The sequence below is a fragment of the Rattus norvegicus genome, chromosome 1, assembly GCF_036323735.1.
Source record: "Rattus norvegicus strain BN/NHsdMcwi chromosome 1, GRCr8, whole genome shotgun sequence".
NCBI classification, from domain to species: Eukaryota; Metazoa; Chordata; class Mammalia; order Rodentia; family Muridae; genus Rattus; species Rattus norvegicus.
This window is the reverse complement of record NC_086019.1, coordinates 103,723,325-103,833,990: the sequence shown is the minus strand read 5'-3', so window position 1 is coordinate 103,833,990 and position 110,666 is coordinate 103,723,325. Positions and strand designations below refer to the sequence as shown.

The 110,666-nt window shown below is 49.5% G+C and overlaps 4 protein-coding genes, 1 long non-coding RNA gene and 4 pseudogenes across 6 annotated transcripts; 1 reads left to right on the top strand and 8 right to left on the bottom strand.

Moving 5' to 3' along the window:
* Positions 1–11,885: 11,885 nt before the first annotated feature.
* LOC103691133 (prostate-specific antigen-like) lies at positions 11,886–19,062 on the bottom strand (annotated as a pseudogene).
* A 2,997-nt stretch (positions 19,063–22,059) lies between these two features.
* On the bottom strand, positions 22,060–25,841 carry Klk1c3 (kallikrein 1-related peptidase C3). Its single transcript, NM_001271315.1, has 5 exons — positions 25,796–25,841; positions 23,997–24,150; positions 22,861–23,135; positions 22,628–22,764; positions 22,060–22,264 (listed from the first exon to the last, which is right to left on the bottom strand). The coding sequence occupies exons 1-5, from the start codon at positions 25,839–25,841 to the stop codon at positions 22,109–22,111; spliced, it is 768 nt and encodes a 255-aa protein (NP_001258244.1). The 3' UTR covers positions 22,060–22,108.
* A 2,082-nt stretch (positions 25,842–27,923) lies between these two features.
* On the bottom strand, positions 27,924–45,128 carry Klk5l2 (kallikrein related-peptidase 5 like 2; the record flags this gene model as incomplete). The annotated part of the gene is made up of 6 exons (XM_063280700.1): positions 27,924–28,468; positions 42,190–42,266; positions 42,432–42,693; positions 42,772–43,173; positions 44,453–44,480; positions 44,863–45,128. Coding segments are annotated over 6 exons (1,146 nt in total), but the record flags the coding sequence as incomplete, so codon positions are not given.
* Positions 45,129–45,238: 110 nt separating this feature from the next.
* On the top strand, positions 45,239–50,720 carry LOC134485118 (uncharacterized). Of its 2 annotated transcripts, XR_010063006.1 has the most exons (3): positions 45,240–45,401; positions 49,609–49,932; positions 50,455–50,720. It is a non-coding gene; the product is annotated as an uncharacterized LOC134485118 (long non-coding RNA). The 2 variants fall into 2 exon arrangements; XR_010063007.1 differs by lacking the exon at positions 50,455–50,720 and having other exon boundaries at positions 45,239–45,401; positions 49,609–50,357.
* Klk1 (kallikrein 1) lies at positions 50,721–54,839 on the bottom strand. The gene is made up of 5 exons (NM_012593.2): positions 54,716–54,839; positions 52,711–52,870; positions 51,516–51,802; positions 51,283–51,419; positions 50,721–50,922 (listed from the first exon to the last, which is right to left on the bottom strand). Exons 1-5 carry the CDS (start codon positions 54,759–54,761, stop codon positions 50,767–50,769), a joined length of 786 nt encoding a protein of 261 aa, NP_036725.2. The 5' UTR covers positions 54,762–54,839; the 3' UTR covers positions 50,721–50,766.
* A 3,633-nt stretch (positions 54,840–58,472) lies between these two features.
* On the bottom strand, positions 58,473–65,301 carry LOC134485117 (kallikrein-15-like; annotated as a pseudogene).
* A 19,701-nt stretch (positions 65,302–85,002) lies between these two features.
* Klk5l-ps2 (kallikrein related-peptidase 5 like, pseudogene 2) lies at positions 85,003–92,072 on the bottom strand (annotated as a pseudogene).
* A 4,162-nt stretch (positions 92,073–96,234) lies between these two features.
* Positions 96,235–100,121, bottom strand: Klk1c9 (kallikrein 1-related peptidase C9). The gene is made up of 5 exons (NM_175759.2): positions 100,040–100,121; positions 98,178–98,331; positions 97,031–97,317; positions 96,798–96,934; positions 96,235–96,433 (listed from the first exon to the last, which is right to left on the bottom strand). Exons 1-5 carry the CDS (start codon positions 100,083–100,085, stop codon positions 96,278–96,280), a joined length of 780 nt encoding a protein of 259 aa, NP_786935.1. The 5' UTR covers positions 100,086–100,121; the 3' UTR covers positions 96,235–96,277.
* Positions 100,122–102,917: 2,796 nt separating this feature from the next.
* On the bottom strand, positions 102,918–109,460 carry Klk15-ps2 (kallikrein-related peptidase 15, pseudogene 2; annotated as a pseudogene).
* Between the last annotated feature and the right edge of the window lie 1,206 nt (positions 109,461–110,666).

The following is a 110,666-nucleotide window of genomic DNA, read 5'->3' as shown; positions in this document are numbered from 1 at the left end:
AGAGGGAGGGGACAGAGAAAGAGCAGAAACCAGAGGACAGTGTAGCACAGAGCCAGAGCTTCTGGGTAGCTGTGGAAACTGACTGTTAAAGTCGTGCTTCTCAGACCCGGGAGAGACTTCTGGAGCTTTGGTTCTTCCTGTTGTCATGAGACGGGGTCTTGCTCATCTGAGTCTGGACTTGAGATCCATCTGCCTCAGCCTCCCAAGGGCTGGGATGACAGGTGTGTGCCACCATGCCACCTTGCATGAGGATTTATGTTAGCAAATGGACTGGGAAGGTCTTGGATCTGGTTGTCATGACCTGAAGTCTTGAGTGTGAGTTTAATTCTTTGGTTTTGTTTTCAAGACGGAGTTTCTCTGTGTTGCTCCCCTGGAACTCACTCTTTTCAACAGGCTGGCCTTAGACTCAGAGATCTCCCTGCCTCTGCCTCTCAGGAACTGGGATTAAAGGTGGGCACCACCACCACCTGGTTGACTAATTTTAGTTTTATAAGTTAAAATATATTAAATTTGCACACACATGCCCATGTGCACGTGGAGGCCAGATATCAACTTTGGGTGTCTCCCAAAAGTGACTTAGGGAGTTTTATTTATTTCATTTTCATTTTTTATGTGTGTGCTTACATATGTGGACTTATGTACCAGTGCAGGTGTCCCTGTGGCTAGAGACATGGGATCCCCAGGAATTAGAGTTACAGAAGGTTGTGCTGGTTGCTACCTGGCATGGGTGCTGGGAACCAGACTTGGGTTCCCTAAAAGATCAGCTTGTATTCATAACTACTGAGCTTTCTCTCCTGCTTCTCTTTTGAGCAGTCTCTCTCTCTCTCTCTCTCTCTCTCTCTCTCTCTCTCTCTCCCTCTCTCTCTCTCAGTTGGTCTTGGAGCTTCCTGATAGACCCAGGCTATCTGGGCAGTTAGCCCCAGAGACCCACCTGTCCCATCTTCCCAGTTCTGGATGACACTGACCTCAGGTCCTCAGGTCTGCATGACAGGCACTTTGTTCGCTGAGCCTTGTCCCTATGATGGTTTACTTTTGAAGTTTGAGGTCCAGTGCCTTCAGTCAGCTGCATCCTGGGCTCAGAACTGTGAATAACTTCTGTGGTCCCAGGCTTGTATTCTGGACCTTTTCCTTCTTCTGGCGTAATCTGCATGATTTTCCTCCTTTCCTTCCTACTTCCCCCTCATTCCCCTCTTTCCCCTCCTCCTCCTCCCCATCTTCCCTATCCTCCCCATTTTCCCCCTCTTCCCCATCCTACTCTACTCCCCCTTCTCCCCCTCCTCTCCCTCTTCCACTTGATTCCCTAGCACCACATAAACCAGAGAGAATAGGGCAATCAAAGCTCTTGAGGGGGTGAGGCAGGAGGATCAGGAGTTCAGGACATGTTTGCTTACTTACATGAGCTTGAAGCTAGCCTGGGATACCTGAGGTTTGTTTCAAATATCAACAGTAAAACAAAACAAAGCAAAATGAAACATGCCCCCTTCCAAAAAAACAAAAAACAAAACAAAACACCCCCCCCCCAAAGAACAGAGTTTGCATGATCCAGGCCTGGTATCACAAGTCTTTTTACTGTAATCCCAGCACTTAGGAAGTAGGGATGGGAAGGGATGGAAGTTTTGGGCCAGCCTGGACTGTCCAGGCTGAGGAATGTAGAAATGCTATCTCAACAGACAAATAGTCAGGACTCAAGTCAGCTTGGCTTCTGACTGTGGATCACTGCAGTGTAGGCTGTGGCGCACACACTGAACACCTAGGTTGCAGGGTCTTGTCTTTTGGATTCTGAGGTGGTCCTGGGATCTGGAGCTTGGCCTCTAGACTGTCTATTGGGGCCAGGAGACATCATACAGATGATCCAAAGCTTCTGGTATTTGTGGCTGGCTCCTGGTATCTCGGAACCCCCAGAGGGCCTTGAACAATTGCCTAGAACCTCCATAATGAGAAGGTCCCTTGGACAGGAGGGACTGAGCTGAGGTCACACAGCCAAGCATGACATCAGTTACAAGCTCCGTCCCTCCCTAGGTCTGGGAAGCTGTTGGCTTTATGGGACAAACCTGAAGGACTGGCTCAGTCCCCCTGGATATACATGACACATACCTTTAGAACATGGGATTTCAGACTCTAGGATACTTTTTCTACCCGTGTCCTCAGAAACCCGAGAGCCCAAGGTGTTAGAATTGTCTGGAATCATAGGTCTCCAGGCCCTCTGGAACCCTGGTCCTCAGATCCCCTAGAACCACCATTTCAGGTCTCCCTCCTAGACCTATAGATACCCTGGACCCCCTAGGGTAAGGCATTCTAGAAGTCTTTCATGTCCACTTGTCTCTTTGTTGCCTAGCTTCACTCTGAGATGAGCTTCATCTGTGTCATTTTTCTGTGGGACAGCATTTTCAGGCTGCTGCTCACTGCTTTCTGCCCTCAGAGCCCTGTGTCCTCTTGGGAGATGGTGCCTGGGCTTCCTTAGTAGAGAGAAAATGAAGCTCCAATAGGGCAAAAGCTAAGCAGAAGGACAAGGGGAGGGGAGTCCAAAGTTCACACTCCCAGCTATCAGCCACTTCTTTGGAACACCCTGGTGGCCAGGGGGAAAGGAATCGTGACAGGGGTTATACTGTAGGCTCCTGATGGGCCTGTGGGAGGAGCTTGAACTAAGCTTTCCAGTAGGACACATTACTGTGAACTGCCCAGGCACATACTGCCTCTAAGACACACAAAGGGACAACCTAGGAGATCTCACACCTTGTCAACTACAGTCCAGGGTATGGGTTTTGGGAGTGTGCTTGCCCCACCCCCCTAGCAGGGACCTCATCAGCACATCCTCCTGCTTGCCCCAAGCTGGTTGCAGCTATCCTCTTGGGGATCTTGGCCAAACCAGAAGTCCTTGAGCCGAAGGCTGGGTGTGTTGTTTTTCCTCTTCCCCTGGCTCTCACTGTGTGCACCTCCTGTGCCTCCTCCCCAGAGCCTCCTCTGCCTCCCCTTCCCCCTTTTCTCCTTTCCACCCCACCTCCCAGTTTTCTTTATATTTCTTTATCCTGCCTCCATCTTCCTCCTCTCTACCCTTCTTCCCCTTTTCTTCCTCTCCCTCCTCCTCCTCTCCTCTCTTCCCCTCCCCCTTTCTCTCTTCCCTTTGTCCCCTCTTTTCTCCTCTTCCCGTTCTTACTTTCCCTTTCACCTCTTGAGGAGTCTTTCTTGGATCAGCTCCCATGGATCGGTTATGAAAAACCCAGGACTTCTATCTAAAGCAGCCACCAGCTTCCTAGTACTCCCTTCCCTGACTCTCTTTCCCACTGAAACTCTCTTTAGCTTGCCCTGCATTCACCTGCTGTCCTCACAGTTAGTTAGGTCTCAAACCTGGAGTGAGAATTAATGTCTCCAAGCTGATGCTGGCTGTCAGGTTTTCCTCACGTGTCTCTCAGTTCCTGCCTGTTATAGGGTCCTCAAAGCTGGGGTACCCTGCCCTTCCTCCCTATATAACCTCAGCCATTCTGGCCCCCATTTTTCGCCCATTTGGCCTCTTGGCTCCTGGCTCTCTCCTCTCTCCTTCTCCCTCTCCTCTCATGATCTAGCTCAGTCTGCCAGCTCTGTACTCTCTGAATCTATGATCCCTCATATCTACAATAAACCTTCTCCTCCACTACACCTAGGATCAGTTATGTCCTCCTTTTATTTCCTTTTTTCTTTCACTAACCTCTTCCCTCTTGTGGTTCACCCAGCCCAGCCTGTTAGCCTCTCCCTTGGCCAGGTCCCCACATTTCTGCTCTCTCCATCTGGCTTCACATTCTAATCTTTTACTGCTCTGTCACTGTGCCCTCCTCCCTGCCTTCTCACCCTGCAGTCTGTCCACTCTGTTCATCACCACTTGATCACCACACCCTCCTGGGCTCACAGCCCTTCTGTGATGTTTCTATCAACCCTGAACAAGGGCCCTGACTTATCGTCTGGAGGTGCAGGCTTTGGAGGAGTCTTTGCCTGTGAGACAATACCTGTGAGTCCTGGTGCTCAGGGAAAGCAGATGTCTCAGTTGAGGGAACCTGACCTCCCAATCCCCGCTCTTTGCCCGTTCAGTCAAGGGTGCATTCAGAAACTCTAACTGGATTCACAGAGCCCAGTTCAGACTCCATCCTGTTAACTTAGTTAGTTTCCAGTATCAGTGGTGTGTATGTATTGCAGGATATTTTATTGCATTGTGAACCCCAAGTTGTATTAGTTACTGAAAAGTCCTGTTTCTAGTTGTGGTGTGGCTTAGCCCTCTGGCTGGAATTTAGACACACCCTTAATGCAAACTTGTAATCTCAAACAATGAAAGTCAAGTAGATTTGTAGAAGGAAACACACATGTTTGAAAGGATGTCTAATTGAGTGGCAGACAAAGTGATCAGTCAGAGAAAGATTTGACAGAATAGGACTTCTCCAACTCTCAGAAGAAGAGAGAGTATAGGAAAGCTAATTAAGAGAACACACACACACACACACACACACACACAGAGAGAGATAGAGATAGAGATAGATAGATAGATAGATAGATAGAGAGAGAGAGAGAGAGAGAGAGAGAGAGAGAGAGAGAGAGAGAGAGAGATAGCAGATTGTTTAGTATGGAGAGGAATTTTGAGTCAGAACAGCTGAGTTGAACCAGGCAGTCAGAGTGCAGAGCAAACAGGAAAGAGTGAGCGTTTTCAGCAGGAAGTCTCAGAGGCTGAAAACTTTCTAGACCTCGGTAACATTGTATGGAGGTTAGAATCCTTCAGGACTAGGGCTAGGTTAGGAGACTGAGGCAATAAACGTCAGTGACAACCGTTACAACAGGAGAAGAAAAGATTTATTTACACATGTGTGTGTCTATATGCATGTGTGAGAGTCTGTGTATGGGGGGGAGTCTGTGTGTATGTTCGTGTGAGTGCATTCATTTTTCCCTCCCTCCCTCCCTGTCTTTCTCCTACCCCTCTGTGTGTGTGTGTGTGTGTGTGTGTGTGTGTGTGTGTGTGCGCGCGAGCATGCCTGTGCTTTGTGTGTGCACAATCACAGAGACTAGAGGTTGGCCTCGGATGTCTTTATCCTTCTCCACCTTATTGTCTGAGACAGGGTGTTTCATTGAACCCAGCGTTTGCCTGTCCATTTAGCCTGACTGGCCCTCAGAGTTCCTCCTGATAGATGATCTCAGTACATACATTCCACGTGTGCCCCACTTTTATGTGGGTGATGCGGATGATATTCGGGGCTTTATGTTTGTGCATAAGTATTTTATCAATAATTCTTCTCCCCTTTTAATCAAAGGGTCTTATGTAGTCCAGGCTGGACTTGCACTTGCTACATAGCCAAGAATGGCCATGAGCTTTTTTCTCATTCTCTTGCTGCTACTCTCCCGAGTGTATCACCATGCCTGGTTTATGTCTAATGGAGATTGCATAGGGCTTTGTGCACGCAACGTGAGATCCTACTGCCTAAGCTACATCCTCACCTTTTGTTTGTTAGTGAGTAATGTGAAGACCCTGGCGTACTTTCCTCTCCTCTTTTAAGACACACCCATAAGGACAATGCTTCTGCTGCCTCCCACATGAAGTTTTTTTTTCTGAAATGCTAAAATAATATTTAGTTTGCATAGCCAGTGACAGTGTTAGACTCATCATGCACAAACAGGCAGATCAGGAGAAGACTGGTCCAGTCTCCAAGCTATAGACAGAGGCTAAGATATTAGTTCCAGGGTTGCTCCTTGGGTGTGAAGCAGTCTTCCTTGGCTGTGAGAGTCTTACGTTGGGCTGATGGGAAGGTTCAGAACTCACTTGGGTACAGTGAGGTAATGTCTGTGAAGTATGTGTGCAAATCAGGCTAATGGTTAAAAACCAGCTAGCATATGTGATTCAGGCATTTGCTCTGGAGCAAGGAGGGCTTAGTTTAAATCCTGCCCAGACACATAATACTTAGTGCCTTTGGGCATATCACTCAGTCTTTCTGTGCTGTGTTTTCCTCATTTAAGAGGCAGGAACAATAAGTCCCCTCTCCAGCAACACTGGTGGCTGGGGTTCCTCCTTGCTGGGAGTCAGTGCTGAGTTACAATATCTGGGCACAGAGCTCATGGGAGTGGATAGAGTCAGTGGAAGAAGACATTTGGTTTTTGATTCTTACTTTCTTTTTGTTTTTCTGCACAAGGATTTTCTGTGTAGCCCTGGCTGTCCTGGAACTCAGTCTGTAGACCAGGCTGACCCAAACTTAGAAATCTACCTCCCTCTCCCTGCCTCCCAAGTGCTGGGATTAAAGATGCTCACCACCATCCCTGGCTGTTTCTTTTTAATCTGACAGACATGACATCCTGTTCTGTATCCCTAAAGCCCCTTGATCACAACCCTGTTTACAGTTCAGGGACTGGAGGGATGGGAGAGGTGAGTGAGTGTGGGAGGCCCCAGTGTGAAGCAGCACCACAGAGCCAAGAACAGGGGTTCTGTTGCGCTATGCAAAGTGTAAGAAAAGTCGGTTTTATACTTAGAGGGATTAGCCGCTAGGTGGCACCAGGAAGTCTTTTTCTCTGTCTGAGGGAAGAGGGAGCTGCCTTGACCCTTGTGTCAGAGGAACAAGTGCTGGAAATTGTCCTGTGTCTGAGGGAATAGGCTGAAGTCTGGGCCCATGGTTCTCTGTAGGAGAGCTGGGTCTAGGTCTCTGAGTCTAAGGGATAAGGGCTTGTGTGTGGACCCCTGGGATTGAGAGAGAGGATCCTAGGCCTGGAGCTTTGGGTCTGAGGGATTGAGGTCTGGGGTCTGCACTCCAGGGTTGCTGAAAGAAGGATAATCTTGTGCAAAAATGCGAAGAGCATTTGAAGGTGTAGGCTGGGTACAAGCGCCTGTCTGCCCCAGGATCCAGGACTGTGGGCTTTTGTCTTCCCCAATGCTTCCCCAGCAGTGAGGACTTCCTGCTTTGAGAGCCTTATGCCAGGATGTGGAGCTTAACTTTCTACTGCAGGAACTGCAGTCCCCAGAGAGCATTCAGGAGGGGACATGTTTGAGGTGAGTGTGGGATTTAATCTACCAAGGTCCTGGAGGTCACCTTCTAGGCTGGGCATGGGACCCAGTGGCTACAGTCCTCAGAAGTGTGTCACCATCCATGAGAGCAGGGTCGTCCTCAACATTTCCCTTCTCCATTGTCTGTCCTACAGGCATTGATGGTTTCTGTTCCCTCCTCTTTGTGTTGATTAGTTTTAACTTGACACAAGCTAGAGTCATTTGAGAGGTTTGGTGGTGGTCTTTCACACAGCCATATTAACCCTAACCAGGACAGCATGGCTGTGAGCATGTCGTGGATCCATGGGCATAGCTAGCGTACCACTGTGGATGACAGCTGTGCCTTGCAGTGTATCTTCAATAACCAAAACACGTATGTTCATATGCATATATTAATACGCAACATTGAGACATCTTTGAATGTAAAATTCGATCTAATTCAATCTCTTGTATAAACTTGGATGTCTCATGTCCCATAAGCAAATATTTGCACATAGAGTCTGGATGTGCAGGGAGGGAGTCTCTAAAAGTTTGCACGTGAAGTGGGGGGAAGATGCTGACATATACTGAGGCCCCAAATCTTTATCTCAGAGCTGGTTGGAATGTGATCTAATGTGTCCTTAGATGTTGAATCTCTGGGGCCGAGTCTGCAATTCCAAATCTCCACGAAAGGGCTTTGTGGGCCCAAAGAGCTTTGTGGGTGAGAGACAGAATTCCTCATCCCAGGCATGTGGGTCTGCCACACATCAAGTCCATGCCAATCTGACCCTCTGGCACTCAACAGGTCATTTCTCAGTCTTTGAAGAATTTCTTTGTCCACACTGTTCTATTTAATCTGTGAGACATCCATTGTTTTTAAGGGTACAGGGAAGTTCTGTGTTTGTGTGTGAATGATAATGCCCAAAATACAGGACCTCCTTTGTGAAAGTGATTATTTTCATCAAGGGAACATGGTATATTTAAGATTCATAGGGTTAGTCACCGTGTGTGTGTGTGTGTGTGTGTGTGTGTGTGTGTGTGTGTGTATGTTTGTGTGTGTGTGCATAAGTGTGTGTCCAGGGTCATCTTCATCCACCCCCTATCAAAAAAAACACACCAAAAACCCTCCACTGTAGAGATTCAGAATTGCAGACCCAGACCGTAGAGACCCAATATTCATACACCAACCTGCTAGATCAGATTCCAGGAACCCTCAGTGTCCTTAGAAGGTGAGAGCTGGAGAAGATGTAAGACACGAGTCAGGTGGAGGCTGAGACTCTCACTCACAGGACTGAACCTTAGAGACTGTGGCAGACAGTGATGGAGACAAGGGGCCTGGCAGAGAGGATCGGAGAGAAGGTTAAACTGTGTTCAGTGGGATCCTGGTAGGTCCACCACAGAGCCCCACCCCAGACACCATTATGTTCATCTTCATTGGAGAGGGCCTTCCTGTCTCCCTGTGTCTCTGGACACCCTGCATAGCCTCACAGCTCCTCTTACCCCCTTTACCCCAGACTCCCATGTTTCTGCTGCTCTGTCTTGATGGTTCACAGTCCTGGGTCACTGCACACTGTCCTCATTGCTGTGAAGACCACGCCACTGTCTGTGCTGTTCTCCTGGGATGAACATTCTGGAAGATTCCTGTTTGCTTCAGGTATGACCCTTGTCATAGGATTTTCATGAAAATATGTCTCTGTGGAGTGGAGACTGTAATGGATGCTGACAGCCTGTGCCTGGTCAGTGTAACAAGTCAAGTATTTTCCAGGGAGGGGGCCAGCTCACACATGGAGTGCCCTGGAGAGCCTTCTGATCTGAAATCAGACAGTTGACATCCTACCTAGTCCATTGCAAATAACTAATTGTGTGATATTTCTCCTTTTCTCTTCCCTCTTTTCTTCCTCTCCCTCCTGCTCTCCCTCTTCCTCTCCCTCTTCCTTTCTCTCTGCTTTCTTCTCCTCCTCCTCCCCCTCCTCTTCTCCCTCTTCTTTTGTGTGTGTTTTGTGCAAAGTCTCTCACTGATTCAGCTAGACTGGCTCACAAGCACCAGGAATCTGTCTCCCATCTCCAGGAGACAGACACTGTCCTAGCTGGCTTTTATGTGCATGCTGGGGAATCCTACTCGGGTCCTCGTACTTGCACACTGATCACTTTATTGACCAAGTCATTGATCTCACCTAGATCCTCTCATCTTTACAATTTTCCTTTTTAAGTATATTCAAATCTTCCTCCCTAGTTTTTTTCCGGCCTTGCTTTATGCTTTCAGAGCCGATATTGTTGATATCTTGCCTTATCTCTTTCAGTGTGTGTGTGTGTGTGTGTGTGTGTGTGTGTGTGTGTGTATGTGTGTGTGTATGTATATATATATATATAGACATTTAAAAAAGATTTTTAAAAATGATTTATTTATTATTGTTTTAGGTGCATTGATGTTTTTCCTGTATGTGTGTGAAATCTCCTGGAACTGGAATTCTAGGCAGTTGTGAGCCACCATGTAGGTGCTGGGAATTGAACCTAGGTCCTCTGGAAGAGCAGCCAGTGGTCTTTTTTTTCCTTTTTCTTTTTTTTCGGAGCTGGGGACCGAACCCAGGGCCTTGCGCTTGCTAGGCAAGCGCTCTACCACTGAGCTAAATCCCCAACCCCACAGCCAGTGGTCTTAATGGCTAAGCCATCTCTCCAGCACCTTATTAGAACATTTATAACTCATCCTGTAATTCAACTTAAATATTTTAGTCACCAAATGACCCTTCACATACTTATGGTACAGTCACCAAGATCTGGTGCTGGTTTCCCCCTGGCTCCCCATGCCTGTGATCTCCATCAAAAAGAATTCATCTGAGGTGCAGAGAGCTTTGTTTAGAAGATGGGAATTTATTGCAGAGCAAGACACTCAAGGGTGAGCATGGACTATGTCCTGGTCTACGCTATAGGCAGGCTTCACCCTATTCCCAAAGCCTCTAGAACATGCAGCTTTTCCTGTGGGACTTAGTTTTGTCGGTGTGACTAACAGGCCCAGCTGGATGGGAGAGTGGAGCATTCATGTTGTTTCTCAGCCTCCTTGTAGGGTATGATCTCACCGGACTTCAGCTCCTGGAGTAGCTCAGGCACCACCTCCTCTCCCAGGGCCATAGCCGTGACTCAGACCCTGTCCTCCTGACCAGTAATTAAAGTCCTGAAGCCCATGCACTGGGTTCCATAGGTTGCTGACTGTGAGGGAGGGATCCAGCCACACCCAGTGTCCTCACCAGCAGCTTCTGTCTCAAAGTCTGTCACCAGGAGGCCTCAGAGGCCTCAGAGGAAGGCCACCCTGAGGAAGGCTCTCAACCTAGCTTCTTTCTCCATCAGTGGGACCACCAGCAGTATCTCACAAAGTCCTCATATCCTGCCAGCCTTCGGGATGTTGATGCCACAATTCCATTCTCCCTAGGAGAAATGGAGTTCACTAAGCTGTGTCACTCCTTAGCCTGGTTCTGCTTACAGTGGTGTGGTCCCATGTGCCCAGCCATGCTCTATTCCTCAGCTATGGTCTCTCTATGTCCCTATGACACACTCTATGGTCTCTCATATCCAATATGGAAGGCTGGGTATCTCTTTACCCTGCGGACCTAGGGTGAGATTAGGTTGGGAAGAAAAAGCATTAGAGTGGCCACCATGTCCCCAGTGAGTATGAATCTATCTCCATACCTGCAATTTCTTCTGCATGCCCCCTTTCTGGTCAACAGATCACAGGATGTCACCAGGGCTGCTGTTTTCCTAAACCCTCCCCCTTCTTTTCCTCCCCATTCCTTTCTTTCCTCTCTCCTCCCCATCCCCCCTTTCCTCTCTCCTCCTCTTCCTCAGTCTTTCTTCCTTCATCTTCTGAATGGGAGAAGATTCCCTAGAGGCAAAGGCACTCAACCTTGAGAAAACGCTGACTTGAGTGCCTCCTGGGACAATTCTGCATGCCTGAGACTTTCCTGTCTGGGTAGGGTCTCAGTCCACTGGAGCCCTGGAGATCAGTAGCAGTTTGTGCTGACAGCGAGACTCAAAGTGTGAATGTGGATTTGGGTATCTGGGGTCCTGAGCTATGCCCTGCAGACCCTGGAGCTGGACAGTGTGTCAGTCATGTTACCCCTTTGAGTACAGAGTACAGGAGACAGAGCACAGTGATCCCCCTGCACACCAGGCTTGCTGAGCTGCTGTCGATGGAAGCCCTCTGGACATGGCCTCACACACCGCTGCCCATCGGAGCCACTGACAGGGTGTGGGAGTGGTAAGGTTTGTCTCTCCACCCCACAGGTCACCTGCGAGTTTGCCTCTGAATCCCTCTCTGCTCCCTGTCATGGTCACCCATGGCACACCCTAGCTCCACATCTGTGACTGAGAGTCCCTCTGTTAATTGCGGCTTGTTGTCACCAACACCCACAAAGTGAATGAGCTTCCTGACTCTGTGGTCACCCTCCTTTTCCCCAGCCTTGTGACATGGAGTGACCTCCTTCCTCTGCTCAGAAATTCCTTAGTCACCCTGTCATCTCCAGGAAAAACGAGGGTGACATTTTAGCACCACCCCACCATATACCCAGGTGCATGTGGCTTGGATCTTGCTCAGGGATCCATGGACTTGTCACTGTGTGCCTGTGTCCTGTCTTCCCGGGTGACACCCTTCCTTCATCTCTGCAACACACACATGCCAAGGCCACCACCACCTCCTTCTGCTTGAGCAGTTTGCAGACCTGCCATGCTCTTAAGTTGGGAGAGGCATAGGGAACCCCTCTGAGACCTCCAGGACCAAGTGTCTCTGCTCGTTCTTCCTGCTAAGCACCAGAGTTGGAAGCGTCAGGAGATTTTGGATTCTGTCAGCTGAATCGTGGGCCCCCAGATGCCTAGAACCCATACAAAGGGATGGCGTGGACCATGAAATTGATGGTTGTCAGTTTACTAGGGAAGGCTCAGGACATCATGGGGTGATCTGCAGGTTGGCCTTGATCCAGTTCATGCATTTTGACACTTTGGTGAATATGCTAGGCTTCTTAGGATAGGCACAGGGGTTACCACCCCATGATGTAATCCCTTGGAGCATCCTATCACAGAGGAGTGTGGTTCCAGAGTCACCCTGAGAGAAGAAGGCACGGAGGTAGAGCGAGAGAACATCCCATTTTCTGTCTGGGTGCCCCACCTCTCATCCTTAGCCACCAACAGATTACTGATCGAAACTTTGCAGTTTGCCTCCCAGGAAAATGCAGGATAGCATCCCAAAGGGAATATAGCCTGAAGCCCTGGGCAGAGGGGAAGGCAAACAGATGCAGCTCCTGTACTGAAGGCAGTGTCTCCGTGTCAGTGTGGGGAACAGAAGGCAGGGTCCCCAGGTCAGCAGTAGGGGAACAGAGGTGACACTGCCTGTGAGGTCATCTCCTGGCCCCATTCCCACGAACATTTTCTAGGGCAGACACCTCATAGTCAAGGGTGAGCAGGGGCTTGGAGAGGCCAGCTCTGACATTACAAGGGTAGTTTGGTCATAATGCAGCAGGAGAGACTGTGGCAAACACCTGCGAGGGAGGGGGTGGGGTGAGACCAGATGAGGATAAAGATCTGGTTGGAGTCCTCACCCAGCTCAAGCCCTAGACAAGCCCTCCCGCTTCAGCCTTCCTGCAGCCTCATCTCATGAACACCAGAGGGCGCCTGAGAGCAGAGTCAGCTTGTCCCTGCTCAGTCCAGCACCACCCACAGCCCCCTTCCAGCACACCAGAGAGTAAAGTATCTCACAGTGGCCCAGCTGAGGCCCTGCAGAAAGCAACCCCTCGTGTGCTCTGAGCCCCGTTCACACTCTGTCTGTTGACACTTATTTAGTCACAAGCTCCTTGGTTCCCCCGAAGCCCTCTGGCCCCTCCCCTGGGGACCTGGTACCTGCCTCCTCCTCTTCTCCCCCAGTTCTAAGTACCCTGCACCCCTGTGTCAAGTGCTGCCTCTTCTAACCTTGCACACAACATCCCCTCCTACCACAGTGACCCTCCCAGTCTCAGGCCTCTTGTCTGCCCCGTGACCCCATCACCTTATGACATTCTACCCCATCTCGCCTGAGTTGTGCTTAGTGCTTATGGCTGCCGCCTTTTCTGGATCTGTGTTCTCCACATCCAAATCCCCCTCCTGGCATAAGCATGGGGCTTCAGGAGGCCCCTCAGGACAGGAGAGTCTTGAGGGGAACGGCTTGAGTTGTGCAGGAGACTCAGGAGGTGCAGCTTTCCTAAGTGCTATCCTGGGGCAGGCTCTTTGATGATGCAGTTGCCTTCTGTGCTCCTGAGGCTAATCTAACAACTCATGAGCTCGCCAAGATGGATGACCTGGTGTGTTGTCTTCTCTGTCTGTGGAATAGAAATGCTGACCCAGGAAGAACAATGCTGCATCCACACCCCCCCCCCCCATACACACACAATGGTGCTCTGGGTGGTCCGGGCTGCACTCGGCTCACTGTTGGCTGCCCAGGGTCTAGGATGGTCATAGGCACCATGGAGATCCATAAGAAAAGGCGTTCACAGGTTGAGAAGCCTGGATGTGGAAGAGTGAGAGACATAGGGTGGCTTGGGAAGAGAGGGGACAGGACTGGAGTAGAGGAGGCTGTGACACACTGCAGGGCAGGGTGCTGAAGGGCTATGGTGTCTAAGCATCTGAGGAGATGCTGCTGGGCCTCAGGTAAAATCAGTTTCCTTCACTCTGGTTGTCTCCATGTCTCGTCTTATTGACCTGGGGTTGGGGCTGCTCACCATGCAGGTGTCTCTGTCTAGCACACAGAATGAATTCTGTCGCCCTCTGTAGATAAGAGTCCTTACAGACATCACTGGACATGAGGGTGAGGTCCACACACTGCAGCATCTTTGCACTTAGAGCTGTGGGCCGAGAGAACACAACCATGACAGGAATACAGGAGCTCAGTTGCCCGGCCTGTTCCTCCAGAACCAAACTTCCTGCTCCAGGTTACAGGGTCTGACCCAGGCATACACTTATCTGGCCTGGTGCTGCCCCAGCCGGATGCCAGGCAGCCGCTCCCCAGCTTAGCCTCCTCAGTGGGCTCCTCAGTCACCCTCACAGCCTCTGTGGTGTTGGCTGGCTCCCTCAGCTGACAGAGCATCAGGTCCTGGCTGTTGTCAGCATCCGGGCTGAGAAACGTGGGCATTCGGAGGCTCCTGTTACAGAGTGGGTGTGGGATGGAATGTCGGACAGGGACATCCTGGCCAGTGTCTCCATCAGCATCCAGGCTGTGCTGACCCAGCCTCACCTTGTTATGCGAGGGAGAAGCAGAGACGAAGGAGAAGGAGCATGCAGGGGATCTGGACAAAAGGGAGAATGAGAGGAGAAATGGATGAGGAAAGAGAGAATGGACAGCAGAGAGAGCAGGAAAGTACTGGCAGGATCAGGAGGAAAGCAGGTGGGGACACATGGGAGCAGTAAGTACATGAGAGAGAAGAAGGGACTGGGGACAGATGAGAGGCAGAGACAAACAGAGGAAGTGGGCAGTGAGGCAGGAAGTAAAGAGAGAAGGGGAAATGGAACAGGGAAGGGGCAGGCCTGAGAGCCACTCAGGTGCACTGGGCTAGCCTGAGCTTGCCTGGCAACTGCAATATGGTCACAGCCCAAGCTCTGAGCCCACTTCCTCCCAGTACCCTGCCCTGTCTCTGTGCTCATCCAGCTGTATTGACACAGCTCTGTCCTGCCTCTCCCTTGGTGTCCCCCAGCGTGGACATGATCCTAGAGTGCCAGGTTGGTCTGGAGAAGCTGAGGACTTCCCTCACATTGGCATATGGGTCCCCCCATTCCAGCCTTGTAGGGCGCAGTGAATCCTGTTCTTCAGTGTGGTCAGTAGTGATGGGGATGGAGAGTGAGACCCAGACCCAGAGATAGTTGGACATAGATCTAGAAGGGGGGACCAATAGTGACAGATGGTCACAGAGGCACCCAGAGGAGGACAGAGATAGGACAGAGCAGAGGCATAGAGTCAGGAAAAGAGGAGAGACAAAAATGGGAGACATGAGGAGAGACTCAGGTGCTCATGGCCCATCTAACCCTCTGTCCCTCTGATCCAGCACCAACCTTCGTCCCTCAGACCTCTACCTCCCATGAGGTCCTCCAAGGAAGAGGCTGTCATGTTCTTCCTTGAAGGAGAGGAGCTTCCTTCACCCCAATTTTCTTCCTACTAATGTGTTTGGGAGGTGGATCCCAGGGATCCTTGCTTGTCGGGTAAGTGCTCCTGCCACAGCCACACCTGAACCCATCCTACCTGGGATGCAGTGGGCAGCTGTGAGTTCCCACTGGGGTTGGACCAGGACACTCCCCCACCCCCACCCCACGAGGCTGCGTGAGAATGACAGATACGTTGTGGTTTGGCTAACGATTTTGGAAAGCTGAGATATGTCCTCCATTGAAGAATTAGGAACCCCACCAGATGACACAGGATCTGCCCCTGAGGTAAAGTGGCTGGAGGCAGGGAGTGGACTAGAAGAGATCTTCTATGACATCATGGCAGAAGAAAAGTAGAGGGAAGGTCTATTCAGCATGGAAGGGCTGAGACAGGTGTCAGGGTGGCAGCACAAGAAATAAGAACCCCAGTCCCTGGTCCTAGGCTGGAGAATGAAGCTGGGCTTCTGTGAGAGGGAAGAGTTACAGGAAAGAAGGGAGGAGTCTGGTTCCCTTTTCTTTCTGTGGAACCCTCAACTTCTTACCATATTCCCCCAGAGACAGCATGAGGCACAGAACCAGGAACCGCATGGCAGCAGGGGGTGGGCTTGGAGCTCTGGTCTCTTGGTCTCTCTGCAAGGCCTTAGAAAGCATTCACCCCTCCAAACTCCCAGCTGGCCCTGCTGGCACATGGGAGATGTCTGAGCCACACCTCTAACTCTGTGAGCTGTACACTTGCACCAAGGAGAGTGGTTGAGCTTGAGAATCTGTATCTCCTAGTTCTGTGGATTCTGGACGGATTGCTGTGGTCTGAGACCTAACGGGGAAAGGACGCATGAGCAGGGCTGCTTGATCAAAGAAGCTGAAAGTTCGGGAAAGGGTGACAAGAACAGGGGTTTGACTGGCCCTCAATCAAAGTCTCCTTGCCTAGACACCAAGAAAATCCTTGCTGCCAAGTCTCAGTGGTCAGAACAATCTATGCCAACTAACCCACTGCCGCTCTGAGGCCAAATCTAACTCTCCAACGCCTCTGAATATTTACATGTTTTTATAGCGCTCTCGCGTGTGTGTGTGTGTGTGTGTGTGTGTGTGTGTGTGTGTGTGTGTGTGTGTGACTGTATTTGCTGGTACAGGCATCTGTGTCAGGCATGGAGGCCAGGGGAGGACAGGATGTCCCCCACTGTCAGTGTCCCCCTTACTCTTTTGAGACAAGGTCTCTCTGAATCAGGAGCTCAGATGGTGGTCAGCAAACCTAAGCAACCATGCTGTCCTCACACCACTCATCAATGGGGAACTCAGGTGTGTGTGTGTGTCAGGTGGAGTTCTTAGGATTGGGACTCAGATCTTCCTGCTTGTGTCCCCAGCACTTTCCTCACAGCCCGAGTCCAGGCTCTAATGAAGCTGAAACGGTCTCAGCACTCAGAACCTCTGACTCCACCCTCACACGTGCAGATGTGCACTCCCTTGTCACAGGGCTGCTCCTCATGGCTCACAGATGCTCCTGTCCACCACCCTCCCATCAGGAGAAGGACCCTCCATGACTGAGCCTGTAGCATGTGAGAGTGCAGCTCCTGTGGAGGATGTGGGGTTCACTGACTTCTCTAAGCACCCTCCGTTCCCATGCATTCTCCACAGATGCCATATTCTCTCAGGCCAAGAGAGAATACCAAATGTCAGAAACCCCGTGTCTTCTCAAAGACCTGGAGCTCATATTTGGTTGGATTGAAAATTGCATTGATGTCTCACAGGAGAATCAGAGCGAAAGCCTGGCCACTGACCGGGTGAGCTCTCCCCAACTGTGCCCTAGTCCTCCATTCTCTCTGATCTCCATCCTCTGTACTCAGTATTTGAACTGCTCAGAGGAACGCCAAACCAGCATATCCTGATGCTCAAATGGACCCCACATTTGTCACCCGAGTCCCTCTCAGTTAGGACTGCAGAAGAGTCCCCACCCCCAACTCCACTCTGACACATAAGTTCCTGTGTGCCAAGCACCCTGACTAGTCCTTGTTCTAGACATGGCTGAGATCCTTGGTTATCAGCACAGTCCAACATCTCTCAGAGACCTGGAAGGCCAGTGGAAGGAGATGATGCCCCTAAAGGCAGGCTCTTCCTGCTTCCACCCAATAGCCATCACTGAAAGTCTGGCCTACCTCATCCTCCTTTCAACCAGCTTCCCTTGCCTCACAGGATGCTGGTCTGACCCAGGTTCCAGGGAGCATCACACAAGCTGTCCCTAGAAATGGACATGAGTGAGCTCACAGTGTGACCCTGGCCTGGGAACTGGGTGAAGGTCATGGCATGGCAGATCATGGCAGTTGACTTCAGATCCTGGTTTCTGGGTGAGGTGAGATAACCCCGCAAACCCCTAGGGCTTCTCACAAGGCTCACTGTGCTATCTCTGGAGCACCCTTGCAGAGGCATGGGAAGAAGAAGAGACCATGGCAGGGGCAGAACATCTTTCTCCATCTCTTTGGAAACCTGGAGGTCCCATGCTCTTCCCTGACAACCTGGACCAATTGTCCCTGCCTCTAAGGGACATGTTGCTCCCAGACACACAACTGGAACTCAGCCTCTTGGCTTCCAGATCTTCCTCCAAGGATGGAGGAATCCTGGACACCATGTGACATTCCCATCTCAGTATTGATGAGATGGTGTCTCTCCAGTCTGCCCCTCAGGAGCCTCAGGGGCCCAATCTACACTCTCCTCACCCAAGTCTGAACTCAGCCTCTTCCTCTTCCAGAACCCAGCCTTCCCGCCCTTCCCCTCCCACCCCGAGTCCTCCACTCAGCCAAGTCGCACAGACTCTAACCCTGCCTTTCTTCTCTACTGACAGCAGGCTGCTGAAGACAGTGTGAGGACCTGGACCTGCAGCGTTGGCTGCCAAGGAGATGAGGAATGTAGCTGACAGTATTTCACGACACACTGCTGAGGTGCCCTGCAGCTGGGAGAGGCCAGAGCAACACTGTGAGGAGACACGAGTCTGCTGTGTCTCTTCCAGCCAGGCCCTCTCTCCTGTCCCTTCCCAGGCTGCCTCTGAAGGATGCTTGCCCAGCAGGCAGCCTGGGGAGATGGCGTCTCTGGAGATCTGCTTTGCTTGCTGTCCTAGCAGTGAATGTACTGTCCCTCTTGCAACCAACTTTTTTACTGTTTAGGACAGTAAATAAAAAGTCTGTGGTTGTGGCCTAGTCTAATGAAGATAACATGGCCATGGAAACAAAGACTGACTGTTCTTCCACAGGACCCCTATGTGTACTTAGGAATATTGTTTTTATTTTAGGGTTTAGAGTGGGAGAGTTCATTCAGCATGGGTTGTTACAGAGAAGAAGAAATACTTAGCCTTTGACACCTAGCTGCTGTTGCAAGTTTCAGACTGACACCTCTCGTTGATCATCTAGACTATTTCAACTCTCATGGCAATGATCCCATTTGACCTGGGTGTGTGCATGTGTGCACTATAGGCTCAAAGAAGATCAGTGCAGCCCCAATCCAGGTCAACTGAGGAGATGATCAGTTAACCTCCTCTGCGTCCTAGGCCTCTGTGCCTAAGTTGTTCTGGAAACTACACTGTTCTTTGCTCTAAAGGGTGAGACAGGAAGCATGCATTCGTGCACTCGTGAGTTCATTCATGTACTCATCCATTCATGCATTCATCATCAGTCAGCTGGAGTTTGAGATAGGTGTACTGCGTCACAGGAGGCCAGTGGGAATGGGAAGAGTTGACCTGGTGTTGGAGATGAGCTGCAGACACTTCCCCAGGGAACTGGCTGTAGATGAGAGGGTGGAATGGAAATGAGGATGAGGATGAAGGTTGGCAGTGAGAGCTTGGAGAGAAGACCCAGGTTCCCAGAACGTTCTCCCTCCCCAGCTGACCTGCTGTGTTCCTGGGAGGAGGACCGAAAGTTGGTCCTACGTGGCTGGTCCCTCGTCTTCATCTTCCTCACAACTTTGTTGGTGTTCATAGTGGTGATGGTCAGATGGCCTATGTGTATTGTCCATTCACTGGCTTCATCAGCCAGAGGCTGATTGACTGCGAGAGGCATAAGTGTGCCAACGTGGGCCAATTCACTGCTCAGTGTATACATAGACTGTGGGTCCTGATAATGGGTAGGAGAGGTGACTCTGGGGTGGGCCATGTTCTCTCCCAGGAGTCTCTGTGGGGAAGTAGGTAAGGGCTCACAGTGGGGCATCATTGTTGGTGGTGGGTAACTCTGTGAGTGGTGGTAGAATTATTTTAGACTTTCTAGGTAGTGATTTTGTTAATGGTAGTGAGGAAGGCTGGGTTCTGGAAGAGGAAGAGTCTGAGGTCAGGCTTGGGTGAGGAGGGAGGGTGTAGGTGACTTTTCTTGTTTTTTTTTTTTTTTTTTTTAGGGGGGGCGGTGTTTGCTGAAGTTAGAACCCAGAGCCTTACACTCCACAGTCGTTCTACCACTGAGCCATGTCCTCAGAACAACCTCATTAGAGGATTCTAGGCAGGCGCTCTACCTCTGAAGTAAGCCCCAGACCCTCACTGGGGGATTCTAGACAGGTGCTGAGCTATATTCCCATCCTCTGCCTTGTTTGGGACAGGGTCTCATGTAGCCCAGGCTGGCCTCCAGGCCAATGAGTAGCTGTGGCTAACCTTGAATTTCTGATCCTCCTTCCAAGGGCGGGGATCCCCTGAGTGTGCTACCACCTCAGTTCAGCACAGTGCTGAGGCTGGAGTGTAGGACTTCACACATGCTAGGCAAGCATTCCACCAATGAAGCCACAACCCCAGGACCCCTGGACTGTTTATATTTTATATTGTGAGACAGATAAGGTCTAGGTGTTTCTAAACTGCTCAGGCAGGCCTTGAGATGGTACTCCTCCCAGCTGTTGGATTAATTAGGTTGGAGAGAGAGAGAGAGGGAGAGAGAGAGAGGAAGAGAGAGAGAGAGAGAGAGAGAGAGAGAGAGAGAGAGAGAGAGAGAGAGAGAGAGGGGTGGGGAGGTAACTGTAGTCATCCCTCTGACTCTCCTCCCCAGTTTACACTCACATGAGCAAGGGCTTCATATTTCTGGCCCTGGCATTATGCCTCATCCTCCTGCCCACCATGTTCCTCTCCTTCTGACCAGTCTGCCGACGCTTGAACAAGATAGACTTCATCTTCAGTTTCCTCAGCATTGGCATTGGTAAGTGTTGGCAAGGACAGGGGTGACTGAAGATTTCCCCACCCAAGGCCAGAGCTACTCCTACTCAGAGGTGTGGCTAGATTTCCAATTCTGCTGCTCTGAGGGAGAGGGGTGTCTCTGTGTCTTTCTAGGGCTTTCTCTGTGGCTCACACTGGCTGTGGTCTCACTCTAGTCCATGCTGGCTTTGACTATGCCATTCTCTTGCCTCAGTATCATAAGTAGCTGGGATTAAAGTCTATGCCCATCAGTGGTGACTGATGGCTTTGATTCCCATTTTCATTTCCCCTCTGAGTATGTATCCATTTGTTCTCTCTCTCTCTCTCTCTCTCTCTCTCTCTCTCTCTCTCTCTCTCTCTCTCTCTCTCTCTCTCTCATTCTGTGTGTGTGTGTGTATGTGTCTAATTGTGTCAGGTCAGGGTGGTTGTCTCTATTTCTCTCCTTTTGGGGTGTGGGGTGGTGTTCCCTGTCTAGCCTTCTGTCCTTCTCTGGTCCCACCCCAGTGCAGGGCTCCTGATTCTCCTCAGCCTGACGCTCTTTGCCATCGACTGCAACAGGCTGCGCCCCGAGGCCACAGGTATCCTGTGCTGGTGGGCCTGAGTTTTGATGGTATGGGCCGGTGAGGGCGGGGCCTCGGAGGGAAGGGCGGGGCCTGGGCAGGGCAGGGGTGGAGCCCAGGAAAGGGGATCAAGTCTGGAGGAGTGAGTTGGGGCTTAGGGTGGGGCTCTGAGTCAAGTGCCCATGGGGTCCCTTCCCACAGGGACTTTGTCCTTCCTCAACCAAGTGCGGATGTGGAGCTACAGTACACCTTTCATGGAGAGGAGGCTCAGCTACTACCGTTGGGCCTCGAGACACCACTCTTTACACTTGCAGCAGCTGTCTATTTCGGCCAGAAGCTTGGAGTTGACCCAGAAGCTGTCTACTGCAAGCAGCTTTGTGAACTACCTGGAGCCTCCCCAACAGAGGGACGACGCAACTTCTCAGGACACTGATGAGTCCCCGCAGCCTGATGCCTCTACCTCGGTCCCTGTGGCTCAGTTTCCATCAGACCTCCCCTGAGGTCCCATACTTCCCCTGAGAGCAGGTAGCACCCTGGGGACACAGGTGGCAAGCCCCACTCCCCACTTTAAGGCCCAGTCTTTACTGCCTGAGTCGGACCCTCCTCTGAAAGTCCTCCAGTACTCTCACCTGTGGTTATGTCTTTCTGAGCACACATTGGTTTGTGGTCCCAAGCAGTGGGAGCAAGGTGGCCCTTTTCCCAAGCTGGGCACTGCTCTGCCCCACAGGGCATGCCCCTAAGCCTCCCTTCATCTTTGGTCCAGCCCTACCAGAGATATACCCTCCAGGGGGTCCAGGGGGATACTCTGCAGCCTAGCCTTGGGGGCAGTCCCTACCCTTCTGTGGACAGACAACTCTCCAGGAAGAAAAGGCTTAATTTATGTAACATGCCCATCCCCCTCCTGTTTCTCCGAATCAATAAAACCAGGCCAGCAATCTAAATTCTCAGTGTCCGAGTGCCTGTCATCCCTCCTGTTTCTGGTGTAGGGTCTGGCCTAGCTGGAATCGACATTTCAGATGTGTCTAACTTTTCTAAACTTTGAGATCTGCATGTGTTCTTTTCCAGAGGAGAACCCTGTGCCATCCCTGACTTGGTCTGAGCCTTTTGTCTGCCTTTTTCTCAACCCCATCCCTTTATCCAACCATACATGGACCCCTATCCCTTGCTGATCTGCTTTGGAAGTCCTGACCTTAGCTGGGTGGACTCCCAGCTTGAGCCTCCAGAAGGCGAGAGAGAATCAGAACTTGAACATGTGTGCTGCATGGTGGGTTTTATTGAGATCAGGGTACAGTGTGACACTCAGGGGTTTTTCTTCATAACTTCTTTTATCCAGGAGGTGAACTTAATAAGTTTGGTGTAGATGCCTGGCTTATTGGGTTCACCGCATGGGACAGAGCCCCATGATGTGATGCCCTGGAGCACACCATCACAGATGAGGGGGCCTCCTGAGTCACCCTGAAAGAAGGAGAGGGACAGGAGTAAGGAAGGAGTTGGAAGTCAGGTTCTACTTCACAACCTGGAACTGACCTCATGGGAGGAAGAAAGGGAGACTCTAAGAGGCAGCCCTGGCTAGTAGGGGAGAGAACACAGCTCCTGGGAGACCAGGTCATACAGGGAGTGAGGGGTGGACAGGCCAGTCCCTGAAGCCACTCAAAGAGGACTAATAGTACCAGATACAGGATCCTCCCCTCCCAGCTCACATCACTTCCATAAGGAAGGACGGGAAGCATCTGCTTAGACAGGGTGAGGAAGTGGGAATGGAGAACCTCAGTTCCCTCTCTCAGCCCTTCACCTCTCTGCAGGGAGATGCTGTCTCACCCTGCAAGTGTCTTTGCCTCCTTCCAACTCTCCTGCACACAGCATCAGATCTGTCACCTTTTCTTTGTAGGCTTTGATGCACTTCTCATTAGACAGTAGGTGGATGTTCACACACTGGAGATCATCAGGGAATTCCCCTGTGGACCAGGAGGCAAGAGGGTGGTGAGCAGACCCCAGCCATGTCCTCTCTGCCTCTCCCTCACACGCAGCTGTGTTTCCTGGCTCAGACTTACACTCAGAGGGGTTGGTGCTGCCCCAGCCTGAGACAAGGCAGGTGCTCCCCACCTTGGGCTCCTTCGTGGGCAGATCGATGACCTTCACCCCATCTGTGATGTCCGCAGGCTCGCTGAGGTGGAGCAGCATCAGGTCATTGCTGTAGTCCTTAGGTTTTCGGGTGTGGTTCCTCATGAGGAATGGTTTGTAGTCAGGGTGTCGGAAGCTTTGGCTGACAAGCCGGTGCTGAACATCTTCAGATAGGTTATTTTGACCCAGCAAAACATGGTAATTGCTGAGGGCAGGGAAGGAGATGGAGTAAATGAGAAGAGGCAACCAGGGAGATTGGGCAGAGTACAGGGAAAGGGAGGGAAGACAGCGGGAGGAAGGAAGAGAGTCAGACAGAAACACACACACACACATACACACACACACACACACTCAGAGAGACAGAGACAGAGACAGAGAGACAGATACAGAAGACAAGGGAAGAGGGCAGCGAGGAGGGGGAGGGACTGAGAGCTGTTCAGGTGCAGCGGGAACTGGGCTGAACTTCTCCAGTGGAGAAGGCCTGGCTCACAGCCCAAGTCTGAGCTCCCCTCCCTAACTCCCCTCCCCCACAGCCAGCATCCTGCTCTCCCTCTGTACTCAGTTACCTCACCCAGATCCAGCTCTGACCAGCCCTTCTCTGTGTCCTGTGAGTGGACAGAAGGTCCTAAAGGCCGAGCTGGTCTGAGGAGAGCGAGGAATTCTCTCATACCCTACATTCAGGCTCACCCTACATTCAGTGACATGACTTTGTATACTCAGGGGCCTTTAGGCCTGTTCTCCAGTATTGTCAGTAGTAATAAAAGAGGACACATGAGACCCAGACCCAGACTGAGATGAGCCGAGACCAGAATAGGAGACACAGAGTGACAGATGGCCACAGAGACACTCAGATGTGAATACAGGCAGGAGACATATGAACAATAAGGCAGAAAAAAAAGAACCAGGACTTGAACACAAGCCTGGAGAGAGGAGCAAACACAGACCCAAGAGGTCATGGACCTCTTCAGCCCAGCTGGAACTCTTTTGACTTTGAGCCAGTCCCACCCTCCTGGCCTTCAGTAACCCAGCCCGTCCTGGAGTCATTCCTGTCCCCTCCCTTACTCACTCACTATAGCAGTGGGCAGCTGTGATCACCCAGCTGGGGTCTATCAGGACACCCCCGCATAGGTCTTCATTGATGACAGCCACTTGCCAGGGTTGGGAATTCTTCTCACATTTAAATCCTCCAACAACTCGAGACTGGCCAGGAGGTGCAGCATCTGTAAGGAGCAAACGGGGGTGGGGGTATGGTTGGAACAGATAGGGGTTATGGATGTAGTGTTGGGGTACACAGTTAGGCAGGGCTAGGACATGGCCAGAGGATGTGGGGAAGGGACTCAAGTGTGGCTGGTCCTATGTAGGGAGATCAATGCTGTGGGGACAGAGATAACTCCTGACGCAGAAATCAGGTATGAGTTAAGGAATGGCAGGCTATGACAGAGAGAGAGAGAGAGAGAGAGAGAGAGAGAGAGAGAGAGAGAGAGAGAGAGAGAGAATTTCAGTCCATATTAAGTCCAGTGAGAGTGAGGAGGCCAAGAGGCTTTGAATTTAAAGTCTCCAGGGATTGAGAAGACATCAGGGCCTTGGTTGGGTTTTGAGAATTCTGGAAAGGGTGAGACCCCCGATAAGTAGATTTGAGTGAATAAATGAATCCAGAAATGGGAGCTTAGGGATGACTTGGGGTTTCCTGGATTGGGCACTAAGTGGCCAGGTGAGATGGGAGAGAATGAGGGGTTTCCAGATCAAAGGAGCAGGGTCAAGGCTTGGGTGTGGGCTCCTGTTATGGTCTGTGGTGGAGATGATACCTAAGAGGGTGGGGTTCCCTAAGAACATAGTTTGAGCCTGGACAAGCAGTGGGAGAAGGAGACTCTGGGGGATGCGAGGGAACGGTTTTGCTTCCCACGGAGTGGGCAGGGGCAAATGGTCAGGGTGTTGGTGAGGTTCAGGGTTCTCTTGGACGCAGCCTCAAGACAGCACAGGGGTGGAAAAGGAGTCAAAGCAAGTCAGACCACTGTGAGGCAGAGAGGAGGACCCAGTTGGTGTGGGGTGCTAGGGTTAGGTGTTGGGGTCTTGGGATGTCCTGCACAGAATGGGAACTAGAGCTGTGCAGTGGGGTTCCAGTGAGGTAGGACAGGAGCTGGTGGGGCTAGAAAGAACAAGAGGCCTGTGGCTGAGGGTGGGCAGCACGGGAGGGAAGAGTCAGCCAAAGCAGAGTTAGGAAACAGGGAATCTTGGCAATCATATATCTGTAATCCCAGTACACAGAAGGCTGAGGCAGGAGGATTGTCATGGGCCAGAGACACTAGCTCAGCGCTTATTCCCAAGAGCTGTGCAGAGATGGTTTGGTTGCTGCAGTATTAGGACCTGAGCTGAGCTCCCCAGAACCCAGGTAAGAGGTCAGGTGTGGCAGTGTGCACCTGTAACACCAAGGTGGAAAGAGTAGACGTCCCCTGAGGCCTTCCGGACAGCCAATTTACCTAAAAGGAAAATCCTCATAGTGTGGGATTTGGGCAAGCTCTTGACTCAGGGGTTGATTATTAGGCTCTAGGGAAAAGAACAAAATAGAGGTACAACCGAGGTCCTAATGTTCATCAGGGGTTGGAAAGATTCTTTGGAAAGACTGGAGAAGTCCAGAGATGATCATTTGGCTAAGGAAGAGGAGAAAGTTCTGGAAAATTGGATGGAACAGGGGCCTGGTATGAGAAAGAGGAGTGTGAGGGACTTGGCAGTGTGCAGGGGGAGAGAGGGAGGAGCAGGTGGTGCTTTAGAATGTAGATGGGGATTGGGGAGAGGGGAGAGGGGAAAGGGCCAAAGGCAGCATGAGAGTCAGGGCTCTGACCCCTCCAGCTTCTCCCCCTGTCTCACCAATCTGTCCCAGGGACAGGGCAAGGAACAGGATCAGGAACCACATGGTATCAGGTGTCCAGGGGCAGCAGGTGGTGATCTTGGAGCTGAGTAGCTTCCTTGGGGAGCCTTTAAAAACTCCTAGTTCTCCCCCAGCCCCGCCCCTGCCCTGTTGGCACCCAGATGCTGGCCAAGGCCCTGCCCTTGCTGACTGAGGTGGATTCTGTGCTCCCACCCTCATGGCTGTGGGAGGGGAGGGCCCTGTTGTACCTGCTGCCCAGTAGACCCTGGGTCACCGTGGATACCTTCCCAGGGTGGAGATTGGGTGGGGCAGGGCCTGCTGCTCTTGGGGCTGTTTAAGTTCTGGGGATCATAGCCAGATGGCAAGGTTAGGGGTGACAGTGAAGCGGTGCAATAGGTGGGTTGAGGAGCAAGTGACCCCCAACACACAGCTCTAAGGAAGGTCCTGCACTTCAAGACCAAGGAGATCCTCAGAAACCAGCCATTAGAACAAATTCTTTGCACCAGTGACAGCCAAGAAGGCTGCAAACTCCCCTCAGATACAAGTCTTTTTGTTGAGAATGCCAAAAATATTTCCTTTTTGGACTTAGACTCTGGATCACTGATTTTATTGTTCCTATTAGAAGTTTGGGAGCTGGTTATACTGGTGAACACCTTTAATCCCAGCAATTTGAAGCCAGAGGAAGGCAGATCTCTGTGATTTTTGGCTCTAATAATCTGTGATGTAGACCAACCTTGTCTACATAGTGAGTTTCTGGACAGCCAAGGTTTTATAAAGAGCTGTCTCAAAACAAACCAATAAAATAAAATAAGATAAATAGAAGTTATGGTGCACATTACCACGCCTGACCACTCTTTGGTTCTAGAATAGGAGAATTCAGGTTATTCCTGGGTAGTGTCACACGCCCTGAACAGTGTTGGAGTCACAATGACTTTTTCTTGTTTCCTAGGTAAGGCTACCCAAGGTCCCGTCCTTCAAAAGCCCAAAGATCTGGACTAATCCCCTTCTCTCGGCAAGATTTTCCCCACAGGGCCTGCATGGTGGTCACACCTGTAACTTCAGCACTTGGGAAGTGGAGGCAGGAGGATCAGAAATTCAAGGTCAGGCTGTATGAGACTTTGTCTTCCAAAAGAAGTATGTGTGGGGATGGGTGGGATTGGGATGCAGGCCAAGTGGTGGACTCATTGCCTAGTATGCACGAGGCCCTGGGTTTGAGCCACAGTGCTGAGGTGAGGTGGTGCATGTATTGTAGAACCAGCATGTGTGATATGGAGGCAGGAGGATCAGAAGTTCAAGGTCATCCTTGACTGACAGGAGGGAATAAATATATAAGTAAATATTTAGAGGCTGTCAAGATGGCTCAGTGGGTAAGGTGTCTGCTACCAAGCCTGATGTCCTTTAAATTCAATCCTGAGTGGTTGAAGGAAACCAACTCTCGAAACATGTCCTGTGACAGCCACTCTCACCCACACAATAAAGACCTGCAATAAAAACAATATTATCAGAAGTTGAATGAGCATCTTTCACTCAAGCTAATCTGTTGATTTCAATCATCAAAATGAAGGGTTTCAACATTCAGTGATCCTAAGAATCACAGGTTGGGGTCTCTGAGGAGAATCAGAAACTGGACTCCTGTATCCTTGATGGTAAAGCCACAGGCTTCAACCCTGAGACCTGGATGCAATCAGCAAGGCAGCTCACCGTGTCCAAGCCTGTATTGTGTGTCACCAACGCAGCCAAGGCAAAGAGAGTGTTTCCCTTACTGGCTTGGCCACCGGGAATCCTAGAACTAATGGTGGATCTTGGAAATCTAGATTTAGGTCCTCTTACTGGGGTGCACAGCTCATGAGTGTGGACAAAGTGCCAGACACAGTTCTGATCCGCTAAGATGCACAGCTCATTTAATCCTCACAGACACCCTAGGAGACATGTGCTCTGGTCACTTAGTTCACAGATGGGAAAACCAAGGATGAGTGAGGTCACACCCCTGATCCCTGATTCCACATCTAATTCAAATGAGCAAAGCCATACCTGAAGTCGTGTACTCTCTCCCAGGGAAGGGGTTCTGGGTGACATGCAACAGGAGACTTTGTATCCTAGTCCTCCACACGTTTCCCATTATGCCCTGTATGGGGTTGGTCTAGTGCTGCTTATATTCAATGCTAAATTCTGTACCCCAAGATCTGGTTGATTGAAGACCAATAGATCCTAATGTAACAGCTTTTGTTGTACAAACTCTGCCCCCAAGTTATCCTTGATAGGTTAATAAAGATGCCTACAGCCTGTAGGCAGAAGAGAGATAGGCAGGCCTGGAAGTTCCTGGGCTTGGGGTTTCAGGCAGAGACCATGAGAAGAAAAGGACATGGGAGAAGGAAGATGTAGTCATTGGTTAGGTGGTTCATGAGCGCATGTCCAAGACGGCCAGCCCCTTGCAGTAGGAAGTAGGAGAGGACTACTACTGGGGATTCTTAGTCAGAGTCTGAGGTGGTCCTTGAGGGTGTAAATGGTGGGCCAATGATTCAGTTCCTTCTCATATTTTTCCAGATCCACTCCATGTAGCTTCAGACTTTTGTGTGGACTCCAGGCTTGGTGGTAGTATCACAAGGGACATCACCCCAGGATACAATGCCCTGCAGGGCACCCCCGCAGACCAAGGGTCCTCCAGAGTCACCCTGTGGACATAGGAAGGGGTTTCCTCAATATTTCATTCCATGTGGTGAGTCAATGTACTGCTGCTCCTCCTGTCTCAGCCTCCTGAGTGCTGGGGCGACAGGTGTGCACCGTCCTGCCTGTTGTCTGTGGTGCTGGAGATGGAGGCCAGGTAACTCTACCAACCAACTGAGTTACAGCCAACCCACTGTCGCCCTTACTCTAACCAACCACTGCTTTTCATCAATGAAATTCCTAGCCAACCGCACTCTATGAAACTCCAACAACAACCCAAACCAATCCAAGCCTCCTCTGATTCAACACAAACCAAGAGAACTCGGTCCTCCATGTTCAGTACCCAGCCCCACTCAGTTCAAGTCAGATGCCCTCTGAATTCCATGTATCATCCTGATCGAAAGCCAGTCTAAACCTGTGCTTTGTAAACACAACCCAACTCCCACCTTTGCTTATTCTTTACCCCTCCCACAAACCCACGCCATCCAATGCCAACCACAATATCCTCCACATCCTGAGTCAAAACAAACTCCCTCCCTCCATGCCTTCCCAGACCATATAATCTATCCCATGCCCACGTCGCTATCCCACTTTCAACCTCACCATGATTCTAACTGATCCTGGAACTTCATCCACACTCACACACAGAATTGTCTCTGCCCCAAAGCAAAGAAAATTCAAGGAGCCCTACTTTTCCTTTTCTATCTGAATTTAGCTCCCAACTTGACACAGCCTAGGATCGTCTGAGGCGTCTCAATTGAGAGGTTGCCCTGTGCATGTCTGTGGGAAGTTGTCTTGATTGCTGGTGCAATAGGATCCAGCCCACTGTGGGCACCATCCCTAGGCAAATTTGTCTTGGCTGTGTAAGAAATAGAGAGATGTCTCACTGATTAAGAGCCCTGACCATTCTTGAATGGGACCCGGGTTTGATTCCCAGCACTAACAAGGTGGTTCAGAACCATCTGTAATTTCAATTCCAAGGCCATATTCTGACTTTCATGTGCACTACACACATGTGATACTAAGTCATACATGCATCCAGGGTAAACACCCACACCCACATAAAAAGTCAGGTGTGGAGCACATGCCTTCAAACCCTAGTGCTGGAGCCTGGGGCAGGGGAGACAGTTAGATCCCAGGGGCTGGCTGACCAGCTAGTGCAAAGGTCTGTGAGAGACCCTGTCTCAAACAAAAGAAAGGAAAATAAAAAAGAAAAGAAAAAAATGGAGGGCTAAAGATATGGCACACAATGAAAAAATGTGTTTTACCCACAGCCATTTTGTAGAGCTTAGGGACCCAGACACTCACCTATAGGGTGAATACTCAGATAGGGACAGTTCTCCACCAACCCAGAACACATTCAGATACAGAGCTGAGATATCAAGATGAAGGACGCCTGGCAGGAGAGCACAGACGGGGGTTGGGAGACAGGACAACAAAAGTTTAAGGACACTCTTTGAAGTTCACAAGGGGTGGGGGGATTTGTTCCTGCCTGTGGAGAGCAAAACACACACACACACACACACACACACACACACACACACACACACACACACACACAGACATACATATATATATATATATAGAGAGAGAGACAGAGAGACAGAGAGAGACAGAGAGACAGAGAGACAGAGAGGGACAGAGAGACAGAGAGGGACAGAGAGACAGAGAGACAGAGAGGGACAGAGAAACAGAGAGACAGAGAGGGACAGAGAGACAGAGAGACAGAGACAGACAGACAGACACACACACAGACATACAGACACACACACTCACACGCACACACACAGACATATATATATAGAGAGAGACAGACAGAGAGGAACAGAGAGAGACAGAGAGACAGAGAGACAGAGACAGAGAGACAGAGACAGAGAGACAGAGACAGACAGACAGACAGACAGACAGACACACACACACACACTATCAGACACTTGAGCAATGTTCTTGCCGGACTCCTCCAAGGTCAAGTCTACACTCTGTCCTCTACCTTCCAAGGTCAGGAATAGAGCCAAATGACTTGAGAGGCTGTGGGAGTACTGATGTGGCAGTTGAGGGGCTTAACAGAAGAAGGGTGAGGTCGCCCTGTGGAGGAGGGCACTGGCTGAACAGCTGGGCATTGAGCTGCACCCAGCCCGTCCCAGCTGGAGGAGGGTGGAAGCTCTGGCTGGGTGCAGCACACAGCTGAGGCAGAGCCCAGGGAGAGCCCAAGGGGAGGCTTGGCCACCATGGGGGAAGGCTGAGGCCCTGGGCAGAGGTCATGTTGGGAACAGGAGGATCGTTAATGGACACCCCTCCAGATTTCTGCAGGGCAGAAAGCGTCAGGTTACACTGAAAATTTCCACAAGATGTGTGACAGAGGTTGGTCTGTGGTTGGCCTGTCACTCAGCGTGACCTTGGTTTATGTGCCATCCCTGATTCCAACCTGCTCCTTAGTAAATGACGGCAATAGTGGTCATTCTTCCACAGTGTGGGTCCCATTATTCAGGCCTGACAGAAGGTACCATTTGTGTCATCTCAAAGTTCTGACCTTATTTTGGGGGACAGGTTTTCTCACTAAACATGGAGCTTAGAGACTGGCTGGACTGGATGTCCAGCAAACCCCAGAGATCCCCCTGTCTCCACATTCCAGCTCTGTTTCACAGGCATGCAGCTGGGCTTTCCATGTGGGTATTGGGGATGTAAACTCAGACATTCATGCTTACACAGCAAGTGATGTTTCCACTGGACTTTCCCACACCCTCTGCCTCACATGGTCCCTGTGTGGGAATAACTGTGCGTAGAGTGTCCCAATTGTCCCATCATGCTCACACACCTCATAGAGAACCACACTGGATTCTTAGGGAGGATACTTGGCTCCTTCCTAGGGTTGGGAAACTAGACTTGCAGTGTTGGGGAACTGGTAGCCACAGGATTCAGACCTAAGTCCTGAGCTCTTGGTGTCTCAACCACCCTCATTGTTTATCACATGTGTCACCTACATGATGTGGTTGAGAATTCACCATGACTGTCATAGCTATAAAGCTCTCAAGGCCCAGAGAGGGAAAATAGTTTCCCCAAGGTTACAGGGCAAGAAAGATCATCCTGGGAACTCAGATTCAAGGGCTCAGGTGGCCTAGAACTTCTGGTGACTCAGGATTGAGGATTTAGGGGCATTTAGCTGGTGGCTCAGATGGAAATGGGAATAGGGGTCTTGGGGAAAGTGTGAGCTGGAAAGTTCCAGGGTGCAGATACTTTGGGGAAAGTGGCACCCTCTTTGATCAGACCAGTACCTGACTTTAGTGCCCCTCACTTGCAGACACCAGCAAGACGAAAGCAAAGAGAACTCACAGAGTAGAGGAAGGTCCAGGTCTTAGTGATCTGAGGATCATGACAAAAACTGGGGAAAGGCTGGATCCATCTGTCCCCATCACCCTTCTGTAGACAGAAGTGCATCCCCTGTGTAGGACACTTTTCTTTTGTCTTTTGTCACAGTGTTTTTCTATATGTCCCAGGCAGGCCTCAAACTCATGATCCTCCAGCCTCAGCCTCCTGACTATTGGGAGGACAGTTACACAGCATGATGCTTGACTGAGAGATCTACTTTTACTGATCTGCCTTCTGTCTCCCGCGGCCTCCACCTCTGTTCCTTCCTGTTCCCTGGAGGGTCCTCTGTGCCTTCCAGAATTGGCAGACCCCAGTGTTATTCAATAGCCTCTGGGTCTCTCTCATTCCCATGGACCTGTATAAGGATTCTATCCAGCTTCCCATGATTCCCATTTAGTCTAGTATTCTGTAGTCTGCCCCATACTCAAATCCTTAGAGAGCTTACCTCCCTCCTTCCCTTCTTTCTTTCCTCTCTTCTGCTCTAAGCTGGATAACTGCACTGAGCCACACACACCCCTTGCTTCTTACTGGTGGATTCTAGAATAGCCATCTACTCCCAAGTTAAATCCTCAGCCCTCTTTTTACAATTCATTTTGTTCCAGGTCTCACTAATTACCCAGGTTAGCCTTGAACTCTCCACCTTCATGCCTTAGGCTCTCAGGTGTTGAATGACAGGCTTTCACTACCCCATCTGCCTTCTCCAGGGTCTTTCTAGAGCAGAGATGAGCACTCCTTTCTCCTGTCAAGCCTCCCATGGACTTCTGATAGCCCCTAAATAAAGTCCCATGTCCTCAGCAGGAGTTAGAAAGGCTGAACTTCCTTCTCCTCTTCCAACCTGCCCAGCTGGGTCTCTGTGACCTTGCCCTAGGCATAGCCAGTGCTGGACTTCAGCCTGCAGTTTCACTCCCAGACTGCACAGCTTGTCCCAACTCTTGACCTTCTCTGTCACCTCTTCCCTCCCCAGACTCTCTGTGGTGTCTCCTCATCAGACTGAGAACTCCTTCTAAACAGATCCCACCAGACTGACCCTACATTCCCAGGTTCCACACAGTGTTAGAGTCTGGCCCATGAAGAGACCTCAGGAAGTTTGGGGGAGTGAATTCAAGTCCATCTCATCTTGCTATTTCCTCTTTCAACTCATCCTGAAAGACTATGCAAGCCTTGGAAGACCAAGACATGGTAATCCAGAGGCGATGTCATCAAGATTCTATGGCGTCTGTCCTGCCCTGCATGGTAGCAGTGACTGCAGATACTGAGACCTGGCTGCTCCCCACTCCTTATCCTCCAGGGAGATGCAGTCAGGTCAGACCCTCCTGTCCGCAGTCTGCCCAGAGTGGGACACATTAGGGAGGTGGTTCTGAACTGACTTGACCTGGATAACTGCTGACCATGTTCTTGGCTCCATGACAAATATTTTCAGGGAAGTCCTCCCAGTTCAGCCTGTCCCTTCCTCCCCCCTCAGCCTAGGCTCTTTCTAGAAGCTTCAAGACATTTTCTTGGTTCCAATTCAACTTGAAGAGACAGGAAAAGGACACAGAAGACCCAAATCCCTTGACAACTGATCATCCAGGGTAGTATTTGCCTCCTGGACACCAAAGCATTTGTAGGGTCCCCTCTCCCCTCCCACCCACTTTCCCAAGTTCTCTCTTAAAGATCTCACCCCCTCCAGGTCCTCCAGTGACAACATCCAGGGCAGCTGAGATACCAGAAGGGGAGCAGTCACCCGAAAGCCTGAATTCATAAGCTCCTAGCCCAGCCCAAGTCTCGGGGTAGGGCTGGGTAGAGTGGAAAGAGAGGCAGTGGATGGTCAGGTTTACAGGCTGGACGCCATGGTGACTGGTGGGATGTGAGACTAGGTCCTTCTAATGAGCATTTATTAGTCTGAAGGCATTGTCTGAGTCTGCAAGGAGAAATTCCACCAAGGGGCAGATCCCTCAGAGGGAGGGTACAGGAGAGAAAGAGCAGAAACCAGAGGACAGTGTAGCACAGAGCCAGAGCTTCTGGGTAGCTGTGGAAACTGACTGTTAAAGTTGTGCTTCTCAGACCCGGGAGAGACTTCTGGAGCTTTGGTTCTTTCTGTTGTTATGAGACGGGGTCTTGCTGATCTGAGTATGGACTTGAGATCCTTCTGCCTCAGCCTCCCAAAGACTGGGGTGACAGGTATGTGCCACCATGCCACCTTGCATGTGGATTGATGTTAGCAAATGGACTGGGAAGGTCTTGGATCTGGTTGTCATGACCTGAAGTCTAGAGAGTGAGTTTAATTCTTTTGTTTTGTTTTCAAGTCAGGGTTTCTCTGTGTAGCCCTGGCTACCCTGGAACTTACTCGTTAGAATAGGCTGGGCTTAGACTCAGAGATCTGCCTGCCTCTGCCTCCCACGTGCTGGGATTAAAGGTGTGCATTACTACCATCTGCTTGACTAATTTTAGTTTTATTCATTAAAATATATTAAACTTGAACACACATGCCCATGTACACATGGAGACCAGATATCAAGTCTGCATATCTCCCCAAAGTGACTTAGGGAGTTTCATTTATTTTATTTTAATTTTTGTGTGTGTGCTTTCGTATGTGAACTTGTGTACCAGTGCAGGTGCCCGTGAGGCTAGAGACATGGGATCACCAGGCACTAGAGTAACAGAAAGTTGTGTGTCAGAACCCCCAGAGGGCCTTGAACAATTCCCTAGAACCACCATAATGAGAAGGTCCCTAGAGCAGGAGGGACTAAGCTGAGGTCACACAGCCAAGCGTGACATCAGTTACAAGCTCCGTCCCTCCCTAGGTCTGGGAAGCTGTTGGCTCTATGGGACAAACCTGAAGGACTGGCTCAGTCCCCCTGTACATACAGGAAACATATCTTTAGAACATGGGATTTCAGACTCTAGAGTATTTTGTCTACTTGCATCCTCAGAAACTCCGGAGCCCAAAGTGTTAGAGTTGTCTGGAATCATCTGACTCCAGGCACTTTGGAACCCTGGTGCTTCAGATCCTCCAGAATCCCCATTTCAGGTCTCCATGCTAGACCTACAGACACTCTGGACCCCCTAGGTTAAGCTGTTCTAGAAGTCTCCCATGTCCACTTGTCTCTTTACCACGTTCTCACTCAGCGGTGCCCAGCTTCACTCTGAGATGAGCTTCATCTGTGTCATTTTTCTGTGGGACTCGGGCTGCTGCTCACTGCTGTCTGACCTCAGATTTCTGTGTCCTCTTGGGAGATGGTGCCTGGGCTTCCTTAATAGAGAGAAAATGAAGCTCCGATAGGGCAAAAACTATGCAGAAGGCCAATGGGAGGGGAGTCCACAGTTCACATTCCCAGCTTCCAGCCACTTCTTCGGAACACCCTGGTGGCTATACTGAGGGCTCCTGATGGATCTGGAGGAGGAGCTTGAACTAAGCTTTCCAGAAGACACATAACTGTGAGCTGCCCAGGCACATACTGCCTCTAAGACACACAAAGGACAACTTAGGACATCCTACGTCTTCTCAACTACAGTTCAGTGTGTGGGCTTTGGGAGTGTGTTTGCTCTGCCCCTCCCAGTGACCTCATCAGCATGTCCTCCTGCCTGCCCCAAGCTGGTTGCAGCTATCCTATTGGGGATCTTGGCCAACACAGAAGTCCTTGAGCCTTAGGCTGGAGTGTTGTCTTTCCTTCTACCCTGGCTCCCACTGTGTGCACCTCCTGTGCCTCCTCCCCAGAGCCTCCTCTGCCTCCCCTTCCCCCTTTTCTCCTTTCCACCCCACCTCCCAGTTTTCTTTATATTTCTTTATCCTGCCTCCATCTTCCTCCTCTCTACCCTTCTTCCTCTTTTCTTCCTCTCCCTCCTCCTCTTCTCCTCTCTTCCATTTGTCCCCTCTTTCCTTCTCTTCCCGTTCTTACTTTCCCTTTCACCTCTTGAGGAGTCTTTCTTTGATCAGCTCCCATGGATCAGTTATGAAAAACTCAGGACTTCTATCTAACTCAGACCTTTGGTCTTCTGCAGCCACCAGCTTCCTAGTACTCCCTTCCCTGACTCATTTCTCCTCCTGAAACTCTCTTTAGCTTGCTCTGCATCCTCCTGCTGTCCTCACAGTTAGTTAGGTTTCAAACCTGGAGTGAGAATTAATGTCTCCAAGCTGATGCTGGCTGTCAGGTTTTCCTCAGGTGCCTCTCAGGTCCTGCCTGTTATAGGGTCCTCAAAGCTGGGGTACCCTGCCCTTCTTCCCTATATAACCTCAGTCGTTCTGACTCCCATTTTTTCGCCCATTGGGTCTCTTGGAACCTGGCTCTCATCTCCTCCTCCCTCTCCTCTCATGATCTAGCTCAGTCTGCCAGCTCTGTCCTCTCTGAATCTTATGGTTTCTCATATCTACAATAAACCTTCTCCTCCACCACACAAAGGATCAATCATGCCTTCCTTTTATTTCTTTTTTCATTCACTAACTTCTTCCCCTTTGTGGTTCCCCCACCACAACCACTTACTGTTAGCTTCTCCCTCGGACAGGTCCCCACATTTCTGCTTTCTCCATCTGGCTTCACATTCTAATCTTTTACTGCTCTGTAAAGATTCACCCCAGCCTTCTCTCTGCCTTCTCGCCCTGCAGTCTGTCCACTCCGTTCATCCCCACTTGGTCACCACACCCCCCTGGGCTCACAGCCCTTCTGTGATGTTTCTATCATCCCTGAACAAGGGCCTGACTTATAGTCTGGAGGTGCAGGCTTTGGAGGAGTCTCTGCTGGAGACAATGCCTGTGAGTCCTGGTGCTCAGGGAAAGCAGATGTCTCAACTGAGGGAACCTGACCTCCCAACCCCCGCTCTTCGCCCGTTCAGTCAAGGGTGCATTCAGAGACTCTAACTGGATTCACAGAGCCCAGTTCAGACTCCTTCCTATTAACTTAGTTAGTTTCTAATATCATGGTGTGTATGTATTGCAGGATATTTGATTACACTGTGAACCCCACGATTTTATTTTTTATTGAAAATCCCTGTTTCTAGTTGTGGTGCAGCTCGGCCCTCTGGCTGGAACTTAGACACATCCTTAATGCAAACTTTTAATTCCAAATGATGATGGTCAAGTTAGTTTGTAGAAGGAAACACACATGTTTGAAAGGATGTCTAATTGAGTGGCAGACAAAGTGACCAGTCAGAGAAAGATTTGACAGAATAGGACTTCTCCAACTCTCACAAGAAGAGAGACTGTCGGAAAGCTAATTAAGAGGACACACACACACACACACACACACACACACACACACACACAGAGAGACATATATATATATATATATATATATATATATATATATATATATATATATATATATATATATAGAGAGAGAGAGAGAGAGAGAGATAGCAGATTGTTTAGTATGGAGAGGAATTTTGAGTCAGAACAGCTGAGTTGAACCAGGCAGTCAGAGTGCAGAGCAAACAGGAAAGAGTGAGCGTTTTCAGCAGGAAGTCTCAGAGGCTGAAAACTTTCTAGACCTCGGTAACATTGTATGGAGGTTAGAATCCTTCAGGACTAGGGCTAGGTTAGGAGACTGAGGCAATAAACGTCAGTGACAACCGTTTCAACAGGAGAAGAAAAGATTTATTTACACATGTGTGTGTCTATATGCATGTGTGAGAGTCTGTGTATGGGGGGGAGTCTGTGTGTATGTTCGTGTGAGTGCATTCATCTTTCCCTCCCTCCCTCCCTGTCTTTCTCCTACCCCTCTGTGTGTGTGTGTGTGTGTGTGTGTGTGTGTGTGTGCGAGCATGCCTGTGCTTTGTGTGTGCACAATCACAGAGACTAGAGGTTGGCCTCGGATGTCTTTATCCTTCTCCACCTTATTGTCTGAGACAGGGTGTTTCATTGAACCCAGCGTTTGCCTGTCCATTTAGCCTGACTGGCCCTCAGAGTTCCTCCTGATAGATGATCTCAGTACATACATTCCACGTGTGCCCCACTTTTATGTGGGTGATGCGGATGATATTCGGGGCTTTATGTTTGTGCATAAGTATTTTATCAATAATTCTTCTCCCCTTTTAATCAAAGGGTCTTATGTAGTCCAGGCTGGACTTGCACTTGCTACATAGCCAAGAATGGCCATGAGCTTTTTTCTCATTCTCTTGCTGCTACTCTCCCGAGTGTATCACCATGCCTGGTTTATGTCTAATGGAGATTGCATAGGGCTTTGTGCATGCAACGTGAGATCCTACTGCCTAAGCTACATCCTCACCTTTTGTTTGTTAGTGAGTAATGTGAAGACCCTGGCGTACTTTCCTCTCCTCTTTTAAGACATACCCATAAGGACAATGCTTCTGCTGCCTCCCACATGAAGGTTTCTTCTGAAACTCTAAATTAACATTTAGTTTGCATAGCAAGGGACAGTGTTGGGCTCCTCACCCACAAACGGGCTGCTCAGGAGAAGACTGGTCCAGTCTCCAAGCTATAGACAGAGGCTAAGATTTTGGTTCCAGGGTTGCTCCTTGGGTGTGAAGCAGTCTTGCTTGGCTGTCAGAGTCTTACGTTGGGCTGATGGGAAGGTACAGAACTCACTTGGGTACAGTGAGGTAATGTCTGTGAACTATGTGTACAAATCATAAAATCAGGCTAGTGGTTAAAAACCAGCTAGCATATGTGATTCAGGCATTTGATCTGGATGAAGGTACTGAGTTTAAATCCTGCCCAGATACATAATACTTAGTGCCTTTGGGCATATCACTCAGTCTTTCTGTGCCGTGTTTTCCTCATTTAAGAGGCAGGAACAATAAGTCCCCTCTCCAGCAACATTGGTGGCTGGGTTCCTGCTGGCTGGGAGTCAGTGCTGAGTTACAGTATCTGGGCACAGAGCTCATGGGAGTGGATAGAGTCAGTGGAAGAAGACATTTTGTTTTGGATTCTTACTTTCTTTTTGTTTTTCTGCACAAGGATTTTCTGTGTAGTCCTGGCTGTCCTGGAACTCAGTCTCTAGACCAGGCTGAGCTCAAACTCAGAAATCTACCTCCCTCTCCCTGCCTCCCAAGTACTGGGATTAAAGATGCTCACCACCATCCCTGGCTGTTTCTTTTTAATCTGACAGACATGACATCCTGTTCTGTATCCCTAAAGCCCCTCGACCACAACCCTGTTTACAGTTGAGGGACTGGAGGGATGGGAGAGGTGAGTGAGTGTGGGAGGCCCCAGTGTGAAGCAGCACCACAGAGCCAAGAACAGGGGTTCTGTTGTGCTGTGCAAAGTGAATAAAAGTCGGTTTTGCACTTAGAGGAATTAGCCACTAGGTGGCACCAGGAAGTCTTTTCTTCTATCAGAGGGAAGAGGGAGCTGCCTTGACCCTTGTGTCAGAGGAACAAGTGCTGGAAATTGTCCTGTGTCTGAGGGAATAGGCTGAAGTCTGGGCCCGTGGTTCTCTGTAGGAAAGCTGGGGTCTAGGTCCCTGGGTCTAAGGGATGAGGGCTTGTGTGTGGACCCCTGGGATTGAGAGAGAGGATCCTGGGCCTGGAACTTTGGGTCTGAGGGATTGAGGTCTGGGGTCTGCACTCCAGGGTTGCTGAAAGAAGGATAATCTTGTGCAAAAATGCGAAGAGCATTTGAAGGTGTAGGCTGGGTACAAGCGCCTGTCTGCCCCAGGATCCAGGATTGTGGGCTCTTGTCTTCCCCAATGCTTCCCCAGCAGTGAGGACTTCCTGCTCTGAGTGCCTTATGCTAGGATGCAGAGCCTAACTTTCTATTGCAGGAACTGCAGTCCCCAGAGAGCATTCGGTAGGGGGACATGTTTGAGGTGAGCGTGAGGTTCAAGCTGACAATGTCCTCGGGATCACCTTCAGTTTGGGTTGAGACCCAGGGGCTACAGTCCTCAGAAGTGTGTCACCATCCATGAGAGCAGGGTCCTCCTCAGCATTTCCCTTCTCCATGGTCTGTCCTATGGGCATTGATGGCTTCTGTCCCCTCCTCTTTGTGCTGACTAGTTTTAACTTGACACAAGCTAGAGTCATTTGAGAGGTTTGGTGGTGGTCTTTCATCACAGTCATAGTAACCCTAACCAGGACAGCATGGCTGTGACCATAGCAGCTGAGGATCCATGGGCACAGCTAGCATATCACTGTGGATGACAGCTGTGCTCACAGTGTAGCTTCAGTAACTATAACACGCATGTTCATATGTACATATTAATATGCAACACTGAGACATCTTTGGATGTAAAGTTAGATCTAACTCAGTCTCCAGTATAAATTTGGATGTCTCATGTCCCATAAGCAAATACTGGGCACATAGAGTCTGGATGTGCAAGGAGAGAGTCTCAAAAGTTTGCACAGGGTGGGGCAGGTATCCTGACATATACTGAGGCCACAACTCTGTGTCTCAGAGTTGGTTGGAATGTGATCTAATGTGTCCTTAGATGTTGGATCTCTGGGGCTGAGTCTGCAATTCCAAATCTCCACGAAAGGGCTTTGTGGTTCCAAAGAGCTTTGTGGGTGAGAGACAGAATTCCTCATTCCAGGCACGTGGGTCTGCGGCACATCAAGTCCATGCCAATCTGACCCTCTGGCATTCAACAGGTCATTTCTCACTCTTCGAAGAATTACTTTGTCCACACTGTTCTACTTAATCTGTGAGATGCCCATTGTTTTTAAGGGTAAAGTGAAATTCTGTGTTTGTTTGTGAATGATAATCCCCAAAATACAGGACCTGCTCTGTGAAAGTGATTATTTTCATCAAGGGAACATGGTATATTTAAGATTCATAGGATTAGTGACTGTGTGTGTGTGTGTGTGTGTGTGTGTGTGTGTGTGTGTGTGTGTGTGCGTGCATGCGAATGTGTGTGTGTATTCAGACAAATTCACAGTGCTAGATAAAGAGAGCCCAGGATCATCCCTTCCTCCGCCAAAAAACCCCTTTCATTATAGAGTTTCAGAATTGCAGACCCAGACACTAAAAGCCCAATATTCATACACCAACCTGCTAGATCAGATTCCAGGAACCCTCAGTGTCCTTAGAAGGTGAGAGCTGGAGAAGATGTAAGACAAAGGTCAGGTGGAGATGAGACTCTCACTCACAGGACTGAACCTTAGAGACTGTGGCAGACAGTGATGGAGACAAGGGGCCGTGCAAAGAGTAGAGGATCAGAGAAGGTTAATCTGTGTTCAGTGGGATCCCGGTAGGGCCAGCACAGAGCCCCACCCCAGACACCTTGATTTTCATCTTCATTGGAGAGGGCCTTCCTGTCTCCCTGTGTCTCTGGACACCCTGTATGGCTTCACAGCTCCTTTTACCCCCTTTACCCCCAGACTCCCATGTTTCTGCTGCTCTGTCTTGATGGTTCACAGTCCTGGGTCACTGTACACTGTCCTCATTGCTGTGAAGACCACGCCACTGTCTGTGCTGTTCTCCTGGGATGAACATTCTGGAAGATTCCTGTTTCCTGCAGGTATGACCCCTGTCACAGGATTTTCATGAAAATATGTCTCTGTGGAGTGGAGACTGTAATGGATGCTGACAGCCTGTGCCTGGTCAAGTATTTTCCAGGCATGAGGTCATCTCACACATGGAGCGCCCTGGGGATCCTTCTGATCTGAAATCAGACAGTTGACATCCTGCTTAGACCATGGCAAATAACGAATTGTGTGGTATTTCTCCTTTTCTCTTCTTCCCTCTTTTCTGCTTTTCCCTCCTCCTCTCCCTCCACTTGTTCCTTCTCCTGTCCCATGTGGCTCAGCTGAGGCCCTGCAGACAGGGCCATCCCCTGTGCTCTGAGCCCCGTTCACACTCTGTCTGCTGACACTTATTTAGTCACAAGAGCCTTGGTTCCCCCGAAGCCCTCTGACCCCTCCCCTGAGGACCTGGTACCTGCCTCCCCCTCTGCTTCCCACCTAGTTCCAAGTATCCTGCATCCCTGTGTCAGGTGCTGCCTCTTCTGACCTTGCACACAACATCCCCTCCTACCACAGTGACCCTCCCAGCATCTCAGGCCTCTTGTCTGCCCCGTGACTCCACCACCTTATGACATTCTACCCCATCACGCCTGAGTTGTGCTTAGTGCTTATGGCTGCCCCTTTTTCTGGATCTGTGTTTTCCACATCCAAATCCCCCTCCTGGTGTGAGCATGGGGTTCAGGAGGCCCCTCAGGACAGGAGAGTCTTGAGGGGAACGGCTTGAGTTGTGCAGGAGACTCAGGAGACACAGCTTTCCTAAGTGCTGTCCTGGGGCAGGCTCTTTGATGATGCAGTTGCCTTCTGTGCTCCTGAGGCTAATCTAACAACTCGTGAGCTCGCCACGATGGATGAACTGGTGTGTTGTCTTCTCTGTCTGTGGTGAGTAGAAATGTTGGCCCAGGAAACGCCATGCATCATTCCCTGTCACTCATATTGGTTCTCTGGGTGGGTGGGGCTACACTAGGCTCACTGTTGGCTGCTCAGGGTCTAGGATGGTCATAGGTACCATGAAGATACATAAGAAAAGGTGTCCACATGTTGAGAAGCCTGGATGTGGAAGAGTGAGAGACATAGGGTTTCTTGGGAAGAGAGGGGACAGGACTGGAGTAGAGGAGGCTGTGACACACTGCAGGGCAGGGTGCTGATGGGCTATGGTGTCTAAGCATCTGAGGAGATGCTGCTGGGCCTCAGGCAAGAATCAGTTTCCTTCACTCTGGTTGTCTCCGTGTCTTGTCTCAGCGACCTGGGGTTGGGGCTGCTCACCATGCAGGTATCTCTGTCTAGCACACAGAATGAATTCTGTCACCCTCTGTGAATAAGAGTCCGTACAGACATCAATGGACATGAGGGTGAGGTCCACACACTGCAGCATCTTTGCACTTAGAGCTGTGGGCCGAGAGAACACAACCATGACAGGAATACAGGAGCTCAGTTGCCTGGCCTGTTCCTCCAGAACCGCACTTCCTGGTCCAGGTTACTGGGTCTGACCCAGGCATACACTTATCTGGCCTGGTTTGATGCCAGGCAGCAGCTCCCCAGCTTAGCCTCCTCAGTGGGCTGGCTTGTCACACACAGCCTCTGTGGTGTTGGCTGGTTCCCTCAGCTGAAGCAGCATTAGGTCCTGGCTGTTGTCAGCATCCGGGCTGAGAAACGTGGGTATTCGGAGGCTCCTGTTACAGAGTGGGTGTGGGATGGAATGTCGGACAGGGACATCCTGGCCAGTGTCTCCATCAGTGTCCAGGCTGTGCTGACCCAGCCTCACCTTGTTATGTGAGGGACGAAGCAGTGATGAGGGGGAGGAGCATGCAGGGAATCTGGACAAAAGGGAGAATGAGAGGAGAAATGGATGGGGAAAGAGAGAATGGACAGCAGAGAGAGCAGGAAAGTACTGGCAGGAGAGGGAGGGAGACGGAGACACAGAATGGGAAAAGCAGGGACACCAGGGTGTGAGAGGCTCAGCGGATTACCAAGCTTACTGCACTAGTGTGAGCACCTGACTTTGACCTTAGGAACTGAGATGCCAATCAGGTTGAGTGGCACGTGCCTGCAATTTCCGGGCTGAGGACACAGGGACATGATGATCTCTAGTGCTGCCTGGGACCCTGCTATGCTGAATATATGAGCTCCTGTCTCAAAAATAGGGGCAGAAGATGGCTAGACAGATGGTGGCTCAGTGGTTAAGAGCACTGACTGCTTTTTCAGAGGACCTGGGTTCATTCCCAGCACAAACCTGCTGGCTCACAAGTGTCTGTAACTCTAGTTCACAGTGCACAGACACACACATAAGCAAAACACTCATATACAGGATTATTTTATTAAGATGATTAAAGAAAAAAGATGCAGGCAGTGAAGCATCTCAGTTGGTAGGGGCTCTTGCAGTCAAGCATCGTGATCTGAGTTCAATCCCATGATCTATATGGTGGAGGGAGTGAACTGACACCTGCAGTCTTTGTCCTGACCTCCGAGCTCATGCAGTGTCATACATGCTTGCACATACACACACTCACACACTCACACATATAAAACAAATAAACTTGGTCAATCAAGTTATAAAACACAAGCTCGAGAGCGAGAGAGGAAGACAGCTCACGTGTGTTCCTGGCCTCCATATACACACGTACTCTCACACACACTCACAAACAGTACACATACATGCTCCACACACACATGATTAAAATGAGAGAACTGTAAATGTAACGGAGGGAAGGGGCAGTTTGGACCACGGTTAAGCATGTGGGATCACGTGGGAGCAGCAAGTACAAGGGAGAGAAGGCACTGGGGACAGACGAGAGGCAGAGACAAACAGAGGAAAAGGACAATGAGGCAGGAAGTAAAGAGAGAAGGGGAAATGGAACAGGGAAGGTGCAGGCCTGAGAGCTACTCAGGTGCACTGGGCTAACCTGAGCTTGCCTGGCCCCTACGACGTAGTCACAGCCCAAGGTTTGAGCACCCTTCCTCCCAGTACCCTGCCCTCTCTCTGTGCTCATGTAGCTGCCCTGTCACAGCCCAGCCCAGCCTCTCCCTGTGTGTTCCAAGAGTGGACATGATCCTACAATGCCAGGTTGATCTGGAGAAGCTGAGGACTTCCCTCACATGTGCATATGCCCCCCCACACCTTCCTGCTTACTAGGGCTCAGAGAATCCTGTTCTTCAGTGTGGTCTGCAGTGATGGTGGATGGAGAGAGAGACCCAGTCCTCAGAGAGAGTTGGGCAGAGACCTAGAGGGGGCAGACCCATAGTGACAGATGGTCAAAGAGGTACCTAGAGGAGGACAGAGAGAGGACAGATGCCCAGACATGGATTCAGGGAAGGAGGAGAGACAAAAACACAATTTCACATAGTCATACAAAGAACAGGGTCCCAAGAGTTAGCGAGACAAGAACATGGAGAGACATGAGGAGAGACTCAGGTGCTCATGGCCCATCCACCCCTCTGCCCTTCTGACCCAGCACCAACCTTCATCTCTCAGACCTATATCTCCCATGAGGTTCTCCAAAGAAGAGGCTGTCATAGTCTTCCTTGAAGAAGAGGAGCTCCCCTCACCCCAATTGTCCTCCTACTAATGTGTTTGGGAGGTGGATCCCAGGGACCCTAGCTTGTCAGGCAAGTGCTCTGGCCACAGCCACACCTGAGCCCATCCTACCTGGGATGCACTGGGCAGCTGTGAGTTCCCACTGGGGTTGGACTAGGATGCTCCTCACCATCCCCAACAGACTTGTCATAGTGATACACAGCTACCTGCCAGTGTTGGGGATGTCTCTCACACTCCCAGCCTCCAAGGATCCTGGACTGGACGAGGGGAAAGGCACCTGCCGAAAGGAGTTCTGGGTAGGGCACAGCGTTGGGTGGAAAATGGATTGGGAAGAAAAACTTTCCTGTGGATGTGAAGGGACATGGGGTAGAGGACCAGGAGGGTGGTCAGGTTAAGGGGTGCTAGAATCTTCCACTAGACCTCTTAGTTATATCACAGAGGAGGGTGTGTCCTGGGATACGTGTTCCCAGCAAAATAACTGGGGGACAGAAGTCAAGGTGGGGGGCCTAGGGTGATAGTTGAGGCTGCGTGAGAATGACAGGAGTGTTGTGGTTGAGCTAACGGGTGCTGAAAGGCAGAGTGATGTTCTGCAGTGAAGAATTCTGAATCCCACCATGACAGACAGAGGTGACCCAGGATCTGCATCTGAGGTAAAGTGGCTGGAGGCAGCGTGTGGACTAGAAGAGATGTTCTAGGACATCAGGGTAGAGAAAAGGAGCGGGACAGTTTATGTGGCATCGAAGTGGGCTGCTGTGAGAGGGAGGGCTTTTGGGAAAGAAGGGAGGATTCTGGTCCCCTTTTATTCCTGTGGAACCCTCAACTTCTTACCATAATCCCCCAGAGACAGGATGAGGCACAGAACCAGGAACCACATGGCAGCGGAGGTGAGCTTAGAGCTGAGGTTTCTTGGTGTCTCTGCAAGGTCTTAGAAAGCCTTCACTCCTCCACACACCCACCCTGCCCTTCTGGCATACGGGAAATGTCTGAGCCATGACTCTAAGTCTGTGATCTGTACACTCATACCAAGTACAGTGGCTGAGCATGAGAACCCATATCTCCTTGTTCTGTGGACACTGGATGAATTGCTGGGGTCTGAGATCTAACTCGGGAAGGACCCATGGCAGGGCTGCTTGATCAAAGAAGCTGAAAGTTCCGGAAAGAGTGACAAGAACAGGGGTATGACTGACCCTCAAAGTCTCCTTGCCTAGACTCCAATAAAATCCTCCCTGCTAAGTCTCAGTGGTCAGTACAATCTATGCCAATGGCCCTTTTGTTGTTCTGAGGCCAAGACAAACTCTCCAACACCTCAGAACATTTACGTGTTTTTTATAGTGTGTGTGTGTTCTGGAAACTACACTGTTCTTTGCTCTAAAGGGTGAGACAGGAAGCATGCATTCGTGCACTCGTGAGTTCATTCATGTACTCATCCAGTCATGCATTCATCATCAGTCAGCTGGAGTTTGAGATAGGTGTACTGCGTCACAGGAGGCCAGTGGGAATGGGAAGAGTTGACCTGGTGTTGGAGATGAGCTGCAGACACTTCCCCAGGGAACTGGTTGTAGATGAGAGGGTGGAATGGAAATGAGGATGAGGATGAAGGTTGGCAGTGAGAGCTTGGAGAGAAGACCCAGGTTCCCAGAACGTTCTCCCTCCCCAGCTGACCTGCTCTGTTCCTGGGAGGAGGACCGAAAGTTGGTCCTAGGTGGGTCCCTATTCTTCACCTTCCTGGCAACTTTGTTGGTGTTTGGCGTGATGATGGTCGGATGGCCTATGTGTATTGTCCATTCACTGGCTTCATCTGGATTGACTGCAGGAGGTATAAGTGTGCCAACGTGGGCCAATTCACTGGTCAGTGTATACATAGACTGTGGGTCCTGATAATGGGTGCCAGAGGTGACTGTGGGGTGGGCCACGTGCCTGTCCCAGGAGTCTCTTTTGGGGGGTAGGTAAGAGCTCACAGTAGGGGCATTGCTGGTGGTGGAATGTAACTCTGTGAGTGGTAGTAGGATTACTTTAGACATTCTACATAGTCATTTTGGTAATGTGAGTGGAGGTGACGCTTTTTCTTCCTTTGGGGGGTGGAGTTGCTGTTTGCTGAGGTTTGAACCCAGAGCCTTACACTCCACAGTGGCTCTACCACTGAGCCATGTCTTCAGAACAACCTCATTAGAGGATTCTAGTCAGGTGCTCTACCTCTGAAGTAAGCCCCAGACCTTCACTGGGGGATTCTAGACAGATGCTGAGCTATATTCCCATCCTCTGCCTAGTTTGGGACAGGGTCTCATGTAGCCCAGGCTGGCCTCCAGGTCAATGAGTAGCTGTGGCTAACCTTGAATTTCTGATTCTACTTCCAAGGGCGGGGATCCCCTGAGTGTGCTACCACCTCAGTTCAGCACAGTGCTGAGGCTGGAGTGCAGGACTTCACACATGCTAGGCAAGCATTCCACCAATGAAGCCACAACCCCAGGACCCCTGGACTGCTTATATTTTATATTGTGAGACAGATAAGGTCTAGGTGTCTCTAAACTGCTCAGGCAGGCCTTGAGATGGTACTCCTCCCAGCTGTTGGATTAATTAGGTTGGAGAGAGAGAGAGAGGGAGAGAGAGAGAAAGAGAGAGAGAGAGAGAGAGAGAGAGAGAGAGAGAGAGAGAGAGAGAGAGAGAGAGGTGGGGAGGTAACTGTAGTCATCCCTCTGACTCTCCTCCCCAGTTTACACTCACATGAGCAAGGGCTTCATATTTCTGGCCCTGGCATTATGCCTCATCCTCCTGCCCACCATGTTCCTCTCCTTCTGACCAGTCTGCCGACGCCTGAACAAGATAGACTTCATCTTTAGTTTCCTCAGCATTGGCATCAGTAAGAGTTGACAAGGACAGGGGTGACTGAAGATTTCCCCACCCAAGCCCAGAGCTGCCTCCTACCCAGAGGTGTGGCTAGATTTCCAATTCTGCTGCTCTGAGGGAGAGGGGTGTCTCTGTGTCTTTCTAGGGCTTTCTCTGTGGCTCACCCTGGCTGTGGTCTCACTCTAGTCCATGCTGGCTTTGAACATGCCATTCTCTTGTCTCAGCATCATAAGTAGCTGAGATTAAAGTCTATGCTCAGTAGTTGTGACTGATGGCTTTGTCTCCCATTTTCCTTTCCCCTCTGAGTACTGAGTGTGTATCCATTTGTCCTGTGTGTGTGTGTGTGTGTGTGTGTGTGTGTGTGCGTGCCCACTTGAAGCATGTCAGGGTGGTCGTATCTATTTCTCTCCATTTGGGGTGTGGGCTGGTGTTCCCTCTCTAGCCTTCTGTCCTTCTCTGGCCCAGCCCATTGTACAGCTGCTGATTCTCTTCAGCTCTTTGTCTTCAACTTCAACAGGCTGCACCCAAGTGCCACACTCCCTCCAGTAGAGTCTGTGTGACTGGGCGAAAGCCTGGCACACTCACCTGGGGCGACGGCTTCAAGGAAGTCAGTCTCCTGGAGGTGTTGGTTGTGCTCCTAGAGGATATGTGCTTTATGTGTTGTGGCTGCCGTGCTTGGAACATGTTTTCTTGCTGTCTCATTTCTACGCTCTTTACTTTTGCTCAGGGCATGTTCTGCCCTGCTCTCCTCCCATGGACAAAGGAAGATCACAGAAAGTGCAATAGAGGCAACCACTGACCCTATTTTGGATTTGGCCTTTCTGTGGGAAAATGTCACCATTTATCTTATGGAAACAGGGACTTTTGACTGAACTATAGCAGTAAGAATTGCTTTACTAGAACCCCCTGTAAAGACTCATAGTCCTTAAATGTGGGGATGGTTAGACGGGAAATAATTCCAGTCACTCACTCTTATGAGTTTCCTTCATAAGATCCTGAAGTCTCTAAAAAGGGGGGGGGTTGTGGCATTCTTAAGAGATTCGTGGATGGCAGATGGCAATGGCTTATGGAAGGGAAATGGTGGTTTCTCCCCTGTAAGCAGGATGGGGCCACAGAGTGCTCCCCTTGATCCCTTGCTATATGTAGGAGTTCATAATGGATCTGGGAATTGATGGATCAATCACAATGGATAAAAAGGTATCATATTATTCACTCTCATTTATGGAGAAATTGGCACAATCATGACCCTCATGGTGTCTATTATTTAAAGAGAATAGAAATAGTATCATTACACAGTTACAGCAACCCCTAAGTAGAGTTAATGTTAGAATTAAATATATTAGAAGAAATTAGAAAGAAGCCCATATATGATGAATCTAACTTGTCAGCTTACAAAGCAACAAGAGGAAGGTTACTGTAAAAATCTTAGATTGTTAACTACTAACCACAGGTACCACTGAGTGGCTTGCCAACTTGGCTACTGTCTCAAACATTAGAGATAACATCAACTTCACATGTTCCTTGCCAATGAATGGTTTACTGATTTCTTAGAGTTGGGTCCAGTTTATGAATATCTAATAAGAACACTGTAAAACTGTTCCTGAGAACCTTTGTCTTTTCTGTTCCTATGCATATGCAACATTGCTTTTCTCTTTTGCTTTATGATTATAAAAGTCTGACGCTTGAATAGTAAAATTGCATTCAGATCCAAGACCACCTCGCGTCTGTGTCTGTTTGTCATTCCCCGACTCCTTGCCCACCTGAAACCAGTCCCCCTGGGTTGCCTCAACGGTCCGTGGCACCCAAAGCCACAGGAATATTACTAACTGGCCTTCTCCCTGTACTGGTGTGCACTGGAGTCTTGGATGCTGTGGGCCGGTGAGGGCGGGGACTCAGAGGGAAGGGCGGGGCCTCGGCAGAGCAGGAGCCCAGGAAAGGGGGTCATCCTCCAGGACCGAGTTGGGGCTTGGGGTAGGGCTCTGAGTCAAGTGCCCATGGGGTCCCTTCCCACAGGGACTTTGTCCTTCCTCAACCAAGTGCGGATGTGGAGCTACAGTACGCCTTTCATGGAGAGGAGGCTCAGCTACTTCCGTTGGGCCTCGAGACACCACTCCTTACACTTGCAGCAGCTGTCCATTTCGGCCAGAAGCTTGGAGCCCGCCCAGAAGCTGTCTACTGCAAGCAATTTTGTGAAATACCTCGAGCCTCCCCAACAGAGGGACGACGCAACTTCTCAGGACACTGATGAGTCCCCGCAGCCTGATGCCTCTACCTCGGTCCCTGTGGCTCAGTTTCCATCAGATCTTCCTTGAGGTCCCATACTTCCCCTGAGAGCAGGTAGCACCCTGGGGACACAGGTGGCAAGCCCCAGTCCCCACTCTAGGGCCCACTCCTTACTGCCTGAGTCTTGGCAGGGACCCTCCTCTGAAAGTCCTCCAATACTCTCAGCTGCGGCTATATCACTCTGGGCACACACTGGTTTGTAGTCCAAGGCAGTGGGAGCAATGTGGCCCTTTTCCCAAGCCGGGCGATGCTCTGCCCCACAGGGCATGCCGCTAAGTCACCCTTCATCTTTGGTCCAGCCCTACCAGAGATATACCCTCCAGGGGCTCCAGGGGCTCCAGGGGTTCCAGGGGCTCCAGGGGCTCCAGGGGTTCCAGGGGCTCTAGGAGATACTCTGCAGCCTAGCCTTGGGGGCAGTACCTACCCTTCTGTGGACAGACAACTCCCCAAGAAGTAAAGGCTTAATTAATATAACATCCCGCCATCTTTCTGGCTTCCCCGACTCGATAAAAGCAGGTCGGCAGTCTAAATTCTCAGTGTCCTGACTGCTTGTCATCTCTTCTGCTTTTGGTGTAGGGTCCGGCCTAGCTGGAGTTGATCTTTCTACTGTGTCTAACTTGACTAAACTTTGTGATCTGAACATGCTACTTGCCAGAGGAGAACCCTGGGCCATCCCTGACATGGTCTGAGCCTTTTGTCTGCCTTTGTCTCAAGCCAATCCCTTTATCCAACCATACATGGACCCCTATCCATTGCCAATCTGCTTTGGAAGTCCTGACCTTAGCTGGGCAGACCCCAGCTCCAGACTCCAGAAGGTGAGAGAGAATCAGAACTTGAACTTGTGTGCTGCATGATGGGTTTTATTGAGACCAGGGGACAGTGTGACACTCAGGGGTTTTCCTTCATAACTTCTTTTATCCAGGAGGTGAACTTAATAAGTTTGGTGTAGATGGCTGGCATGTTGGTTTTGGCGCATGGGACAGAGCCCCATGATGTGATGCCCTGGAGCACACCATCACAGAGGAGGGGGCCTCCTGAGTCACCCTGAAAGGAGAGGGAAAAGAGTAAGAAGGAATTGGCAGTTGGGTTCTACTTGACAACCTGGAACTAACTTCATGGGAGGAATACAGGGAGACTCTAAGAGACAGTTGTGGCCAGTAGGGAAGGGAACCCAGCTCCTGGGAGCCCAGCTCTTACAGCGAGTGAGGGGTGGACAGGCCAGTCCCTGAAGCCAAGTCAATGAGGAGGAATAGTACCAGCTCCAGGATCCTCCCCTCCCAGCTCACATCACTTCCATAAGGAAGGAAACCAAGCGTCTGCTTAGACAGGGTGTGGAAGTGGGAATTGAGAACCTCAGTTCCCTCTCTCAGCCCTTCACCTCACCGCAGGGAGGGGCTGTCTCACCGTGCAAGTGTCTTTGCCTCCTTCCAACTCTCCTGCACACAGCATCAGATCTGTCACCTTTTCTTTGTAGGCTTTGATGCACTTCTCATTAGACAGTAGGTGGATGTTCACACACTGGAGATCATCAGGGAATTCCCCTGTGGACCAGGAGGCAAGAGGGTGGTGAGCAGAACCCAGCCAGGTCCTCTGTGCCTCTCCCTCACACCCAGCTGTGTTTCCTGGCTCAGACTTACATATAAGGGGTTTGGTACTGCCCCAGCCTGAGGCAAGGCAGGTGCTCCCCACCTTGGGCTCCTCAGTGGGCAGATCGATGACCTTCACCCCATCTGTGATGTCCGCAGGCTGGCTGAGATGTAGCAGCATCAGATCATTGCTGTGGTCATCGCCAGGTTTTCGGGTGTGGTTCCTCATGAGGAATGGTTTGTAGTCAGGGTGAGGGAAGCTTTGACTGACAAGCCGGTGCTGAGCAAATGGTTCATCTTCTAATAGGTTGTTTCGGCCCAGCCAAACCTGGTAATTGCTGAGGGCAGGAAAGGAGATGGATTGAAAGAGAAGAGGCAACCAGGGAGATTGGGCAGAATAGAGGAAAAGGGGGATGAGGGAGGGAGGGAGAAAGGAAGAGAGAGTCAGACAGAAACACACACATACTTGCACATACATACATACACAGACACATACATACACACACACATGCACACACACACACACACAGAAAGGCACATATATACACACATTTAGAGACAGAGAGACAGAGACAGAACAAGGGAAGAGGGGGAAGGGAGGAGGGGGAGGGACTGAGAGCTGCTCAGGTGCAGCTGGAACTGGGCTGAACTTCCCCAGTAGGTAAGGCCTGGCCCACAGCCCAAGTCTGAGCTCCCCTTCCCTAACTCCCCTCCCCCACACCAGCATCTGCTCTCCCTCTGTACTCAGTTACTTCACCCAGCTCCAGCTCTGACCTGCCCTTCCCTGTGTCCTGTGAGTGGACAGAAGGTCCTAAAGGCTGAGCTGGTCTGAGGAGAGTGAGGACTTCTCTCACACCCTACATTCAGGGACACCCTACAGTCAAGGATATGACTTTGTATCCTAGAGGCCTTTAGGTCAGTATTGTCAGTAGTAATAAAAGAGGACACATGAGACCCAGACCCAGACTGAGATGGGCCAAGAGGAGGAGGAGACACAGAGATACAGATGGCCATAGAGACACTCAGATGTGAATACAGACAGGAGACATGAACAATAAGATAGAAAAGAAAGAACCAGAACATGAACACAAGCCTTGAGAGAGAAGCAAAGACAGACACAGGAGGTCATGGACAGACCATGGGTCCAGTCCTGCTTGTCCTCTTTTGTCTTTGAGCCAGTCCCACCCTCCTGCCCTTCAGCAACCCAGCCCGTCCTCTAGTCATTCCTGTCCCCTCCGTTACTCACTTGCTAGAGCAGTGGGCAGCCGTGATCACCCAGCTGGGGTCTATCAGGACACCCCCGCAGAGGTATTTGCTGAAGCTGTATAGAGCCACTTGCCAGGGTTGGGAATTCTTCTCACATTTATATCCTCCAATAACCCGAGACTGGCCGGGAGGTGCAGCATCTGTAACAGGTGCACAGGGGGTGGGGTATGGTTGGAACAGATAGGGGGTATGGATGTACTGTTGGGTAACAAAGTTATGGGATGGCAGGCAGTCAGAGAGAGAGAGAGAGAGAGAGAGAGAGAGAGAGAGAGAGAGAGAGAGAGAGAGAGAGAGCATTCCTAGTTTAATGAGAGTGAAATCAGAGGCCAAGACACTTTCGCATTTAAAGTCTCCAAAGCTTGAGAAGACATCAGGGCCTTGGTTGGGTTTTGGGAATTCTGGAAAGGGTGAGGCCCCCTGATAACTAGATTTGAGGGAATAAATGAATGCAGAAACGGGAGCTTCAGGATGACTTCGGGATTATTGGATTGGGCATGAGGCAACCAGCTGGCATAGAAGAGAATGAGGGGTTTCCAGATCAAAGGGGCAGGGTCGAGGATTGGGTGTGGTCTCCTGTTAGGGTCTGTGTTGGAGATGATACCTAAGAGGGTGGGGCTCCCTAAGAACATAGTTTGAGCCTGGACAAGCAGTGGGAGAAGGAGACTTTGGGGGATGTGAGGGGAAGGTCCTGCTTCCCACGGAGTGGGCAGGGGCAAATGATCAGTGTGTTGGTGAGGTTCAGGGTTCTCTTGGAGGCAGCCTCAAGACAGCACAGGGGTGGAAAAGGAGTTAAACAAGTCAGACCACTGTGCGACAGACAGGAGGACCCAGTTGGTGTGGGGTGCTAGGGTTACGTGTTGGGTCTTGGGATGTCCTGCACAGAATGGGACCTAGAGTTGTGCAGTGGGGTTCCAGCGAGGTAGGACAGGAGCTGGTGGGGCTAGAAACAACAAGTAGTGTGTGGCTGAGAGTGGGCAGCATGGGAGGGAATAGTGGGCCAAAGCACTGCGTTAGGAAACACGGAAGCTTGGCAAGCACTTATCTGTAATCCCAGCACACAGAAGGCTGAGGCAGGAGGAAGGCCATGGACCAGACACAAGCCAGAATTTCACCATGAGACACTAGCTCAGTGCTTATTCCCAAGAGCTGGGCAGATGGCTTGGTTGCTACAGTATTGGCTGTGTAAGCATTAGGACCTGATCTGAACTCCCCAGAACCTAGGTAAAAGGTCAGGTGTGGCAGTGTGCCCCTGTAACACCAGAGGTGGAAGCAGTAGGAGTCCCCTGAGTCCTTCCAGACAGCCAAGTTAGCTTAAAGAGAAACTCCCCATTCAGTGAGACCCTATCCAAGTGATCGAGGAAGATCCTTGATGTCCATGAATGGCTTCTGACACCTGATTCCTCCTCCCAAAACCAGACGTAACCAAAAAGTCATGGAGAAGGGCCATAGGCCAATTCCCCACAGCAGAAAGTGTGGGGAGACTCATCTGATGTCACAAGCCAATTTGGGAAATGAAACTGTCAATAGAAACTGAGCAACTTGAGAAGATGGAGGACCAGTTGTCATGATGTGGAGAACACAGCTGAAGGCTGACAGCTGCTGGACAGCCAAGAGCTCTATTGTGGGATTTGGGCAAGCTCCTGACTCAGGGGTTGCATTATTAGGCTCTAGGGAAAACAACAAAGAGAGGGGAACCGAGGTCCTAACGTTCATCAGGGGTTGGAAAGATTCTTTGGAAAGACTGGAGAAGCTCAGAGACAATCAGGCGGCTAAGGAAGAGGAGACAGTTCTGGAAAATGGGAGAGAACAGGGGCCTGGCATCGGAGGACTGTGAGGGACTTGGCAGTGTGCAGGGGCAGAGAGTGAGGAACAAGTGGTGCTTTAGAATGTAGCTGGGGCCAGGGGAGAGGAGAAGGGGATATCCAGGGCCAAAGGCAGCATAACAGTCAGGGGTGTGACCCCACCAGCTTCCCCCCGTGTCTCACCAATCTGCCCCAGGGACAGGTCGAGGAATAGGATCAGGAACCACATGGTATCAGGTGTCCAGGGGCAGCAGGTGGTGATCTTGGAGCTGAGGAGCCTCCTTGGGGAGCCTTTAAAAACTCCTAGTTCTCCCCCAGCCCCACCCCTGTCCTGTTGGCACTCATATGCTGGCTAAGGCCCTGCCCTTGCTGACGGAGGTGGATTCCGTGCTCTCACCCTCTTGGCTGTGGGAGGGGAGGGCCCTGTTGCACCTGCTGTCCAGTAGGCTCTAGGTCACCCTGGATACCTTCCCAGGGCTGAGATTGGGTAGGGCAGTGCCTGGTTCTCCAGTACCTGTTCATGTTTTGGTGATTAAAGCCAAATGGCAAGGTCAGGGGTAATAGTGAAGGGGTGTAATAGGTGGATGGAGGAGAAAGTGACCCCCAGCGCACAGCTCTAAGGTAGGTCCTGCACCTCAAGACCAAGATTATCCTCAGAAATCAGCCATTAGAACAAATTCTTTGCACCAGTGACAGCCAAGAAGGCTGCAAGCTCCCCTCATATATGTCGTTTCCTTTTTGTTGAGAAGGGCAAAAATGTTGCTGTCGTGGACCTGGATTCTGGATCACTGATTTTATTGTTCCTATTAGAAGTTTGGGAGCTGGGTATAGTGGTGCACACCTGAAATCCCAGCACTTTGATGCCAGAGGCAGGCGGATCTCTGTGATTCTAGGCTCTAATAATCTGTGATGTAGATCAACTTGGTCTACATAGTGAGTTTCTGGACAGCCAGGGTTATATATAGAAATGTCTCAACACAAACCAATAAAATAAAATAAGATAAATAGTTATGGTGCACATTACCATGCCTGCCACTCTTTGGTTCTAGAATACGAGGATTCAGGTTATTCCTGGGGAGTGTCATGTGCCCTGAACAATGTTGTAGTCACAATGACTTTTTCTTGTTTCCTAGGTAAGGGTACACAAGGTCCCATCCTTCAAAGTCCCAAAGATCAGGACTAACTTCCTTCCCTGGGCAAGATTTTGCCCACAGGGCCTGCATGGTGGTCACACCTGCAACCTCAGCACTTGGGAAGTGAAGTAGGGAGGACCTGAAGTTCAAGGTCAGCTCAGCTACAGTACAAGTTCTAGGTCAGGCTACGTGGACCTTGTCTTCCAAAAGAAGTGTGTGTGGGGATGGGTGGGATTGGGATGCAGGCTAAGTGCCCTGTAGAGGGTTGGTATAATACCCCTTATATTCAATGCTAAATTCTGTACCACAAAATCTGGTTGCTCCAAGACCAGCAGATCCTCACGTTTGTTGTAAAACCTTGCCCCCAAGTTATCTGTCATTGGTTAATAAAGATGCCTACAGTCTATAGGCAGAAGAGGGATAGGCAGGCCTGGAAGTTCCTGGGCTTGGGGTTCAGGCAGGACCATGAGAAGAAAAGGATATGGGAGAAGGAAGAAGTCGTCATTGGGTAGGTGGTTCATGAGCACATGTCCACGACGGCCAATCTCTCCCAGTAGGAGTGGCCCAGGTGTAACAAGGAGAGTCACATCTTGGGGTCATTGACAGGGAAGTAGACAGAAGAGCACAGAGGGCTGATATCTGCCCACCTTAGTGCTTTATGGCTTATCAAAATATAAAGGTTTTGAGTCTTTTATTTGGGAACTAAATGATCTAAGTTGATGTAGAAACCCCAAATATTATTTACCACAGCAATACCCTAAACATAGCAGCCACACCCTTACAGAGAAAGTTGGATCAACACTATGGACCAACACTATGTTCTTTTTCTATTTTCCGTTTTTAAGAGAAGGTTTCTCTGTGTAGCCCTGGCTATCCCGGAACACACTTTGTAGTCCAGGCTGGCCTCAAAGTCAGAGATCTACTTGCCTCTGATTCTTGAGTGCTGGGATCAAAGACCCACGCTACCACCCTACCAACACTGTTTTCTTCATGCTAAGCAGGTGATACCAGCAGGGGAGAAGCCCTGGATAACAGTGTATGTTGATTTGCAGAGGGACTCAGCTTTCTCAGGTAGGTATGAGGGAGATTGTTAGTCAGAGTCCCAGGTGGTCCTTGAGGGACATAGATGTTGGGCCAATGAGTCAGTTCCTTTTCATATGTTTCTGGATCCACTCCATGTATCTGCAGACTTTTGTGTAGACTCCAGGCTTAGTGGTAGTATCACAGGGGACATCACCCCAGCATACAATGCCATGGAGGGGACGCCCGCAGAACAAGTGTCCTCCAGAGTCACCCTGTAGACATAGGAAGGGGTTTTCCTCAATATTTCATTCTATGTAGTGAGAGGATGCACACCTGCTCCTCCTGTCTCAACCCCCTGAGTGCTGGGGTGACAGGTGTGCAATGCCCTGCCTGTTGTCTGTGGTGCTGGAGATGGAAGCCAGGTAACTCTACCAATCAACTGAGTTACACCGAAACCCACTCTCCTGCTTACTCTAACTAATCACTACTTTTCATCCATGAATTCCCCAGCCAACCCCAGCCCATGAAACTCCAACAACAACCCAAACCACTCCAAGCCCTCTCTGATTCAACATAAGCCATGAGAACTCAGTCCCCCATGTTCAGCACCCAGCCCCACTCAGTTCACGTCAGATGCCCTCCAAATTCTAAATATCGTCTTTATCCAAAGCCAAACTAAAGCTGGGCACTTTAAACACAACCCAACTCCCATCTTTGTTCATTCTTTACCCCTCCCACAAACCCACGCCATCCAATGACAACCACAATATCCTTCCCATACTGAATCCAAACAAACTCCCTCCCTCAATGCCTTCCCAGGCCATGTAATCTATTCCATACACATATATCTAAGCCCATTTTCAACCTCACCATGCTTCTAACTGATCCTGTAACTTCATCCACACCTACACACAGCATTGTCTCTGGCCCAAAGAAAATTCAAGGAACCCTATTTGTCCTATTCTGTCTCAATTTAGCTTCCAACGTGGCCCAACCTAGGATTGTCTGAGGTGTCTCAATTGAGAGGTTGCCCAGAGCGTGTCTGTGGGAAGTTGTCTTGATTGCTGGCGAAATGTAGGAAAATCCAGCCCACTATGAGTGGCACCATCTCTAGGCAAATGGGCCTTGACTGTGTAAGATATTAAGAGATGTCTCAGCGATTCAGAACACTGGCTGTTCTTGCATAGGACCCAGGTTTGATTCCCAGCACCCACAAGGCGGTTCAGAACTATCTGTAATTTCAATCTCAAGGTCATCTTCTGACCTCCATGTGCAGTACACACGTGTGATGCACAGATAGACATACATACAGAAGAGCACACATGAGTTCCTGCCCTGACTTCCCTCAATGTCAAAGTATAAGGTGTAAGCTAAATATATTACTTCCTCCCTAAGTTGCTTTTGGACAGAGTATTTTATCACAGCAACAGTAAATCAAGCCAGGATACATCCCATTCCCTCCTTTTACCCAGGAGTCTGTGCCACCGCCTTCGACACCAATACACACCATGTTGGGCAAATGCCTCTGAGATAATACTGATGTTGGCACAATGCAAAGTATAGGGAGTCTCACTGAGGAGAACAGATGGCTTTGAGTACTTTCAGTCCCTTTGTTCCTTTCCCCTCCATTCAAGAACCCCGGAGGACAGCATTGCTCAAATTCCTACACCCAGCCCCATCCTTCCACTCACCTTGTCACTTTCGACTCCCTGTGGCTCCAGGGTTGATGTCTGATAATAGGACCCAGCCTGACAACACCCAGTCCTAACTGATGAGGGAGCAACCTGTGAGCAGCGCCGCAGGACATACCTAGGGCGTTAGCCGGGCAGGCTGGAAAAGTCCCAACATCATGATGCCATGATGCTGGGTGTGAGCCTCATAGCCCGGATGTGGGATGATGGGAAAGATGGAGCATAATTGTTCTGGGCCATTGAACTTTTGAAGGTTGTGTTCGCTCAGGTGCACCCTCATAAAGCTGGGTGAGTGAATAAGAGTAGACAAAGTAGTCAGAGTGGATATCCTGGGATTTTCTGAGAACTTTTTTGTTTTCCCAAGTCCTTGAAGCCAGTGGCTCCAACCATGACCCCTTCAGAATCAAGGAGTTTCTTCATGTGGTGGTTCATGCCTTTAATCCCCACACTTGGGAGGTAGAGGCAGGTGTATTTTTCTAAGTTGTGGACCAGCCTGATCTACGCAGTGAGTTCTAGAGAAAAGTGGGTTACACAGTGAGACTCTGTCTCAAAAAATATACAAACAAAATTGTCAGGAGTCATAACAGGACAAGCTAATAACTAGCAGGTGATCATCCTGAGATGGCCAGCCTCGGATCATTATATAATCTGCGACTGATTCGCCCTTATTAAGCAAGGCTGTAAGGGATTCATTTTGGGAAAGATTCCTGCTATTAAAATGCTTTTCCTGTTGTTATTATTAGACACACATAGCAATCATTAAGTAATAGCCCACCCCTTTGGAGCAGATCTCTGCAGATCTACGAAGATGTACTGTCTCGTAGTGATGCTATATAGACAAATAGATGGCTTCTTTAGTCTTAATGATGGTCCTGTAAGAATTCCTAAAATTATATCAATGATTATTAAGTTCTTTTATAGTGGGACTGCTATTAAGTCTCTTTCTGATAGTTAAAACTGCAGTAAGAACTCTGCCAGTCTCCCAGGTGTCACCAGTTAATTGCTCTTAGATAGTAACCAGACTTTCTCCTACTCAGAACACATTCCAAGAGGTTGTAAAACAATTATCAAGAGTCATAAAAAGAGAACAAACGATTTGTTACAGGTGCAAGGACAGAGGATAAGATATTGACTGGGTTTATCTATACAAAACTTCACTAACAACTTAGGTATGGTTTTAGACCTCCAGCGAATCTGTATAGCTGACACTGTGATGAATGGTTAGCCAGATAATTACTCCTTATAGATTTTCATGTAAACATTTTCTGTTGTAAACTTCTATTTCAATTTATGCTTTGATCTTTCATATGAACTTGTGATGAATTTTGTAACATGTGATCATGTATTCTGAAAGATGTTTAAGTGCTGGGGACAAAGAGAAGAGACACAGGAGGACTGAGAGAGAAGGACTGAACAGAAGGACAGATACAGAAGGACTGAGCTCGAGAGGGACTGAGCTGGAGTCAGGTTTGAGCTAAGGAGAAGTGAGCTAATAAGATCTGGGCTGAGAAGAAATGCAGAGAGGAATAACTTAGAGACTATAGGTAACATAAGAGAGCATTGTGCAGAATGCAGAGGAAAAGAGGAAAAAAGAAGCTGGAGAGAACAGAAGGCGCAGGCAGGTTTCTCCTTACCATAGGACAGAACAGGTCATTTCTTAATAGCAAGGCAGGCTTAGTCTTATTAAAAGGAACACGCCTTTTCTCTTACAAACTTGGGTTTAATTCACTTAGCATTAAAAGGGTAGAAGTGATTTCTTTCTCTATGTAATAAAGATTGGAGCTCATCTTTCATCCAGAATGAGTGAGTTCTTTCTGCACCGATGCTTGGTTTTTGCTCCATATGCATATGTAAGTATGGATGTGTGTGTAAGTATGTGATCATGAGAATGTATGCATGTGTGTGTGTGTGTAAGAATGTAATTGTGATAATGTATGTAAGCTGGAACCAACTGATTATAAGTGGAAATGTATAAATGTGCATTTATGAATCCATGTGTGAAATTATATATGTTTATGTATATTTGGATAAGTAGAAGCTTTTCCTTCTGCAAGCGCTATTCACTTCTCTTGGTTCAATAGAAGTTTATTGCTCCAAACTTCCCCCTGGCCCGACAAGGAAGAGGCATAGGGACAAAAGGGAAAAGGCTCCAGTAATTAATCCTCTACTTTATCTCCTTCTGTCTTAGAATGAAGTGCTAAATGCCAGTTTCTGCCCTCAGAGGGACACAGAAGGCGGGTTAGTTACAGTAGCAGAGCATAGTGACTTAGACATAGATAAGTAAATCAGCTACAGTAACATAGTAACTTAGACTTAGATAAGTTAACTTATTATTATACAGCAATCCTAAATATCTCCTAAGACAAAGGCTTACCCCATATCTCTTAAGACAAAGTCTTACCCTCCGCAGACGCTCTTCCCCCTCCTCTGCCTCAAGAAGAACCAACAGGAGAAAGAAGACTAATGTCGAGGCTGGCCCCTGGCACAAAATAAAAACAAAGAAAGAAAAAACCAGGAGTCCCAAATGAGGTGCACAAGTGGAACTTAGGCTCCAGGTTTGGCCCCTTTCCTTCCTTCAGAATAGAAAATGCTCACCTCCTAGACCCCTTCTGCACCAGAGACCCAAAAGATGGGGCATTCGTAGCCTTCTCTTTCTCCTTTAGGAACCCACAGGGACAGAATCCACTCCCTTCCCCACCCAGGGCCTTCACCTCCAGCCTACTCATCCTTCAGAAACCAAGAACTTGGGTTACTTCCCCACCAAAGCCACAGTCTATGCATCCCAAACCTAGAAGTTTCCAGTTGTCGTCACACACCCCGGCCCCCATACCCTTCCTTTATACCGGGTTTGGCAGTGGGCAGCAGTCAACACCCAGTGTGGGGAGATGAGGAATACACCACAATTGAAGGAGCCATGAGAGGGCCACTTGCCATGGCCCCGAATGAGGCACACACTCCTTGCCTTCTAGCACCTTGTCACCATCCTGCGCTGTGGAGAGATACAGGTAGAAGATCTCTCCTCATCTCTGGATGTTCAGGATTCCTGCCTCCTCACCCTATCCTCACAGGCTTCACCCAGGTCATTTGTTCATTAAGAAATTGCTGGGTGTGTCACAGCTCCTCCTTGTTAAAGAAATCCCTGCTAGGTTTGGGGATGGCTCCTGGGTAAGGCGCTAGCTGCCTGAAGACTCAGTTTGGGTCCCCAGCACCCACATGAACAATCAGGTGTGAAGCTCGTGCCTGCAACCCTAGTGCTGGAGCCTGGGGGAGGGAGACAGTCGGATCCCAGGGCTGGCTGACCAGCTAGTGTAAGGTCTGTGAGAGACCCTGTCTCAAACAAAAGAAAGGAAAAGAAAAAAGAAAAGAAAAAGATGGAGGGCTAAAGAGATGGCTCTTGGGTTAAGAGCTTAGATTACTTTTGCTGATGGTCTGATTAGAGTTTCCAGCACCAAAATGATGGTTCACAACTTGTAACTCCAGTTCCAGGGGAATTGACATCTTTGACCTTCAGGAACACCTACAAACACACATGTGCACATGTGCCCGCACACTTATGAATGCATTCGTTCATGTGCCCATGTGCAATTAAAAAGGAAATAAATTTATAAGAGAAAGAGAAATAAATTTGGGGGGCAGAGGCTCTGGCTTCCACCCACACTGCACCCATGAGTATACATGCATATCACACACACACACACACACACACACACACACACACACACACACACTTACTTGTCTTGAAGTTCTATATTTTGGTTTTGACAGTTGCTACTTGTACTTGCACTGAGGCCTTGACTCCTGCGTTTGTATGTGCGTGTGCCCCTGTGTGTACACAAGCGCATGTGTGGTCATAGGAAAATCTCCAGGGTCATTCTTCAGGCAGCTGTACCTGGAGTCCTGGGATAGATTACTCTCACTGAACCTGTGCTCATTGACTGTGCTAGGCTGGTTGGCCAGTGACCCTCGGGAACCCCCTAGGTCTACCACCCTGCACCCAGTGCTGCCTTATGGCTTCTGACACGTACTGAGGGTCAAATCCAGATCCGCAAACCTGTACAGTAAGCAGCTCACTGACTGGACTCTCAATGACTGACCTGTCTCTCCATCAACGGTTTGGACTCTTGGAGTTTGTTTTTCTCAATAGTAAAGCATGGATATGGTCATGAAAATCAGAAGGGGCCTATGGGTGTCTGTGTGTGGTGAGTTGTGCCTGAAGCATTCTAAGTCCTTGAAACACTACGAACTGATTTATTCATTCAGTGTTTTATTCATTCAGACAAGGTCTCACTCTGTTGCACAGCCTGGCTTAAAACTTGTAATTTAACGGGGGTAGTCTGAACCCATAACAGTCTTCTCTATTCAGTCTCTCATGTTCTGGGATTACACTTGTTATTTTAAACAAAGGACACCCATTTATTTATGGGGTTGTCCATGAGGATGTTCATGTTGGTGATGGTAGATATGGCTGAAGTATGACAGACATCGGTGCAGATCTAGTTACAACATCAAACCACAATTTAAAGGCTGGGGACATGACTCAGTGGGTAAAGTCCTTGCCTTGCAATCACAAGGACCGAGGTTTCATCCCAAGCACTCCAGTAAAGTCAGGCATGGTGCTGCGTGCTTATAACTCCATAAGCTACAGTGCCTGGAGGCAATCAGATCCCTGGAGCTCCCCTGGGTTAACCAGTGAGCATTGTGCCTTTGACAAATTCAAAAAACTAATGTGGTGCTGGAGCAATGGTTCACAGGTTAAGAGCACAGGCTGCTCTCACAGAGGATCCAGTGTCAATTTCCAGCAACCACATGGTAGCCCATGACTATCTGTAATTCCAGTTCCAGGGGATCTGATGGCCCTTTCTGACCTCTGAGGGCACAGGCACACATACTGTGCACATACATGAATGCAGACAAAACATTCCTTCACATAAAATAATAAAATAAAACAAGGCAGGCAGTGCCTGACATGCATGTGCACATATTGGATGTGTATACTTGTGCACACAAAGAAAAAAATGTGTTTGACCCACAAGCCACTTTGTAGAACTCAGGGACCCAGACACTCACCTATAGGGTGAATACTCAGATACTGGCAGTTCTCCATGAACCCAGATCACATACAGATACCACCAGATACAGACCTGAGATTTCAAGGTCAAAGACCCCTAGCAGGAGAGAACAGACCTAGGAACAGGACCACTAATGTTTAAGGACACAAGGGGTGGGGTGACCTTCTCCTGACACAACACACACATACACACAGAGAGAGAGAGAGAGAGAGAGAGAGAGAGAGAGAGAGAGAGAGAGAGAGAGAGAGAGAAAGAGAGAGAGAGAGAGAGAGAGAGAGAGAGAGAAAGGGAGAGAGAGAAACAGAGAGAGAGAGACAGAGACAGACAGAGAAAGAGAGACAGAGAGACAGAGACAGACAGAGAGACAGAGACAGACACACACATAGAGACTAATACAATCAAGACACTACAGCAATTTTCTTGCCCGACTCCTCCAAGTTCAAGATCATGACAGACACCTACTCCTGGGCTGGATTGTTACAACCAAGCCATCTGTCTACACTCTGCCATCTACCTTCCAAGGTCATGAATAGAGCTGAAGGACCTGAGAAGCTGTGGGAGTGCTGATGTGGCAGTTGAGGGGCTTAACAGAGGAAGGGTGAGGTCGCCCTGTGGAGGAGGGCACTGGCTGAACAGCTGGGCATTGAGCTGCACCCAGCCGGTCCCAGCTGGAGGAGGGTGGAGGCTCTGGCTGGGTGCAGCACACAGCTGAGGCAGAGCCCAGGGAGAGCCCAAGGGGAGGCTTGGCCACCATGGGGGAAGGCTGAGGCCCTGGGCAGAGGTCATGTTGTGAACAGGAGGATTGTTAATGGACACCCCTCCAGATTTCTGAAGGGCAGAAAGCATCAGGTTACATTGAAAATTTCCACAAGATGTGTGACAGAGGTTGGTCTGTGGTTGGCCTGTCACTCAGCATGACCTTGGTTTATGTGCCATCCCTGCTGCCAACCTGCTCCTTAGTAAATGACGGCAATAGTGGTCGTTCTTCCACAGTGTGGGTCCTGAACTCCACTATTCAGGCCTGAGAGCAGGTACCATTTGTGTCATCTCAAAGTTCCGACCTTATTTTGGTGGACAGGTTTTCTCATGAAACATTGAGCTTAGAGACTGGCTGGACTGGATGGCCAGAAGCCCCAGGGATCCCCTTCTCTCCACCTCCCAGCTCTGTTTTACAGGGAAGCTGTCGGGCTTCCTATGTGGGTACTGGGAATCTAAATGCAGACACCCATGCTTCCACAGCAAATGCTGTATCCACTGGGCTTTCCCCAAGCCCTCTGCCTCACATGGTCCTGGTGTGGGAATAGCTGTGCCTGGAGTGTCAGATTGTCCCATTATGTTCACACACCTAATAGAGAACAACACTGAATTCATAGGGAGGACACTTGCCTCCTTCCTACAGTTGGGAAACTAGGCTTGCAGTGTTGGGGAACTGGTAGCTGCAGGACCTAGGTTTTGAGCTCTTGGTGTCTAAACCATCCTGATTGCTTGTCCCATGTGTCATGTACATGATGTGATTGGGACTTCACCATGACTGTCATAGCTAGAAAGCTCTCCAGGCCCAGAGACGTAGAACAGTTTCCCCAAGGTTACACGGCAAGAAAGATCATCCTTGGACTCAGGTTTAAAGGCTCAGGAGGCCCAGAACTTCTGGTGACCCATTGAGGATTCAGGGGCATTTAGCTGGTGGCTCAGATGGAAAAGGGAATAGGGGTCTGTGGGTGAAGTTTGAGCTGGCAGGTTCCAGGGTGCAGATACTCTGGGGAAAGGGGCACCCTCTTTGATCAGACCAGTACCTGACTTTGATGCCCCTCACCTGCAGACACCAGCAAGATGAAAGCAAGGAGAAGCCACATTGTAGAGGAAGGTCCAGGTCTTAGAGATCTGAGGGTCATGACAAAAACTGCGGAAAGGCTGGATCCATCTGTCCCCATCACCCTTCTGAAGACAGAAGTGCATCCCCTGTGTAGGACACACTTTTCTTTTGTCTTTTGTCATAATGTTTCTCTACATGTCCCAGGCTGGCCTCAAACTCATGATCCTCCAGCCTCAGCCTCCTGACTATAGAGAGGACAGTTGTATAGCACGATGCTTGACTGAGAGATCTACTTTTACTGATCTGCCTTCTGTCTCCCGCAGGCTCCACCTGTTTTCCCTCCTGGTCACTATCTCTGGAGGGTCCTCTGTGCCTTCCAGAATTGACAGACCCCAGTGTTATTCAATAGCCTCTGGGTCCCTCTCTCATTCCTAAGGCCCTGGATCAGGACCTGATCCAGCTTCCCATGGGTCCTCTTTAATGTAGTACTCCTGTAGTCTTCCCAATGCACAAATCCCTAGAGAGCTTACCTCCCTCCTTCCCTTCTTTCTTCCCTCTCTTCTGTTTGAAACTGGATAACTGCACTGAGCCACACATACCACTTGCTCCTTCCTGGTGGATTCTAGAAATGCTCCCTACAACCAAGCTACATGCCCACCTCTCTTATTACTATTCATTTTGTTCCAGGTCTCACTAATTACCCAGGTTAGCCTTGAACTCTCCACCTTCATGCCTTAGATCTCAGGTGTTGAGTGACAGGCTTTCACTACCCCATCTGCCTTCTCCAGGGTCTTTCTACAGAAGAGATGAGCACTCCTTTCTCCTGTCAAGCCTCCCATGGACTTCTGATAGCCCCTAAATAAAGTCCCATGTCCTCAGCAGGAGTTAGAAAGGATGAACTTCCTCCTCCTCTTCCAACCTGCCCAGCTGGGTCTCTGTGACCTTGCCCTAGGCATAGCCAGTGCTGGACTTCAGCCTGCAGTTTCACACACAGACTGCTTATCTTGCCCCAATTCTTGACCTTCTCTTTCCCCCCCTCAATCCCCAGACTCTCTGTGGTGTCTCCTCATCAGACTGAGAACTCCTTCTAAACAGATGCCACCAGACTGACCCTACATTCCCAGGTTCCACACAGTGTTAGAGTCTGGCCCATGGATTGACCTCAGGAAGTTTGGGGAGTGAGTTCAAGTCCTTCTCATCTTGCTATTTCAACTCATCCTGAAAGACTATGCAAGCCTTGGAAGACCAAGACATGGTAATCCAGAGGCGATGTCATCAAGATTCTATGGCGTCTGTCCTGCCCCTGCATGGTAGCAGTGACTGCAGATACTGAGACCTGGATGCTCCCCACTGCTTATCCCTGAGGAGGATGGAGTCAGGTCAGACCCCCCAGTCCGCAGTCTGCCCAGCGTGGGACACATTAGGGAGGTGGTTCTGACCTGACTTGACCTGGATAACTGCTGACCATGTTCTTGGATCCATGGCAAGCACCTCCCAGTTTCCTCTGTCCTTCCTCCCACTTCAGCCTAGGCTTTTCTAGAAGATTCAAGACATTTTCTTGGTTCAAATTCAATTCGAAGTGACAGGAAAAGAACACAGACGACCCAAATTTCTTAACAACTGATCTCCAGAGTAGTATTTGCCTCCTGGACACCACGGCATTTTTAGGGTCCCCTGTGTGCTCCCACCCATTGTCCCATGTTATCTGTCAAAGATCTCACCCCTTACGGGTCTTCCAGTGACATCCAGGGCAGCTAGCATGCTAGAAGAAAAGCAGACATCCAACAGCTTGAATATAAGCTCCTAGCCCAGCCTGGGTCTCGGGGTGGGGCTGCGTAGAGTGGAGAATGAGAGGCAGTGGATGGTCAGGTTTACAGGCTGGACGCCATGGTGACTGGTGGGATGTGGGACTAGGTCCTTCTAATGAGCATTTATTAGTCTGAAGCCTTTTCTGTGTCTGTAATGAGAAATTCCACCCAGGGGCAGTTCCCTCAGAGGGAGGGGACAGGAGAGAAAGAGCAGAAACCAGAGGACAGTGTAGCACAGAGCCGGAACTTTTTGGTAGCTGTGGACGCTGACTGTTAACGTCGTGCTTCTCAGACCCGGGAGAGACTTTTGGAGTTTTGGTTCTTCCTGTTATTATGAGACGGGGTCTTGCTCATCTGAGTCTGGACTTGAGATCCTTCTGCCTCAGCCTCCCAAAGGCTGGGATGACAGGTGTGTGCCACCATGCCACCTTGCATGTGGATTTCTGTTAGCAAATGGTCTGGGAAGGTCTTTGATCCGGTTGTCATGAGATTATCTCTTCTTTGTCATATCTTCTTTTTATTCTTTTATTTTCACTAACCTCTTCCCTCTTGTGGTTCACCCAGCCCAGCCTTTTCCTGCTAGCCTCTCCCTTGGCCAGGTCCCCACATTTCTGCTCTCTCCATCTGGCTTCACATTCTAATCTTTTACTGCTGTCACTGCGCCCTCCTCCCTGCCTTCTCACCCTGCAGTCTGTCCACTCCGTTCATCCCCACTTGGTCACCACACCCCCCTGGGCTCACATCCCTTCTGTGATGTTTCTATCAGCTCTGGACAAGGGCCCTGACTTATAGTCTGGAGGTGCAGGCTTTGGAGGAGTCTCTGCTGGAGACAATACCTGTGAGTCCTGGTGCTCAGGGAAAGCAGATGTCTCAACTGAGGGAACCTGACCTCCCAACCCCCGCTCTTCACCTGTTCATTCAAGAATGCATTCAGAGATTCAACATGGAGTTCGAGCCTAGCTCAGCTTCCATCCTGTTAGCTTAGTTAGTTTCTAGTATCAGTGGTGTGTATGTATTGCAGGATATTTTATTGCATTGTGAACCCCAAGATTTTATTAGTTACTGAAAAGCCCTGATTCTAGTTGTGGTGCGGCTCAGCCCTCTGGCTGGAATTTAGACACACCCTTAATGCAAACTTGTAATCTCAAACAATGAAGTCAAGTGGATTTGTAGAAGGAAACACACATGTTTGAAAGGATGTCTAATTGAGTGGCAGACAAAGTGACCAGTCAGAGAAAGATTTGACAGAATAGGACTTCTCCAACTCTCAGAAGAAGAGAGAGTATAGGAAAGCTAATTAAGAGAACACACACACACACACACACACACACACACACACACACACAGAGAGAGAGAGAGAGAGAGAGAGAGAGAGAGAGAGAGAGAGAGAGAGAGATAGCAGACTTTTTAGTATGTAGAGGAATTTTGAGTCAGAACAGCTGAGTTGAACCAGCCAATCGGAGTTCAGCATGAACAAGAAAAAGTGAGCATTTTCAGCAGGAAGTCTCAGAGGCTGAAAACTTTCTAGACCTCGGTAAGATTGTATGGAGATTATAAGCTTGCAGGACTAGGGCTAAGTTAGGAGACTGAGGCAATAAACTTCAGTGACAACCATTACAACAGAAGAAAAGATTTATTTACACATGTGTGTGTCTATATGCATGTGCAAGAGTCTGTGTGTATGTTCATGTGAGTGTACTCATCTTTCCCTCTCTCCCTCCCTCTCTCCCTCCCTCCCTCCTTCCCTTCCTCCCTTCTTCCCTCTTATCCCTCTAAGTGTGTGTGTGTGTGTGTGTGTGTGTGTGCGCGCACGTGCGCGTGTCTGCATGCGTGCGAGTGCACAGATGGTAGTTTTTTTCTGAAACGCTAAGTAACATTTTGTTTGCATAACAAGTGACAGTGTTAGACTCATCATGCACAAACAGGCAGATCAGGAGAAGACTGGTCCAGTCTCCAAGCTATAGACAGAGGCTAAGATTTTGGTTCCAGGGTTGCTCCTTGGGTGTGAAGCAGTCTTGCTTGGCTGTGAGAGTCTTAGCTGGGCTGATGGGAAGGTACAGAACTCACTGGGGTACAGTGAGGTAATGTCTGTGAAGTATGTGTGAAAAACAGGCTAATGCTTAAAACCCAGCTAGGATACATGATTCAGGCATTTGATCTGGAACAAGGTGCTGAGTTTAAATCCTGCCCAGACAAATAATGCTTCCTGCCTTTGGGCATATCACTCAGTCTTTCTGTGCCGTGTTTTCCTCATTTAAGAGGCAGGAACAATAAGTCCCCTCTCCAGCAACATTGGTGGCTGGGTTCCTGCTGGCTGGGAGTCAGTGCTGAGTTACAGTATCTGGGCACAGAGCTCATGGGAGTGGAGTCAGTGGAAGAAGACATTTTGTTTTTGAGTCATACTTTCTTTTTGTTTTTTCCACACAAGGATGTTCTGTGTAGCCCTGGCTGTCCTGGAACTCAGTCTGTAGACCAGGCTGACCCCAACTCAGAAATCTGCCTCCCTCTCCCTGTCTCCCAAATGCTGGGATTAAAGATGCTCACCACCATCCCTGGCTGTTTCTTTTCAATCTGACAGACATGACATCCTGTTCTTTATCCCTAAAGCCTCTCGACCATAACCCTGTTTACAGTTGAGGAACTGGAGGGATGGGAGAAGTGAGTGAGTGTGGGAGGCCCCAGTGTGAAGCAGCACCACAGAGCCAAGAACAGGGCTTCTGTTGCACTATGCAAAGTGGAAAAAAGTCTGTTTTGTACTTAGAGGGATTAGCCACTAGGTGGCACCAGGGAGACTTTTCCTCTATCTGAGGGAAGAGGGAGCTGCTTTGACCCTTGTGTCAGAGGAACAAGTGTTGGAAATTGTCCTGTGTCTGAGGGAAATGGCTGAAGTCCGGTTCCATGATTCTCAGTAGTAGAACTGGGGTCTAGGTCTCTGGGTCTAAGGGATTAGGTATTGTGTGTGGACCCCTGGGATTGAGAGAGAGGATCCTGGGTCTGGAGTTTTGGTTCTGAGGGATTGAGGGCTGGGGTCTGCACTCCAGGGTTGCTGAAGGAAGGATAATCTTGTGCAAAAATTCGAAGAGCATTTGAAGGTGTAGGCTAGGTACAAGCGCCTGTCTGCCCCAGGATCCAAGACCATGGGCTCTTGTCTTCCCCAATGCTTCCCAGCAGTGAGGACTTCCTGCTGTGAGTGCCTTATGCCAGTATGCAGAGCCTGCTTTCTACTGCAGGAGCTGCAGTCCCCAGAGAGCATTCAGGAGGGGACATGTTTGAGGTGCGTGAGGTTCAAGCTGTCAAGGTCCAGGAGGTCACCTTCTAGACTGGGCATGGGACCCAGGGGCTACAGTCCTTAGAAATGTGTCACCATCCATGAGAGCAGGGTCCTCCTCAGCATTTCCCCTCTCCATGATCTGTCCTACAGGCATTGATGGCTTCTGTCCCCTCCTTTCCATACTGGCTAGTTTAACTTGACACAAACTGGGGTCATCTGAGAGGTTTGGTCGTGGTCTTTCATCACAGCCATAATAACTCTAACCAGGACAGCATGGCTGTGACCATAGGAGCTGAGGATCCATGGGCACAGCTAGCATATCACTGTGGATGACAGCTGTGCTCACAGTGTAGCTTCAATAACCACAACACGTATGTTCATATGCACATATTAATATGCAACATTGAGACATCTTTGGATGTAAAGTTAGATCTAACTCAGTCTCCAGTATAAACTTGGATGTCTCATGTCCCATAAGCAAATATTTGCACATAGAGTCTGGATGTGCAAGGAAAGAGTCTCAAAAAGTTTGCACGTGAAGGTGGGGGGATATGCTGACATATACTGAGGCCACAACTCTGTGTCTCAGAGTCAGTTGGAATGTGATCTAATGTGTCCTTAGATGTTGGATCTCTGGGGCTGAGTCTGCAATTCCAAATCTCCATGAAAGGGCTTTGTGGATCTCAAGAGCTTTGTGGGTGTGTGACAGAATTATTTATCAAAATATGGTCTGCCGCACAACAAGTTCATACCAATTTGACCCTCTGCCGTTCAACAGGTCATTTCTCATTCTTTGAAGAATTTCTTTGTTCACACTGTTCTACTTAATCTGTGAGATGCCCATTGTTTTTAAGGGTACAGGGAATTGTGTGTGAATGATAATCTCCAAAATACAGGAGCTCCTCTGTGAAAGTGATTATTTTTATCAAGGGAAAATTATATATTTAAGATTCATAGGGTTAGGGGTTGGGGATTTGGCTCAGTGGTAGAGCGCTTGCCTAGCAAGGGCAAGGCCCTGGGTTCAGTCGCCAGCTCCGGAAAAAAAAGATTCATAGGGTTAGTCACCGTGTGTGTGTGTGTGTGTGTGTGTGTGTGTGTGTGTGTGTGTGTGTGTATATGAGTGTGTATTTAGACATATTCACAGAGCTAGAAGAGAGAGTCCAGGTTCATCCAGTCATCTAAAAAAAAAAAACAAAAAAAAACAAAAACCAAAAAACAAACAAACCAAAAAAAAAAAAAAAACAAAAAAAAACCTCCAGTGTAGAGATTCAGAATTGCAGACCCAGACAGTAGAGACCCAATATTCATACACCAACCTGCTAGATCAGATTCTTTAGAAGGTGAGAGTTGGAGAAGATGTAAGACGAGAGTCAGGTGGAGGCTGAGACTCTCACTCACAGGACTGAACCTTAGAGACCGTGGCAGACAGTGATGGAGACAAGGGGCCAGGCAGAGAGGATCAGAGAAGGTTAATCTGTGTTCAGTGGTATCCTGGTGGGACCATCACAGAGTCTGACTCCAGACACCATGATGTTCATCTTCATTGGACAGGGCCTTCCTGTCTCCCTGTGTCTCTGGACACCCTGCATAGTTTCACAGCTCCTATTACCCCCTTTAGCCCAGACGCCCCATGTTTCTGCTGCTCTGTCTTGAATGGATCATTGTCCCTATTTGCTGCACACTGTCCTCATTGCTGTGAAGAGTACACCGAAAACATCTGGAAGATTCCAGTTTGCTGCTGGTATGACCATTGTCACAAGGATTTTCATGAAATTATGTGTCTGTGGAGGGTAGACTGTAATGGATGCTGATAGCCTGTGCCTGGTCAGTGTAACAGGTCAAGTATTTTCCAGGGATGGGGCCAGCTCACACATGGAGCTCCCTGGAGTGCCTTCTGATCTGAAATCAGACAGTTGCAAATAACCAATTGTGTGGCATTTCTTCTTTTCTTTCTTCCCTCTTTTCTGCTTCTCCCCCCTCCTGTCCCTCCTCCTGTCCTTCCTCCTTTCTCTCTGCTTTCTTCTCCTCCTCATTCCCCTTTCTTCTCTTCCCCCTCTTCTCTCTCTCTCTCTCTCTCTCTCTCTCTCTCTCTCTCTCTCTCTCTCTCTCTCTCTGTGTGTGTGTGTGTGTGTGTGTGAAAATCTCTCACTGATTCAGCCAGAGTGACTGGCTAACAAGCTCCAGGAATCTGTCTCCCAACCCCAGGAGACAGGCATTGTCCTACCTGGCTTTCATGTGCATTCTGGGGATGCCTACTCGGGTCCTTGCACTTGCACACTGATCACTTTAGTGACTGAGTCATTGATCTAGCCTAGATCTTCACATTCTGAAAATTTTCTTTCTTTAAGTGCATTCAAATCTTCCTCCCTAGTTTTTTTCCAGCCTTGCTTAATGCTTTCATGTTCAATATTGTTAATATCTTGCCTTATCTCCTTCAGTCTATTTATTAGCACATTCCTTTTTTAAAAAGATTTTTTTAAAAATGATTTATTTATTGTCATTTTAGGTGCATTGGTCTTTTTCCTGAATCTGTTTTGGATCCCCTGGAAGTGGAATTACAGGCAGTTGTGAGCTGACATGTAGGTGCTAGGAATTGAACCTAGGTCCTTTGGAAGAGCAACCAGTGATCTTAATGCTTAAGTCATCTCTCCAGCCCTTTAATAGAACATTTCTAACTCAACCTGGAATTCAACTTAAATATTTTTAGTCACCAAATGACCCTTCACATGCTTATGGTACAGTCATCAAGACCTGGTGCTGGATTCCCCCTGGCTCCCCATGCCCTGTGATCTCCATCAAAAATAATTCATCTGAGGAACAGAGAGCTTTATGTAGAAGACGGGAGCTTATTGCAGAGCAAAACACTCAAGGGTGAGCATGGACTATATCCTGGTCTACACTTTAGGCAGGCTTCACCCTACTCGCAAAGCCTCTAGAAGAGGCAGCCTTTCCTGTGGGACTTGGTTTTGTTGGTGTGACTCACAGGCCCATTTGGATGGGGGAGTGGAGCATCCATGTTGTTTCTCAGCCTCCTTGTAGGGTATGATCTCACCAGACTTCAGTTCCTGGAGTAGCTCAGGCACCACCTCCTATCCCAGGGCCATAGCCGTGACTCAGACCCTGTCCTCCTGACCAGTAATTAAAGTCCTGAAGCCCATGCACTGGGTTCCATAGGTTGCTGACTGTGAGGGAGGGATCCAGTTGCACTCTGTGTCCTCAACAACAGCCTCTGTCTCAAAGTCTGTCACCAGGAGGCCTCAAGGCCTCAGGGCCCCACCCTAAGGAAGGCTCTCAACCTAGCTTCTTTCTCCATCAGTGGGATCACCAGCAGTATCTCACAAAGTCCTCATATTCTGCCAGCTTTCGGGATGTTGATGCCACAATTCCATTCTCCCTAGGAGAACGGGAGTTCACTAAGCTGTGTCACTCCTCAGCTTGATTCTGCTTACAGTCCTGTGTGGTTCCATGTGCCCAGCCATGCCCTACTCCTCAGCTATGGTCTCTCTATATCCCTATGACACACTCTATGGTCTCCAATGTCCAATATGGAATGCTGGGTACCCCTGTATCCTTAGGACCTAGGGTGAGATTCTTTCTTGCACAAGGCTGGGAAGAAAAAGCAATGTAGTGACCACCAAGTCCCCAGTGAGTGTGGGTCTGTTCCCATACCTGCACTTTCTGTCTCGTTCTGAAGGACAGTCAACGAGGGTGCAGAGGGTACCTGGAAGAGATTGGGGGACAAGAGATGCAAAGGAGGACGCCAAGACAAGAGTCTGATCAAGGCGACAATTTTAGTTTTTCCCAAGGCTGAATTTATACCATAACAGGGGTAACAGAGGGAGGGGGGAGTGTGAAATATTTACACAGGCCAAGGACATAGTTCTTGTGGTCATCAATCCGCTGACGTCAACAGGATGTCAGAAAGGTCACTGGTTTGTCATATCATTAGTCAGCAGGATGTTTGTTTTTCAGAAGGGTTGCAGGTCATCACATTGGGCATCCTGATATCAGATATATTTCTCAGCAAGATCATAACTTTATATCATTATTCATCCTGACCACCAGATTTGTATTAGTCTTCTGCAGCTGGTTGGGAAATTTCCATGAACCCAGTCATATTTAACTCTAACTATACTATTAACATCTATAATGGAGGGTTTTAAGAGCATCGCTCCCAACATCTCCCCTTTCCTTTTAATCAAATAAAAAGGTGACCAAATGGCCATGCTGTCCTGGAATTAGCCCCTCGGGAACTGCTTCTGTCTTAGGTTGGTGCACATTTGTCACATGGCCAACAGAATCTCGTGGCCAGGGTCCATCATGGGATAAGGCAGCAGGTAATGGCAGCCCTCTTGTCTTAGGCCCTTTATTCATGAATATATCACTCTCTTACCCATCATTGACTGTCCAGTTTAGCATGCAGGGGTGAGGATTTGATGATGTTCCAGCAAAGGCATCAGGACAGCAGGCAGAAAAGAATGTTCTCCTCATTTGGCTGAAGGACAAAAAGGTCCTTGCCTGGGTTGGGAGGAGATGTGTAGGTGAGCTTGGCCATCATCAAAGGCATCCTCCATAGGTAGCCTATGATAATATACCAAAATAGGTTTTGCTGCTATATTATCTACCTGTTGTTTAATAAAGCTGTTTCAATAATTAAATGCCCGAGGGCCAAAAGATATAAGCAAAAGAAGGCCTACTAGGGGACCCAACAGGGAGGGAAGCAGGATGGACAACCAAGAGGAAGTGGAGAACCAATTTTGACACCAGCTCTCAGCCTTTTCTCTTTCTTGTTTTCTCTTTTCTAAGACTTCTCTGACCTTTTTCATGCTCTCTTTAACTATTCCTGTCTTATCAGCATAGAAGCAACATTCTTCTTTGAGTGCTGTACAGAGTCCTCCCTGTTGTAAAAAGAGTATATCAAGTCCTCTGAGATTCTGAAGGACCATTTCTGCGAGGGATGAGAGGGAGTCAGAGAGTTCATCAGCCCCTATTTGGAGCCTCTGGACATCAGCGTCAATGGTGGCACTAAGTTCTTGATATCTGGCGTTAGATAAGATCAGGGAAGAAATGCCTGTTCCTACACTCACCACCCCCAAACCGAGGAGTGCAGAGATGGTGAGCGCTGAGATGGGTTCTCTGTGCTGTCTAGTCAGCACAGTGGGTGGAGACTTGAATGACTGGTCCCACAAGTGGAAAAATTCTTCAGAATGATAATAATATGCAAGACAGGGAACCAATTGAACCAATACACAAAAATCAGAACTATCAGTGAAAAAAGCCTCAGTAGTCAAACGGGGTGAGACCATCAAGGCAAATCCACCAGGTATCAGTTTGAGGTAATAAATCCTGAGAATATTTATCAGGGGCTATGGTTTGATGACAAAGGTGGGAATACATAGTGCAGAGATGAGATCTCCCAACACTAAGCCCCAGTCCTGACACTTGGGACAGGGACAAACCATTCCATTCCCCTGGTTGCCATCTGCAATGGCAGGAATCATTTATGGGGATAACGTCTACAACCACAGCTATTCCTTCATGAAAAGGGGGTTGGGAGTGATAGCAAAGCCAACCATTTTCAACTAACTTAGGATCTGTAAGTTTTAAGATAAAAAAGTTTGATTGATCAAGGTGAAAATCAAGTTTTGGTATTGGGAGGGTTAATCTTTGGGGGACTAAGGGGGCCCGAGGGAAACAAACTGGGTGGACTGGAATCATTGTATATAATTGGGGCTATTGTGGGGCTCTGGAAAGTATTGGAGGGGCAGGAGGAACCAAGACTGGATTAGGGCCCAGGGGACTGGGGAGGAGGGATATAAGGCTCTTTTTAACAATTTTATGGTAAATATAATGCCTGTATTGGCACCTGATTGAAACATTCTAAGGAGCCAAGTATATCCTGGTGTCCAATCCTGGTTTCTACCTGCGGAGGTAAATTTAATATTTAGGGGGATGCACTATCCCCTTGTTTTAGAATTAGGACCTTCACAACGGGAATCTGGGACATGCATATTAGTGGGGGGGGGAGGTGTTATAAGTCACTGTGATAAAGTCCCAGGAAGAGGTGGGATGCCAGTAGGCATCACCAGTGGTCTCACAGCCCCATGAATGGCAGTAAAGATCATCAAGAACGCCACACTAATGCAAAAAGGAATGATCCCGATGAAGGCCAGGGCAAACATAAAAATCATGAGACCCCAGAATATTGCGCTGATAGCGATTATCCCAGCCCAGATCATAGAGTTTTGGAGCTCTCTGGGCCAGCCCCTAAGGGGACATGGCAGAAAAGGAAGTACTAGGTAGATTATCTTCAGGAGCCTGAGTCAAGCCAAACTTATCTTCCAAGCCCCAAGGGGCAGCCAAGCCCTGGGCAAGTGTGCACAAATCTGGGGTCAGATTGGGGAGGCCACCATGGTGTGGTGGAAATCTTAGAGGTGGTCCAAACTGGGTCATGTCTATCAGAAAGGACAACCCAGGTATAGTTCCAGGGGAAATGCCTACTGACAGTAGGCTTAGGGAGAGGCAATGATGGCTTGGTGGTCACGATAGTCCAGGCAGGGGTCATCAGGAGCAATTGGAGGAGCAACATCTGCAAGAGAAAAAGAAGTCTCAGGAGGAGATGACTGTTCCTTTCTGGACAAGGGTGGATTGATAACCCTCAAAAGCCTCTCTGGCAGCCATCTTGGACCAGCATTTTCTTTATCATAAACACAGGCAGATCCTCATCCCCAGATGAGGACAAGGTCTGGTCCTTTTCACTGTCCAGGGGATCCTTCCATCGCACTAATGCATGGGAATCTTGTGATCTAGGATACCACAAATGGTCAGCAGCAGACTGGCCCTCAAGATCTAGGGATAGGAAGTTAAGTACGAAGAGGGCATGACTGAGTCTATTTTGAGGTATCAAAGGAGAATAGGCATCTGTGACTGTTGTTAAATGTTGAAGCATGTTTTTCAAGGTCTGATGGGCTCGCTCTATTATGTCCTGGCCCTGAGGATTATATGGGATGCTGGTGACATGTTTAATATTAAATTGAGTACAAAAGTGTTGAAATTTAGCCCTAGTATATCCAGGGCCATTATCTGTTTTGATAACCTGTGGCTTTCCCATAGTGGACATACATTGTAAGGTGTGGGTAATGACATCTCGAGATGCCTCTCCTGTAAGGGGGGGTAGCATGAACAAATCCACTATAGGTATCAACAGTTACACGAATATATTTTGGCCTGCCAAAAGAAGGGAAATGAGTGACATCCATTTGCCATTGCTCATTAGGAACCAATCCACGTGGATTAACTCCTAGGTGAGGAGCTGGCAACAAGGTGACACATCTACCGCAGGACTTTACTATTTCTCTGGCTTGTTCCCTAGTAGTTTTAAACATTTGGTGTAAGGAGGAGTCATTTAAATGATGTAGGGCATGAGTCCACTTTGCCTGGTCTATAGGGCTCAGGAGAGTGGGGAGCACAACATGGGTGGCCTCATCTGCCAGGGCATTACCTTTTGACAAGGGGCCATCTAGGCCTGAATGGGCTCTCAAATGTCCTATAAAATGGCTCTGTCCTCTTTATAATAAGGGACTGAATTTCTGTAAATAATTTGGAGGCTGTGGAAGCAGGCTTAATACATGGGATTGTCTCTAGCATGGGGATGGAATGGGCCACATAGGCACTATCAGTGTAAAGATTAAAGGGGGTAGTTGCCAAAAGCTTAAAAACTTGTAATATTGCAAGTAATTCAACCAATTGGGCAGAGACATAAGGGGACTGAATGGTGGTGGCCTGATCCTGTATAACATAGGCAGCCTTACCAGTTGAAGAACCATCTGTAAAGACTAAAATGCCTTCCTTTAGAGGAACTCTAGAGGTAACCTCAGGGAAGGTTAATGACTGTATCTTAACAAATTGTATGAGAGGATCAATTGGATAATGATTACCTATAACGCCTGCAAAAGAGGCACAGGCTATGGCCCAATCATTACTAGTTTGGCATAACCAATCAACCTGCTCAGAGGTATAAGGTACTATAATAATATCTGGATCTTTTCCAAGATATTGTCTAGCCAGCTTTCTCCCCTTAAGTAAAAGGGCGGTGGCTAATGAATAATAAGTGGCCAGAACCTTGCTAGGACTGGAGGATAAATAAACCCAAAATAGAGGGTGGCCCTTCTCTCTGGGGGCCCGGGGTTGTTGCCAAAAACCTTCCACTGGAGTATGGGTGGTGGCACAAACTATAAAATATAAAGGGGAAGCATAGGATATCTGAAATGAGGTCTGAGAGGAAATGGCTTGACCTATCTGTTTTAAGGCCAAAGTAGCTTGAGAGGTAAGGCTCTGAGGTGACAAGGGATGAGAGTCACCCGAAAGAAGTTCATTAAGAGGAACTAAAGCTTCAGGGGGAATCTTAAGGGTGAATGAAGGTTTCCTAACAACCGTTGGAAATCATGTAAGGTTTTAAGAGATGACAGCTGTAATTCTATCTTAGGAGTACGAATTTGTCCTAAAGCCAGCTTGTAGCCCAAATAAGAATAGGGTTCACGTATCTGAAGTTTTTCAGGGGCAATCTTAAGATCCCGTGACTCAAGTGCTTCTCGAAGTTGTTGAAAGCAAGCAAAGGCATATGATTTCTCAGGGGCACCTAATAGAATATCATCCATATAATGTAGGAAATAAGCCTGCGACCAGGATCTCATTACAGGCAGTATCACCCAAACCACAAACTTTTGAGCCAGGGTGGGACTATTGGCCATACCCTGGGGTAAAACCTTCCAATGAAAATGATCCATGTGTCCTTGAAAATTGAACTGGGGAACACTAAAGGCAAGATGATAACAATCATCTGGATGTAGGGGAATAGTAAAAAAGCAGTCCTTTTAATCAATAATAATTTTAGCAAATTCAGCTGGGATAACTGTAGGGGAAGGGAGACCAGGTTGTAAGGCCCCCATTGGGACCATCACCTTATTCACTGCTCTGAGGTCTTTTTTTTTTTTTTTTTTTTTTTTGGAGCTGGGGACCGAACCCAGGGCCTTGCGCTTCCTAGGCAAGCGCTCTACCACTGAGCTAAATCCCCAATCCCTCTCTGAGGTCTTGTAACAGATTCCGTTTACCAGACTTTTTCCTTAATCACAAATATGGGTGTATTCCATGGAGACGAGGAAGGCTCAATATGTCCTCTTACCAGTTGTTCCTGCAGTAACTGTCTGGTGGCAGTCAATTTCTCCTGAGATAGCAGCCACTGATCATTCCAAACCGTGGACTCTGTTTTCCAAGATATCTTTTCTGTGTGGTAAGGGATCTGGGGAGCAGGCATGATTGTGGCTGCTAGGGAAAATATGGGGGCAAAGACCCCAAGCCTCTTCGGTCTAATTTTTGTGACACAGATAATGGTTCTTTAATGCCTTGGGCATGCCTGTCTAATCCTTGGCCTGGTAAAAATCCCTGGGCTAACATCTGTTTGGTAACTGCTACATTGGGGTTGCATATAATCACATTCATCTGGGAAGGAACATCTCTCCCCCAGAGATTAATAGGTAAATCTGGTATAACATAAGGAATGACAGTTCCTGAATTGCCTTCATAATCTGTCCAATTTAGGGTCTGAGCACTGACCTGAGGATTTTTAGAATGTCCTATGCCCTGGAGATGGGTGGCAGAATCAGTCAATGGCCATGTAACTGGCCAAAATTTGCTTGAAATGACCGTGGCATCGGCCCCAGAGTCTAACAGGCCTTAAAACGACTTTCCATTCAACTTAAGAATAAGCATGGGGCAAGAGGCAGAAATCCTTTGGGCCCAAAAATCCTCAGATATTCCATGTTTTTTTGGTTTTCTGGAATCTTTGTAATAGGGATTGTTAATGAAATTTTGGGAAGTAAAACTAAATGAGCAATGGCCTGTTGAGTGGATAGAAGGAGGCCCTGGCCAGGACCTGGATTTCCTCATTTTGTTCTGTGTCTATTATTCCTGGAGTAATCTGAAGCCCTTTAATGAAAGAAGCACGGCTCAATATCAGACCCAAAGTTCCTGGGGGTAAGGGACCGTAAACACTTGTTTGAAGAGTCTGAATGCCTTCCGCTTGTGGCCCACCAGAGATTGGCGATGGAGCGAACTGGGGAACATTGGAAACCTGAGGAACAAACTCTATTGCCCCGCGGCCTGTCTGTGGGAAGGTGCCGGAGGCTGCCCCGGTAGGAAGTTTCCCGACTGGCAAGGGAGCAGAGGGAGTCCCTGACTGTCAGTCTTGGTCCTGCATTCTTTTGCCCAGTGGCGTCCACAATAGCAATGGGGACATAGGGTTGTAGGGCTAGGGCGTGTGGATGGAGCAACGTCCATCTCTCTCTGTCCCATCAAATTAGTTTTTTCTCTTTGATTCATCTTGGGATAAGGGCATTCTTGAATGAAATGGCCCACCTGTTTACAATTAAAGCAGGTCTTGAGGGTGTTTGACACCACAGCCCGCTGTAGGGCAGCGCCAATTTCTAGTCCGATAGCATGACTAGTCCCCGTGCCAGCACATAGGTGAACATATTCAGCAAAGGGCTTAGAACGGTGGTGTTTTAAAACATCTTGGCAGGCTGGGTTGGCGTTCTCATAAGCAAGTTGTTTTATAAAGGGATTCTCAGGCTCTTGTATGCCAAACAGCCGTTCAGCCATTTCAGCCAGTCGGCTGATGAAGGCACTGTATGGCTCACCAGGTACCTGAAGGACCTTAGTCAAAATGGCAGAAGCGCCGTTCTTTGGAGGAAGTTTTTTCCAGGTAGCCAAACAGGCCTGACGGACCTGGGCTAACAGGCCTGAGGGGAACAACATTTGCGTCTCAAGGGTATGATATGGTGGTTCCCCTAAAAGTTTCGTTGCAGTCCAAGAATGGGAGCTGATGTGAGAGCGATTTTTGGTTTCGATTTCTTTGCTGCTTCGGCCATTTCAGATTTCCATAAAACAAAGTCTTCTCTGCTCAAGGTGGCTCTGGCTAATTGGGAAAATTTCCGTGGGGTGAGCCACCCTTCTGTACTGGACTCAAGCAAGGCCAAGGTAAAAGGAGTGACTGGTCCATAATTGGAAACAGCAGCCTCAAGTTTTTCTAAGACCTTAAGATCTAGGGTCCTATAAAGATAACCAGACAGGCCCTCTGGGGCCGGATCAGTGGTGGTGGCTTCCTCCACGGGGAAATTTTGGGTCTCAGGTTCTGGTTCTTCCTCAGAACCTTCCCCTGGCTCAGAAAGATTACTAGGTATAGCAGGGCGATTTGGAATGCACTAGCCACTATGTAGTGACAAAGGGAAGGCTAAAACGAGGAGACTAGGCTTTGGTTTCTGTTTTCTGGTGGCCGAGCCATGCGGAGGACCGGCGACTGGGAAGGAAAGATCAGACAATTCAGCCTCCAATTCCTGAAGATCCTGCAATAGTTGGACCTGTTCTTTCCTAGTCTAAACTGTATGTCGTACGGAAGTAACGTCCCTTGTCACTCGCTGCTGTGCCACGGCCATGGGAGGTGGGGCAAAGACTGAATCTAAAGCACCATATGGTGGGGGCGGAACAAAGGGAGTCAGAGGTTCACCACTCTTAAGTCTCAGGGCTGGGAGAGTTCTAGGAGGATTGGAATAATGATCTCTCTCATCGGCAGCTACCTCAGCTACCAAGTCAGCCTCCTCTCCTGGGGACAACAGACCATCACAGGGGGCTGTCAGGGATGGATATAAGGCCTCACAGAGAGGGGACGAGGGATACGAGGGGGGTTAGTTGGCAGTGTGTCAGGTTTATTAGAGCCACAATCTTTACCTCCTTCAAAAGTAGCCTTCCCCATCTCAATAACAACCGAGGTACATGAAGAAGGCTGAGGAGGCTCAGTCGTAGATGAGTGAGACGCCACCTGAGGGCTCTTTCTCTAGTCAGAAATAGATCTTGTAAATCTGGCCACTGTGGGGAGGTCCTAAGAACATCATTAATTAAGTACCAATAACAAAAGGCAGTAACAGGAACACTTTCAGTACCAAAAGTCTCATAATAATCTTTAAAACAATCACCAACTCTTCACCAGTGTTTTTCATCAATTGTACCCTCTAATGGGAACCAAGGGCAAGTATATCCTACAAATTCTATACATTTTCTAAGGTCTTTATGTTTAACCCGAATTCCTCGAGTCTTGAGAGATTCCTTAAGACCAGACACAAAAAGGTCCTGTGTTGAGAGTGCTTGTTACGTCACTCACCACTGAGATCTGTGTCTTCCGGGGAGAAACACACCAAGCAGATGAACCAAGGTCGGGTGGCCTACAGTAGAAAGGGAGGGAGCAAAGACTCTGAGGAAGAAGGAAGACAGGCCTGTCTGTTCAAGGGGGATGACATTCTCCACCAGGAGACTTCCAAACAGCCCCACGATGGGTGCCAGTTGTCTCGTCCTGCAGGACACTCAACAAGGGTGCAGAGGGTACCTGGAAGAGAATGGGGGACAAGAGACACAAAGGAGGATGCCAAGAGCCTGATCAAGGTGACAATTTTATTTTTTCCCAAAGCTGAATTTATACCATAACAGGGGTAACAGAGGGAAGGGGGAAGTGTGAAACATTTGTGCAGGCCAAGGACACAGATCTTGTGGTCAGGAAATCAGCTGACAACAACAGGATGTCAGTAAGGTCACAGGTTTGTCATATCTATTAGTCAGCAGGATGTTGGTTTTTCAGAAAGGTCACAGGTCATCACATTGGGCATCCTGACATCAGATGTATTTCTCAGCAAGGTCACAACTTTATCATATCATTATTCATCCTGACCACCAGATTTGTATTAATCTTCTGAAGCTGGCTGGGTATTTTCCATGAACCCAGTCATACTTAACTCTAACTATACTATTAACATCAATAATGGAGGGTTTTAAGAGCATCGCTCCCAACAACTTTCTTCTGCATGCCCCTCCATGGTCAACAGACCACAGGATATCACCAGGCCTGCTGTTTTCCTTAACCCTCCCCCTTCTCTTCCTTCCCACTGCTTTCTTTCCTCTCTCCTCTCCTTCCCCTCCTTTCCCCTCTCTCCTCCTCTTCCTCAGTCTTTCTTTCTTCATCTCTTGGACGGTAGGAGATTCCCTAGAAGGCAACGGCACTCAACCTTGAGAAAACACTGACTTGAGTCCCTCCTGGGACAATGTTGGATGCCTCAGACTTTCCTGACTGAGGGAGTCTCAGTCCACTGGAGGCCTGGACATCAGTAGCAGTTTGTGCTGAGAGCGTGGCTTTAAGTGTGAATGTGGATTTGGGTATCTGGTGTCCCGGGCTATGTCCTGCAGACACTGGAGATGGACAGCACATCAGTCATGTTACCCCTCTGAGTACAGAGCAGAGGAGACAGGGCCCAATGAGCACCCTGAGCACCAGGCTTGCTGAGCTGCTGTTGATGGAAGCCCTCTGGACGTGTCCTCACACACCGCTGCCCATAGGAGCCTCTGACAGGGGGTGGGAGTGGTAAGGTTTGCCTCTCCACCCCACAGGTCACCTGCGAGTCTGCCTCTGGATCCCTCTCTGCTCCCTGCCATGGTCTTCACCTGTAGGGAGTGGTGCGGCGAAGTAAAGATGGCGCCGTCCGAATGTGAATAACTTACCGCGCATGCGCAGACTTGCCCCCTTGTCAGGGCAGCTGTATGATAATGAGGTGAATCTGGCGCCCTCCTGTGGTGAGCAACAGTACTGCGCATGTGTGGGGTTTTGCACCTGACGTCAGCCTGGCTGGGGTGGTACTATGCTAATAGAAGTTCGTGCCGCGCCAATCTCTGGAGGACAAGTAGCTGGGATGACAGTGGGGTGACTCGTGCCCCACCAATCCCTGAAAGAATATTAGCATACTGTTGTGTATATAAGGCGAGCGGCTTTGCCGCTCGGAGCGGTAACATTTGAAGCTGTAACACTTGGAGCTGTAACACTTTTGGAGCTGTAACACTTAGGGCTGGCTGCTTCCGCCACCGCCTCCCTGTATCAAGAATGAAGGTGTCCTGCAGTAAAGGCTGTTGAGAAGAATCCAACTGTGTTGCGTCTTCCTTGCCGGCCGAGGTGGGCGCGACATTCACCCATGACACACCCTAGCTCCACATCAGTGACTGAAAGTCCCTCTGTTAATTGCAGCTTGTTGTCACCAACACCCACAAAGTGAATGAGCTTCCACACTCTGTTGTTTCCATCCCTTGCCCCAGCTTTGTGATATGGAGTGACCTCCTATCTCTGCACCGGTTTTCCTTAGGCATCCTGTCATTTCCAGGAAAAATGAGGGTGACATTTAGCACCATCCCACCATATACCCAGTTGCATGGGGCTTGGATTTTGCTCAGGGATCCATGGACTTGTCACTGTGTGCCTGTGTCCTGCCTCCCAGGTGACCCCCTTCCTTCATCTCTGCAACACAGATGCCAAGGCCACCACCACCTTCTTCTGCTTGAGCAGTTTGCAGACCTGCCATGCTTCTTAAGTTGGGAGAGGCATAGGGAACCCATCTGAGACCTCCAGAACCAAGTGTCTCTGCTCGTTCTTCCTGCTAAGCACCTGAGTTGGAAGATTCAGGAGGCTTTGTATTCTGCCAGCTGAGTCATAGGCCCTCCGATGCCTATAGGTCATAAAAAGGGAAATTGTAGAACATGAAATAGATGGTTGTCAGATTACTAGGGAAGGCTCGGGACCTCATGTGATCTGTAGGTTGGCCTTGATCCAGCTCATGCGTTTTGACACTTTGGTGAATATGCTAGGCTTCTTAGGATAGGCACAGGGGTTACCACCCCATGATGTAATCCCTTGGAGCATCCTATCACAGAGGAGTGTGGTTCCAGAGTCACCCTGAGAGAAGAAGGCACGGAGGCAGAGTGAGAGAACATCCCACTTTCTGTCTAGGTGCCCCACCTCTCATCCTTAGCCACCAACAGATTACTGATCGAAACTTTGCAGTTTGCCTGCCAGGAAAATGCAGGATAGCATCCCAAAGGGAACACAGCCTGAAGCCCCGGGCAGAGGGGAAGGCAAACAGATGCAGCTCCTGTACTGAAGGCAGTGTCTCCGTGTCAGTGTGGGGAACAGAAGGCAGGGTCCCCAGGTCAGCAGTAGGGGAACAGAGGTGACATTTCCTCCAGTGTCATCTGGCTTCATTCCCCTGAACTTTTTCTAAGACAGACACCTCATATCCAAGGGGCTGGGAAAGGCCAGCTCTGACACTAGAAGGGTAGTTTGGAGGTAATGCAGCAGGAGAGACTGTGGCAAACACCTGCGAGGGAGGGGGTGGGGTGAGATCAGATGAGGATAAAGATCTGGTTGGAGTCCTCATCCAGCTCAAGCCCTAGACAAGCCCTCCCCCTTCAGCCTTCCTGCAGCCTCATCTCATGACCACCAGAGGGCGCCTGAGAGCAGAGTCAGCTTGTCCCAGCTCAGTCCAGCACCACCCAGAGCCAGCTTCCAGCACACCAGAGAGTAAAGTGTCTCATGTGGCCCAGCTGAGGCCCTGCTGAAAGCAACCCCTCGTGTGCTCTGAGCCCCGTTCACACTCTGTCTGCTGACATTAATTTAGTCACAAGTTCCTTGGTTACCCCCAAGCCCTCTAGCTCCTCCCCTGGGGACCTGGTACCTGCCTCCCCCTCTGCTCCCTCCCTAGTTCCAAGTACCCTGCACCCTTGTGTCAGGTGCTGCCTCTTCTAACCTTGCACACAAAATCCCCTCCTACCACAGTGACCCTCCCAGCATCTCAGGCCTCTTGTCTGCCCCGTGACCCCACCACCTTATGACATTCTACCCCATCCGCCTGAGTTGTTCTTGGTGCTTATGGCTGCCCCCTTTTCTGGATCTGTGTTCTCCACATCCAAACCCCCCTCCTGGCATGAGCATGGGGATCAGGAGGCCCCTCAGGACAGGAGAGTCTTGAGGGGAACGGCTTGAGCTGTGCAGGCGACTCAGGAGATACAGCTTTCCTAAGAGCTATCCTGGGGCAGGCTCTTTGATGATGCAGTTGCCTTCCGTGCTCCTGAGGCTAATCTAACAACTCATGAGCTCGCCACGATGGATGACCTGGTGTGTTGTCTTCTCTGTCTGTGGAGTAGAAATGCTGGCCCAGGAAGAACAATGCAGCATTCCCCACACCCCACAACTGTGCTCTGGGTGGGTGGGGCTGCACTAGGCTCACTGTTGGCTGCCCAGGGTCTAGGATGGTCATAGGCACCATGGAGATCCATAAGAAAAGGTGTTCACAGACTGAGAAGCCTGGATGTGGAAGAGTCATAGACATAGGGTCACTTGGGAAGGAGAAGGGACAGGACTGGAGCAGAGGAGGGTGTGAGACACTGCAGGGCATGGTGCTGATGGGCTAAGGTGCCTAAGCATCTGAGGAGCTGCTGGCTGGGCCTCAGGCAAGAATCAGTTTCTTTCACTCTGGTTGTCTTCTTGTCTTGTCTCAGTGACCTGGGGTGTGGGGCTGCTCACTATGCAGGTATCTTTGCTGCCTTCCTGGTGTCCAGCACACAGCATGAGTTCTGTCACCCTCTGTGAATAAGCGTCCTTAGAGACATCAGTGGACATGAGGGTGAGGTCCACACACTGCAGCATCTTTGTACTTAGAGGTGTGGGCCGAGAGAACACAACCATGACAGCAACACAGGAGCTTAGTTGCCTGGCCTGTTCCTCCAGAACCGTACTTCCTGGTCCAGGTTACAGGATCTAACCCAGGCATACACTTATCTGGCCTGGTGCTGCCCCAGTCGGATGCCAGGCAGCGGCTCCCCAGCTTAGGATCTTCAGTGGGCAGACCCTTCACTCAGCTGAAGCAGCATCAGGTCGTGGCTGTTGTCAGCATCTGGACTGAGAAACATGGGCATTCGGAGGCTCATGTTGTAGAGTGGGTGTGGGTTGGAATGTCAGACAGGGACGTACTGGCCAGTGTCTTCATCAGCATTCAGGCTGTGTTGTCCCAGCCTTACCTTGCTTTTGCTAGGGAGGAAGCTGTGATGAGGGATAAGGAGTGGGCATGGGATCTGGACAGAAGGGAGAATGAGAGGAGAAATGGATGGGGAAAGAGAGTGTGGACAGCAGAGAGAGCAGGAAAGTACAGGAAGGAGAGGGAGTGAAGCCAGACAGAGAATGGAAAAGGCAGGGACAGCAGGGTGTGAGAAGGCTCAGTGGGTAACAAGCTTACTGCACTAGTGTGAGCACCTGACTTTGACCTTGGGAACTCAGATGCCAATCAGGCTGAAGGGCACATGCCTGAAATTCCTGGGCTGAGGACACAGGGACATGGTGATCTCTAGTGTTGCCTGGGACCCCGCTATGCTGAATATTTGAGCTCCTGTCTCAAAAAATATGGGCAGAAGATGGCTAGACAGATGGTGGCTCAGTGGTTAAGAGCACTGACTGCTTTTTCAGAGGACCTGGGTTCAATTCCCAGCACAAACCTGCTGGCTCACAAGTGTCTGTAACTCTAGTTCATAGTGCACAGACACACATAGAAGCAAAACACTCATATACAGGATTTTTTATTAAGGTGATTAAAGAATAAAGATACAGTCAGTGAAGCATCTCAGTTGGTAGGGGAATTTGCAGTCAAGCATCATGACCCGAGTTCAATTCCACGTCTTCCATGGTGGAGGGAGGGAACTTACTCTTGCAGGCTGTCTTGTGACCTACTAGCTCACGCACTGTCATACGTGCTCCAACAAACACACACACACACACTCACACATACAAAACAAATAAACTTGATCGTTAAAGTTACAAAACACAAGCTCGAGAGTGAGAGAGAGAGGAAGACAGCTGACATCTGCTCCTGACCTCCATACACACATGCCTGTGCACACACTCTCCAACGGTACGCACACATACACCACTCACATATGATTAAAACAAGAGAGCTACCAATTTAATGGAGGGAAGGGGCAGCATGGAGTGGCATGGGGAAGGCCGTGGGGAGCAGCAAGTACATGGGAGAGAAGAGACTGGGGATGGACGAAAGGCTGTGTCAAATAGAGGAAGTGGGCAGTGAGGCAGGAAGTAAAGAGAGAAGGGGAAATGGAACAGGGAAAGGGCAGGCCTGAGAGCCACTCAGGTGCACGGGGCTAGCCTGAGCTAGCCTGGCTCCCAAGACACGGTCACAGCTGAAGCTTTGAGCCCACTTCCTCCCAGTACCCTGCCCTCTCTCTGTACCCATCCAGCTGCCCTGTCCCAGCCCAGCCCATCCTCTCATTGTGTGCCCCCCAGAGTGGACATGATCCTACAATGCCAGGTTGATCTGGAGAGGCTGAGGACTTCCCTCACACGTGCATATGGACCCCCTTCCTGCTTACTAGGGTCCAGAGAACCCAGTTCTTCAGTGTGTTCAGTAGAGATGGGGGATGGAGAGAGAGACCCAGACCCAGAGAGAGTTGGACAGAGATCTGGACGGGGGGACCAAGAGTGACAGATGGTCATAGAGGCACCCAAAGGAGGACAGAGATAGGACAGATGCATAGGCATGGAGTCAGGGAAAGAGGAGAGACAAAAATACAGTTTCACAAAGTCACACAAAGAGCAGGATCGCAAAGACAGTGAGACAGGAACATGGGGAGACACGAGGAGAGACTCAGGTGCTCATGGCCCACTCACCACTCTGCCCTTCTGACCCAGTGCCAACCTTCATCCCTTAGACCTATACCTCCCATGAGGTCTTCCAAGGAAGAGGGTGTCATGTTTTTCCTTGAAGAAGAGGAGCTTCCTCACCCCAATTGTCCTCCTACTAATGTGATTGGGAGGTGGATCCCAGGGACCCTAGCTTGTCAGGCAAGTGCTCTGGCCACTGCTACCCTTAAGCCCATCCTACCTGGGATGCACTGGGCAATTGTGAGTCCCCACCTGGGTAGGACCAGGATGCCCCCCGTCCCTGACAGCCTTGTCACGGTGATACACAGGCACCTGCTAGGTTTGGGAATGTCTCTCACACTCCTAGCCTCCAATGATCCTGGACTGGACGAGGGGAAATGTTCCTCAATTCCAGATTGTAGAGGGCAGAGCTATTGCTGGTCTTGACTAGATCTCTTAGTCATATGATAGAACAGGGTGTGTCATGGGAATCTATGTTCCCAGCAAAAGAAGTGGGAGACAGAAGTCACAGTGGAGGGCCAAGGGTGATAGTTGAGTGTGTGTGAGAATGACAAGAATGTTCTGGTTAAGCTAAGGGGTGCTGGAAGGCAGAGTGATGTTTTTTAGTGAAGAATTCTGAATCCAGCCACGACAGACAGAGATGACCCAGGATCTGTGCCTGAGGTAAATTGGCTGGAGGCAGGGTGTGGACTAAAAGAGATGTTCTAGGACGTCAATGTAGAGAAAAGGAGCAGGAACATCTATGCAGCATGGTAGGGCTGAGAAAGGGTGTCAGGGTGGCACCACAAGAAATAAAAACACCCTTTCCTCATCCTAGGAACACCATGGGGTGGAGAATGATACTGTGAGAGGGAAGACTTATGGGAAATAAGGGAGGAGTCTGGTCCCCTTTTCTTCCTGTGGAACTCTCAACTTCTTACCATATTCCCCTAGAGACAGCATGAGGCACAGAACCAGGAACCACATGGCAGCAGGGTGTTAGCTTTGAGCTGAGGTCTCTTGGTCTCTCTACAAGGCCTTAGAAAGCCTTCACCCCTTCACAATCCTGCCCCGCCTGCCGGCACACAGGAGATATATGATTCAAGCCTCTTAGTCTGTGAGCTGTACACTTGCACTAAGCACAGTGGCTGAGCATGAGAACCCATATCTTCTAGTTCTGCGGACACTGGATGGATTCCTGGGGACTGGGATCTAATTTGGGAAGGGCCCATGGGCAGGGCAGCTTGATCAAAGAAGCTGAAAGTTCAGGAAAGGGTGACAAGAACAGGGGTATGACTGGCACTCAATCAAAGTTTCCTTATCTAGACCCCAATAAAAACCTCACTTCCAAGTCTCAGTGGTCAATACAATCTATGCCAATGGTCCCTTTGCCGCTCTGAGGTCAAGACCATCTCTCTAACAACTCTGAATATTTACGTGTTTTTTTTTAGTCTCTCTCTCTCTCTCTCTCTCTCTCTCTCTCTCTCTCTCTCTCTGTGTGTGTGTGTGTGTGTGTGTGTGTGTGAATGTATCTGCTGGTACAGGCATCTGTGTCAGGCATGGAGGGCAGGGGAGGACAGGATGTCCCCCACTGTCAGTGTCCCCCTTACTCTTTTGAGACAAGGTCTCTCTGAATCAGGAGCTCAGATGGTGGTCAGCAAGCCTAAGCAACCATGCTGTCCTCACACCACTCATCAATGGTGGTTTCAGGTGTGTGTGTGTGACAGGTGGAGTTCTTAGGATTGGGACTCAGATCTTTCTGCTTGCGTCCCCAGCACTTTCCTCACAGCCCGAGTCCAGGCTCTAATGAAGCTGAAACGGTCTCAGCACTCAGAACCTCTGACTCCACCCTCACACATGCAGATGTGCACTCCCTTGTCACAGGGCTGCTCCTCATGGCTCACAGATGCTCCTGTCCAGCACCCTCCCATCAGGAGAAGGACCCTCCATGACTGAGCCTGTAGCATGTGAGAGTGCAGCTCCTGTGGAGGATGTGGGGTTCACTGAGTTCCCTAAGCACCCTCCGTTCCCATGCATTCTCCACAGATGGCCATATTCTCTCAGGCCAAGAGAGAATACCAAATATAGGAAACCCCGTGTCTTCTCAAAGACCTGGAGCTCATATGTGGTTGGATTGAAAATTGCATTGATGTCTCACAGGAGAATCAGAGCGAAAGCCTGGCCACTGACCGGGTGAGCTCTCCCCAACTGTGCCCTAGTCCTCCATTCTCTCTGATCTCCATCCTCTGTGCTCAGTATTTGAACTGCTCAGAGGAACGCCAAACCAGCATATCCTGATGCTCAAATGGACCCCACATTTGTCACCTGAGTCCCTCTCAGTTAGGACTGCAGAGGAGTCCCTGCCCCCAACTCCACTCTGACACATAAGTTCCTGTGTGCCAAGCGCCCTGACTAGTCCTTATTCTAGACATGGCTGAGGTCCTTGGTTATCAGCACAGTTCAACATCTCTCAGTGACCTGAAAGGCCAGTGGAAGGAGACGATGCCTCTAAAGGCAGGCCTTTCCTGATACTACCCAGTAGCCATCACTGAAAGCCTGGCCTACCTCATCCTCCTTTCAACCAGCTTCCCTTGCCTCACAGGATGCTCGTCTGACCCAGGTTCCAGGGAGCATCACACAAGCTGTCCCTAGAAATGGACATGAGTGAGCACACAGTGTGACCCTGGCCTGGGAACTGGGTGAAGGTCATGGCATGGCAGATCATGGCAGTAGACTTCAGATCCTGGTTTCTGGGTGAGGTGAGATAACCCCGCAAACCCCTAGGGCTTCTCAAAAGGCTCACTGTGCTATCTCTGGAGCACCCTGCAGAGGCATGGGAAGAAGAAGAGACCATGGCAGGGGCAGAACATCTTTCTCCATCTCTTTGGAAACCTGGAGGTCCCATGCTCTTCCCTGACAACCTGGACCAATTGTCCCTGCCTCTAAGGGACATGTTGCTCCCAGACACACACAACTGGAACTCAGCCTCTTGGCTTCCAGATTTTCCTCCAAGGATATGGGACTCCTGGACACCATGTGACATTCCCATCTCAGTATTGATGAGATGGTGTCTCTCCAGTCTGCCCCTCAGGAGCCTCAGGGGCCAGACCTAAGCCCTCCTCACCCAAGCCCAACCTCACCCTCTTCCTCTTCCAGAACCCAGCCATCCCGCCCTTCCACTCCCACCCAGGGTCTCCACTCAGCCAATCCCCACAGACTCTAACCCTGCCTTTCTTCTCTACTGACAGCAGGCTGCTGAAGACAGTGAGGACCTGGACCTGCAGCGTTGGCTGCCAAGGAGATGAGGAATGTAGCTGACAGTATTTCCTGACACACTGCTGAGGTGCCCTGCAGCTGGGAGAGGCCAGAGCAACACTGTGAGGAGACACGAGTCTGCTGTGTCTCTTCCAGCCAGGCCCTCTCTCCTGTCCCTTCCCAGGCTGCCCTTCATGGATGTTTGCCCAGCAGGCAGCCTGGGGAGATGGCATCTCTGGAGATCTGCTTTGCTTGCTGTCCTAGCAGTGAATGTACTGTCCCTCTTTGCAACCAACTTCTTTACTGCTTAGGACAGTAAATAAAAAGTCTGTGGTTGTGGACCTGTTTCAGCCTAGGCTAATAAAAATAACATGGCCACAGAAACAAAGACTGTTCTTCCACAGGACCCCTATGTGTACTTAGGAGTATTGTTTTTATTTTAGGGTTTGGACTGGGAGAGTTCATTCAGCATGGGTTGTTACAGAGAAGAAGAAATACTTAGCCTTTGATACCTAGCTGCTGTTGCAGGTTTCAGACTGACCCCCTGTCATTGAGCATCTAGACTATTTCAACTGTCATGGCAACTATCACATTTGACCTGGGTGTATGCATGTGTGCATTATAAGCTCCAACATAGGCAGGCTAGTCCGAATCCAGGCTAACTGAGGAGGTGATCATTTATCCACCAAGTTCTCCTTGTGTCCTAGGCCTCTGTGCCCATGTTGTTCTGGAAACTACACTGTTCTTTGCTCTAAAGGATGAGACAGGAAGCATGCATTCGTGCACTCGTGAGTTCATTCATGTACTCATCCAGTCATGCATGCATCATCAGTCAGCTGGAGTTTGAGATAGGTGTACTGTGTCACAGGAGGCCAGTGGGAATGGGAAGAGTTGACCTGGTGTTGGAGATGAGCTGCAGACACTTCCCCAGGGAACTGGTTGTAGATGAGAGGGTGGAATGGAAATGAGGATGAGGATGAAGGTTGGCAGTGAGAGCTTGGAGAGAAGACCCAGGTCCCTAGAACTTTCTCCCTCCCCAGCTGACCTGCTCTGTTCCTTGGTGGAGGACCAAAATTTGGTTCTACAGGCCTGGTCCCTCGTCTTCATCTTCCTCAAAACTTTGTCGGTGTTCAGTGTGGTGGATGGTCCGATGGTCTATGTGTATTGTCCATACACTGGCTTCATCAGCTTCTGGATTGACTACAGGAGGCCAACGTGGGCCAATTCACTGGTCAGTGTATACATAGACTGTGGGTCCTGATAATGGGTGCTAGAGGTGACTATGGGGTGGGCCATGTGCGCTTTCCCAGGAGTCTCTTTTGGGGAGTAGGTAAGAGCTCACAGTAGGGGCACTGTTGGTGGTGGTATGTAACTCTGTGAGTGGTAGTAGGATTACTTTAGACATTCTACATAGTCATTTTGGTAATGTGAGTGGAGGTGACGCTTTTTCTTCTTTTTGGGGGTGGGATCGGTGTTTGCTGAAGTTAGAACCCAGAGCCTTACACTCCACAGTGGCTCTACCACTGAGCCATGTCCTCAGAACAACCTCATTGGAGGATTCTAGGCAGGTGCTCTACCTCTGAAGTAAGCCCCAGACCCTCACTGGCTGATTCTAGACAGGTGCTGAGCTATATTCCCATTCTCTGCCTTTTTTGGGACAGGGTCTCATGTAGCCCAGGCTGGCCTCCAGGCCAATGAGTAGCTGTGGCTAACCTTGAATTTCTGATCCTCCTTCCAAGGGCGGGGATCCCCTGAGTGTGCTACCACCTCAGTTCAGCACAGTGCTGAGGCTGGAGTGTAGGACTTCACACATGCTAGGCAAGCATTCCACCAATGAAGCCACAGCCCCAGGACTCCTGGACTGCTTATACTTTGTATTCTGAGACAGATAAGGTCTAGGTGTCTCTAAACTACTCAGGCTGGCCTTGAGATGGCTCTCCATCCCCGCTGCTGGAGTAATTAGGTTGGATTCCTTATGGTGTGAGAAGAAGGACAGACAACTCCCCTCCCATACACAAGCGTGCGCACACACACACACAGAGAAACAGAGACAGAAAGAGAGACAGAGACAGAGACAGAGAGACAGAGAGCAACAATGAGGAGGGGGTAACTGTAGCCATCTCTCTGAGTCTCCTCCACACTGTACATTCACATGAGCAAGCGCTTCATATTTCTGGCCCTGGCACTATGCCTCATTCTCCTGTCCACCATGTTCCTTTCCTCCTGACCAGTCTGCCCCTGACTGAACAAGATAGACTTCATGTTCAGTTTCCTCAGCATTGGCATCGGTAAGAGTTGGCAAGGAGAGGGGTGACTGGGATTCCCCACCCAAGCCCAGAGATGCCTCCTACCCAGAGGTGTGGCTAGATTTGCATTTCTGCTGCTCTTAGAAAGTCTCTGTGACTTTCTAAGGCTTTCTTTGTCGCTCACACTGGCTGTGGTCTCATTCTATTCTATGCTGGCTGTGAATATACCATTGTCTTGCCTCAGCATCGTAAGTAGCTGGGATTAAAAGCCTATGCCCACTAGTTGTCACTGATGGTTTTTTCTCCCATTTTCTTTTCCCCTCTTAGTATGTATCCATTTGTACTGCGTGTGTGTGTGTTTGTGTGTGTGTATTTGTGTGTGTGTGTTTGTGTGTGTCCACTTATAGCGTGTCAGGGTGGTTGTCTCCATTTATCTCCATTTGGGGTGTGGGGTGGTGTTCCCTGTCTAGCTTTCTGTGCTTCTCCAGCCCCACCCCAGTGTAGAGCTGCTGATTCTCCTCAACCTGAATTTCTTTGTCTTCAACTGCAACAGGCTGTGCCCAATGCCACAGGTATCCTACCAGCTGGCCTTCTCCCTGTGCTGGTGCACCAAAGACTTGATACTGTGGACTTGTGATGGCTGGGTCTCACAGGGAAGGGCGAGGCCAGGGTAGGGCAGAGCAGGAGCCCAGGAAAGGGGGTCAAGCCTCCAGGACCGAGTTGGGGCTTGGGGTGGGGCTCTGAGTCGAGTGCCCACGGGGTCCCTTCCCACAAGGACTTTATCCTTCCTCAACCAAGTGCGGATGTGGAGCTACAGTACGCCTTTCATGGAGCGGAGGCTCAGCTACTTCCGTTGGGCCTCTCGACACCACTCCTTACACTTGCAGCAGCTGTCCATTTCGGCCAGAAGCTTGGCGCCCGCCCAGAAGCTGTCTACTGCAAGCAGCTTTGTGAAATACCTCGAGCCTCCCCAACAGAGGGACGACGCAACTTCTCAGGACACTGATGAGTCCCCGCAGCCTGATGCCTCTACCTCGGTCCCTGTGGCTCAGTTTCCATCAGACCTCCCTTGAGGTCCCATACTTCCTCTGAGAGCAGGTAGCACCCTGGGGACACAGGTGGCAAGCCCCATTCCCAGCTCTAGGACCCACTCCTTACTGCCTGAGTCTTGGCAGGGACCCTCCTCTGAAAGTCCTCCAATACTCTCATCTGCGGCTATGTCCCTCTGCGCACACACTGGTTTGTGGTCTAAGGCAAAGGGAGCAATGTGGCCCTTTTCCCAAGCCGGGCGATGCTCTGCCCCACAGGGCATGCCCCTAAGCCACTCTTCATCCTTTGTTACTACTAGAGACATACCCTCCATGGGTTTCAGGGGGATACTCTGTAGCCTAGCCTTGGGGGCAGAACCTACCCTTCTGTGGACCCTCCCCAGGAAGAAAAGGCTTAATTAATATAACATCCCCGCCACTCTCCTGGCTTCCAAGACTCAATAAAACCAGACCAGCAGGCTAAGTATTCAGTGTCTGACTGCTTGTCATCTCTTCTGCCTCCAGTGTAGGGTCGGGCCTAGATGGAGTTGACCTTTCAGTTGTGTCTAACTTTACTAAACTTTGAGATCTGAACATGTTCCTTGCCAGAAGAGACCCCTGTGCCATCGCTGACTTGGTCTGAGCCTTTTGTCTGCTTTTGTCTCAAGGCCATCCCTTAAGCCAACTGTACATGGACCCCTATCCCTTGTCGACCTGCTTTGGGAGTCCTGACCTTAGCTGGGTGGACTCCCAGCTCCAGACTCCAGAAGGTGAGAGAGAATCAGAACTTGAACATGTGTGCTGCATGGTGGGTTTTATTGAGACCAGGGCACAGTGTGACACTCAGGGGTTTTCCTTCATAACTTTTTTTATCCAGGAGGTGAACTTAATAAGTTTGGCATAGATTGCCGGTGTTTTGGGTTTAGCGCATGGGGTAGCGCCCCCCGATGTGAGGCCCTGGAGCACACCATCACAGATGAGGGGGCCTCCTGAGTCACCCTGAAAGAAGGAGAGGGACAGGAGTAAGGAAGGAGTTGGGAGTTGGGTTCTACTTGACATCTTGGAACTGATTTCAGAAGGAGGAAGGCAGGGGGCGTCTAAGAGGCAGCTCTGGCCCGTAGGGGACAGAACCCTGTTCTTTGGAGGACATCTCTTACAAGGAGTGAGGGGTGGACAGGCCAGTCCCTGAAGCCAAGTCAATGAGGAGGAATAGTACCAGCTGCAGGATCCTCCCCTCCCAGCTCACATCACTTCCATAGGAAGGAAACCAAGCATCTGCTTAGACAGGGTGTGGAAGTGGGAATTGAGAACCTCAGTTCCCTCTCTCAGCCCTTCACCTCACCGCAGGGAGGGGCTGTCTCACCGTGCAAGTGTCTTTGCCCCCATCCATCTCTCCTGCACACAGCGTGACATCTGTCTCAATGTTTTTGTAGGTTTCGATGCACTTCTCATTAGACAGAAGGTGGATGTTCACACACTGGAGATCATGACTTAATTTCACTGTAGATCAGGAGGCAAGAGGGTCATGAGCAGACCCCAGCCACATCGTGTCTGCCTCTCCCTCACACCCAGCTGTGTTTCCTGGCTTAGACTTACTCTCAGAGGGGTTGGTCATGCCCCAGCCTGAGGCAAGGCAGATGCTCCCCACTTTGGGCTCCTCAGTGGGCAGATCGATGACCTTCACACCACCTGTGATGTCAGCAGGCTTGCTGAGGTGGAGCAGCATCAGGTCATTGTTGTGGTCATACGCACGTTGTCGGGTGTGGTTCCTCATGAAGACTGGGATGTAGTCAGGGTGTTGGAAGCTTTGGCTGACAAGCCGGCGCTGAGCAAAGGGTTCATCTTTAACTAGGTTGTTTCGGCCCAGCAAAACACGATAATTCCTGAGGGCAGGGAAGGAGATGGATTGAATGAGAAGAGGCAATCAGGGAGATTGGGCAGAGTACAGGGAAAGGGGGAGGAGTGAGGGAGGAAAGAAGAGAGTCAGACAGAAACACACACACACACACACACACACACACACACACACACACATTTAGAGAAATAGAGACAGAGACAGAGGACAAGGGAAGAGGGGACAGGGAGGAAGGGGAAGGCCTGAGAGCTGCTCAGGTGCAGCTGAAACAGGGCTGAACTTCCCCAGTAGGTAAGGCCTGGCCCACAGCCCAAGTCTGAGCTCCCCTCCCCTAACTCCCCTCCCCCACTGCGAGCATCCTGCTCTCCCTCTGTACTCAGTTACCTCACCCAGCTCCAGCTCTGACCAGCCCTTCCCTATGTCCTGTGAATGGACAGAAGTTCCTAAAGGCCGAGCTTCTCTGACGAGAGTGAGGAATTCTCTCACATCCTACATTCAGGCTCACCCTACATTCAGGGACATGACTTTGTATCCTCAGGGGCCTTTAGGCCTGTTCTCCAGTATTGTCAGTAGTAATAAAAGAGGACACATGAGACCCAGACCCAGACTGAGATGGGCCGAGACCCAAGGAGGAATCACAGAGTGACAGACGGCCACAGAGACATTCAGATGTGAATATAGGCAGGAGACATGAAAAATAAGACAGAAAAGAAAGAGCCAGGACTCGAACACAAGCATGGAGAGAGGAGCAAAGAGACCTAGGAGGTCATGGACAGACCATGGGTCCAGCCCTGTTGGACCTCTTTAGACTTTGAGCCCGTCTCACCCTCCTGTTCTTCAGTACCCCAGCCTGGCCATGTAGTCATTCCTGTCCCCTCCCTTACTCACTTGCTATAGCAGTGGGCAGCTGTGATCACCCAGCTGGGGTCTATCAGGACACCCCCGCAGAAAGTTGTACCAATGACAGCCACTTGCCAGGGTTGGGAATTCGTCTCACAGTTATATCCTCCAACAACCCGAGACTGGCCAGGAGGTGCAGCATCTGTAACAGGTACACGGGGGTGGGGTTATGGTTGGAACAGATAGGGGGTATGGATGTAGTGTTGGGGGACACAGTTAGGCAGGGCTGGGACATGGCCAGAAGATGTGGGGAAGGGACTCAAGTATGGCTGATCTTTGTAGGGAGATCAATGTTGTGGCGACAGAAATAACTCCTGAAGGAGAAATCAGGTTACAGGATGGCAGGCAATGAGAGAGAGAGAGAGAGAGAGAGAGAGAGAGAGAGAGAGAGAGAGAGAGAGAGAGAGAGAGATGGGATTACAGTCCATTCTCAGTCCTGTTAGGGTCTATGGTGGAGATGATACCTATGAGGGTGGGGCTCCCTAAGAACAGAGTTTGAGCCTGGACAAGCAGTCGGAGAAGGAGACTCTGGGGGATGTGAGGGAACGGTTCTGCTTCCCACGGAGTGGGCAGGGGCAAATGGTCAGGGTGTTGGTGAGGTTCAGGGTTCTCTTGGAGGCAGCCTGAAGACAGCACAGGGGTGGAAAAGGAGGTAAACAAGTCATACCACTGTTAGGGAGAGAGGAGGACACAGTTGGTGTGGGGTGTTAGGGTTAGGTGTTCAGTCTTGGGATGTCCTGCACAGAATGGGAACTAGAGCTGTGCAGTGGGGTTCCAGCGAGACAGGACAGGAGTTGGTGGGGCTGGAAAGAACAAGGGGCCTGTGGCTGAGGGTGGGCTGCAGAGAAGGGAAGAGCAGGTCAAAGCACAGAGTTAGGAAACAGGGAATCTTGGGAATTATATATCTGTAATCCCAGCACACAGAAGGCAGAGGCAGGAGAGTGGCCACGGACCAGAGAAAAGCCTGAGTTACACCATGAGACACTAGCTCAGTGCTTATTCCCAAGAGCTGGGCAGATGGATTGGTTGCTACAGTATTGGCTGTGCAAGCATTAGGACCCGAGCTGAACTCCCCAGAACCCAGGTAAGAGGTCAGGTGTGGCAGTGTGCACCTGTAACACCAGAGGTGGAAGCAGTAGGAGTCCCCTGAGGCCTTCCAGACAGTCAATTTAGTCTAAATGGAAAATCCGCATTCAGTGAGACCCTATCCAAGTGATCATTGAAGATACTTGATGTCTATGTCTGGTTTCTGAGAACTGACTCCTCCTCCCAAAACAAGACAACCAAAAAGCCATTGAGAAGGGACATAGACTGATTCCCCACACCAGGAAGGGTCGGGGGACTTATCTGATGTCAGAAGCCAATTTGCGAAGTGAAACTGTCAATAGAAACTGAGCACCTTGAGAAGATGGGAGACCAGGATGTGGAGAGCGCAGCTGAAGGCTGACAGCTGCTGGACAGCCAAGGGCTCTAGTGTGGGATTTGGGGAAGCTCCTGACTCAGGGGTTGGAATCTTAGGCTCTAGGTAAAACAGCAAAATAGAGAGACAAGCAAGGTCCTAAGGTTCATCGGGGTTTGGAAAGATTCCTTGGAGAGACAGGAGAAGCCCAGAGATGATGAGGTGGCTAAGGAAGGAGAAAGTTCTGGAAAATGGGAGGGAACAGGTGCCTGGCATGGGAGAAAGGACTGTGAGGGACTTGGCAGGGTGCAGGGGAAGAGAAGGAGGAGCAGGTGGTGCTTTAGAATGTAGGTGGGGCGAGGGGAGAGGGGAGAGGAGAAAGGGATGTCCAGGGCCAAAAGCAGCATAACAGTCAGGGCTGTGACCCCACCAGCTTCCCACCCTGTCTCACCAATCTGTCCCAGGGACAGGGCGAGGAACAGGATCAGGAACCACATGATATCGTGTGTCCAGTAGCAGCAGGTGGTGATCTTGGAGCTGAGGAGCCTCCTTGGGGAGCCTTTAAAACTCCTAGTTCTCCCTCAGCCCCGCCCCTGCCCTGTTGGCACCCAGATGCTGGCCAAGGCCCTGCCCTTGCTGACTGAGGTGGATTCCCTGCTTTCACCCTCATGGCTGGGGGAGGGGAGGGCCCTGTTGCACCAGCTTTCCAGTAGATCCTAGGTCACCCTGAATATCTTCACTTGGCTGATATTTGGTGGGGCAGGGCCTGCTGCTCCTGGACCTGTACATGTCCTGTGGACCAAGCGAGATGGCAGGGCCAGGGGTGAGAGTGAAGGGGTATGATAGGTATGTGTTGGAGCAAGTGACCCCCAAAACACAGCTCTAAGGAAGATCTTGTACCTCAAGACCAAGAAGATCCTCAGAAGTCAGCCATTAGAACAAATTCTTTGCAATTTGACAGTCAAGAAATCTGCAAGCTCCCCACAGATACAAGTTTTCTTTTTTTGAGAATGCCAAAAATCTTGCCTTCTTTGACTTGGACTACGGATCACTGATTTTATTGTTCCTATTAGAAGTTTGGGAGCTGGGTAATGGTGAACATCTTTAATCCTAGAACTTTGAAGCCAGAGGCAGGCGGATCTCTGTGATTTTACACTCTAATAATCTGTGATGTAGACCAACCTGGTCTACATAGTGAATTCCAGGACAGCCAGGATTATATATAAAGTTGTCTCAAAACAAACCAATAAAATAAAATAAGATAAATAGAAGTTATGGTGCACATTACCACGGCCTGACCACTCTTTGGTTCTAGAATATGAGAATTCAGGTTATTCCTGGGTAGTGTCACAGGCCCTGAACTGTGTTGGAGTCACAATGACTTCTTCTTGTTTCCTATGTAAGGGGACTCAAGGTCCCATCCTTCAAAAGCCCAAAGATCTGAACTAATCACCTTCCCTGGGCAAGATTTTGCCCACAGGGCCTGCATGGTGGTCACACCTGTTACCTCAGCACTTGGGAAGTGGAGGCAGGAGGATCAGAAGTTCAAGGTCAGCTCAGCTACAGAACAAGTTCTAGGTCAGGCTACATGAGACCTTGTCTTCTTAAGGAAGTGTGTGTGGGGATGGGTGGGATTGGGATGCAGGCCAAGTGGTGGACTCATTGCCTAGAATGCAGGAAGCCTTGGGTTTGAGCCACAGTGCTGTGTATAATCAGGTGAGGTGGTGCATGCTTGTAGAACTAACATGTGTGATGTGGAGGCAGGAGGATCAGAAGTTCAAGGTCATCCTTGACTGACAGGAGGGAATAAATATATAAGTAAATATTTAGAGGCTGTCAAGGTGGCTCAGTGGGTAAGGTGTCTGCTACCAAGCCTGACGTCCTTTATATTCAATCCTGAGTGGTTGAAGGAAGCCAACTCTTGAAACATGTCCTGTGACAGCCACTCTCACCCACACAATAAAGACCTGCAATAAAAATATTATCTGAAATCTGTTGATTTCAATGATCAAAATCAAGGGTTTCAACATTCAGTGATCCTAAGAATCACAGGTTGGGCGTTGGGGATATAGCTCAGTGGTAGAGCACTTGCCTAGCAAGCACAAGGCCGTGGGTTCGATCCCCAGCTCCGAAAAAAGAAAAGAAAAGAAAAAAAAAAGAATGTATTTGTTAAAGAATCACAGGTTGGGGTCTCAGAAGAGAATCAGAAACTTGATTCCTGTATCTTTGATGATAAAGCCACAGTTTCCAACCCTGAGACCTGGATGCAATCAGCAAGGCAGCTCACCATGTCCAAGCCTGTATTGTGTGTCACCAACGCAGACAAGGCAAAGAGAACATTTCCCTTACTGGCTTGGCCACCGAGAATCCTAGAACTAATGGTGGATCTTGGAAATCTAGATTTAGGTCCTCTTACTGAGGTGCACAGCTCATGAGTGTGGACGTAGTGCCAGACACAGTTCTGATCCGCTAAGATGCACAGCTCATTTAATCCTCACAGACACCCTAGGAGACATGTGTTGTGGTCACTTAGGTCACAGATGGGAAAACCAAGGATGAGTGAGGTCATACCCCTGATCCCTGATTCCACATTGAATTCAAAAGAGCAAAGCCATATCTGAAGCCGTGTACCATCTTCCAAGGAAGGGGTCTTTGGGTAACATGCAACAGGAGACTTTGTAGCCTAGTCCTCCAGACATTTCCCATTATGCCCTGTAGGGTTTTGGCTTACTGCTGCTTATATTCAATGCTAAATTCTGTACCCCAAGACCTGGTTGATTCAAGACCAGTAGATCCTCATGTACCAACTTTTGTTGTACAAACCTTGTCCCCAAGTTATCCTTGGTTGGTTAATAAAGATGCCTACAGCCTATAGGCAGAATAGAGATAGGCAGGCCTGGAAAATCCTCGGCTTGGAGTCTCAGGCAGAGACCATGAGAAGAAAAGGGTATGGGAGAAGGAAGAAGTAGTCACTGGGTAGGTGGTTCATGATCACATGTCCACGAGGGCTAGTCCCTTGCACTAGGAGCGGTCAAGGTGGAATATGGAGCGTCACACTTTGGGGTCATTGACAGGGAGGTAGACAAAAGAGCATAGAGGGCTGATGTCTGCCCAGCGTAGTGCTTTCAGGCGTATTGTAAATATCAATGTTTTGAGACTTTTATTTGGGAACTAAATGGTCTAAGGTGATGTAGAAATCCCCAAATATTATTTACCACAATACCCTAAAGAAAGAAAGTCACACCCTTACAGAGAAAATTGGATCAGCAGTACAGATCAACACTATTTTTTTTTTCTTTTTTAACACAAGGTTTCTCTGTGTAGCCCTGGCTATCCTGGAACACTTTGTAGTCCAGGTTGGCCTCAAAGTCAGAGATCTACTTGCCTCTGATTCTTGAGTGCTGGGATCAAAGACCCACGCTACCACCCTACCAACAGTGTTTTCTTCATGCTAAGCAGGTGATACCAGGAGGGAAGAAGCCCTGGATAACAGTGTATGTTGATATGCAGAGGGACTCAGCTTTCTCAGTAGGAATGAGGGAGATTCTTAGTCAGTGTCCCAGGTGGTCCTTGAGGGACATAGGTGGTGAGCCAATGAGTCAGTTCCTTCTCATATTTTTCCATATCCACTCCATGTAGCTGCAAACTTTTGTGTAGACTCCAGGCTTGGTGGTAGTATGACAGGGGACATCACCCCAGGATACAATGCCCTGCAGGCTCCGTTGCAGATCAAGTGTCCTCCAGATTTACTCTGTGTACATGGGGAGGGGTTTTCCTCAATATTTCATTCCATGTAGTGAGAGGATGCACACCTGCTCCTCCTGTCTCAACCTCCTGAGCGCTGGGGCGACAGGTGTGCGCCGCCCTGCCTGTTGTCTGTGGTGCTGGAGATGGAGGCCAGGTAACTCTACCAACAACTGAGTTACACCCAACCCACTGTCCCCCTTACTCTAACCAACCACGACTTTTCATCAATGAAATCTTGAGTCAATTCAACCCAGGAAACTCAAACATTAGCCCAAACCACTCCTAGTATCCTCGGATTCAACACAACCCAAGAGAACTCGGTCCCCCATGTTCAGTACCCAGCCCAACTTGGTTCAAGTCAGATGCCCTCCAAAATCTAAATATCATCCTCATCCAAAGCCAAACTAAAGTTGTGTTCTTTAAACACAACCCAACTCTGATCATTGCTTATTTTTTACCCATTCCACAAATCTATGACATCCAATGCCAACCACAATATCCTCCCCATCCTGAATCAAAATAAACTCCCTGCCTCCATGCCTTCCCAGACAACAAAATCTATTCCATGCCCACATCTCTAAGCCTACTTTCAACCTCACCACGATTCTAACTGATCCTGGAACTTCATGCATAGCTAAATACAGCATTGTCTCTGTCCCAAAGCAAAGAAAATTCAAGTAACCCTACTTGTCCTATTCTGTCTGAATACAGCTTCTAAGGTGACACAGCCTAGGATTGTCTGAGGCGTCTCAATTGAGAGGTTGCCCAGATCGTGTGTGTGGGAAGTTGTCTTGATTGCTGGTCAAATGTCAGAGGATCCAGCCCACTGTGGGCACCATCCCTAGACAAATTGGCCTTGGCCATGTAAGAAATTGAGAGATGTCTCACTGATTAAGAGCACTGGGTGTTCTTGTCTAGGAACCAGGTTTGGTTCCCAGCACCCACAAAAGGTTCAGACCATCTGCAATTTCAATCTCAAGGCCATTTTCTGACCTTCATGTGCAGTATACACTTGTGATGCACAGACAGACATACATGCAGGGGAAGCACTCATTAACATTAGAGAGAGAGGGAGAGGGAGAGGGAGGGAGGAAGGAAGGGAGAGAGAGAGAGAGAGAGAGAGAGAGAGAGAGAGAGAGAGAGAGAGAGAGAGAAGAAAGACAGAGAGACAGATGTGGGGCTAGCTGAACAGGAGTCAGTGAGCAAGCCAGCGATGGTTTCTGCTGTGGTTCACCCTTGATTTTCTGCCCTGACTTCCCTCAATGTCAAAGTATAAGGTGTAATCTAAATATATTCCTTCCTCCCCAAGATGCTTTTGGTCAGAGTATTTTATCACAGCAATAGCGAATCAAGCTAGGATACATCCCATTCTCTCCTTTTACCCAGTAGTCTGTGCTACCAACCCCAACAAAGTCACACACAATGGAGGGCAGCAGGCAACCTGGGTAGTCCTTGTTGTAAGATGCCTCAGAGATAATGATGATGGTGGCACAATGCAATGTATCAGGGAGTTTCACTGAGGAGAACATTCAATCCCTTTGTTCCTTGTCCTCTCCATTCAAGAACCCCAGAGGACAGCATTGCTGGAATCCCTACACCCAGTCTCATCTTTCCACTCGCCTTGTGACTTGTGACTCCCTGTGGTTCCAGGGTTGTTGTCTGATAACAGGCCCTATCACCTGACACCGCGCAGACCTCACCAGTGAAGGGGCAACATGTGGGCAGAGCCACAGGACTCACCTGGGGTGTTAGTCCAGAGGGCTGGAAAAGTCCCAACATCATGATGCCAAGCCGATGGGTGCGAGCTGTTGTGAGAGACAGAGCACAGTTGTTCTGGGACATTGAACTTTCGAAGGTTGTGCTCGCCCATGCGCACTCTCATGAAGCTGGGTGTGAGAATAAGAGTAGACAAAGTGGTCAGAGTGGATATCCTGGGATTTCCTGAGAACTTTTTTGTTTTCTCAAGTCCTTGAAGCCAATGGCGCCAACCATGACCCTTTCAGAGCCCAGGAGTTTCTGCATGTGATGGTTCATATTTTAAACCCAACACTTCGGAGGCAGAGGCAGGTCGATTTCTCTAAATTGTGGACCAGCCTGGTCTACACTGCATTCTAGAGCAAATGAGGTTACACAGTGAGACTCTGTCTCAAAAAACCAACCAACAAACAAAATCAAAACAATGAAAGAAAGAAAACCAGGAGTCCCACATGTGGTACAAAAGTGGAACTTAGGCTCCAGGTTTGGCCCCTTTCCTTCCTTCAGAATAGAAAGTGCTCACTGCCTAGAACACTTTTCAGTCAGGGGTCCAAAAGATGGGGCATTTGCAGCCTTCTCTTTCTCCTTTAGGAACCCACAGGTGCAGAATCCACTCCCTCCCCACCCAGGGCCTTCACCTCCAGCCTATCCATCCTTCAGAATCCAAGAACTTGGGTTACTTCTCCACCAAAGCCGCAGTCTATGCATCCCAAACCTAGAAGTTTCCAGTTGTCCTCACACACCCCGGCCTCCATACCCTTCCTTTATACCGGGTTTGGCAGTGGGCAGCAGTCAACACCCAGTGTGGGGAGATGAGGAAGGTACCACAACTGAAGCGGCCGCGTTCGAAGAGGGCAACTTGCCATGGCTGCGAATGAGGGACACACTCCTCACCTTCTAGCACCTTGTCACCATCCTGCGCTGTGGAGAGATACAGGTAGAAGATCTCTCCTCATCCCTGGGCTTTTCAGGATTCCTGCCTCCTCCTCACCCTATCCTCACAGGCTTCGCCCAGGTCATTTGTTCATTAAGAAATCGCTGGGTGTGTCAGAGCTCCTGCTAGTCAAAAAAAAAAAAAAATGAAAAAATGAAAAAAAGAAAACAAAATCCCTGCTTAGATTGGCAGATGGCTCCTAAGTTAGGTGCTTGCTGACTGAAGACCAATTTTGGGTGCCTAGCAACCTGTGCGGACACATGCGCCTATGAGGTCAGAGGACAATCTCAGTGTCATTCTCAAGAACTGGGATAGATTACTCTCAGTGAACCTGTGCTCACTGACTGTGCTAGGCTGGCGGGACAGTGACCCTCAGGAACCCACTGGGTCTACCACCCCGCACCCAGTGCTGCATTATGGCTTCTGACAGGTTCTGAGGGTCAAATCCAGATCCACAAACCTGTACAGTAAGCAGCTCACTGACTGGACTCTCACTGACTGACCTGTCTCCCCAGCCAGATGTTGGACTCTTGGAGCTCGTTTTTCTCAATACTAACACGTGGGTACGGTCATGAAAATCAGAAGGGGCCTACGGGTGTCTGTGTGTGGTGAATTGTGCCTGAAGCATTCTAAGTCCTTGAAGCACTATGAATTGATTTATTCATACAGTGTTTTGAGGCAAGGTCTCACTCTGTTGCACAGCCTGGATTAAAACTTGTAACATAATTGGGGCAGTCTGAACGCCTGATAGTCTTCTCTATTCGGTCTCTCAGGTTCTGGGATTACACTTGTTACTTTAACATTTATTTATGGGGTTGTCCATGAGGATATTCAGGTTGGTGATGGTACGTATGGCTGAAGTATGACAGACATCTGTGCAGATCTAGTTACAGCATCAAACCACAATTTAAAATCTGAGGACACGACTCAGTGGGTAAAGTCCTTGCCTTCCAACCACGAGGACCCAGGTTAAATCTCTAGTAAAAAGTCAGGCATTGTGGTGCGTGCTTTTAACCCCATAAGCTACACTGCCTGAAGGCAATCAGATCCCTGGAGCTCCCTGGGCTAACTAGTGAGCATTGTGCCTCTGGCAAGGTCTGTGTCAAAATACTGAGGTGGGGCTGGAGCAATGGCTCACAGGTTAAGAGCACAGGCTGCTCTCACAGAGGATCCAGTGTCAACTTCCAGAAACCACATGGTAGCCCATGACTATCTGGAGTTCCAGTTCCAGGGGATCTGATGGCCTTTTCTGACCTCTGAGGACACCAGGCACAGACATGGTGCACATACATGAATGCCAACAAAACATTCCCACACATAAAATAATGAAATAAAACAAAGCAGGCAATGCCTGACATGCATGTGCACATACTGGGTGTGTATACATGTGCACACAAAGAAAAAAATGTGTTTTACTCACAAGTCTTTTTGTAGAACTCAGGGACCCAGATACTCACCATAGGGGGAATACTCATGTATGGACAGTTCTCCACCAACCCAGATCACATACAGATACCACCAGATACAGAGCTGAGATTTCAAGTTCCAAGACAACTAGCAGCATAGCACCGATGGGGGAATAGGACCGCTAATGTTTAAGGAAACTCTTTGAGGTTCATAAGGGGTGGGGCGACCTTGCTCCTGCCTCTGGACAGCAACACACACACACACACACACACACACACACACACACACACACACACACACACACACACACACACAGAGAGAGAGAGAGAGAGAGAGAGAGAGAGAGAGAGAGAGAGAGAGAGAGAGCCAGACACAGTTCAGATGCACAACTCATTAAATCTCACAGACACCCTAGGAGACATGTGCTATGGACACTTAGTTCACAGATGGGAAAACCAAGGATGAGTGAGAGACAGGGAGACAGAGAGAGAGACAGACTAACAGAGAGACAGAGAGAGAGACAGAGAGAGAGACGGACAGCCATAGAGACTAATATAATCAAGACACTACAGCAATGTTCTTGCCCCACTCCTCAAAGGTCAAGATCATGACAGACACCTACTCCTATGCTGGACTGATACAACCAAGCCATCTCTCTACACTCTGCCCTCTACCTTCCAAGGTCAGGAATAGAGCCAACGACCTGAGAAGCTGTAGGAGTGCTGATGTGGCAGTTGAGGGGCTTAAAGAGGAAGGGTGAGGTCGCCCTGTGGAGGAGGGCACTGGCTGAACAGCTGGGCATTGAGCTGCACCCAGCCGGTCCCAGCTGGAGGAGGGTGGAGGCTCTGGCTGGGTGCAGCACACAGCTGAGGCAGAGCCTAGGGAGAGCCCTAGGGGAGGCTTGGCCACCATGGGGGAAGGCTGAGAGCACTGGGCAGAGGTCATGTTGTGAACAGGAGGATCGTTAATGGACACCCCTCCAGATTTCTGCAGGGCAGAAAGCATCAGGTTACATTGACAATTTCCACAAGATGTGATAGTGGTTGGTCTGTGGTTGGACTGTCACCCAGGATGACCTTGCTTTAATGGCCATCCCTGCTACCAACCTGCTCCTTAGTAAATGAAGGCAATAGTGATTGTCCTTCCACAGTGTGGTTCCCAAACTCCATTATTCAGGCCTGACAGCAGGTACAATCTGTGTCATCTCAAAAGTTCTGACCTTATTTTTGGGGACAGGTTTTCTCACTAAACATGGAGCTTAGAGTTTGGCTGGACTGGATGGCCAGCAAGCACCAGTCTCCGCCTCCCAGCTCTGGAGTTTACAGGCATGCAGCTGGGCTTTCCATGTGGGTATTGGGGATGTAAACTCAGACACTCATGCTTACACAGCAAATGCTTACACAGCAAGTGCTGTATTCACTGGGCTTGCCCCAAGCCCTCTGCCTTACATGGTTGATGTGTGGGAATAGCTGTCCCTGCAGTGTCCAAATTGTCCCATCATGTTCACACACCTCATAGAGAACTACACTGGATACTTAGGGAGGATACTTGGCTCCTTCCTAGGGTAGAGAAGCTAGATTTGCAGTTTTAGGAAACTGGTAGTCCCAGGATTCAAACCTATATCCTGAGCTCTTGGTGTCTCAACCATCCTTATTGCTTATCCCATGTGTCACCTACATAATGTGATTGGGACGTCAAAATGACTGTCATAGCTATAAAGCTCTTGAGGCCCAGAGAGGTAAAAGAGTTTTCCCAAGGATACACAGCAAGAAAGATCATCCTGGGAACTCAGGTTCAAGGGCTCAGGTGGCCTAGAACTTCTGTTGACTCAGGATTGAGGATTCAGGGATATTTAACTGGTGGCTCAGAAGGAAATGAGAATAGGGGTCTGTGGGTAAGGTATGAGCTGACAGGTTCTAGGGTGCAGATACTCTGGGGAAAGGGGCACCCTCTTTCATCAGACTAGTACCTGACTTTGGTGCCCCTCACCTGCAGACACCAGCAAGATGAAAGCAAGGAGAAGTCACATTGTAGAGGAAGGTCCAGGTCTTAGAGATCTGAGGGTCATGACAAAAACTGCGGAAAGGCTGGATCCATCTGTCCTCATCACCCTTCTGTAGACAGAAGTGTATCCCCTGTGTAGACACACTTTTCTTTTGTCTTTTGTCACAATGTTTTTCTACATGTCCCAGGCTGGCCTCAAACTCATGATCCTCCAGCCTCAGCCTCCTGACTATAGAGAGGACAGTTGTATAGCACGATGCTTGACTGAGAGATCTACTTTTACTGATCTGCCTTCTGTCTCCCGCAGCCTCCACCTGTTTTCCCTCCTGGTCCCTATCTCTGGAGGGGCCTCTGTGCCTTCCAGAATTGGCAGAACACAGTGTTATTCAATAGCCTCTGTGTCTCTCTCTCATTCCCATGGCCCTTGATCAGGACTCTATCCAGTTTCCCATGAGTCCCGTTTAGTCTAATACTCTGTAGTCTGCCTCATACACAAATCCCCAGAGATCTTACCTCTCTCCTTCCCTTCTTTCTTTCCTCTCTTCTGCTCTAAACTAGGCAACTGAAATGAGCCTCACACACTCCTTGCCCCTTACTGGTGGATTCTAGAAATGCTCCCTACAACCAAGCTGCATCCCCAACTCTCTTTTTACTATTCATTTTTCTCTAGGTCTCACTAAGTTACCCAGATTAGCCTTGAACTCTCCACCTTCATGCCTTAGGCTCTCAGGTGTTGAATGACTTTCACTAGCCCATCTGCCTTTCTACAGCAGAGATGAGCAATCCTTTCTCCCATCAAGCCTCCCATGAACTTCTGATAGCCCCTAAATAAAGTCCCATGTCCTCAGCAGGAGTTAGAAAGGCTGAACTTCCTCCTCCTCTTCCAACCTGCCCAGCTGGGTCTCTGTGACCTTGCCCTAGGCATGGCCAGTGCTGGACTTCAGCCTGCAGTTTCACACCCAGACAACACAGCTTGTCCCAACTCTTGACCTTCTCTGTCACCTCTTCCCTCCCCAGACTCTCTGTTGTGTCTCCTCATCAGACTGAGAACTCCTTCTAAACAGATGCCACCAGAGTGACCCTGAATTCGAAGGTACCACCCAGTGCTGGTGTCTGGCCCATGGAGAGACCTCAGGAAGTTTGGGGGAGTGAATTCAAGTCCTTCTCATCTTGCTACTTCCTCTTTCAACTCATCCTGAAAGACTATGCACGCATTGGAAGACCAAGACAT

What these genes read in the sequence shown, in the direction of transcription:
- Klk1c9 (NM_175759.2), bottom strand. Translation starts at nt 100,085, where the DNA reads ATGTGGTTCCTGATCCTGTTCCTCGCCCTGTCCCTGGGACAGATTG. An exon ending in GCTGCCCACTGCTATAGCAA is followed by an intron (nt 97,318 to 98,177) that starts GTGAGTAAGGGA and finishes CCCTGCCCTCAG; the next exon opens with GAATTATCGTGTTTTGCTGG. An exon ending in CATGACCAACCCCTCTGAGA is followed by an intron (nt 96,935 to 97,030) that starts GTAAGTCTAAGC and finishes CCTGATCTACAG; the next exon opens with TGAAATTAAGTCATGATCTC.
- Klk1 (NM_012593.2), bottom strand. Translation starts at nt 54,761, where the DNA reads ATGTGGTTCCTGATCCTATTCCTCGACCTGTCCCTGGGGCAGATTG. An exon ending in GCTGCCCACTGCTCTAGCAA is followed by an intron (nt 51,803 to 52,710) that starts GTGAGTAACGGA and finishes TCCTGCCCTCAG; the next exon opens with CAATTACCAGGTTTGGCTGG. An exon ending in GAGGCAAAGACACTTGCACG is followed by an intron (nt 50,923 to 51,282) that starts GTGAGACAGCCC and finishes CTCTCCTTTCAG; the next exon opens with GGTGACTCAGGAGGCCCCCT.
- Klk1c3 (NM_001271315.1), bottom strand. Translation starts at nt 25,841, where the DNA reads ATGTGGTTCCTGATCCTGTTCCTTGCCCTGTCCCTGGGACAGATTG. An exon ending in CCTGTCCCTGGGACAGATTG is followed by an intron (nt 24,151 to 25,795) that starts GTGAGACAGGGG and finishes TGCTCCTTACAG; the next exon opens with ATGCTGCACCTCCTGGCCAG. An exon ending in CAGCACCAACCCCTCTGAGT is followed by an intron (nt 22,765 to 22,860) that starts GTAAGTCTGAGC and finishes CCTGGTCCACAG; the next exon opens with GGGAATTCCCTGATGATCTC.